Below are 112,256 nucleotides of genomic sequence, written 5' to 3' on the forward strand. Positions count from 1 at the left end.
AGGGAAAGAGAGATGCATTTACTTGTGTTTTAGAAACTGTGGTTTTTTTTTTGTAAATAAAATTAATAAATAGTTTAATTTAGTAATTTAAAACATAGTTGGGTCGGGTGCCAAAGTTGTTTTCTTTTGTTTTCCTTTTGTTTTCCCCTTTTTTTTATGAGAAAAAAAAATCCAAAATATTTCTAAAACTTAGTAGATTTAAAAATTTTGAACTAAAACCATATCAAACCATTAAAAAACCAAAATCCTTACTATTAAAGTTAGATTATGTCGAAAACTACTAATCCTGAACCATTATATATAACTAGTGTTGGTTGTACGTGCAAAGCACATGTTGCCCCAGTAGTAAGAAAATTAATATAGATTTTGTGTGTGAAACCATGAATTTTGACTCACCCAATTTGACTATATTAAAAAATAAGTCTAAAAATACAACAAAATATCATAATATTTTCACAATATCTTCATTTTTAGGATCCGAATTGTCACGTCCCTGTCAGCTTTTGAAAAAAAAAAATGTTAAGGTCAAGTTTTAAGCCCTCCCACGTGCCCCCCCCCCCCCCCACTTAACCCCACTACCCATCACTCTCCACCACTCATTTTCTCTTATTTTCTCTCCCTTTTGGCCGGCTCTCACCTTTCTTTCTCTCTTTCATTTTTCTTTCTTTTCTCTTCACTTAAACACACTCATTCCTCACCTCACCCGCCGGCCTCCTCTCCAAAACACACCATCTTACCATCATTTTTCCGGCAAGATCACTGGAAAAAATTTTAGGAACTCATAAGCATCTTCATCATTTTATTTGATGTAAAAATTTCTAGTCTTTTGGTGAGTTTTATACTTTTACTTGAGGATATTTTTATCTAAGTTTTGATAATGATACCCATGTGATTTATGTGCATTGGAAGTGATATTTATGTGTTTTTATGTATGGGTTTTGTATTGGTGGAATTTTTGATGAGTGGGTATATATATATTTTGTGCTATAATGGCTATTCAAGGTTTATGTATGGTGGAAAAATTTAGGGGTTTTAAGATATAATGTATGATGGTTGGTAAAATTAATTTTGCCATTGTCATTGGGTTTATTTGGAGTTAGTGCAATTCTAAATTTCTTGTCTTGGAGGATATGTTGATTTTTGCTTTCATGGGTCTTTTAATGATGTAGTGTAAATCTTATGAAAACTAGTTATAATGTTGGAGATATTATGAAATGGGTTAATTTTATAAATTGGAGTTGATACCTTGTGAATAAATTTGTTGAGAAACTTTGGGAATGGTATATATTATTATTGATGAGGTTAAATAGTAGGCTTGCCTAATTAAGTGTTTATTTGGCAAATCCTAAATTTTGGTTAGATACAATTTCAAGTTTTAGACTTATTGTGATAGGTTTACTTGATATTGTTTAGATTCTAGCTAATCTCCTTGGAGCTTGGAGAGTTAGGCTTTTGTGGTTGCGAGATAAGTAGCTTCTTAATGGGATACTTTTGGAAAATTACCATATTTCACAAACGATGTTTTTGGGTCAAACTCATTTTGGAAAAGTATATATGGATATATGTTTTCTTAAAATTGTCGTGTTGTGACCCTATTACATATTATTATATATATAAATGCATCATATTTGGTATTGCATTTGGGGAAATGCATGAATTATTGATATAGAAAAATGAGCATCTTTTATTTAATCTTTGATAAGGAAATTATAGATTCTATGGTATAATAGAAAATTTAAAGATGCTTATCTTGTCTTAGTATTTAAGAAATTGATAGAAAATCTTTTTGGCAAGAATAAAGTTGAAAACCTTACAAATTTTGTGGAAGTAGATTATTTAAGATTTTTCTGAAACTACTTGGATATAAACTATGTGTTTCAAAGCAATGTAACTTGTGAGTATTAAGTAGTTTCAACACCATGCCATGTGTGATTTCCCAATGATCACCCGATTTGATTTTCGTAGTCTTTGTGACAACGGAATCAAATCTAGGTCAGTACCCTTTTATTTTGGATAACACGTTCTTCCCTGCTGTCCATGGGAGGAAGAGGTTCCTTGATTGTGTGTGGGTGAGGCTGCTGTCCATGGGGCCAAAAGACCACATGCAAGAGAGGTCCTATTTGACGCGCTCTCTCTGCTGCCCATGGGGAGAGAGAAAAACCTTGAGGGTATGGGTGAGGCTGTTGTCCATGGGGCCAAGAGTCTGCATACCAGAGAGGACAATATCATGCCAGTTGTGGATGGGTGGATCCCCTGACTGGTCTATGTGGTAGTGTGGTATATTATTGTGATAATTTATCTTATGTTAGATATTATGGCTTTGGAATTTATATTGTTAGTGCTCACAAATTATAGTATATTGTTTCAAGGTAGTTACTTAGAGAAATTTGGTATTTCATTATTTAACCATTCTTGTCATATTATTATTATTAAAGATGAAACTTGCATTTCCCCCACCCCATTAATTATGCTACTTACTGGGCCCAATCTCATCCCATTATTTTTATAAACTTTTCAGAGTAGGCAACAATATTTTAAGACAGCTTTTGGTGGCTAATAGTAGTTAGACTAACTACCGATGGAAGCTGAACTTTTGTAATGGAGTTTATTTGATGATGTACATTTTAGAATAGACTTGACTCATTCTTTTGTATATTATAGTGGTTGTGACTATGTTTCCCACTAATGGGACAAGCTGTTGAAACGTAATTATTATTTAGACCTCTATTCTTTTGTGGCCAATAGTCTTTGTAATTAATACTTAGAACTCTGACTTACTTTGAGAGTATATTCAATGAAATTATTAAGATAATTCTTGATGTTGATACTTGATAGGATTTATGTGGATTGAATTGTCGAAAAGAAAAAAATTTACAGGTACTTGAGATGTCTTTCTTGCGCTTTGAACCCTTTGGGGTTTGGGGCGTGACACGAATAGATATTTTTTATTTTATTTGAGAAAAATGCTACATTTATAAAAATTTTAGAACAAAATCTAAATGACAAGTTATTATTGGTTTTAAACTGATAATATTGTTATTGTTATTCTCAAAACATTTATTTTTAGTTGTGGTTGGTCATAGTCTCATATTTTATTATTTTATTTCGACTTATAAGAAATTGATACTTCAATATTTGTAAAAATATTGTGAAATTTTTTGTGCCAATATAATAATATATATGACACCTTACATAAATATTTAAAAGGAAAAAAAAAACACAAACTAATTACTGGGGAAAAAAAACTTTAGGCACGGTAGAAATTAATGTTAAAATGTTGTGGACTTAGCATTTTTTTTATTTGATCTATAAGAAACTGAGAATTCAACAATTGTGAAAATATTGTGATAATAATAAGTGTTATAACATTTTCTCAAAATATTTATTTTCAGTTGTGATTAGTTACAGTCTTATATTTTATTATTTTATTTTGACTTGTAAGAAATTGACACGTCAATAATTGTAAAATTTATTATGTCAGTATAACAATATATATGCCAGCTTACATAAATATTTCAAAGAAAAAAAAACACAAACCAATTACTGAAAAAAAAAAAAAAAAAAAAACATTGTAGCTACAGTGCTAGTTGAATAAACCAAAAGCACTGTAACTCTGGTGTTATCCATCAATAATAGCATACCTATGATTTGTTGAGAAATTAATGTTAAAATGTTGTGGATTTAGCATTTTTTATTATTTGATATATAAGAAACTGAGATCTCAACAATTGTGAAAATATTGTGATAACAATAAGTGTTGTAACATTTTCTCGAAACATTTATTTTCAATTGTGATCACAATCTCATATTTTATTTTTTTATTTCGACTGGTAAAAAATTGACACCTTAATAATTGTGAAAATATTGTGAAATTTGTTGTGTCAGTATAACAATATATATGTAAGTTTATATAAATATTTAAAAGAAAAAAAAAACACAAACCGATTATTGGGAAAAAAAAACTTTAGGGACTATAGAAATTAATGTTAAAATGTTGTGGACTTTGCATTTTTTTTATTTAATTTATAAGAAACTGAGATCTCAACAATTGTAAAAATATTATAATAACAATAAGTGTTGTAACATTTTTTTAAAACATTTATTTTCAGTTGTGGTTGGCTACAGTCTCATATTTTATTATTTTATTTTGACTGGTAAAAAATTGACACATCAATAATTATGAAAATATTGTGAAATTTGTTGTGTCAGTATAATAATATAAATGTCAGCTTACATCAATATTTAAAAGAAAAAAAAAACACAAACCAAATACTAAAAAAAAATGACTAACTAAACCAAAGTACTGTTGTAGTTACAGTGCTATAGTGTATTGTGATAACAATAAGTGTTGTAACATTTATTTTCAGTTTTGGTTGGCTCCAGTATCATATTTTATTATTTTATTTTGAATTGAAAGAAATTAACACGTCAATAATTATGAAAATAATTATGAAATTTGTTGTGTCAGTATAACAATATAAATACTAGCTTGCATCAATGTTTAAAAAGAAAAAATATAAACCGATTACTAGAAGAAAAAAAAAACTTTAGGCACTTTACCTACAGAGTCAGTTGAATAAATAAAAAGGGTTGAATATACAAATAAAAAAAAAATCATTAAACCAAAACACGGTTGCAGTTACAGTATTACATAATGCTTTGCACTGCACAGTACTAAAGTACTATGCACGCATTCGCACTTTAATTGTATAAAAAAGATAGAAATTAATCTAATCAAATCAATTAAACTACTATTACTTTAATTAAAATACTATTAAAATACTAATTATTTCCTTTAACGCAACAAACTGGCAACCCAATGCTAGTAGGCACACTGCACAAAGCCAAACCATCTCTATTTTCAACATTTTATTATATTTTACTTTCTTATCATTTCATTTTTTTTCTTTTCTTTTTTCTCTTGTTTTTTCTCATCCCCACACATCTTAATTTCTGTCTGATTCCTTTATTTCTGTCCTTCATCACATCTTTCTCTGCACTTTTCATCTTTATCCACACGTTGACTCAGATACGCAATCTTGGATTTTCCATCTTTCTTTTTATGGTTTTTTACTCACACACGGAACTTATCTTTTTCCTATAAAATTTATTTTGCTAAAATTAAAAATTAAAAACTAAAAATTAAAAATATTATAGTAAAATAATTTTTAAATGTGTGAATAGTAATATAAGATCTATTTTTAATAAAAAAATTATTGAAAAATAAAATTTGTGAGACCTGTAGACAATGCATCCGTACACTATTTACTGCTAAAAAGTCAAAATATGCTACTAAAAAAAAAAAAGAGAAGGAAAAAACGCAGACGTGGATCTGCAAATGCGGATCCAAACGGATACTCTCTCTCTCTCTCTCTTCCTTTTCTTTTTTATTTGGATTTCACATTTTAGCCAAACGAACCGTTTTGGCTTCACAAAAAGACAGAAAATTATACTAAACCAAAAAAACACAGTAGAAACATTGCATCTTTTTATATAGTTAATAAAAATAGAAATAGATATACGAACCTTATCTACCATACTATCCACCCGAGGAATGTAAAACTTGTTTGTTTCTTTCATTAAAAAAAAAAAAAAATTGTTCTTGTTAGAAGAAACAGAAAAGAAAGGAACTTGGACCTTTTTTCTTTTTTAGAACAAAAGGAACCTAAACTTAAGCAGTAGGATAGATTGAGTTCTTTGTCCATAAGGTGTGCAGGTTCTCTTGAACTGAAAAGGAGTAAAAGCAACTTTTTTTTTTTTTTTTTTTTCTAAGCAACACCTAATACATATGATGGGCCTTCTAATCTTAACCCCCCCCCCCCCCCCCCCACCCACCCCAAAAAAAAAACACTAAAGCAATATGTTTGGGCTCAACATGGTTATATCAAGCACCCACTTTTGTAACTCCTACTGGCATGGGCTCCATTTACAAGTGATGAGTCGAACACAGCCTTCCCCAAGCCCACATTCATATCTAGATTTTCAACCATTGCTGATTGTAATTACCATTACCAGCACGCTACTGGTATAGCTACTGCTACTACAAAACTTGGGTTGGTGAGATTAATATGGAACAGGACCTAAGGTGGCTGCTTAAAGAAGTCAAATGTGCTGAAAATGCAGTTGTCTTTAACTGCACCAAGACTATGTTGATATAGAACTGACTGCATGTCGAGCTTCAGGTAGCCTGTGCTAACAAAATCTACCTAACAACCACTATTTTCTCCTCAATCATTCGTACTAACAACTGTTTAGCTTTTTTAGAGCATGCAATGTATGTGAATTTGACCAGCTTCCAAGTGAAAAGAATGAAGTGATTTCTAGACAAAGCAGTAACAGTGAAGTCCACTTGTCATGTAAATATCAAAATCCTAGTCCAACACACTTTGACTTTGGTCTCTTGTGGGTTAGTTTTTATAGGTAGTACTAACAAATCTTGAAATGACAATTGGTCCAACATCACTATTTTTTTAATGAAATATTCATTCCTGCTTTGAAATCATATATTAATATTACTGTCTAAGTCACTTTTCACAATAATGTGATTTATGTGGTTTATTTAGTTGAACGGTAAAATTTATTATTGTCGAATAAAGGTTGGGGTTTGAATTTTACCTGCACCAAAACAAAATACATAGTATCTTTACTTGATAATAAAAAGTAACAATCATGAAGTATCATCATTTGTTTCAAATCCTATCATATTTCTATATTAAAAAAAATGATCTCTTTTGAAGCAGGGTTAGGTTTGGGTGGCTATCACTTACTGTGTTTCACAGAAAAATTGACAGATAGTGTATTTAATTCTGCACAAAGCGATAAACATGGACTGAAAGATCACAAATTTGTATAATATATAATGAGTATTGATTCATTATGTAGTACATGTGCTCCACATATTATTGACAATAAAAAAAAATCATATACAAGTGTTTGTATATCCTGGTGGGCTAATAGACTCTGCAACCTTTAGGAAGCAAGGTGTCCAAGCTCATCACACGGCTATATCCTCAAAGAGAGAGTAGACTTCGGTATATTTATGGTTACTGGTGACCTCCAATGTACAAGCAATACTCACTCAAGTAACCATGTAAATACATACATTTCACCCTATAGTGAGGAAATTTGGATAAAATAAAATAAAATAAAATAAAATCAAAATCAAAATGAAATGAAAGACCAATAAAAACTTCAGCTTCTATGTGATTACTTTCTTTCTACCTCTGTAGTTCTTGTTTACAAAGAGGACAGCAAGACGTAATTCGGAGCCAGTGATCCACACACTTGAGATGAAAAACATGAGTGCATGGCAACTGCCTCAATTCTTCCTTGTCCTTGTATTTAGCAAGGCAAATACAGCATTCCTGCCAATCACATCACAAGAGGGGAGTGGGGGGAAGAAATCATCAGCCCATTAATGAACTTCAATAGGATAACATCATTTTGACTTAGCATCTACTAATTAAGTTATGCTTGCAAAGACAGGGTTTGAGTTTTTATAAAGATTCATCTCTGCAAGGCCAATTAAACAACCTCTTATTCTATATTAGTATGCTAGATTAAATTTCTCAAAGTTCAAATGTGACTTACTGGATCTTCATTTGAAAGTTCTGAATTGCAGTCAGTATCATTGCCAAGCTCTAAATTGCTGTCAACTTCTTTGTAACTCCAACTAGGAAGCTGGGAGATTTGATCATCAGATGCGCCTTTTTCAGTTGATCCCATGTTCATGTTGTATCCGACGAAGTTGCTAATTAGTGGCACACAACAGCATAGCAGCAAAAACAGTAGGAATGGAAAGGAGTAGCAGATAGCATTCCAAGCTAGCAGGGAGATGCAGAGCACATGAAGTTTTGGGGCTCGAGTGAAGGATCCAAAGCGCGAGTCAAAAACCCAAACATTACCCATCACAAACCATATTGCAAAGAACAGCTCAAGTGAAGTCCGGCATTTGTTCATCAAATGTGAGATCCTGTATCCACCATACATCAATAAAGAGGCTTGTAAAGAACTGAGTACTAAAAAACTTTCTGCACCATGTCCATTAAGTTTATAAGAACCTGTTTGTGTGTAATTGAAAGCAATTGGCTTAAAATGTCTTCCTTTTTATTGTCAAATAATTTGTTTAATGCTGCCATCACAATTAAAAGCATGAGGTTTTGTAAGTTACTTAGGCATAGTTGACTTTCTCATGAATCAATAATCATGAGAACCTTCTTCTTGGTTATATTTGCAGAATTTAGCAATTAGCCAAATATATAAGATGCATAACTACCAAGTTGTTTGCAGAATTCCTAAATAATTCTACCAAGGGAAAATATGATTTTCTTTATTTCTAATGTGCTTTTGTTCCAACTCAAAGTAAAATTTTCACATAGTTTCTAGTCATGATTGTTTCACAACATTTATTTGTTATTTTCATAACTAGGTCCCAAATTCATAATAGTTCCTAAAAGTTCTGCAGTCACTATTGTCTATTAGAACAGCTAATGGAAAGTACTAATGATTGTCAGGACAGAATATAATTCATAGGAGTTGAAGGGTAAAGCAGCATAGATACCTGGATTCTTCACTTCCCCTCTGCTGTTCCATATCAGAAAGGCTGAAACCATCTCCTTGAGACAGATGAAGATGCCTGTAGCGCCCATACAGCAGCAGCAGACTAAGGACACAACCAATATCATAACCAACAATCCATATTCTCATAGGCCAAACAGGCTTCTCCGTCTTAGAAACAGCCAGAGTGAATGATGTGATGCTTATTTGAATAATTATAGCTATAAGCTCCAGCAACATCCAAGTGCTAGAATTGAAAGGGTTATTGCCAAGATCAGATCTTGATCCATTTTGGTAGTGGAACACTCTTCTTAAGAAGGAGAACCACCTTGCTCTAGAGATCCTTACTGCCATCCTAACCAAGAAGGATGAAGGAGGAGGAGCACGAGAAGTCCTATGCCGAGGGCCAACAACCAAACGACCTTCTCCAGGTGGAGGATTTGAAAATGAAACCGCACTGCCTGAATTACACAAGGATTCTGGTGGGAAAAAGTACCGGGTATTCATATTTGGAATGATTTTATAGGACTAGGATCAAGCCCCAAACTTTTACAAATGATAGACTAATAATAACCTTTGTCCACTCTATGATCACAATTCACAAGCAATCTGGATTTTTGGATAAAGAGAAGTTTTATGTGGTTTTAACTGAAAATGGAATAGCAGCAGAAGAGAGACTTAAAATCATAAAGATTGTATTGCGAGTCATGAAAAAAGTGTCTCAGCAGTTGGTATTATTGGTTAAAAGCCTGTAATTCACATGTCACACCATTCATGAGAGTTGAGTGAGGCAAACATGAAAAAATACCAGCTGGGTTGGGCAGCCCTTGAGAATTGGTTTGAAAAGCATGTATCTTTGAGGACTCAAAACTTCAGCGAGAACTTGTTAGCTGCAGCAAGGATCTCTTTTCAGATTTGAAACCAACTCACAAAGCCCACCTCAACCTCAATATTCAAGCACCAATTATGGGTGTGTGCTATTAAAAATATTCCCTTAGTTGAAGAACTCAATTGGGTCTGCACCAGCTCATCACCATGCCGCCGTGAATTTTGACCCCAACTTCAAGCTAGAAACTTTGACAAGCACTATAACATGCAGTAGAGGTCAGAAACTCTATTTGGTATGTATGGATGGACCTTCAATATGAATGAAATCCTTAGGAATTCACATGTAATATAGAAGAATTGGGCAAGACTCAAGAGGATTAGCACAAGATAGGTGTGAAGAATATGTCAGGAAGGTGAAGTTTTGGTGTCTCAGATGGTGACCAAGAATCAACTGCTCAAGCTTTGCTTTCATTCCAAGGGAATCAGAGGGTTTGGAGGGAAGCTAACGGTTGGCCTAACTTTCCTCTCGCTATTGTTTATTAAGTAAGCAAAGCTGAGAGAGCAACTGCTTCTTCAACACTAAATGTGAAGTGTGTCTCTCTCCCTCTCCCTCCAAACTAGAAAATTAAAATAAAAGCAAAGATATATTTTATTAAAACCTGGTTAATTTTATATTACGGTGGAGTTTGGATTGCATTGAAATTATTTCAATTCCTGCATTTGGCCTTTTTTTTTTTTTTTTTTTTTTTTTTGTCCTGTGCACTGTTTACAAGACTTATATGTACAGATTTTAGCAAATTTAATTTTAAAACTGAGTCTTATGGCACTATTCACATATTTAAAAATTATTTCGCTACAGTATTTTCAGTTTTCAGTTTTTAGTAATAAGCCGTAACCAAACAGATCATACATTGAATTTTAATTGGATAAGACTTAAAAGAGATTATTTGATAAATACGTTTATTACATATTAATTTTTTGTTAATGTAATAGAAACTGAATTAATAAATATATTTGAATTATGGCGGGTTACTGTGCCCTTTGAGATTTTATGGAGAGTGGTTGGCTACCTAATCCGAGTTGTGCCATTGTATCATGCATTGTTGGAGGAAGCATGGCCCTCATTTGTGTTACATACTTCACTTGGCCACACCATTCTTGCAGTTGGGAAGCTTGGCGTAGGGTAGAAACATTGTCCTAGGAGAAATCAAGGACATGACTATTAAATACATGGGTGATGGGTCTTATTAATAGTCTTTGTATGCATATAGCATGATTGAAGCATTTGAAACCACTTGAATTTTTTATATAAGGTACACATATCTAGTGGCTAGAAGAATAAAACTTGTCAGCCAAGAGAATTGTTTTTATTATCTTTCGAATGGACTCGTAAAATAGGTTTCAATTAGCTCAATAAGTTAATTCTTTTGTTGTTGAAGGACTTACAAGATAGCAGTTCAAGATATGTGTTTGGATTAGCTTATTTTTCTTTTTTCTTTAAATTAAGTTGAGTAAAAAACTAAAAATACTATAATACCTTGAAAAACAAGTGAAAGCTGTATTAAATCTTACCTAACCAAATAAGCTAAGCTAAACTGTTAGAAGCATGAATTACAATACTCACTAGTCACTATCCTTCAATGGGCTTCTTGTTGTTGGTGGTGGTGTTTTTTAAAATAGAATAAAATTTAGTTACAAAATTGGTTGCAGTCTAACTCAATATCATTTTATTAGAGATAAATTTTGACAAATCTACCATTAGATCATATCTTCTTCTTATATCCTCAATTCTTGCAAAATTTCTAGAAAATTAAAAACCAATAGCTATGTTATTAATAGATTATATAGTAAATAATATCCGTTTAATCCACAAGATTTGACATGTATATTAAAAGCGTAAAAACATGCAATTTAACCGTTAGATTTATAAAATATGTAGTAATATTTATTTTATTAAGTAAGATTATAGTCTTACACAACAACCAATTTTATAACTAAACTTTTTCTTTAAAATATATATACGACACCCAAGATCCCTTTCTTGTATCTTCTAATAAGTTAATACTATGTCAGCATTTCCATAATTCTTTTTTTATAGATAGCATTTCCTTAATTCATATGATAACTTTTGGGTATTCAAATCAGTATTTAGATTCTTCTCAAAGAACCAAAAAAAAAAAAACCGGTATTTAGATTGGATAACTACTGATCCTAAATATAAAAGAAAAAAGATTGGATAACTATGACTTCAATCCTATCTTGATTCTTGTCTGAAAAGGGCAAGAAAGGAAAAATAAATAAGACTTTTCATTTATTTTGTTTTTATGCAAAATTTTTTAGAAGTGAGGAAAAATACAATTGAATTTTGAGCTTGAATTTTTTTAATATCAAATCACATTTATTTTGAAACTAAAATTTTAGAGGTGATTCTCACGTGTGAGCCCCCAAAAATTGAAAGGTGTCTGTCCCACCAAGTGTGCTATTGCTATATGGATGGTGCCAAGACAGTGATTTATTAAAACCCATGTCAACACGTGTTCTCTCACCAACATAATTGGAGATTTAGAAAATCAATTTATTTAGGTCATTATTAACAAAATAAATTCTGAAAAATAAGGTTGTTCTAGAACCATTAATTCATGTATTTATTATAATTGATAGCAACAATTTTTTTTTTATTTAAATGGCTGCATTCAATCAATTTGTAAAACGTAGGTTTCTTACATGAATCATATTCCATCAATTTAGGATGTGATAACTTTTGTGAATTGGCAACGTGTTAGGGAAATAGACTATGATAAGATCACAGAAAATGAAGGTTTAGTGAATAAAACAAAATAATTTAATGAATTTAAGCTTATATATTTCGTAGTTGACTGAAATTTTGACCATCTTTTTAAGTCGGTAACTCGTGGCAACATGTTGATGCTTAAGATGCAAGCATTAATTGGGAGGGAAAGTAGTCTTTTTTTTCAGAAATGGATATGATATGTATGGAAACAAAGGGAACTTTGGCATAATCTACTCTAGTCTAAAGTTGATGTGATGTGGGTTAGACAAGCTCACTTTTTTTTTTCTTTTTACTTTTTAAAACTTAGATATTTAAAAGTCAATATGTTACGCCTTAGATCTTTAAATAAAATCTACAATAAATCTAGGTACACGAAATGTTTCATGACTTCTATTTTTATAATCATTGATGTAGTTTTATTTTTGTAATTGATGGATTATAAAAAGTGAAAGGATATGTTTACCATATTTTTATAATAAATTTTAAGTGACAAGTTGTTATTGTTGGGACAAAAAAATAATCTTCGTGTTAGGTTCAAATTTGAACTAATAATAACTAATTACTTGTAATTTGTTGTGAAAATGTTATAAAAATGTTATAGACGTAGCATCTCTCTTATAAAAATTTATTATTAGTAAATTCAGATAAAAATGATATTACTCCAATTATGATAGGTCAATTAAGTAGGTCAATTAAGTAGGTGTGAAAAATGTTGTTTTGCTAATATCACTCTTAAATCCAAGTACGTGAACTTTGAAGTGCATCAATCAGTTCAAAAAACTGTAACTAGATTTTGCTCAATCTTTTTATTACGCATAAGAAGGGGAAGCTCCATCTTTGGGTACACTCAAACACCATTCACACGCATTCAATTCTTGAAGGCTCAAAACCTTGTTAGGGTGACTAATCCCTAATGCCTATAGAGCTATATACCTATACCAAGTTTCATGGGTGGTGCGTGGGTGAGATAATAAGAAGACACTGGTTTTTTTTGGAGAAGAAAATAAAGTACTAGATTGATTAATTTTTTATTTTTATTTTATGAAAGTAGTAGATTAATTCATTTGAATGCTTTGAAGTTTGAAACCAAAATGGTATTGTTTACAGTTTACTATAGATTTCCATGCAGCCAATAACCATGCAAAAGTGTTTACTAGTACTACCACAATTGAATAAATCCATAGCACACTAGCTTGAAGATCAAAGTTTAATTTTCTCCTGTTTTTTTTATGCATTGCTTTGAAAGAAAACTTTCTCTTAGAAAATTATAAGAGAGCTTTATTTTTTTAGTTAGTCTTTAGTTTTCATTATATAATAGAATATCAAAGTTCCTCCACGTTTATCTTTGTGACAAAAACAGTACGTCTTTTCTTAAGAGGAAAAGTTTAGGATTCAAACTATAAGAAGTAGGAGTTCGGTGGTAAATCTCTCTCCCTCTTACCATCAATATATTTATTCAATCTTCAAATTTTCTAATATTTACAAGTTATCCCATGCAAAGAGAGAGTTTGCTTAGTGCTCAAAAAACTTTTGGTTATGGGTTTAAATTGAGATGAAATATATATATATATATATATATATATATGTATGTATGTATGTATGTATGTATGTATTTCAATCTTAAAGTACGAAAAAATGCTACGTCCACAACATTTTTACAATAAATTTTAAATGGCAAGTGGTTACTAGTTGTTATTGGTGGGAAATAAAAAAGTTATTTAAGTTGAGTTTTTATTTTTTTTAATAATACAAGATAGAAATTCTATTCTCATCTAATCTAAGTGTATATATATATATATATATATATATATATATATATATATATATATATATTTATATGAAGTTTCCTTGGAGACATAAACTCGGGCTCTTACCTCTCACACCTTACAAACACTTATACTTGTGAAGTGATCACCGCATTAAGAGTACATGATGATATTTAAGTTGTGAGTTCAAATTAGAACAAATAACAATTTACCACCTATTATTTGTTGTGAAAATGTTGTAGAAGTAACACTTAATTTTTTTTTAGGTCAAAGTACAACGAAATAACACTTAATATACACTTGATCACATAAGTCATTTCAATTAATTATAGAGTAGTGGATTGAAGGATTTTTCCATCAAAATGATTTGAGGGAAAATTCTTGTACTTAGTAATTTTAAAGCAAGTTTATCGAACCTATCGGGTGGATACTAATAGCATTGGATTCTTCCAAAACTCAAATCAAGGAATCAAATTGAGATTTGGAATTTTGGATGTCGGCAAGCTCAGATTTGTGGATGTGGCACGTTGTTTAGCTGTAGAGTGTAGACACCAACAAGCTCTAGTTAGTTCAGCAAAAAAAAAAAAAAAGTTTGCGTTATTGTATGGACAAACTCAAACTCCTTCAAATTATATTGGAGATAAAGTTGAAGTAACTAATTTTTATTATAAAATATTTACAAATTGTAGTGACAATGATTATAATTGGTGTCACATTAACACTATCATAATAAATTTATTAATTTTTTTTATATGTGATTTGAAGTGAAAATATGAATCTGTAAGGCCAATGTGATACAATGTATAGTATCCCTTTATCAAGCACAAAGCCACAAACACTTTATTTGAGGTGTTGTATCTGTGATATGTATGAAACAGGTCTAGGACACTTCTACATGCGTGTCCTAATCAGATCCTTTTCAAAAAAAAATAATAATAATAATAATTATGGCACATGGCCTTAACACATGAACAAAAGGAATAAATACATTTTCACAAAACATAGATTCACTTTAATAGTCATAAATTCACTTTATTATCCATTATTATGCTCTATTTGTTTTAACATTAATATTTTCCTAAAAATGAATCATTTTCCAAAAAGTATTTTATAGAAAAATATTTTATTTTCCTATGTTTGGTTATGCCCTTAAAATAAGTTGAAAATTATCTCTTAATTTCTCTTATTTAAGTTTGTGTAAGATAAAATTATTTTTCTTATTTAGTTTTTCATATATGTGCTTCTTAGGTATCCATAATATCACTCTTTTTTATCAATCCCGATAAATTAAATCAGTCTGTCGATTTTCTCGTACACCTAAGCAGGCCGGACCTAGACTAACTCAAAACCTGAGGTTGGCCCAAAACTTGGTCAAGCCCAAAAAAATTACTGATAAACATTGAAAAACCATGGGCCTCTCAAGAGTGACCACAGAGCCTCTTTGGTCATCTCTCTGGGCTTGACTTCTTAACCCAGCCCATAGTCCCCATTCATCTTTTTATTATTCTCACAAACCCATCTCTCTCTCTCTCTCTGAGCTTGCTTTTTATAATTAGCTTTTGTAAACCAAAACGACACAGTTTTAGACTCTCATATAAAAATATAGAAAGCCCTAACAATTCAATCTTTCTCGAGCTTTCTTCACCAAATCGTATAGCTTCGAAGCCTTAGCTCTCTCTCTCTTCGCAGTGATTCAGATTCCGATTCTTCGCTTCGACCAGTCCAATTTCAAACCGGTAATTGAAAATTTTTAATTGTTTTTTGGATTTATATATTGTTGAATTTGAGTTGTAGCGATTAATTGTGTGTAAAATTCGATTTTTTTAATTTGGGTTTTGATTTTAGGGTTTTGATTCTCTGAAAAATCTGAGTTTGGTTGTAGAAGTAGAGAAAATTCGTGTGATATATGATATGTTTGGTTGCTTAGAAACCGTAGGAAAAGATAGGAATCACGAACTTGAAATTTAGGGTATTTTTGACACTCCATTGAATTTTAGTTTTGTTCTCATTTATTAGTGTTATTCTTTTTTTGTTTGTGTTTTGGGTTTCTGATCTAATCTTTATAAAATGAAAGATTCTTGCAAAACAAAAATGGGAATTTCACTGATTTTAGTTTTACATTTTGTATAAGATTTTTCATTTAGTTTATATTTCTGGCTAAGAACTTTAGGCCCATGCCCGAACTGACCGGACCCAACTTCCACAACTGTGGTCCAAGCTCACCTCTTTATATGGCCTAAATGATTTTGTTGTTGTAAACTTTGTAATAACTATGTGGTTGTAATTTATGTGCTTCTAAACTTGCCATTTTTTTTTAAAAAAATTTCGGGTTTTGAGCTTGTTATCTTTGTTTTCTGGGTGGTCTGCAGTTTGGTATTCTTTTGTATATGGCCTTCAATGCATTAGCTGTGTTAGTTTACAAAGTGGGTTGTGTGATTATGCATTTTGAAGTATCTTGTTGCGGTGGATAGGTTATTGTTTGAGAATATTGTGAGGAGATGACGACTGCAGCTCGTCCCACATGGGCACCAGCAAAAGGTGGTAACGAGCAAGGTGGTACTCGAATTTTTGGTCCTTCACAAAAGTACTCATCAAGGGACCTTGCTGCTCATACAACTTTGAAGCCCAGGTAGAGTTCTATCATCTTCTTGTATCTTTATTTCTAATTGTATGCTTTTGTGTTGGATGGACGACTATCTTGAGGGTTTTGTATTTTCTAAACTTGAATAGAACTTGAAGAAATTATTCTTTAGGTGTGGATCTTATTTATAATGTTTCTCTGAATTTATTTATTTGTTTGTTGTTGTTGGCTTTTGTTTTTTGGGGATTGGGGTGGGGGGGGGGATGTGGTGGTTGGAACTAGGACTAGGCTTCACAACCAGGAAATCAGCCTCCTTTAAGAGTGAGTGGCAACAATAGGTGGAGAGTTCTGTCTAAACCCCTAATAGAGACTTTTAATTTATGGCTGTCAATGGGCTATAGCTCAAATGTCACTGGTGCGTGCTTTCTTGCCAATAAAAAAGTTGTTGCTTAAGGCATTATTAGTTGTAAGAAGATCTCAATGGGGAATACGTTATTAGCTTAGGAAATTCGGGAGCTATTATTGCATGTAAAGTGGGAAAGAGACAGGAGTTTTTCTAGATTTTTTTTACTCTCTCTCTCTCCGACTCTGTTTTATGAATGGGGAATGGTTCAAGATTTTGTATTTGAGAGTTGTAGATAAATTGATATATATGTGATCAGCCAGCTGCATCTCAAACGTCCATATCTGTGTATATATAGTGCATATGAAGTGAGATTCCAGTATTCCTACGTACGGGGCTGTTTCTTTCAATATATTTTCTATGTTACTTATCAAAAAAAAAAAAGAGATTCCAGTATTCTATTCTATATTTATGGTCTTGGTCCAATCCAATGTAGTCTTTTTGTGCAAGTGTTTCCTTTTCATGCCAATATGAGAAACACTTTCTGATTGTTGTCTGCACCTCCAGAAAGGATGGGCAGGACACCCAAGATGAATTGCAGAAGAGGAATCTCCGTGAAGAGCTTGAAGAGCGCGAGCGGAGGCATTTCTCGTCAAAGGATAAGTCCTATAATGGTAAGAAAAGGAATATATCTATATTACCAAAGTTTGTTGGCTTGCAACATCTTATTGTTGATTTGTTGAATTTACCTCATTTATATATTGTTTCCACAATGTACTTTTTTAGCATTTTGCTGTTTATTTAGTTGACTTGTATGTTGTTGCAGATGAAAGAGGTCGCAGGAAGGAAAGCCATCTCCTATTGGAAGGTGAATCTACCAGCTCACCTGATGTGTATATCAATTTAGTGACTCCTATATGTACTTTTTTTTCCTAATAAGTACTCCCTAGATATAGTTATACAGTCTATTAACTGCATAAATCATTAAATTTTACAGGGACAAGGAGTGAAGCTGAAGATCGTATTGTTCCACGAAGTGTAGATGCTGATGACTCTGATGTAGAAGTAAAAAGTGACGATGAGAGGTTATTAATTTGTTTCCCTTGGTAGAGTTATTTATTTATTTATTTTTATCTGCCAATATACTTGACTCATGCAAATTCTAGGTTCAGTTTTCTTTGAATCAATAATTATGTGTGTGTTTCATAAGAGTGCATTTGGAGTGTTCGTCCAAAATTTTGTTCATATGTCCTGTGTATAATTCATATGAGTGTTTTTGGAATGCTCTTTAAAAATTGTATTCATATGTCTTATGTGTAGTTCATAAAAGTGCTTTTGGAATGTTCTTTTTAAAATTGTGTTCATAAGTGTTACTCGAAGAGGAATTTTCTGATTCATTTTGACTATTTGACTCCATTGCTCATTTATGCCTTTGCATCCAGAATGATGTGTCCTCTGGATTAAACACTATTTGTTAATACTTCTTGTATGTTGTGTTAGTGATGATGATGACGATGATGAGGATGATGAAGCAGCTCTTATACTTGAGCTTGAACAAATAAGGAAAGAAAGAGCAGAGGAGAAGCTACGGAAGGTGAGTGTTACTTTATCCTGGGATTGCTCTACTCTTAATTGATATCTCAATTTGGCACTGCTTATTGGAGCAAATGAATCGGCTATTTATAATATGTTTGTAAGGATATTATATGTTGGCCAGCCAAAACAGTAAAGGGATGTATGTGCTGTTTCTTGGTGTCATTCTTTCAAACTCCTATTAATGCATCACTAAGAGTATGGGAATACTTTTGTATGAAAAGTGATGGGTACACCCTGAAATGGATTTCTCCCAAATTTTGCTAACTTGTCACCTTTTTGTATCATTATCAGTGTTTTTTGGTTACAGTAGTTGTGACAAATATGCATTGTTCATTTGTAGGAACGACTAGAGCGGGAAGAAGAGCTTAAAGCCAAAGAAGCAGAGCTTCTTCGAGGAAACCCACTACTTAATGGTACAACATCAACATCTTTTAATGTGAAACGAAGGTCAGTTGCTGGAAGATCCAACCTTACACAAGTTTTTTTAAACAAATCTAGGAACTTCTTTAATGATTTTTAATTTTTATGTTTGTCCTGTCCTAATGCATTGCTTTTTATGCATTTATTGGCTTAGGTGGGATGACGATGTGGTGTTTAAGAACCAGGCCCGTGGTGAAACCAAGACTCCTAAGCGCTTCATTAATGACACCATCAGGAATGACTTCCACAGGAAGTTCCTGCAAAAATACATGAAGTAGTTTATCGTTCAGATATTTAGATAGAAGCCTCAATGATATTGGTGTCAAAAGAAATCTGTACTTATACAATGATTGTATGTATCAAAATGTAGCAAATTGTTCTGCTGGATATGCATTTGGCTCCGTTGCATAATGAGACTTCAAAATTTGGCATTTAATATTTTGTTGGATCTGAATGTTGAATATTGAATGACTGTATATGTTGGCAAGAGTTGTTTATCTAATCTTTTGGAAGTGTGGAATCGTAACAGCTGGTTCTTTAAACAACAAAAACATAAAAAAGTGAAAATCCAGTAGTGGCAACAACTGCTTTTCTTGTCCTCAGCATATGTTCATTGAATCACATCTTGGTCTCCAATAATGTTGTATGACCTCTCACTGTGCTAAGCTAACAACCAAATCAATACACACAAAATCCCAGTATGTTCCAAACTGAACAATACTTCAAAATTCTTACATGGAGGAATAATTTACAACTCTTGTTTACATGCTACTAAAAAATGGAAGAAGAATACATGATAAACTATTGTTACAGAAACTGAAAAGAGAAAAAGCATTGGTGGGGGCGGTGGACTAACATCATCCTCAGCCAATCTTTGAATAATTACTGTTAAAATTGAATGACCACTGAAGAGAGTGACAAAGAATCATGTGCTTGCACAGGCTGTGTAGTGTGTTCCAATGGCTCCCATTACTGCATGCAAATAAATAGAGGCACTGGCAGAGGCTTTTCTTTTTTGATAAGTTGGCAGAGGCTTAATTATGCATTTTGTTCTTGCTTCTTCTTAGGTTCTTCTAGAACAAATTCTGCATACAAATCTTTAAGAGCGATGACAACTGTAGTTATCAGAGGGCCCATAATTGCTCCCTGTAGAACAATGGATACAAGTCCAAACAACCCAGCAGACATCATTAGTACAACGTTACAAGTTGTGCAGAAAGCTAGTACAAAATAAAACCTTTCTACAACAAACTAAACCAAACACCATCAAATTGAAGTTGAAGTATCATGAGTGTTTCGTTCCAAAAACAATCAATATTGGCAGAAACAACAGAAATACGGTATACCAAGGGATAGGTTAGGTGAAAATTCTGAGTAGAAAACTGGCAGGATTTTTTTAGTAACATTTCAAGACTATAATTCTTTAGTAACAAAGCACTAAATAAATTTCCTCATAAAGAGATTTGAGTCATGCTTTTTTTCACTGACCTGACCACTAGAGGTTTACCTAACACCCACATTCATTCAAGGAGAAATTTTCTGGAAATGTTAAATTTAGTTTATTTTTATAAATTAAATAAATAAGAACAACAATCAAACAAACAGTTGGCTGATAACTCAATTCTTTTAGAACAAATAACAGTCCGAACTATTGAACAACCATCCACTATAGACTGAAGTAAACATCATCAATTTCATTAGAAAAATTAACAAATTTGGCAGAAGACTACACCTATGAAGGATAGTAGAGCTGCAGGTTTATGTTAATGGGACTCAAGTAACCAAGGTCATCATACTCTATTAACAAGCCACTGTCAAGACTCATTTGGGAGATGCTGCTGCAGCCTGCAGCTTCCCAATATCGGAACAAAACTCCAAGTTCATTGCAAAGAAAATAACTTTCCAATCAAAATATGTAAGTTGAAACTCTTTCGATCTCTAAGCTAGCTAATCTTCCATACAGAAATCTATAATCAGGATACTGATAAAGCTTCAATTATGTCCTATGGATGATGCGTGTCAATTGCAATAAGAAGCATCCATATATACTTTTAAGATTTCATAAGATGCTGACTCTCCAGACTGACTGAATAAGAGACTTGCATTGAGAATATTAAAGGACAAACCAGAGGATAAATCATGACAATACTATAAAAAGGAACAAAAGATTGATAATTACCTCAAGTGCAGAAGGGAACAACGTCATTCCACCAAGGATGCTAAGCCCTGTAAGATAGGCACTATGACCAGGTATGTCCTCCTGAATTTCTGAAGCACCATAATCCATAAGCAGAAGATGAATAATTGACAAGCTAGCCGCTAATATGTATCTTCCTTCCAGTAACAGTTGCACAGCTGCTGGAATTGTGGCCAACCAATATGGAAAGATAGGAAATAGAGGGCTGAGTAATGCAAGCACAGTTGACATGTACAAGAAATGTATCTTGTACAGTCTAAACAAAAGCCAAGTGAGACATCCCTGAAAAATTACAATCTCAGCCGTAGCCAAAAGCACACCCGAAATTGCCTTATCAAGAACCTCAACACATCTAACTCTTGCTGAATTTGGCATTGGAAGCATATACATTACTTGTGCAGTCACCCCACCAGACTCCGAAGTGATCAGATAATACAACACCCAAAAGAACACCATTGACTGAGACACAAAATTGAAGACCTCTGCTGCCCCAGACACTATAGAATTCCCAATGGAAAACAAAAAACTTGCACCACTCCCTAACACAGTTCTACTACTAGCAAACACACGTTGTGACACATCCATTCCTTTAACAGCAAACCCTTTAGCCTTCTCAACCAAGTCTTCCCGAGTAATTATCAACTCCCTAAACATATCATCCAATTCTGTATATATCATCCCCCACTCCCTATTACTAACCCGATTCCTCAAGCTCAAAAATCTCTCCGTATAAGGCGAAGGCTTAACTAAAGCCGTCGAGTTTGAATTCCCTGAATCATTACCCGAATTCTTTATCACAAAATGCTTAATCCCAGTGACAAGCTCAGTCATATTATACTGCATTGCCAAACTATCAACCTGATCCAACACAGTCTCATAACATTTAGTAGTGTACTTATCCACCATTCCAGCTACATCATTCTCATCCATCCACTTTTTCATACCTAACCTCTCAGCATAATTGCTCTCCTCCACATGTGATTTCAAAGAAATCACAGCATCTTTGCCTTCTACACCAATCTTATAAGAGAAAAAAATGACCCCAGTTAAAAACCCAACAATCATACCAACAATTAGACCAATTGCCACAATGGTTTTCAACCTCTTCAAAATCCCACGAGTGAAAAAAGCACTAATAGCAGTACGTCTAAAGCTATTACTCCGAAAAGACGACACAGCCGACATTGTCGAATCAACCCTTTTGGAGCTAATAACAAGGCCTAATCCGATCAAACACAGAGACCCAATTGTCCCAAACTTCTCATAAGCTATAACAAAGATACCAAACGACAATAGCCATCGCAAAAGCTTTGAAAACCCACTTCGGAACCTTCTGGGGGGCTCTGATTTTGGCTTTCTGAGAACGACCCTGGAGCAAAGTTGGCGAATTTCGATCAGGGTATGAACGAAAACTTCAAAAACCGCAACTGGGACAGCGAGAAAAGTCTCTGTGAGGCCAAGGTGAAGAGGCTCAGACCAAAACGAAACAAGTGTTTGTTGAATGCCTCTGAGAGGGATAGAACAGAGAATTGCCCATTGGATGGGGCGAAGATACGCGTCGAGGAGTTTTGCGACGAAGTAGAGAATGAAAATGGTGAAAGCGAGGCCTGCGTGAGCCATGGCGATGTATAGGGCAAGACGGACTTGTGGGTCGCCTGAGAGAGAATTTTGATCTGGGTCTGGTTTTGGTGGTGGTGGTGGTGGTGGTGTTGGAGAAGGTTTGCGGTTTGAGGCGGATCGGAACATGTCTTGCCACGCTGGGGTTGGTGATGGTGATGATGACGATGAATTTGAGTTTTTGGATTCTGGGTCTGTATATGGAACTAGGTCCATTTGTTTCAGTTTATTTTGATGCGAGAGACAGTTGTGTTTTATGTTGTTGTTGTTTGAGTCTGTGATGTTGTGAGGGTAACAGAAAGAAAGAAAGAAAGAAAGAAAGAGTTAAACTTGGGGCCTAGGGAAGGGTTCCTCTAATGCTGGACACACTGACAGAGTGGTTGTCAGAGAGAGAAAGAGGTAGAGAGAGAAAAGGGAATAGATTTTGCTCATTTTGGAGTGGGTAATTCTAAAATTCTAATTCTAATTCCAAGTGGGTGCATGTCTCGGAGTGAGAAAAAAAGACTTTTGTTTTGGAAATATGCAGAAGAAGGATGATGAAATAGTGGGCTCTGTCATCTGTGGACCTACGGGTTTGTGCCCTGCTTCCCTTTTGTGGGACCTCAAAAGTCTGGATTATGAATATAGTAATATATACTTAGGTGCTGTACAAATGCAAATACATTAAGTATTCTAATTTTCTTAAGTGATGTCGGTATGTCATTTGCTCCTAATTTTCTCCATCTGCATATTTAAAAAAAAGATATATATATATATATATATATATATATATATATTTTTAAATGTGAAACCTGTATTGTACTTAAATTCAATAAAATATTCTGGTCCGCAAGATCTGCTAGACATGACACTTCTAATATTTTTTATAATATACTTAACACTTATTAATATAGTCTATTGTGATGATAGAAACGTCACTTTTACCTGAATTTATTGCTGACATTATTTACCAATAGCTTGTTTCTATAATCTATAAAAAAAAAAAAAAAGAAGAAGATTGCACCTTAAACTTATTGTTATTGTATAGGTAAATTGTATGTATTAAAAAGTTGATTGTTTTCTTCTATTTGAGTAATATTATTATGAGGCAACATTTTTTAATAATTCTATCATAATTAACCTAAATCACCTTTAAAAGAAATTTTTTTTTTTTTGTTTTAATCATTTCTTTCACTTGAGTTAATTAGACATCACCTTAATTATATACTAATCACAATAGATTATTATCAGATAGATATGGAAAAATATTCTGTCCATTGCTTCTTCTTTTCTTTTTCTTTTTTAATTTCTCTTCATTGGTCAGGTACATTGTGTGTAATAGAAAGTGAATTATCTTCTTAAGTCCTTCATCATTAAGTTATCTGCATGTTAAACCTATGAAAACAAAACCATGTGCGCATGTTTTGACCTCAGAGGACAAAGAGTTAAAAGTTGCTATCCAGTGGCGGAGCTAGGATTTTAGTTTAGAGAGGGCAAATTAAAAGACGATATTAAAAGTGAAATTTATTTAAAAAACATTAATCAACAATAATAACAAAATAAATAAACGATTGTAAGCAAATATGAATATATTTCATATTATTAAAATAAATAAACAAAAACAACCAATTCATAGCTACTAAAAAATTTAAAAACTGATGGAGTAAAAATATGATTAGTGTTACTTAAAAAATATAATAAATAAATGTTTGAAATTATTTTTTGTGATTGATAACATGCCAATTTGTAAGACATAAGTAATAAAATTTATAATATCTCTAGCATCATTCAAAGATAAAATGCTGTGAAAAGTATCATAAATAGTAAAAATTGTGTAAATAATGATATAAAATAAAAATAAAAAAATAGTGAAATAGGTGGTTTGGTCACTTTCAAGTTTCAACAAGTAGAATTTTTTTTTTCTTTTCCTCCATGTGACTACTAATACAAAAAAAAAAAAAAAATTAGGAGTCAGGGGGGGCAGGTGCCCCCCTCGCCCCCCTCTGGCTCCGCCAGTGTTGCTATCTATGTGAAGTTTTTATCTGGGCTAGGCATTTTGTCTAAGGAAGTGTAGGTTTTGAGTCCAAATTTTACTCTGTTGTGATTGCTTCTTTCAAGGCTTTATGTGTTTGGTTAAAGGATTATAAGCTTTGTTTTGATTCTCAAATGAGACCAACTCCTCCATCCATTACTTATCTTCAAAGGAAGTAGTATATGGAACTTTGTCTTTCAGTGAGGAAAAAAAATAAAGGGAACTTTGTCTGTTAGTCCCTTTTCAAAAGTTGCATTATGGTTGTTGATAACCTCATTCATTGTACAACTATGGTTATAAATTTTGATTTTCATGTTACATAAATGAACATTGTTAAAACCACAGCATAAACCAATCAATCTGTTAGAACTCATTAAAAGTATTTGGCACTATTTTTTTGTTTCCCAATATGGAATGATCCATAAATTTCACCCTAATGGTTTTATATTATGATGAATTTTATGTGAGACCTGTTCCTTTGAAAGAAGTATCCCTAGACTAATTTACTTCCAGTAATCGATTGCAAGAACCTCTAGACATCGTTCCAGCACAGTTGAATTGAGCATTGGTATTGGAAGGCTAACCAAAGGTTATTACCAACCAAAGATTTTCCAGATTTTATAACTTATGTTGCATGTCCAACTGAACCTTGGTTTGCTACTAACTTTTTCTTTTTCTTTATTTTAATTTGATAGTTACAATGGGAGAGGATTGGAATCTAGGTGTCTCTTTTAAACCACCCAATGGTGCTAGTTGAGTTATAGGACTCTTCACATCTTGGTGGAAAAAATCTAAGACCACATCATTTTATGCCACACCTTTGATGTAGCAAGTTGTGAGTGGTGAAAAAAAGTGGTGGGTTCATGTGAAAGTGACAGACAGCCAATCATAATCTATCACATAGAATAATTGTAAAGAATTGTGTGGTCCTAAAATTAGTTACTCTGTCTCAGTGTATTACTCAGGGGCGGCTCTACCCTTTGTTCAGGGAAAAAAAATTATATATTCATATTTTGTTAATTTAATATTTTAATTTATTCTTAAAACTATTTTTGCATACCCTAACTTAAATCTTATACACCCTATTTCCAACTCTAAGAGTACGAGTAAGTGTTTGTGAACCGTAAGAGCTACACATTGCCATGTGAAGTTTTTTTCTTGGTTAGGCATTTTGTCTAAGGAGGTGTAGGTTTTGAGTTCAAATTTTACTCTGTTGTGATTGCTTCTTTCATGGCTTTATGTGTTTGGATGAAGGGTTATAAGCTTTGTTTTGATTCTCAAATGAGACCAACTCCTCCATCCATTACTTATCTTTAATGAAAGTAGTATATGGAGCTTTGTCTTTCAGTGAGTAAAAAAAATAAAAGGAAGTTTGTCAGTTAGTCCCTCTTCAAAAAGGTGCATTATGGTCGTTGATAACCTCATTCATTGTATAACTATGGTTATAAATTTTGATTTTCATATTACATAAATGAACATAGTCATTTAAAGTACTTGGCACTATTTTTTTTTTTTTTCCAATATTGAATGATAAAACAATCCATAAATTTTACCCTTATGATTTTATATTATGATGAATTTTATGTTAGACCTGTTCCTTTAAAAGAGGTATCCCTAGACTAATTTATTTCCAGTGATTGATTGCAAGAGCCCCTAGATATCGTTCCAGCAGACTTGCATAGTATTGGAAGGCTAACCAAAGGTTATTACCAACCAAAGATTTTCCAGATTTTATAACTTATGTTGCATGTCCAACTGAACCTTTGTTTGGAATCTTAGATGTCTCTTTTAAAACAACCGGTGGTGCTAGCTGAGCTATAAGACTCTTGACACCTTGGTGGAAGAAATCTATGACCTTATCATTTTATGCCACAACTTTGATTTAGCAAGTTATAAGTGGTGAAAAAAAGTAATGGGTTCATGTGAAAGTGACAGGCAGTCAATCACAATCTATCACATAAAATAATTATAGAGAAATGCTTTTAGTGTGCTTCAATAAAATCCCCCTTTTAAGTTTTAACCCCAAAGGAAAAAAGAAGGTATTTGTAGTTGGCGCATATTCAGATTTAATTATCCCCAATCCATTTGAGCTTGCATAAAAATAGCTCCAGTTAAAGAGCTCACACTTCATGTCTTCTAGATCTTAAAGTGAAGTTAATGTTCAATGTTCACAATTCCAGGAGTCATTGGCAAAGAGCCAAAGATAAACGTATCAAAACATGTTAATATTCAACAAATAAATGAACATATTCATCATGTTGAGAGATGCCGTAGATGGAAGAACAACAGAGAATTTATAAAGAGAATGTTTGATGAAGAGTGAATTTATTGCCCTAACTTGCAAACAAGGGCAAATCTTGAATTAGATTTTCATGGCCTTCATTATTGTTCAGTAAATTTAAATTCATTTTCTCCTATTAGTGCCATGGTAATGTCTTGGGTGAGATAACACCTTGGAGACTCCAAGTGAGAGGTTAATATAACATATACTGTACTTAACCCATAAGTTTAAGATTTTAAGTTTGAACCCAACTATGTTATATTAACCACATATTCTTCTCATTATTTATTCTATATGAGATTTCACTCACACAGGTAATCCAAAAATCTACCCCTCAATATCCTACTAGTTCCCCCTTGCCTATAGGTTTTTTCCTTCATCTATGTTGTGAATCGGCTTACACATCCGTGTCCATGAAACCTTAATGTGCTGCACTCTCTAAGTGCACGCATCTCATCTCTGCTCTGACTACGAAAGGGGCCTTCGACTATTAGAATACTATAAAGTAAACACAGATTATGATTTAATAAAATATCATGAACTATCATGAATTTGCAATATCACTGATTATCGTGGTTTTAAAATTACCATATTTAGAGCCCAAAATTCTATAGTTCAACTAGCACCTTTTGGTGTTACTAATGGAGAGAGAGAGAGAGAGAGAGAGAGAGAGAGAGAGAGAGAGAGAGAGAGAGAGAGAGAGAGAGAGAGAGAGAGAGAGAGAGAGAGAGCAATATTAACGGGTATCAACATATTTTGTTCCTTAACAAAGTTTATGTGGCCTTTAATACAAAATTGACTCCTTTAATGTAGACCAAATGGTCAAATCACTTTCTCTCTGTCTTTCTTCTATCTTCTTACGAATCTTAACTTTCTTTTGCTGAGATTCTTCTGAATCTCAACAATAATTTTAACAACCAATTCATATATATTAACTCAGTACATATACTAATATAGTCATATTTAGAAAACTAAATCTAGGAAATGGCTTTTGATAAGACATGCAGAAAACCTTTTCAATGTGATTAAGAGTAGGGGTGGCAATTTGTGTACGTGTGTCGGATTCGTGTCGTGTCAACTCATGAGTATTCGACTATATATGTCACACTAATCCGACATGTTTATTAAATAGGTCAAGATTCCTCAACTCTAACACAATCCATTTATTAAACGGGTCAATTGTGTCGATTGGTTTATCAGATTTTATCAAAATGAGAAAAAAAATTATGAAAAAACAAATAAATAAATATTTTTAATATAAAATTCAGAACTAACGAGTACGTAACTACATCACAAATAATCATTCAAAACTAAATGGTCAAAGTTTATGTGGGCGTTAATACAAAATTAACTCCTTTAATGTAGACCAAATGGTCAAATCACTCTCTCTTTGTCTTTCTTCTATCTTCTTATGAATCTTAACTTTCTTTTGCTAAGATTCTTCTGAATCTCAACAATAATTTTAACAACCAATTCATATATATATTAACTCAGTACATATACTAATATAATCATATTTAGAAAAATAAATCTAGGAAATGGCTTTTGATAAGACATGCAGACAACCTTTTCAATGTGATTAAGAGTAGGGGTGGCAATTTGTGTTCGTGTGTCGGATTTGTGTCGTGTCAACTCATGAGTATTCGACTATATAGGTCAACACTAACCCAACGTATTTATTAAATAGGTCAAGATTCCTCAACCCTAACACAATCCATTAATTAAACGGGTCAATTGTGTTGATTGGTTTATCAGATTTTATCAAAATAAAAAAAAATTATGAAAAAACAAATAAATAAATATTTTTAATATAAAATTCAGAACTAACGAGTACGTAACTACATCATAAATAATCATTCAAAACTAAATGGTCAAAGTTTATGTGGCCTTAATACAAAATTGACTCCTTTAATGTAGACCAAATGGTCAAATCACTTTCTCTTTGTCTTTCTTCTATCTTCTTACAAATCTTAACTTTCTTTTGCTGAGATTCATATGAATCTCAACAATAATTTTAACAACCAATTCAAATATAGTAACTCAATACATATGCTGATATAGTCATATTTAGAAAACTAAATCTAGGAAATGGCTTTTGATAAGACATGCAGACCACCCTTTCAACGTGATTAAGAGTAGGGGTGGCAATTCGTGTTCGCGTGTCGGGTTCGTATCGTTTCAACTCATGAGTATTCGACTATATAGGTCAATACTAACCCGACATGTTTATTAAACAAGTCAAAATTCCTTAACCCTAACACAACTTATTTATTAAATGGGTCAGTTGTGTCAACTGGTTTATCAGATTTTATCAAAATGAAAACAAAAATTATGAAAAAACAAATAAATAAATAATTTCAATATAAAATTCAGAACTAACGAGTACGTAACTGCATCACAAATAATCATTCAAAACTAAAGCATATCCCAATATTACAAACAATGTTATGAATACCGTTTCAGACGCCATTTCAGTTTGCCCATTGAAACGAAATGTTTCGGTACTGGCTTATTTCAGCATACCGTTACAAGGTGTTTCGAAGTTACCACCAATTTATAATAAATATATATATATATATATTATTAATAAAAAAACCCATATAAATTATTAAGGGTTTTAAAGAAGTTATAAATACATATTTCAACTAATATGTAATCTTTAAGCCCTAATAATAATAATAATAATCAGTTCAATCATTTATGAAATATAGTAAGAGTAATAATATGGGGGGAAAAAAACCAAATGTTAATATTAGTAGGTGGAAGTGGTATAGTGGAAGAGGGTTAAGGCTGAACATTCTATTTTTATTGTTAGTCTTGTCACTTGTGGGGCTCACAAAAACATAACAAAGTAAAAATTCAAAATTTTAAAACACAAGTGACAAGAGAGAAGAGTATCACGTGGGCAGGCAAAACAAACAAAAAATTTAAAACAAAGGACATAGCATTTAAAGTAAGGATTGCAATTTTTGGCCGACCTGTGAGTACCCGGCCCGGCCCGATCCTAATGGGGGTGGGTTTTACCTGGCCCGATAAAGAATAGGGTAAGGTTTGGATTTAAAAAAAAAAACTCGAAGCGGGTCCGGGTTTTGAAAAAAAAAAACCCAGCCAGAACCCAGACCCGACCCGACCCAGTTAGCTAAATATAAAATTACAAAAAACCCTACACACACACACACACACACACACACACACACACACACACACACACATATATATATATATATATATATATGTATGTATGTATGTATACCCTAAAACTCATTTCTCTCTCAACTCTCAACTCAACCACCTCTCTTAAGACTCACCTCACCCTCACCCTCACCCTCACTCATACTCACATCTCATCCGCCCCTCACCACCTCACTGACTCTCACTCTCACTCACATCTCATCCTCACCCTCACTCTCATTCACTCACCGACCCACCCTCACCTCGTGGAGGAGCACAGATCTCGTGGTGGTTGTTGTTTATCACGGAGGAGCATGGGTCTTGTGAGGTTAGGCGAAGATTGCTGAAACCACCACTGATGAAGCTACTATCTGAGTTCTTCATTTTTTTTTTTGGTTCATTTTTTTTGGGTTCATTTCCTCTCAGTAGTTATTTTTTTGGGTATTTGATATTTGAGGATTCATGTAAGAATCGGTCCATAAATGGAGTTTTGTTTCTTCTATTTTTTGTGTTTATTTATTATTTATCGTCTAAAAATCTCATTTCAGCAAGACTAATAACAATGTTGATTGATTTGTATTTGTGTTATTGTTGCTGTTTGTGTTTGTGTTTGTGCTTGTGCTTGTGTTTTTTTTTTTAATTAATAAGATTGGGTCAGATTGGGCCACGGATTAGGCTAGAAGTGGCTGGGCAGGGCCCGCAGAGACTCGAAGGGACGAGTTTGGGGCTAAAGAAAAAGACTCGTTTATTAAACGAGCCGAGTCTGGGTAAAAGGGGAGGGCTCACGGGTCAGGTCTGGGTATCAAAAAACCCGACCCATTGTCATTCCTAATTTAAAGGAAGAGTAAAGGAGGCTGACAAACGATCAAAATACATTACCATTTACCTATACATCACACAAATAAAAAATGAAAAGGAGATTGGTAGGACCGAAACCCACTAGAAGAAAAAAAAGAGAGAAGAAGATGGGTTTGAAAGCCACAAGAAGATGAAGAAAAAAACAAGAAGAAGAAGGAAAAAAAAATGAAAACAAGGAGGAGGTAAGTTTTTTTTTTAAGCCAAAATCTGGTACCGGTCGAAATATGTACTTTGGCCAACATTGGCCGGAACACCCTAAGTAGGCCGAAATTTGATACGAGGTGGAATGAGGGGTATTACGGTACCAATTTTTATGCCGGTACGAAATATTCAAACCGTACCGGCCGGAAGAGAATGGAATCAATAACAATGATCACAAATAATCAATCACAATATGTCAAATAAAATAAACCATAACAACTAATAAGTTTATATGCCTAGAGTTTGTAGAGTATATTGGTAAAATATTATTTAATTAAACGGGTTAAACAAGTCAAACGGGTTCTATGTGTTCAACATTAATCCAACCCATTTATTAAACATGTCAGCCGTGTCAACTTATATATGACACGAACCCGTTAAGCCTTAACTCATAACTTATTAATTTCATATCGTGTTGTGTCATGTCGAGTTCACGGGTCATATTCATTCTTGCCACCCCTAATTAAGGGATCCGGATCCTCTCCATTTCATGGACAGGATCTCTTTAAAATAAAACAACGGTCTAAAAAGTGCCACGTCAATTAAAACCTAAAATGCTCCAACTCAACTATGGTTAACCTCTACTCAGTAAACCCACCTGACCTAAACAATTTTTTTTCTAAATCTCTCTCTTCTCCAACCCATCTCCAAGCTCCACTCTTTCTCAACCCTGCCATTGCCGCTGCAACCATGACCCTCGTTCCAAACCACCTTTGTCACGAGGGCCAAATCTCATAGCCCAGCATCATCAAACTGCTCTGCTGGAACAGCCACTGCCCAGTAAGTTTCTCTCTCTGATTTTTTTATTGATAAGCTCTGTTTGGTTGCTGGAAAATCGAAGGGAAAATAAACTATGATACTGCTATTTTTTGATTTATTTGTTGGTGCTGAATTTTTTTTTTGATAGAATGGTTTCTTGTTGTGTGTGTGTGTGTTTTTTTTTTTTTTTTTTAAGCTTGGTGGGGGTGTTTCAGATTTTTGGGGGATTTATGGATTTTTTTATCTGAATTTGTTCTTAAAGCAATGGGATTTATGGTTTATATTTTTGATACCATGCCCAAGTTTCTTGAGACTAGGATAAGAAACACAAAAAGGAAAACCATAAGCAAAGCTTCTTTTTTTTTTTTTTGAGAATAAACAGCAGAAGCAAAGCTAGTTTAAGATAAAGGATGAGTGAAAAAATAATTATTGCAAAATACTCCATATGCTTTTCATAAGTTAAGAAAAAAGACGTGAAAATGACCATATAAAAGAAAGGCATGAGTGATTTTTTAAGCACCTAGACATGAATGCACTAATCCACCTTACAAGCTTAGAGCGTTGTCAGTTATAAGGTCAATTATATTGGCTTGAGGATGCATAGACTCAAATGTAAGATACTGTGAATGTTCAATTTGACTTTCGATTTGTTGTTAACTATTTTCTTTCTTTTACCCCCTTAAAACATGGTATTGGTTTGTGAGCAATCATCAAAATACAATCTCTTTGTTTTACTTAATTATTATAGTTCAACCAGTTGGAAATAATGGGGAAGTTTATAATATGCAGGATTGGCATTTTTTGGATATTGCTTGTAGGTTTCATCAATCCTTGATATACTTCCTGCGTTATTTTGAATCATCAATTACTTGAGGGGAAAGACTGTCAAAGTGTCAGGTATTCTAGGGGACTGCATTTCATGTGTCGTGAAACTTCAGATTCTAGAGTTTTGATAACAAAAGGACTTATATAATGAAGAGACATCCTACCAGGGCAGGGTGGGGCAAGTTGAATATCATGAGACAAGTCAAAGTGATCAAGCTGTGAGTCTGTGACTGAAAATTGCAAACCATGGCGGGAATGTGTAGTCAAGAAGTAGGAGACACACCAAGTGCAGAATTATCATTATATTATGACCTTTGTAATCAAGTGTATATTTCAATAGAACTCTTGTTATATATGTCTATGTTTCTATTTTTTATACTATTACTCTACAAGATATGGAATTACCCTTGCGGAGAAATGAAAAATTTGCCGAAATATAGAGTTAAAAATGGCCCAGCCATCCTCAAACGATACAACTAAGAAATTACATAGAAAATAGAAATTCATTAAACATATTTTCATAATGTTAATAATATATCACATATATGATCACTGTTCAACTAAAAAAATACTCAAACATGTACACACAAAACCAACATCTTTAAGTATCTTCTAAGCCAATTACAAAAAATACCAAAAATTTGCTACAAACTTTGCAAATAATCGTCAAAGTTGCCCTACAAGCTAGAATACATCAAATCTCAATCTTTAGTTAAACTGAAACTTAGCGAATTTTGCATTACTAACTTCAAGATACATTTTTTTTCAATCAGTCATGGGATACTTCAAAACCTTTTCTTCAAAACAAATAGGCAAAAATTAGTGCATGGAACTTCGCATAAAGCTTGCACTTGATTTCTTGAACACTTGTACCCCTCTTTAGACCTTTTCCAAGGTTAGGCTGCGCCAACTCATTTTCTACAAAAAGAAAAATCAAATGCATTATGTACATCAGAAGGGGAAAAAATCCACAAAGAAAAATTTCTCAAAAATCCATACCATAAAGTCAAAAGCTCTACATTTGTTTAGCAAATACACTGACAAACTTCAAGTGGTCCATATACTTAGTCATGAAACTGAACTAACATAAGAACATAAGCATTATCTTCTATTAAACATACCTTCTATTTGAAAGGGAATTGGGTAAGAAGCTAAGCAAAATTCCAAACACTTTTGTGTAAAAAGAACATGAGTTCAAAAAGGCTTGTTCCTACATGCACATTGCATCAAGCCTGAGCCTTGAGTCCAATAAAAGTTTTTAAAATTATAGTATTTATTGAAACTTACAAAATGAAAAAGGCCATTTAATAATAAAAATTTAGATGACACATGTTTCTGCTTTTATATGCAGCAAGCCAAATGTTCAATGTTTCAAACCCCCTTCACACAAGCATTTTGACCTATCAACTCAAAAGCCCATTTAATAATGTGATGCATACAAACATTACAAGATCAACTGAAATGGATATTTGATTTAATATTATGCTTACCAAAAAACAAAAGCAGTTCAAGATCTAATTCTAAGAATAGGTAATATGTTAATTAAAAAGTCTAGCACTAGCTAGCTATGATACATTGGGCATATGGTGCAATGTAGAAATATGATGCCAAGCAGCAAAAAATGTTATGATACAAATTTAGTTGAGAATTCTGCAAAATACGACTGATACACAAGTACTATTGAGGACAGAAATTTCTACAAGGTAAGTAAAACTTAAAAGAATTGTTACTGCATAGAATTCAAGTGGTTCAGCCAGGAATTAGACAGAAATTCAAAGAAGCACCTTTTGCATCAAATCAACCATATTTTGTCAATGAAAGCAAAGGTTTAACTCAGCTTACAAGCTAAAATGATAAAAGGAAATGAGATTTTGATGATGAAAGATTTGTCATGATAATGAGCAGCAAGAGTTTGAAATTAGGCCAAGTAGAGCCAAAATTATTCATTCCAAGGCAGAGCATTCTGACAAATTTTAATCCCGAAGCTCAAACCAACAACTAATAAAACCACACAAAAAAGAAACCAAATTCAGCACCATTAAAAAAAAAAAAATATATATATATATATAGCAGTATCATAGTTTTTTTTTTTTTTTTCCATTGTTTTTCCAGCAACCAACAAAGCTTTTTAGTAAAAAACTCATAGAGAGGGAAAACTTACTAGGCAATTTCTGCGCCGACGGAGCAGTCCGACGATGCTGGACTAGTGTGAGACTTGGCCCACGCGATAACGGTAGCTAGGCATGAGGGGTCATGGTGGCAGAGGAAATAGCAGGGTTAAGAGAGAGAGTGAAGCTTAGAGATGAGTTGGAGAAGAGAGAGATTTTGAAATTTTTAGAAAAAATGGGTTTGCTGAGTAAACTGTATGGTTAACCACAGTTGCGTTGTTGAGTTAGGTATTTGTATTTTAATTGACGTGGCATTTCTTAGATCGTTGATTTATTTCAAAGAGATCCTGTCCATGAAATGCATACTCTCCATTTCAAAGAGAAATGGAGAGGATCCGTATCCTTAATTAAGAGTGATCCCAAATAGCTTTGAAGTTTCCAAAAAAAAAAAAACTCCTGCCCTTATATCTGCAAATGTCACGTACAGGCTGGAGCTGGACATGGCAGATATATGTTTTCTTTTCTTTTCTTTTTGTCATGAATGAGATAACTCTCATTAAACAACAGAGAAATATAAGGATATACTAATAATATTTGACTGTTTACTAAATCAGAAACTTCCTATGTCCCTTTCTTTTGGTGTTAAATAAAAAGTAGTTGCAGGCTAGTCAATGACACTGAAGTAAAGAAATGACCTCAAAACACCGTAGCCGATTAGAGGAGAAAATTTGATTCACTGGCATGCTCAGCGAAAGAGCCTAAAGTCAACTAAGATATTGGAAGGTCAAGATTATAGCACAAACATTTGAAGACATCTGATTAGTCGCAACGATTATTAATCTTCATAAAACTTGAAAGTGGGACTTTATATAACCAGACCATTATTGTTGTTGCAAAAAAGAATCTCTCCATTTCAAACGGGTCTATTTCATGAATGAGATTAAACAATACTTTAATCTAAAATTGTATCTACTGTTTTGTTATCATTGTCAGAAGATTGGCTTGAATTTTCTCAAGCATTGGTTGGATGCCTTCTTTTCAATGCATTGTAAACACAAGCGTGATTCATGTATCACGCTAAATATAATGGGTGGCTTGAAATATCAAGCTTAGCAATCAAAAGCATGACTTTCTTGCATGCTTGCCGACACATGCACGGCAATATTTGTTTTGATTCTTGTAGCTGTGATAGAGAGCTATTTGGGTGTATTCTTGTGAGAATAACTCTATACAAATTTTGTATTTTGTAATTTTTTTAGTAAAAGGGCGTTATTTATTACATTTAGTGTGCGTTTTTATTAACTGAAAACGACTTTATCTCATGTTTTCATTTTTAAAACACAAGTGTGTAACACACTATGTGCAACATAAATTTCTCCTTCTTGTTACCTATGGACGTAAGATAAAAGCCAATCATGTAAATCTTTAGTGTTCTCTTTTGTGTGTGTTTGTGTTTAGTATCATTCCAAGTTATCTTCGCTCCTACTATTGCTATTATTATTTTTGAGATCTTTCTTTCTATAGCACAGTATATTTTTACAATCAATCTCTTGTGGGAGTACTATTAGTATCCTAGGAGTTTCCCACAACAATTTGGTAATAGAATTTCTGCTATAACAACAATTATTGTTGCAGAAGGGAACAATGTCATTACACCAATGATGCTAAGCCCTGTAAGATAGGCAGTATGACCAGGTATATCCTCCTGAATTTCTGATGCACCATAATCCAAGAGCACAAGATGAATAACGGACATGCTAGCAGCTGATATATATCTGCCTTCCATAAACAGTTCCAAAGCTGCTAAAACTGTGGCAGACCAAGCTGGAAAGAGTGGAAATAGAGGGCTGACTAATGCAAGCAAAGTCGACATGTACAAGAAATGTATCTGGTACAGTCTAAATAAAAGCCAAGTGAGACATCCTTGAAAGAATGCAATCTCAGCAATAGCCAAAAGAACACCCGAAATCGCCTTATCAAGAACCTCAACGCATCTAACCCTTGCTGAATTCGGCATTGGAATCATACACATTACTTGTTCAGTCACCCCACCGGACTCCGAAGTGATCAGATAATACAACACCCAAAAGAACAAAATTGACTGAGACACAAAATTGAAAACCTCTGCGGCTCCAGACAAAATCGAATTCCCAATAGAAAACACAAACTTTACAGCACTCACTAACACAATCCTACTACTAGCAAACATACTTTGTGACACATCCACTGCTTTAACAGCAAACCATTTAGCCTTCTCAACTAAGTCCTCCCTAGCAATTATCAATTCCCTTAACGTATCTTCCAATTCTGTATATATCATCCCCCAATCCCTATTCTTCGGGTTCAAAGATCTCTCAGTATTAGGCGAAGACTCAACCAAAGACGTTGAATTCAAATTCACAGAATTATTAACCGGTGTCTCTATCACAAAATACTTGATCCCAGTGACAAGCTCAGTCATATTATACTGCTTTGCTAAACTGTCAATGTGATCCAACACAGTCTCATAACACTTTGTAGTGTACCTATCCACCATTCCAGCCACATCATTCTCATCCACCCACTTCTTCAGACCTAACTTCTCAGCATAATTGCTCTCCTCCACGAGTGATTTCAAAGAAATCACAGCATCTTTACATTCCACACCAATCTTATAAGAAAAGAAGATGACACCCGCTAAAAACCCAACAGCCATACCAACAATCAGAGCAACCGCCACTATGGTTTTCAACCTCTTCAAAATCCCACCAGTGAAAAACGCACCAATAGCTCTACGTCTAAAGCTATTGCTCCGAAACGACGACATGGCTGACATTGTTGAATCTACAGTCTTTGAGCTGAAAACTAGGCCTAATCCAATCAAACCCAGAGACCCAATTGCCCCAAACCGCTCATAAGCTATGACAAACATACCAAACGAAAAGAGCCACCGCAAAAGCTTGGAAAACCCACTTTGGAACCGTCTTGGGGGCTCTGTTTTTTGCTTTTTGAGAACGAACCCTAAGCAAAGTTGGCGAATTTCAATCACGGTATGAAAGAAAACCTCGAAAACTGCAACTGGGACAGCCAGAAAGGTTTCTAAGAGGCCGGAATGGAGAGGCTCAGACCAAAACGAGACGAGTGTTTGTTGAATGCCTCTGAGAGGGATAGAGCAGAGAATGGCCCATTGGATTGGCCGGAGGTATTCGTCCAGGAGCTCTGAGGCGTAGTAGAGGATGAAGATGGTGAAAACGAGACCTGCGTGGGCCATAGCGATGTAAAGAGCGAGACGGACTTGTGGGTCGCTTGAGAGAGAGTGATCTGCGTCTGGTTCTGGTGGTGGCGCGTCAGGGGAGGGTAGTGATGGTGGTGTGGAGTGTGATGGCGATGGTGTTGGAGGTAGTGGTAGGGAAGGTGATGGTAATGGTGGTGGTGGTAGGGAGGGTGATGGTGATGCTCGAGGTGGTGATGGTAGTTGTAGTAGTGGTGGTAGGGAGGGCTTACGAAATGAGGCGGATCGAAACATTTCTTTCCATGGTGGTGGTGAAGGTGGCGAGGGTGATGATGGTGGTGGTGGTGGTGGTGGTGGTGATGGAGAGGGTTTGCGGAAGGAGGTGGATTCTAACATGTCTTCCCATGGTGGTGGTGGTAGTAGTAGTAGTGGTGGTGGTAGGGATGGTTTGCGGAATGAGGCAGATCGGAACATGTCTTGCCATGATGGTGGTGTTGGTTCTGAAGTTGGTGATGATAGGGAGGGTTTGCGGAAGGAGTTAGATTCGAACATGTCCTGCCATGGTGGTGGTGGTGGTGGTGGTAGTAGTAGTGGTGGTGGTAGGGAGGGTTTGCGGAATGAGCCGCATCGGAACATGTCATCCCATGGTGGGATTGGTGATGATGATGATAAAGTTGAGTTGTTGGAGCTTGGGTCTGTGTATGGAACTGGCTCCATTTTGCTGTATGTGTTTCAGGTTTAGCATTGGGTGTTTGTATTTTATAAGAGCATCTACGTTAGCTTGCGTAAAAATTTCGTCTATTTTACACAAAAAGTTTTCTATTAAAATTTTACACATTTATTTTTACAAATAATCCACATCAGTTCATCTATTTTACTACTTCTATTAATTAAATAATAATTTCCTCACTTTTTTAAATTATTTCTCCCTTAACTATCTGTACGCGCGCCACTCTTTCATTTCTGATTAATTTCTCTCTCTCTCTTCATTTCTTCTCTTCATTTCTCTTTCGCTTTCTCTCTCTCTCTCTCTCTACCCATTTCTGTGTTTGCTCTCTCTCTCTATACCCACTCTCTAAATCAACTCTCCCTCTCCCTGAAAAACTCTCCCTTCGAAACAACTCTCCCATTCCGTTTTTCATAGCTTCGAGCACCCTCTCCCCTGAAAAACTCCATAGCTCCGAGCTCCCTCTCCCCTGAAAAACTCCATAGCTCCGAGCTCCGATCTGCACCGTTCCACAACCTTCAAGCTCCGATCCGTCCGTTCCACAACCTCCAAGCTTTGATCCACTCCGTTCCACAACCACCAAGCTCCGATCCGCACCGTTCCACAACCTTCAAGCTCCGATCCGTCCGTTCCACAACCTCCAAGCTCCGATCCGCTCCGTTCCATAACCTCCACGCTCCGATCCAAGCTCCGAGCTCCGATCCGCTCTGTTCCACAAACCTCTAAGCTCCGATCCGAGCTCCGTGCTCCGATCCAAGCACCGATCTTGTTTGTGTATCTCTTTTTCTTTTCTTTTTTTGAGCAAGTGTATCTCTGTGTTGTGTTGATTTGTCTGTGTGGATGGGTTTGTGTGTGGGTGTGTTTGTGTGTATCTGAGGAAAAAGAAGAAGATTAGCAGTTAACTGTTTTTGAGCACAGAGAAGAGAGAGAAAAAACGAGCGAATGGAAATTAATAAAATAATCTATAAACGAGCTACAGTAACCGTGTAAATATACACGGTTACTGTAGCTCAGGTTGGGTTTGCACAATTTTGCATGCTTTTACACCCATTGATGTGTGCCCAAAATGTGTAAAATTAGTAATTTTTTGTGTTTTAGATGATTTTAACTGAACTGATGTGGTTGCTCTAAAGGCCAGAGGCTGAGATGCACGATTGACCGCCAGTTACTTAAAATAGACAAAGTTCGGTTCCAAATGGACAATGATTAGCTCCACATCTTAACTAGTTATAAGGTACTTTCAGAGTAGGTACTTCCAGGGCATATTTTTCCCCTCTCCCGTAGAGGTAGATCTACGAGAGAGAGAGAGAGAGAGAGAGAGAAGATCTCTATACTCTCATACTATTCAATAATTTTTCAATTACCACGGCTCTTCTTTGGTGTGGTGGTCACTCTATAAGTATAAATGTTTGTAGAGGTATGGGTGGAAAGGGCCAGAGTTCAAGTCTCTAGGAAGGAGTTTTATACACATATACACTTAGATTAGACTAGAATAGAAATTCTATTTTGTATCAAAAAAAAATAATTTTTCAGTTACTTGTAGGTTGAAGGGACTCATTTTACATAACAAGAACATGTGTCATTTTAACATAAGTTGAAACCTTATAGTTTGTTTTGAAGTAAAATATTTTAAACGTAGTAAAATATTATTAAAAATATGGGTTGAAGCCCGCCCGGTTTGTTTTGAATTAAAATGTTTTCAAACGTTGTAAAAAAATTTCAATAAAATATTCAAGGCGTTAATTTGGTGTAATAGGTAAAAATTTTCAAGTAAACCACTAAAATTAGTGGCTTAACTATCAAAGTTGTTCTTAGAGGTCGGGTAACCAGACCACCAAAACTGACAACCATAATGTTGGCTCTGGCAACCATTGTCGAAATGACATTTTTAGCGACCAAACTGTCATCCCCAGTTGCCAAAAAAGCGGCTTTGGCCAATGGATTGCTGCCGCTGAAACGACTTTTCCAAGGACCAAACCATTTACACTGATTCCCAATGGACTAGTGACCTAGCCACCAAATAGGGGGAGGGGGAGCTACCGTGTATTATTGTAAAATGATTTACAAAGTTTCTAAAAATAAATCGTTTTACAACTTTTTATAAAAGATTTTATAGTTAACGGAAAATATTTTATAATTTTGACCACATTTTAAATGCAAACATACACCTAAAAATGGGAAAAATACTTCAAGAAAAAATATCTTATTTCAAAACAAGTGAATCTTAGGACTTCGAATATATTTGGAGTCCGACTTTATTTCCTCAAAATAATTTGGGATTGCCTCCATTTTGCACTTTTTGAATAGGAAAGTTTTGTGTTTGTGTTTATAAAGGGCTGAGATGCAATGACAAATTAACTCAAAAGACAAATGTTGATTCTAAAATTGTTTCGAATTGAGAAATGTTATTTTTATAATATTTTCATAACAAATCTTAGGTAGTAGGTTGTTATTGGCTATAATTTGGATCCACCATATTCAAATTACATTTTTACCAACTAGTAATAACTTACTACCTAGAATTTATTATGAAAATATTGTGGACATAACATGTCTTTTACGAATTAGGTTAATTAAACTTGTTACACACAAACCGTTTTACATAATTTTATATTCAACCAAAAACAACTAAAATCATGACATGAAATCAAACGAGAAAGATCTTTCTATAACACACCCCTCCTTCCTTTTAACCTACCTATTTTGGGAATATATGGTCTTCTCTGCGGCAATTTTTGTGCATGATATGTATGATGGTGTCTGCTGTTTTTTTAACTAGTCGCTAACCTGTACTATGCACGGGAACCTACCTATTTATGAGGTAAACTAAAATAATTTTATAAAATCTTAAATTGATTAAGAAACTACATCGTTGCATGATTTGGTCTCGTATAACTTCAATTTGTATTACAATTTGATGAAGAAGTCATTACTTGAACGTGCAATGACTTACAAAAAAATTGTCAAGTTCCAGATATTGCAAACAAATAACTCAAAAATTCAAATATTAAAACTTCTGAAAGACCAAAAAATATTAAAGAATCAGATGATTTACTGCTTAGAAATTATTGGAAAAAAAAAACAAAATATATATACTAAACAATAGAGAAATATAAGAGAAAGATGGGTTATATTCAAAAGAATAATTTGAATTATTGAAAGCTTTTTTATCTTGTAAAAAATGGCTAAAGAGAGTTTGGAGGTTTAGGTATGAAAATTACTTTTTAAAAATTACATGAAAACCCATAAAGTAATTTTTTTTTTTTAACAAATTAGAGGAGAAGAAAATAACATAAGAAGAGTTCATACCTTGATTTGGTTTTAAAAAAAATATATATTGGGGTTTGCATTACTTTTATAGTATTCATGATTAACTTTGCAAATTTGAAGATAAATTATTAACGTTTGAATTTGAGCTTAAATTGGACTTGTTAGAGAGATAGAGTTTCACTTTTTGAAAAGTTTGAATTAAGCAAAAATAATTTTATTTTTAAAAAATGATAATGATAATTGTGGGGAGTAAAAAGACCCTGATGGGAATATGGGCCGTTGGGCCATGCTAAGGAAGGCCGACCTGCTCTTGGATTTAGAACTTGTCAGTACTATGGGTCGGCCCATACGCCGAGGATCCGAGGATCCAGCCGAGGGTGAATTTCCCTTCGGATGGACACTGGAGAACCAGGGACTTCATGGTAAAGGTTAGGGGATGACACAGTCAAGACTATCGGTTAAAGGGGGTGAACCCTTGAATGTTCTAGAAGCACTGATGTTAGAGAAATGCCAAGGATAAAGGCTGCCACCTACACATTAAAGACCCTGCACCTACCACCCTGGCCGCATTAATGGGGAATTGACACATGAACAGTGGAAGGGAAACTTCTGGTTACTATTCAAAGGCACTGAGGAAATAAATATCTAGGCTAAGGGGGAGTTGGGGCAACACGTGTACAAGGTATCAAAAAGAAGAGTATTTAAGGAGCAACTTAGAACTAAAAAGGGGGACTGACTGTTTTGTAATCTAAAAGGAAAATAAAAAGAGAAGAAAGAGATAATATAAGAACAACTCCCGGCTTTCGTCCGAGGAGGCTGATTTACAATATTCCTTGTTGTTTCCAAGTATTTACAATCTTTAGCTTGTCATTTAAGCCTCAAACACTTCTAACCTGGGTTTCAAACCCACACTCTACAAATTCGTATTGTTTAAGGCTCATTGGGCCTGAGCCCATAACTGTTCTTGGGGCTAGGTGCAATTGTGCACTTACAATAATGATGAGTTTTGAGTTTAAGTTGGACTTGTTAAAGAGATAGAATTTCACTCATTATTAAGTTTGGACTAAACAAAAGTAATTTTATTTAAATAAAATTACAAAAAAATGATAATGATGAGTTTGAGTTTAAGTTGGACTTGCTTAAATAATTTTATTTAAATATTGTGTTGACGTGAAAAAATTGTGAGAGTTTCAAAGGTTTCGGTTATATATATATATATATATATATATATTTGTGTTGTTGTTAACTTGTTATGTATAAAATAGAATTGATTATGCAAGTTGTTGTAATTTCCGTTGGTGTTGTAACATGCCTAGGTTTGTTGTATACTGAGTTCGCGTTGTTTTAATATATTTCCCTCTCCATGCAAAAAGAAAAATAAAAGAATTGCATGGCTATACTAATTTTGTAATAAAAATATGTACAAGGCTATACTAATAATAGTCTGGCCGTCATTAAAAATAAATAATAACAATAACAATAGTCAATAAAAATAAATATTGGATTGGCTAGCCAACCCAATATTATGGACTGTTTACCGAATCAGAAGCTTCCTATGTTCTTTCCTATGTCATTTTCCTTTTTCTTCTTTTGTTGTTAATTTAAAAGTTGCAAACAAAGACAATAATGCTGAAGTAAGAATGAGTTCAAGACACCACGCCCAGTTGGAATAGAAAAAATAAATTAATGAAAGTTATGAAACCAATATTAAATTTGTTTCACAGGCACGCATGATCAGCTTCAAAGCATAAACTCAACCAAGAGATTGAAATGTCAATATCATATTACAAACATTTAATCAATTTGAAGATATCTCTGAAGTCATAGCAATATATTTTTTATTTACTGAATGAAACATGCATTCAAAGATTGCATACATTAATTCTTCTGCGAAGGCAAAAATAAGCACACAATCGGTAACCAATTGCCATGGCTAGCAGAATCCATACTTCTTTCATGCCACCATTAAGGTTCACTGTGTCGAATGAAGGCGAACTCTGAAGGGTCCTGCACCCTCCTTGGCTTTGGCACTCATATAATTGGTCTCCAGAATATTGCACTTTCAGAAGAAGTCTGAAGCCATAGTACATGAATGACAAATACTTCAACCAGCGCATAAATTTCGGTATATGCTGCAATTAAAACAGCATCCTGTGAGTTTTTATGTATATTTGGGTCTCCAATCACCACTGATACACAAAATAGTGAAACGTAGGCCTTAAAAGCCTCTAAGAAAACAAGCCAAACTAGTATTGGTAAAGCTGCAATCAGTTAATATATACGGTCATTCTGTTCCCAATTGTAGCTCTTGATTGAACCCTTGTCTTGACCATTGTTATCAACAAACTTAGGCAACAAGACAAGAAGGTTTTGTTGGCTTCTAATTATTAGCAACTATCATATTTACATGAAATGCAGATCTTCATAAAGCTTGAAAATAAGACTTTATTTATCGGACCATTAATGTTGCAGAAAAAGATCCTCTTCATTTCAAATGGATCCATTTCATAAATTAGATTAAACATTACAAATCTAAAGATGTAAGTATATCTATTACTACGTCATTTTAAATTTTAAATGATATTAGACCATGTAAAACATTACATACAAGAAACAGAATCTTAAATGTGAGATGAATATTCTCCATTTCACTGCTTAATTTGCAAAGTCAGTTTAGAAGAAAGCCAAGTAATTCATCTTAACTAGCATAATTGATCTCTTTTTTTATTCCCAAAAAATAAAAAGTGGGTTAACAGATGTGTATACCTGGACATAGTAACCTCCTGTGAGAAGAAACAACATAAGTATCAAAGAAGCAACCATGCCAGCCCTTTTAATACTCATAACTGCAGCTCCAAATAGTTCTCCTGCCCCCTAGAAGCATAAAAAATTAATATGACTGTCAATGCAAGATAATCCAGTTTTGGAATTGATCTAGCTTACCTGGCTTGTTATAGCTACCAACAGTACAGCAAATAATGTCAGGAAGAAGCAAGGAACAGTCCTGCTGAAGCCAGCCATGAAGTACACAATGAGCATGAAGAAGGTAGGATAGACAACATGCGCCACCATGTCACACAGAGTGCTGCACACATAGTATACACTCAATCTATACATGTCTGCTTTCCTTTCTTTTACCAAATAGATCTTTTCAAATGGAAACACATATACTGCTCCAAAAATTGATGATGATGTCCAAAAAATACAAATGTAGAACATTAAACCAACCTGCAATATAGCAATGAAAAGTCAGTCTGAATATTAGGATTAAAAGAGAGGAGTAGCAAAGGAACAAGAAAGTGGGATTGAAAAGCAGCTAAATCTTGTAATTGTGTAAAATGACGGTGTAGTACTTACTTGATCTCTGAGTTGAGCCTCTGTGTCAATGTTGGATTTCCACCATAGAAGGCCTAACAAGACTGCAACTCCAGTTGCTTGAACAAGTCTTAGCTTATCAAAATAATCGCTGCACCTTTCTCTGAATGTTCTCTTTGATAGTATCATGAATTGCTCCCACCAAGTCATTGTCCAATTCTTCTTTACTTGAATGGCTATTTGAAGATGTTCCGGTGTCTTTGTTGTTCGGTGATTTTCTTCCTTTTCCTTTGGCTCCAGTTGATTTTTGTATTTGACTTGTAGAAACTAATGCAATACACAAATAGACGTTGAGATGGCAAAAAAAAGAGAGAATTTAGAAGACATGTAAAAGTTTCAAATTCTTACTTTGATTACAGCCTTCTCATAGTCAGGAGATTCTTGAAGTGTCAACAAATCTGCTGGGACACTTATGCCATTCACTTGACTAGTTGCTAAATCAAGCAAGAACTCTGCAGGATTCATTGGTATCTCTGGGATGAATCCTAATGACGCGAAATAATCCATTGACTCTCTAGCCTCTCCATAATACACAGGGTTTCCTTCTAATATTAGCAGGAGTTTGTTAAACATGTGAAACATTCTGCTTGATGGCTGGTGGATAGTTGTGATTATTGTCCTTCCTGCCTATAGACCCTCAAATTTAATGTTTAGAATTTAGAACAATTTCCAAGAGTTGAGTATGACAAATAGAAATTGCATTTAGCTATAGTACCTTTGCAAGTACTTGAAGAATTACAAGGAGTCTATTTGCCGAGGTGGAATCAAGGCCTGAAGTTGGTTCCTCAAGCTATAATAAGGAAGGATCGACAAGAATTTCATAACCTATGCTGGTCCTTTTTCTTTCTCCTCCTGATATTCCTTTTATAAATCCTCCACCTATTCTTGTGTGACGACATCTATGATTATACAAAATAACATTCAGAGAAACTGTCATAAAGATATGTTCAAAAAGAACTTTCTTCTTGAATCTTTGAATACATCTATAAAGACTTCCACCAGCCACACTGCCATCCAATACATACCTTTCAAGGCCTAGCTCCTTCACAATCATCTCTACTCGTGCATATTTTTGTTGTCGGCTCATGTTGCTTGGAAGCCTTAAAAAGGCAGAAAAAATCAAAGTTTCTTCGACTGTTAATTGTGGGAAGAGCACATCATCTTGTGTCACAAATCCAATCCTGCAAGGCAAAAATAAATTTAACATAAAGTTCAATATAAAACCATCACCTACACCTTCGACAGTATGGTCAAAAGCAACTGATTAAGTTTCTGTATAGTTGGCTAACCTCCTCTTGACAGCTGCATTATATGGGATGTCATTATAAGTAATTTTTCCTTTAACATTGTCAAGTAATCTTCCTCCTATCACTCTTAACAAGGTTGTTTTCCCACTACCAGAAGGACCCATCAGAGCAAGAATTTCTCCAGGGCCAATACTTCCCGTTATCCCCTTCAATATATGCTTGTGATTGTCTTCCTCCATATTCAGCTGTGTGGCTACCTTGGACACTACTGCCTTCACTGGATTGTTGGAGGGAGCTTGGCTATTTCTCACTTTATACTCCACATCTTCAAACTGCATTACCAAAGGGAGATCAAAATATGTAACAATTATTACTGCAACTACATGATTGTGTAAATATGAACATTTAGAAATTTGTGATATATTTTGACAATGTTAAACTTTGTTTTCAATATTAATAGGCACTTTCACTTTTGGATGTAACTTTTTGCTGAAAGTTTATTTGTTGAAAGCTAGTTAAAGTATAATAGTTTTTTCAAATGAAATTTTAAATAATTTAGTTGAATCATGATAAGAGTTTAGCTTAGATCAAGGACTTGGGACGGTTAGACAGACTACTACCTTGAGATATATTGGAAGAGGGTGATCTTTGTTGGTATAAGAACTCTCATCTTCTATATCAATCTCTGAATACCTATTTCTAAGGTATGCCTGAGCCATGAATTCAATGTTGTGACCAAAACCAGCACTCCCAGCAATCTGCATAGATCCCATTGTTGGAAGTGACAATGACATGTCCTCAACTTCATCCTCCCTCCTAATTTCCATGTTATTGGCCAGCAGCCACAGTTAGCTTGCTAAAAGCTCAAACTATGTAATAGGGTTCAATCAAATTTGTAATGAAATGAATCAACTGTAAGAAATCAAAAGCTTGCCTAATATTGAGGAGGCAGGGTATAGGTTGGTGGGCCACATGCTTTCCATGCATAGTTTTAGGATTATGAAAGGCTTTGTTTTAGTTCCCACATGCTCTTGCAACCATTATGCAACCATTATGACTTGCCTAGAGAACATGCCAAGAACATGACTATTGACTATGAATAAGCTATCTTGTTGTGCTTAAATCTGGTCTATCATGTGTACAAACATTCCTAGTCTTTTTTATGAGGAGAATCATGTTGGAATCCCCCTTTTCTTATTGTAACAATTATAAAAAAGAAATCATTTTGTTCCTAACCCAAGGGAAATTTTATTATTTTAATTGTATTGCAACTTAAATTATTTAAGTATGAAGATTGGGGTTTTAGGTTTTGGGTTATTAGGTATAGAATTTAATAGGGTTCTGGTTTTTGGGATTTAGAGTGGTTTTTAGGATGTTAGGGGCTCTTTAGGGTCATTATTATTATTATTATTATTATTTTATTTTTTTTTTGGGGGAGGGGCACACGGAGATCAAAGCATGATGATAGACACATTGGAATTTTTTCTTTTTTTATAATAATAAATGTCACCTATAAATGGCTTAAAGTTTTTTTTTTTCTTTCTAAAACTAATTCCATAGGTGTACTTCTAGTTTTCCATAAATAGTAATTTCATGACAACTTCTTTAATTCAAGAATAAAATTTAGGCATAATTTTTAAGGTGTTATATTTTATATTTTTTTTTTTTTTTTTCCAATCAAATTCAATCATTGGTTTGCATTGACCAATATAGCACATAGTTGAATTATGCACTTTGGTCCATGCAACCACATGGTTGAATTTAATTAAAAAAAATTAAGTTCTAAGCTATAGGTAAGGTATAACACCTAAAAGTGAGTGTATTTAACATGTAGCAATCCTTTCTTAACGCATAAAGAAAGGATGTTCATGTTCACAAGATCATTTTATTAATGTTCTAGACTTTAAGTAATGTTTGAGATATCAAATTGTTCACAACTTTTTCACAAGTTGCTAAGGTGGTAAGTTGTGGTTAGAGTAACAACATTTTCACATAAATTTACCAACTAATACACTTTTATAGATACACTAATCACAATAAGCTATGTCAACAGTTATGATTTTTTTTTTAAATAATTTTTTTAAGAAAATACCTTAACCCCAAAAATCAAAACCTCTTTGGAGTGATGTCAAACAAGTAAAATTATTTAACTTGGTCTATTATACCCATATATCAAATATAGCACACATGTCTTATGCATATAACCAATATGAGATAGCATCTTGTGTAACAGTCCTTCATTTAAAGGATTGATCTTGTGCTTTCATTTGAAAAGATATTCTACACCAAAAGGTACCTCTTGATGTTTTCAAATACAACATTCAAGGTTCAAATCTCTCTACCCCACCCTAACTATCAAATAATCAAAAGAAAAAAGATATTCTACTTTACACACAATAATAAATCTACTATGTGGCCAAAAAAAAAAAAAACTGAGATGTAAAATTCATTCTCTAAGTTTTACCATAATTCATTTCAGTCATCTAACCTTGTTTTTGTTCATTTCAGTTTCCTAAGTTTCAAGTTTATTCAATAAATGTTTCTTCGACAACTTCTATTAAATTTTAAAATATTTTTTAATCATTAATTGAATTTTTTTAATTTAATAAATTTGAAGAAAAAAATTAAAAATTAGGACAAATAACCGCAACATTTAAGAAAAATTGATGAAAATGTTTTAATTTAATAAACTAGAAAATTAAAACACTAAATTGAACGAAAACAAAATTAGAAAATTAAAATGAATTCTAGAAAATATAGCGAATGAATTTTGTATTTTAGCCACAAAACAAAAAAGGCACAAAGCAGGCCCTTTAAAACTGAAGATGTCAAAATATTTATAATTCATTTGGTCAATACTTCCTAATATTTCCATTATTCTCAATCAAAAACAATATTAAAATGTTTCTAAAAAAATATATATATTTAAAAAAAAAAATTCACACACACGACACCGTTTTCAGAATACAGAATCCTACACATTGACAAAAAGACAGCTATACGGCTATGTCTCTTCGACACTTGGACCAAACAAAACAAGACTAAACTAAAGTACTAAACACTATAAACTCAAAAACCAAAAACAAAACATTACACTTTGTAAACTCAAAAACCATAGTCCCAAAAAAAAGTGAAAAACAATACACACAAATCCTCAAAACTCTTCGAAGAATTCGCACAAAAGAGAAAAAAAAAAAAGAATGGAAGAGTCACAGGAAATACTGTTGAGCTCGTTGGAAAGCCTTGGGATTTCGATCCCACAAGGCGTTTCGTCTGTCAAAGACCTCAACCCAACAACCTTGGTCTCCACCTGCGCGCAGTGTCTCAATTTACTCGACCCCACGGCGTCGTTTCCCACCTCTCTTCCTAGTGACTCCATGGCTGACCAGTTCAAGATCTGTACGGACTTGGCCACCCAGATTAAGAATCTGGGTTTTGTTGGAGACATGAGCTTTCACAAGGTAAGTCTCTGTGATTTCAATGTGTGGCTGTTTTTTGTTTTTTTGGAACTTGGGTTGTGTTTGATTGGTCAGAAAGTTAGGAAAAGAAAAGGCTTTACTGGTTATGATGATTGTATATGGGTTTAAGGTTGATTAAGAATCTTAGTTGTATTGGGGACATGAGATTCCACAAGGTCAGTCAGAGAAATATGAATGTATTTTGGATGAAATATTGTGTTTTGGGAACTTAATTTTGCGTTTGGCTTGGTCAGAAAATTTTGTGAGAATGTTTAGGGAGAGAAATAAAGTTTGATTATATAAAGCTGGTTATCATGGATTGAGTATCTAGGATGTTCCACAAGGTTAGTCTATGGAATATGACTGCTTTTTCATTTTTGGATGTAATGTTGGGTTTTGGAACTTGGATCGTGTTTGTGTGAAAATGTAGGAGAAATTTGAGGAAAAGAAAAAAAAAAAAATTAAGTTTGATTATTTAAAGCTGTTTATTATGGATTAAACTATTAAAGTGGATTAAGCGTCTGTGTTATGACAGAGACATGCGTTTCCATAAGGTCAGTCAAACAAATTTGAATGTTTTTTTTGATGTAATATTGGTTTTTGAAACTTCAATTGGTGTTTAATTGTTCAGAAAATTTATGAAAAAGTTAAGGGGGGAGATTATTTAAAGTTGTTAATTGTGGATTTTATAGGATTAAACTTCTAGATTCTGTTGGAGACGTGAGTTTCCACAAGGTCAGTCTATGAATTATGAGTGTTTCTTTTGGATGTAGTGTTGGGTTTTGGAACTTGGGTCAGTGTTTAGTTGGTCAGAAATTGTAGGAGAAAGTTAAAGAAAAGGAGAGAAGTTTGATTATATAAATCTGATTATTTTGGATTAAGCATCTGGATTATGTTGAACACATGCATTTCCAAAAGGTCAATTAAAGAAATATGTGTTTTTTCTGGATGTAATGTTGGGTTTTGAAACGTGGGTCGGTGTTTGTTTGGTCAGAAAATGTAGGAGAAAGTGAAGGAAATGATAGGTTTGCTTATTGAAAGCTTTTTATTTTGGCTCCTGAGAAGGGGAAAGAAAAGGAAAATTGAAGTCTTAACATGGCATAGTGAACCATGGCATTTGGAGTTTATGAAGTTATTATCTATATTTCATAAAGTTTTGGAGTTTGAGAGTATTTTCCTTGTTTTTTACTTGGATGTAATGTTGGGTTTTGGAACTTGGGTTGGTGTTTGCTTGGTCAGAATATGTAGGAGAAAGTTAAGGAAATGAGATGTTTGACAATTTAAAGCCAGTTATTTTTGGCTTAAAGTGACATAGTGAAGCATTACATGTGGATTTTATGGAGTGTAATTTTCATAAAGTTTTGACTCTTTGGAGTTCAAAGTGTAATTTCTTGTTAATTACCTGGATTTTTTTTTACTAAGAGAAAGGGGTTTTCTGTGAGATCGGAGCTTGGTACCTCATGAAAAACTTAGTTTGTTATGGGCCTAGATGTGTGTTGCAGTTCACAAAATTAATTGGTTGTGGAAGAGTATAGATTTGTCTGTACTTTTGATCTATTATATCCCATCTGCTTACTTTGAATGAATTTATGATTGTAATGGAAAGGGAAGACTTCAATTTGTACCTACCAGAATGTTTCAGTCCATAGTTAGAAATAGTTATTTTGTCATGAATTTTCAGTTACTGGTTGTTATTTCTGTCTTGCAGATGTCATGTTTTCTGAAAGATTATAGATTCTTAAATATGGATATCATTTTTTTTTAGTGATTTAAAGCCCGTGTATGAATGACTAGTCAATTGTGTTGACGCCTTGATGCTAGTAACAACAATCAGCTAAGATTAGCTTATTTAGATCTAACGTGACTTTGCTGGAATCTTTAGAGATTGTGAGTAAGCTATACAATGTTGGCTCCTGCATCTTTTTTTACATAATGGCTGCTTGTTTTCGTTAATGTACATGAAATCCTCCCGTATTATAGAAGCTAAAGATGGTAGACATGGTTCTAAAAGCTTTCACATGAACGGTTCATTGCCATGGACCTTTCTTCTGCAGGCAGATTGTTGTTCTTTTTTTTTTTTTTCTTGGGTTTCTGGTCAGTGAACTTCAGCACCTTCTAATTTCAATTGATAGACAAGGTCTTTAATACTGTAGTGGGGACTGAATCTTTCTTTTGTGTACCTCTGCGCCGCCCCCCCCCCCCTTCCCCTCCCTTTTGTTGCTTATTTTTGCTGCCTCTGTTCCTTTTGATTCTCATTTTGGTTATCTTTTTGCTTATTTTTTTTGAAATTATGCTTAGAAACAGACTATATGTGTTGCTTACGGCAGTTCCTGTATCCATCTGAAGAGGACTTGTATAAGCTGATCAGATTCCTGGTGGAAAGGCTTTCTGAGTTATCTGAAGATAGAATAGCTGCTGATGTGAAGGATATAAATGATATGCCACCATGCCTTGAGAAAGTTGGAGCCAAATTGAAAGATCTAAAACTGAAGACTGAAGTGCCAGAGTTTTCAAATGCCAAGGCTGAAGATGCCTATGCCAGCATGCCCGAAGAGGGTGATCCTATTCCACAAAAAATGGATAAAAAAGCTGTTGACAATATATTCTGCTCAAGGACAGGAGATTTCAGCAAGGACAAACTTGCTAGTGTATTAAGCAGGACGGATTCGACTGAAGAAGTGATGGATGCCGTCAGAGATACATCTGGAAATGAAGAAACTTCAGCTTGGAGAGATGATGAAGATGTTGGGGTGTTTGAACAGAAAGGAACTTTTAGAAAGCAGTCTTCAAAGGTACTTTTGTTTGAGCTAATGTAAATTTGGGCAATTGTCTGGATGAATTTGTTCAAATGGAATTAGAAAACAAACTGTGCAATCAACCTGATCTTGTTTCTAACAACAATGTGAAAGGTGAAGCAATCAAAAGCTTGAATTTAGAATCTGAAATACGTTTTTGCTCTTTGTTGTTTTTAACTAGATAGGAAGATATGAGACTGAAAGAACACAAAATCATGAAAAAGTGCTTATGGAGGAGACATTGGTAAAGAATTCTGGATTACAGCAACTTGAAGAAGAATTGGAATTGTTAAGGGCAGCAGCAGAAGTGGCTCTTGATGACAAACATCCTATTGACTTCTACCTTGAGCAGCTCAATGAGCAAGTAGATGCTAAAAAGCGTCATCTTGTAGAATTGGAGTTGGAGTGGTAGGAAAAAACTACCTTTTCTTCATTAAATCTTCCTTGATTTATTGGCGAAGACATGTTTCAAGTGTGCTCTTTTCAGATGATGGACTTTAAATAATCAAAATATACATTTGAATATGATAGCTAATGCTCTTGCTAGCATAGAGATGCTAAGTATCAATCTCAACTGACAAACAATCTTCCACAGGGAAGCTGTCAGAAAGTCTTTGGAAGAGAAAAAGAAGGGTCTTCAGGAGTCTCTGTATGCAACCAACCCAGAAGCTCAAGAAAAGCTTCAAAAGTTGAGAGAAGTTGAGTTGGAATTGCAGTCTACTTTATCTGAAATTGGAAAGAGGTATAATTCTGGCTAAGAATTCAATAATTGATATAGCTACCAAATGATCTTTACATGCCCTTGCTTCCTCTGCAGTGTAAAGAGATGATTGTTATTATTTCTCTTTCTCTCTTCCTTTTATCTTTGTGCTTCCTTGCCAAAAGATCATTTTTCACTTCTGTAATTTACTTTGCCTTTTTTGCTGCCACTCTTCTCCTTCTGTAGGGAAGAGGAACATTCTAAACTTTCTGCAGAACTTGAGAGACAGCCTAAAATGGCATCTAGGGGTTCCCATATTCAGCGGATAAAGGAGATCACAAAAAACAGTAGGAAACAAGATGCTGACATAGAGCGGATCTTAAAAGAGACTAGGGAGCTTCAGTTGGAGAGTAATTCCATCCAAGAACGCCTTCATCGAACCTATGCTGTTGTTGATGAAATGGTATTCAGGTATAGATTATTCTCAGTTGCAACCACACAACCACAGTGTAGTGTCCTTGCTGTCATTGACATAATATTTTTTGTATTACCTGGCTAATAGATAACTTTTATTGCCAACACAATAAGACTATGTATTGCTTGCTGTGCTGAATATTTTATGTATGTGCAGGGAAGCTAAGAAAGACCCAGTAGGGCGACAGGCATATAGACTGCTCACTAGCATCCACGAGACATTTGAACAGATCTCAGAGAAAACCCTTGCCACTGATAGAGTACGAAGAGAAATGGCTGAACATGAAAAGAAGCTTGCGGCCATGGCAGCACGCAGCTTAAACGTAGACAAACTACAAGCTGATCTCGATGCCATACGGAAGGAAAATGAGTACCTAGAGCGACGCCTCCGTGATAACTAGAGCGACGCCTCCGTGATAACTAAATCTGTGACTGTTATCTCTAGTACCAGTATTTCTTTCAACTATCAGTGTACATACTACATTATTACTTTGATATAAGCTTTACAAAATTTTAGACAATCAGATTGTATTCATTTATCCAGTGGGAAGGGCGACAGAATACATGTATTCTCACTATATATATGGGATTTTTGCGTGTATGTGGGACGGAGAGATTGCATGCACTTGAAGGAATAGTCAGATTTTTGAAAATGTCTAAATACTTTCATTTGTATAAATAAATAAATAAAAAATAAGCTTTTTCACAACATTCGAAAGGCCACACTAAAAAATTGTTTTGAAGCTCGTTCCACTCTTGAACCCCATGTTTTTGTTTATTCTTTTTTTTTTTTTTTATTGTTTGTCTTTTTGGATTTGGAAGGATATGCATGTTGTATAGATTCATAGAATTTTGATAAATTTATATAATAGTCTCTCTCTCCTTGGGACAATTTTTTCCCTAATAAACAACTACTCTCATTAATTATTAAATTAATTATTTTATTAATTGTTAGGAGATAGTTCCTCAAATTAAGGGATAAAAAATAGGCAACATGCATCTAAGTTTCAAAAATTGAAATAATACTCCAACTAAAAATCAATTATCAAAATTTCAAAACTTATATATATATATGTGTGCGCGTGTTTTTAGGAGCCCGAAACACCTTGAAATAATATGCTGAAATAGGTTGGTGCAGAAATATTTTTTTATTTGTTTCTTACAGTGTTTCCTCAAAGTTTTCAACAAGAGACTAATCACTATTCGCATCGAGTGGGCTCACGGAGGGGTAAAGCACCGGCCCAAGCAATTCTTTTCAAAGTGCAAGTAGCAGGACTCGAACTAGGGAGCACACCCAATCGAGCCCAGTACAAGCACCTTGAGACTGAGAGCCCAACCAACTCAACCAACCTCCTGGGTTGGTGCAGAAACATTTTATTTCACTAAACAAACCGAAACGAAATCCAAAATAAAATTAATAATATTATAAAATACTTACGTAACAAACAATTTATAAATTGACATAGGTTAAGTTTACATGACAACTAAATAATAATAAATTTGGATAAATATTAAAAAACTCTACCTCAACGTCAAGATTTACTTTTATTTTATTGCATTTTCTTAATAGCTAAACATGCAAAAACCCATGTAAATAAAACAAACACACACAATATAGCCCAGATCAACTGATCCAACTGAGATGGTTTAGAAATCGTTCTGTCTTGGCAGTACACGGTGGTGCAATGAAAGAAAATTTTATGAACAGCAAAATATATAAAGGTAAAGATTGTGATGTAGCATGGCCATTTAAGTAGAGAACTACTAAACAAACCACAAACGAAACTCAAAAACCAAAAGAAAGAGAGTTTTTATGCTATATATATCTCAAAAAAATTGGAAACGAACAACATGTTCAAAGCGATCAGACCCACTCTACCATGCACAAAGTGAACAACATGTTCAAATTTATATTCTATTCAAACTAAAATTCTTATAAAATTTTTTTGACTTCCTTCCCTAGAAAAATAAATAAATTTAAAACTGAAATCTCCAATCCCCACAGCACCTCACACTTTTTCCCCCTCTAGTTGCACCTTACATTTTATTAATTATATAGAAAAATTATTTTATTAATTGTTATGATATATTTCCTAGAATCAAATGACAAGATTTAATTATAATTTAATTTAACTAAAACTTTATCATCTAAGATTCGTAAACTTAAATCCTACTCCAATTCAAAATCTATCATCAATAGTTTTTCCATTGAATCTCTCTTGTACCCCACGTTTTTGTCTATTTTATTTTTTTTATTGTTTTTGTCTTTTTTGAGTTGGAAGCATATGCACGTTGTATAGATTCGTAGAATTTGATAAATTTATATAATACTCTCTCTCTCTCTCTCTCTCTCTCTCTCTCTCTCTCTCTCTCGAACAATTTTTTCCCTAATAAACAACTACTCTCATTAATTATTAAATTAATAGCAGGGCCGGCTGAATGGTGGGCAAGAGATGCAGTCGTCTAAGGCCCCAAGTAAAGAAAAGGCCCCCAAATTTTAATCAATAGGGTTATTTATAATCAATAAATAAAATAATAATATTTTACCAGACGAAAAACAAATAAAAAATAGAAAAAAATGCAATGCTCACAATATTTTTACAATTAATGCTAAGTAGCAAGTTGTTACAGCCTGTTATTGATCGCAAAAAAATAATTATAGTAATATTTTCAAGTAGAAAGTAAAAAGCAACTTAAAACCTAGGATTTGTTGTAAAAAAATATTATGAATGTTGTACTTCTAAAAAAAATAAGAATAATAATAAGAGTTTAGTTAGCAAGCTTTTATTAGCTCTCATCTAAGTCTACCACTAACACTATTCTTTTACTTACCATATCAACAAGTATGAAAAATTTTGTCAAATTTTTTTGTCTATAAAATTTCTAAAAAAAGAAAAAATTCTACATAGTTCAGGTTAATTAGTAGTAATTTTACATCTAAAAAAAGATTATTAATTTTCGCCTTAGGCCCCCAAATGCATCAAGCCGCCCCTATTAATTGTTAGAATCTCTCTTGCACACCACATTTGTGTTTGTGTTTATTTATATATATATATATATATAAAAACTGCTGTGTGAGTTTGAAAGTGAGACCAAGGAGAAGTTTTGTGAGCAATGCCACTTGAGAAGACTCAATCCAATACTAACATGATTGGTATCTCTCTCTCTCTCTCTCTCTCTCTCTCTCTTAAACACAGAAGATAGAGTTTCATAACTCATGATTCATCACGTTTTATGTCATGATTCATGAATGCTACATGTATGGCTGGGTGTGCATGCTTGAAATCAACCATAATACAGAACATGTTTTGTTACAATTGATGAAAATTATATTTCTTTTGGATTTGTTGTGCGGTTCTACTTCATCATGGGCATCATAGTTTACCCTACTTTCATAATTCATCACCCTTTTCTTTTTTGCAATCATTGATGAAAATTGCATGTATGTTGGGTGTGCATGACATTAACTTTAGTACAGTTAATATTTTTCTTATAATTGGTGAGCATTATTATTTAGCGAAAATATTATTTTTGTCCTTATATTTTTTGGTCTTTACGTTTTGATAGTAGTCGATTTGATATTTGTTATTTTCAACTTACAGCCAATTTAGTCTCTATCGTTAATTCATTAATAAAAAATACCAATGTAATTAATTTTGTTTCGTTTCAGCCAGAATATCTCGTACCGGCATTTGGTCGAAATTATAAAATAAAAACTACAAACTGATCAATCTCAGGTCTCCACCATGTCGCCGGCCCGCCATTTGCCTAAATAAACCCAGCGTCCCAGCCCACTTTTTCTTCTTTATCTTCTTCTTCTTCTCCTTCTCCGTTTCGCATCTACTGGTGAGTGGGACTGGTCTTTTTTCTTTTCTTTTTTTTCTGCTGTCTTGACTCTTGGGTGTCTTCTCGAGTCTAGTCCTATCCTCTTTTATTGATTTTAAATTTCAACCTGTACCGAGCGCAGCCCATCACGTGCTTAACTTTGGTAATGACAAAGAATGTTATAAAAAATCCAAAAGCAAATGTCAGTCAGAGGTATTAGCTGAGCCCATCATGTACGTACAATAGTTTATATTAATATTTATTTATTTTAGAAAAATAATTATTATTAGAAAAATATTATATTTCCAATATTTACAAAATAAATTGTAAGTAACATGTTAATATTAGCTGTTACTATTAAACCAAAAATAATTTCAATTAAGTTTAAATTAAAACTAATAAGAGTTAGACATCTATGATTTGTTGTGAAAATATTATGAACGTAATACTTTTTTTATTATTATGGTTTTAAGATTCATATACTAATTAAAATATTAAAAACTTTTGTGCTTTGACTTTCACATTTATTATATTTTTTACAATTATCTAAAATGTGAATTTTATTTATAAAAAATTATAAATAAACTATTTTTTATTTTATTTTAAAAAACTAATTAAATACATTATTTTATATAATAATAACACTTTTTTAAATTAAAATTTTTATGTTGTATACCTGTGTGTTCATATAATAAACTTGAAACAAGTCCAAAACAGAATTAATAACATAAAAAAATACTTACTTGAAAAATGGTTTATAAATTGATATATTTTAAACTTAGGTGATAACTAAATAATAATAATAATAATTAAAATAATAATAAATTTGGATAAGTATTAAAAAAATTCCACTCAACAATTAAAGGATTAAAAATCTAAATCAGAAAAAATTAAAAACATCAAAATTTACTTTTATTTTATTGCATTTTCTTAATAGCTAAACATGCAACATGTATAAAGGTAAAGATTTTGTTGTTGCATGGCCATTTAAGTAGAGTACTACTAAACAAACCATAAACAAAACTCAAAAACCTAAAAAAAAGAAAAAAAAAGAAAGAGAGAGCTTTTATGCTATATATATGCCTCAAAAAAATTGGAAACGAACAACATGTTCAAAGTGAACAGACCCAATAAACTCAAAAACACCATGTCTATCACTGATCTTCGAGCTGAACTGATTGGTGTTGGGAAGGTGGGTATGCTTGGCGACGATGCGAATGGTGAATTCCTTGACAGTAATTCAAAGAGTGCTTGATGTGGGTATGGGTTTACAAAGGAGTATTAGATTTTAGCTTGAGGCTGAAGATAAAAAGATGTATTGGGATTTTCTGAGACACTTACTCTGTTTTGCTGGGAATTTTTCTGGATTTTCAGAGAGAGTATTTGAGTGTTGTTGTTTGGTTGCCAAGAAAGTGAGAGAAAATGAAATGACAGAAATTTTCTTTGGGTTTGGTTTCCTAGAAAGGCAAGAAAGGACAAGAAAATGAATGGATTTTAATATTGAGAAATTAAATTTATTTTTAAAATTTAAATGCTGAGTTGGAATTTTTTAATATCAACTTTAGTGCAGATAATATTTTTCTTATAATTAGTGAGCATTATTATTATTATTTTGATTTCTTGTGTAACCTTATCTACTACATGTTTTGTTCGTCATTAGTGTACTATATAGAATATATTGAGATGAATTACTTTCTTGGTCGCAATAGCTCATTATTTAATCTGGTATTGTTTCTCAACATTCAATGAGAAACATAGCTCTGAAATAGTTTTAAAGTTGACACAAAATTTTGTTTAAATCCATGATAAATTGATAACAGAGGCACTTATTGATTTTTTTTTTTCTTTTTTCTATCATTCAATTCTATTCATCATAATAATTTCAGATATAAATTTATAAAGAAACAACTTTTTTTTTTTTCCTTTCAAATCTTTTGCATTTTAATTTTAATAATGTGGTAATTCTATATAAGCAGGGGAGGAGGACAATGATAGCCCAATTGAACAAGTTAGGCTTACAGTTCCTCCAACTGATGACCCAACTCTGCCAGCATTGACATTTCGAATGTGGGTTCTTGGATTGATATCATGTGTTTCACTTGCTTTTGTGAACCAATTTTTTGCTTACTTCCAAAACCCGCTGTCGATTTCGTCAGTCTCAGCACAAATCCTTGTCCTCCCACTAGGGAAGCTAATGGCTGCATATCTTCCATCAAAGCCAGTTCGAGTCCCATTCACAAACTGGTTCTTCTCCTTGAATCCAGGGCCATTCAATATAAAGGAACATGTTTTGATCACCATTTTTGCTAGTTCTGGAGCTGGTGGAGTTTATGCAGTTTGTATTGTTGATATTGTCAAGGCTTTCTACCACAGGCAACTCTCTCCAATTGCAGCCTTTTTCTTATCACAAAGTTCTCAGGTATATTTGGGTTCTAATTTTCATTTTAATGGCATTAGACTCTAGCCAACTGATCCTGCTTTTCACATCAAGAATGTATGATACAAGAACTTCTTTGTTCACGTTAAAAATATAGGCCACTCCAGTAAAAAGTTGTACCCAGTGCACAAAACTTCAATATTTCAAGGCTTAGGATAGATAATTAATAGAAAGTTTTACCCAGCCACCCCCCCTTCCAATTTTGTTTTGGGGAATATACTACTCTAGTGTGAATAAAAGTGTCATGCCATCAATGTATTACATAAATTGCTACTTAGAATTTTATTCCTACGACATCACTATTTTGTATATGAACTTTTCAGATGCTTGGTTATGGATGGGCTGGACTATTCAGAAAATACCTTGTCGACTCACCTTATATGTGGTGGCCTGCAAACCTAGTCCAAGTCTCTCTATTCAGGTACACAATCCCCTTTTATATAGAGACTAGTCAAAGGCCCATGCATTACACCATTTTATGATAAACTTATAGAATATATATATTCATATATAGGAACTGTGTTTCTTTTGTTTTTAGTTGAATATTCAACCATAATGGAACATATCTTTTCTTGAGATTTGGGGGAAGGGGTAGCACATATCTTTAGGATAGGGTGCATCTAATGGAACATCAACCATAAAGCACCAGATCCTTGTAATATAAGTATGCAATCTGTAACAATTTTCAAAACTAAGAACAAGTACTATTATTAAATTTAGTGAAGTACTATTATTATATTTAGTGATATAAACAATAATTAAAAACTTAATGATTGATAAAAATCATGTTAATGATTGATAATAGAAAAAACATCAAATTGTTATGAACAATTTATCATCAAACTTATATCAAGACATGCTTAATAATAAACTAAAAAGAAGATTGTTCTCTAAATCAAATTTGAGAGGATGAAAGAAACATTTCACCATTGAACCCATGTCATAACACACAAAAATTAATAATAATAATAATAATAATAATAATAATAATAATAATAATAAAAATCATGTCTAAGCATATTTAATGATTGATTCTCAAACCATAGCCATATAAATTGGATAAAACTTAAGGAAATTTGGTTGAACAAAAGACAAAAAATACAAACAAAAAAAACCTATACAATTTGATGGGAAAAAAAATAGAGTAAACAAATACATACCTGCAAGGTTGTAGGTAGAAGAAAAGAAGAATAGAGAGAAAAAAAAAACCATATGCTAGGTATTCATTATGAATTATTTGATATATATATATATATATACACACACTTCAAATTGAAGAAATTGATATGAACAAAAAATTTAATGTTAGACCATGTTTGGATAGAACTTATAGCTGAAAACTGAAAACTAAAAACACTATAACAAAATAATTTTTAAATGTATAAATAGTGATGCGGGACCCATTTTAAATAAAAAATAGCTGAAAAAGTACGTGAACAGTGCGCGCACAGTACGCGCACTGCGCATATGTCCCCCCACAGCCGCAGCAGAAACGAAAAAAAAAAAAAAATCAAAACATGAAAACGCAGCAAATTTTAATCTGTATCCAAATGCCAACTTAGTCTAATTTATAGAGGTGTGAAGCTGAAGTCAAAATCTTAGAAAAAGTGGCATGTGAACAGGAAATCCAGGAAAAAAAAAAAGTCAATGTGGGTGAGTCAAGAGGAAATCCAAAAAATTTAGTGTTTTATTTAAGCACTAAAAATAGTTGAATAAAATTTTATAATAGACTTTTTTTTTTACCTGTACTAAGCTGTGGTTTTTTTTTATTTTTTTAAAAAAATTACAACTTACTTACCCGTGGTTTGGCTAAAATTTCAGCTACTTATCTGTGATTTGAAATTTGACATTTTACTTACCTAAAGTTTGACCGAAATTTAAGTTATCTACACGTGGTTTGAAATTACATGATGCAAGTGTCCCGCTTGATTCTTTTTTATCTTATTTGATCTCTCATTTTTATATTTTTGTGTTTTTGGAGAAGAGAGACATAAAAGTGGAGAAAATTACATATTTAGCCATGTTTTTAATAGATGTGAGTTATAAAACTCTAACTGAGTAAATCTTAGGTGGGTAAAATATCAAATTTCAAGTCACAGGTAGGCAACTAAATTACAGGTGGGTAAGTCGTAATTTGCCTTTTTTTTTTTTATGTGTAGTAATATATTTTAAAGAGTACTATGCTTTGCTTTTTTTTAGGTGTAGTAATATAATTTAAACAAAAAAAAAAAATTAGAGGAAGAATTTGGATTGTAATGAAATTAATATTTTTTTATCAATTTATAAATTAAATTATAATAAAAAAGGATTAAATGAAAATTTTGGATAGTAATCAAATTAAGTTTTTTATCAACTTAGAAATTATAAGATAAAAAGATAAGAACAAAAAAAATTATATCTATTTTTAAATCTAAAAAAAATTAATTTCTGTAATTTGGTGAAGCTACCTAGCATAACCACATCTTCTAAGCCCAAATTTAATTATATAATATACAAGAAATAATTATCAGGTAAAAATATGAAAGTCTGCATCAAAGAGAGAGAGAGAGAGGTGGGAGGTGCTCAGCATTTGAGATGTTCGTTGCAGGAGGCTAAGAGAAATCATAAGAAAGAATTAGTCAGATTGTTTCAAAGAGTCGGTCAGGTTGTAATCTTCTTTTAAAATAAATCTAAATAATATTTGTGATACGCGAGCTTTCAAAGCTTAGGTAGCACAATATAAAAATATCAACAGAAAGCTATAAAGGTTTCATTATATAGTATTTATAAATGATGATATGAAATGATTGCCTGTGTCAGAAAAATAATCAGTACAATGCTTAATTTATGGGCCGGACCCTTGTAATGATTTAACCAAGTAATATGTGAAAAATGCAGGGCATTGCATGAAAAAGAAAAGCGACCTAAAGGTGGACATACAAGGCCACAATTCTTCTTCATGGTTTTTGTAGCAAGCTTTGCTTATTACATTGTCCCAGGCTATCTTTTCCATTCAATATCAGCTCTCTCCTTTGTTTGTTGGATTTGGAACGACTCAGTCACTGCCCAACAGATTGGTGGGGGGATGAAGGGCCTTGGAGTAGGCTCATTTGGCCTTGACTGGTTGACTGTAGCCGGCTTTTTGGGCACCCCCTTAGCCACACCTTTGTTTGCCATCATCAATATTTTAGCGGGGTTTATCGTGTTTGTCTATGCCATTATCCCGATTGCTTATTGGAGTAATGCATATGATGCCAAGAAGTTTCCCATCTTTTCTTCCAACACTTTTGATCACACTGGACAACCCTACAACATATCCAGAATTCTGAATGAGAAAGCATTTGATATTAATCTTGCAGCTTATGACAGTTACAGCAAACTTTATCTAAGTGTGTTCTTTGCTTTTACTTATGGTTTGAGCTTCGCTACTCTAACAGCTACTATTACTCATGTTGCTCTCTTTAATGGAAAGTAAGCCGCTTCTTAAAATCTTCTATTCTATCCTCTTCCAAAAGTTCCTTTTAGTCAATAGCCTTTTCATGATTTTCTTTATTTGGGTAAAACATTGAGCAGAACAATCTGGACACTCTGGAAACAGACAACAAGTGCAGCAAAAGATGATTATGCCGATGTTCATACAAGGTTGATGAAGAACTATAAACAAGTCCCTCAGTGGTGGTTTTATACCATCTTAGTTTTAATGTTGGCTCTTGCCATGGTTGCTTGTGAAGGTTTCGGCAAACAGCTGCAACTCCCCTGGTGGGGACTATTAATGGCTTGTGGCATTGCGCTGTTTTTTACTTTACCCATTGGAATAATTCAAGCCACAACGAATGTGGTATGAATAAGCCTAACCATCCTTGTATTTCATTGATAAAAAGACAACAAACATTCATTCGAATGAGTTAATTACATTCTACATTATTTTGCATCCATTTTTTACGGACTACAATTCTCAATATGATGTGTTATTGTTAATTGCAGCAACCAGGGCTAAACGTGATCACAGAATTGGTGATTGGGTATATATATCCGGGGAAGCCCCTCGCTAATGTGGCTTTCAAGACCTATGGCTACATTAGCTTGTCACAAGCACTCTACTTTGTTAATGACTTCAAATTAGGCCACTATATGAAAATCCCCCCAAGGTCCATGTTCGTTGTGCAGGTAAGTGAATTTAAAACCAATAAAACTTATATGAAATTTTGTTTACTATTTTGATATAATGACACGTTGTTAATTTACATTCTCAGTTGGTTGGAACAATTGTTGCTTCAAGTACCTACTTTGCCACTGCATGGTGGCTTCTCACAGATATAAAGGACATATGTGATCAGTCATTATTGCCTGAGGGGAGTCCTTGGACATGCCCTCAGGATGATGTTTTCTACCATGCTTCCATTATATGGGGAGTCATAGGTCCACTCAGAATGTTCACAAAATATGGTGTCTACAAAGAGATGAACTGGTTCTTCCTTTTTGGCTTCTTAGCTCCTATTCCTGGCTGGTTTCTCTCACGCAAGTACCCCAACATCAAGTGGCTTAGACTTATACACATGCCTATCGTCATTGGAGCTGCAACTAACATGCCACCAATTAGTGCAGTGAACTATTGGGCTTGGGGAGCTGTCGGAATTTTCTTCAATTTCTATGTTTACAGAAAGTTTAAGGCATGGTGGGCTAGACATACCTATGTCCTATCTGCTGCTTTAGATGCTGGGGTTGCCTTTTCTGGTGTTCTAGTTTTCCTCACTCTTCAATACAAAAACAATATATTTGGTCCAGAGTGGTGGGGTTTGGCCAATGACGACCATTGTCCATTGGCTTCATGCCCCACAGCTCCTGGGGTTAAGATTGAGGGGTGCCCTGCCTTTTGAGATGCTTAATGCATTAAGACTGTAAGAGCAGCTTAAATGATGAAGTGTTCGGGTTGTGCATGGGTCAGGTAGATTTTTTTACCCAATTCAACCCAACCCATATGGGTCGAGTTGAACCCATGTGTTGAACAATTTATTATTATTATTATTATTATTATTATTATTAAATTGAGCAGAAAAAAAATATAAATATAAATATATTAAAAAAAACTCAAATATTAGTATCAATGTAACTCCTTAAAAGCAAACAACACTAATGACTAAACAACAATAATAATTTACTAGGGTTTATGTGAACTAATTGGCTTTTATATAGGATAGGAAAAACTGGTTATTTAAAAAAATTTATTAATTATATAATTATAATATATTTTATATATATATATAATATGGGTGGGTCGGGTCGGGTTGGGTTTGGAATTTTATGACCCCAACCCAACCCAACCCAACCCGTTATCAAAAAAAAATTTGTAACCTAACCCAACCCACCAAGCCCTAAAAATCGATCCAACCCGGCGGGTTGGCTTGGGTCGGGTTGGTTTTGGCGGATTGGCAAGTTGGCTGCACACCCCTAAGTGGTAAAGACTTTGCACTTTTGGTCCATTCGGTCTAACTCAGTCCATTTTGGTCCACTCAGTCCAATTCGTTCTATTTAGTTCAATTCGATCCACTTCGGTTTATTTGGTCCATTCTGATCTATTTCGGTCCTTTCCAGTCCACTTCAATCCATTTTTGTGCACACTTAAGAATGAGAAAAGACGTTTTTTTTTTAAGAGATTAACTATTCTAAATTTGAATTTACTAAAAAAAATATAGATCTTAAACTCGTTCCAAATTCTATTACATTTTAGCAATTTAGTCTCAAATATGCTAGTCATATATTTAATAAATCCAAACTTTTAAACCCTGGGATGCACAGACGTGGAAAAACACTTGCAGCACCTGCGTTCGATGCGGCGACACGCGAGGATGCTGCTGCCTGTGCATTGGTGCCGCATCCAACTTTTTTTTTTTTTCACAACTCGCGCCAACGCGGCGCAGACTTAGGCTGATTCTCGCCGACTTGGCCATATCGGGTGAAACTACCGAAACACCGATTCAGGCCGAAATTCAAAAAAAAAAAGTGCAAAATGCACCGTTTCAACTTAATAACAAACCCTAACTCATTCAGCTCTCTCTCACGCATTCTTCACTTTAAACTTCAGCTCTCTCTCACTTGTCTCTATGCTCTCTGCCTCTCGCCTCTCTATTGTTGCTCTCCGTCTCCTCTGTGATTGTGAGATAGTCAGCCACTCACTCAAACCTCACCGACCCACTCTCAATCTCAAGTTCTAACTCAATTCTCAACTCTCAAGCTTGACCCACTCTTAGGTATCAAACTTAAGCTGATCTGATTTTTTTAGTCTGAAGCTCACCTCACTTGATCTGATTTTTTAAACTGTGATGTTGTGATGTTGTGAACTGTGATGTTGTGATCTGATTTTTTTAACTATGAACTGTGATGTTGTGATGTTGATAGTTATTATTAATTTATATATGAATATGTTAATAGTTAATAGTCAATAGTTATTATTAATTTTTTATATAAGTTGTAATGTTGTGACTTGGGTTTGATTTATTATTAATTTATATAGTTATTATGAATCTGTGAACTGTGATGTTAATAGTTGATAGTTATTATTAATTTTTTATATAAGTTGTAATGTTGTGACTTGGGTTTGATTTATTACTAATTAATTTAGTTAATAGTTATTATTTGTAGGTTAAATTGAATCTATTAAATTTGCAATGGATGAAGTTACTAGCACAAAAACTTCACCTTCATCTAATCAAGAAGTGCCAAATGATGAAGCTCCTCTTTGGCAGTATGTGAATAAAGTAGAAAAACCACCTAGTTCTACTGTTAAATCAGGTGGAAATACACACTTTAAGTGCAACTATCGTGGTGTAGTTTTTTTGGGATTCTATTCTAGCGTTAAGGCTCATTTATTAAAAATTCCTAATAAAGGTATTAAAGCATGCCCTAAGGTGACACCGAGCCATAGGCTGGAAATGCAGCGAATGCATGATCAAGTTGAGAATAATAAGTTAGAAAGAGAACAGAGAAGTCAAATTCCCTTACCCCCACCTCCCCCAGGCCATGGGCCTATTCCCTCATTTCAAAGACAGGAAGAGAGTGATAATACAAATCTATTTGATGGTAAGAGGAGGAAGGTGATTGTGAATTCTCCGATAGAGAGAGCATTCCAGAATAATGCTAGACATGAATTGGATAGTAGAATTGGTAGAATGTTTTACACTGGTGGGCTTCCGTTTAACTTTGCAAGAAACCCATATTATCGTAATTCCTAGTCATATGCTGCTACCCATAGCATTCCAGGTTATGTTCCTCCTGGATACAATGCCTTGAGAACAACACTTTTGCAAAGAGAAAAAGCTCATGCTGAAAGACTTTTGAAACCAATTAAGGACTTTTGGCTTGAAAATGGTGTAAGTATAGTTTCTGATAATTGGCCAGATCCACAAAGGAGGTCTCTTATTAATATTATGGCTATATCAGATGGGGGTCTAGTGTTTATACAAGCAATTGATGAGTTAGGTGAGTTCAAAGACAAGCATTATATTGCTGGGGTGTTGAAGGATGCTATAAAAGAGATTGGACATGAAAAAGTTGTCAAAGTCATTACTGATTTAGTGTGATGAAGTCTGCTAGAGCTCTTATTGAAGGTGAGTATCTTAAAATATTTTGGACATGTGTTGTCCACACTCTCAATCTAGCTTTGAAAAATATTGTGCAACAAAAAACATTGAAAAAAATGAAGTTACATATGAAGAATGTAGTTGGATTACACGTATTGTTGATGATGCATCCTTCATACGTGTTTTTATCACAAACCATTCAATGAGATTGGCAATGTTTAATGAATTTTGTCCATTAAAACTACTCAAAGTTGCTAATACTAGACTTGCTTCGGTTGTTGTAATGCTGAAAAGGTTGAAGTTGATAAAATGATGCCTTCAAGCCATGGCTATTAGTGACCAATGGGCTTCTTATAGGAAGGATGATGTTGGAAAAGCTCAAAATGTGAAAGATATGATTTTAAGTGATCTTTGGTGGGATAATTTTGATTATATCATTGAATTCACAGCACCTATTTATGATATGCTACGAGTAGTTGACACAGATAAGTCTTGTCTTCATCTTGTGTATGAGATGTGAGATTCAATGATAGAGAAGGTGAAGGCAGCAATATATCAGCACGAAGCCTTGGAAAATGATGAGTATAGCTCATTTTGGAGTGTGGTGTATGATATACTCATTAATCGATGAACTAAAAATTGTACACTACTACATTGCTTGGCTCATTCCGTAAATCCTAAGTAAGTACATTTATTTTATATTTTCCTTAGTTCCCCTTTCTAGTAAAACACACGTTTCATCTATATTTGTTTTTTAATTTTTAACTAAGTATTACTCCATTGAATGGCTTTCGAAGAATCCAAAACGCATCTCTCCACATCGAGATCATGAAATTTCTATGGAAAGGAGCAAGTGTTTGGATCGATACTTTGAAGATGCTAATGACTTAAAGGTGGTGAAAGTTGAGTTTGCTACATTTTCAGGAGGGAGCTTTCCTTCACCAGATGCCTTGACAGATAGGTGAGCCTTACAACCGTTGGTTTGGTGGCAATACCATGGCCCTTCATTTCCAACTCTTCAAACCCTTGCCCTTAAACTTCTTGGACAACCTTGTTCATCCTCATGTGCTGAGAGAAATTGGAGCACCTACAAATTCATTTATTCTTTAAAAGAAACAAAATGGCTCTTTGACCCGCTAAGGATTTGGTATATGTGCATTCTAATCTTTGACTCTTGTCAATGCGCAACGAGGGGTACGTAAATACAGCAACAAAGATGTGGGATATTGCAGGAGATTCTTGAAATGAGAGCGACATACATGGAGGAGCTGGAATTTTTGAGAATGTTGCCCTTACACTTGTTGAGCCAGAGTTGGAGGCCATGGTTATTGGGAATGTTAGCACTAGTATTACTACTAGTGAAAGTGAAGTTCGAAATGAAGCTATTAATCTTGAAGATGATGATGGTGGTATTTGATTGTCTTGTTGATTATCTTTTATTTTGTTTTATTTTCAAACTTGTGAGTTGTATTCCAATTTCCAAACATCATGGAATGTTTTAGTTTCAAACTTGTGGGTTGTATTTAATTTATGAACATCATGTTTTAGTTATTATCTACTATTGCTCTTAAATTTGGTATATGTTTATATAATGTGAAAAAGTATGCTTAGCAATATATTAAAAATATAAATAAAATTTTTTTAGAAATTTTTTAATCGCCGCACCCGCACTCAACTTTTTCAAAAATTATCGAGTCCCACACCCGCATCCAAAAACACACCCGTGCTTCATAGTTTAAACCATCTATTAATTTTTTTTTAAAGAGACAACTTAACATTACTTATTGTTAAGTTCTAACACACTATTAGATCACATTCAAACCTTAGAGCCACTCTATTTAGTCCAAACCCGACATATATAAATTGAGTAATATTAATCTATAAATATTTGTTGAACTACTATCAACAACGTATCATTCTGAGATGCAGAAAATATTTGGAGTGTACATAACGTTTAGTATGGATGGGAAGAAATTTCATCCTATTCCAATTGGTTAGGTTAGTAAGGGACCTATTCTAATTTAATGATCTTGGAATTTTGTATACAAGTAATAATCAAGGAAACTTCTACCTAAAATAAGTCAGACTTTTGGCAAGAGAGAAAATTGATGTCTAGACAAATCAAGCTAAGGCCGACCAAAATGGACCATATTCTTAATTTCTTATCTCTATTTGTTCAATGTACAAGACTTATAGTCAATGCTAAGCATATAAAAGTTGATCATCTTATCTAAAGTCCATCCTCTGAAAGCTTGAGAAAAAATTCATTTAAACCAACACAATATATAAATTATAAAGGAATCAAAGAAAATTTTTCAAAAATAATGAAAATTTAATCTATGCTTAAATTCTTATAAGGATGAACACAATAGCAATATCATTTAAAAAAAAAAATTCTATACCTATTTTGTACGTATGATAAAGTCCTATCACAAAGTTTTTTGAGACTCATGTTGATTAGTAATTAGGAGTTATAAAGGAATAATCATCAATATATATATATAAGTAGAGATCTCATGCGGGAGTGCATGAGATCTTGCCAAGTGACGCTCTAATTTTGCATTTAACATTTTTTTGACCTCTTTCATTAAGTTTTTTTTTTTAATTGTTACCTAAAAGTTTATATTAACTTATTTTACTGTTATCTCATTAGTCTCTCATTAATTGCCTAAGCTTATATCACACATTTCTCTCTTTTTCATGTCTTTTAGCATACCCAACATTTTAATATTTAAAAAAAATAATAATAATAATTAAGGACTAATAGTAATAACTAACTAGAGAAGGCCTTGGAGAGAGATAGAGAGACAGTGAGACAAAAAAAGTTGTGGATTTTTAAATAAAATGCATTGTTTTACTACAAAATCAAAACGCATTGTTTCACTATAAAAAACCTAAGACTAACAAAACATTTGAAAGAGAGAGAAGGAGAAATCTGAGGGGATGTCACCTCCGTCATATTGGCCTCCCACCACCATCAAGACGCCGAACCCCCTACAAGTTTTTTTTTTTTTTTAATTAGGGGATTAAATATGATTTAGGTTTGGGTAATTTGGTTGGATAATTTTTATTTTGGGTATATAAGTAGAGAGAATATTTGGTACACAATGTAAAGTCATATTCTACCATGGTTTTAAATCATCTATAAGATAAGTGCATACACACTTTCCCACACCATGTTTTAATGTCGCACTATCAATGAGTGGAAGACAGTGAGAGAGTTGAACATACTTTTATTTGATTTTCACGGTCCTGTTACTCATTTGCATTTATTTTTTATTTCATGATTTAAAAAATAATAATAATCTTACCTTATTTTTTTAGGGTGAAAAATTAATCTTACCTTGAGAAGGCTATAAATATACAGTGAAACAACAATTATAAATTGCACACATATAATCATTATAATTATTTAATTCAAGGAATGAGTAAAAAAAAATTTGGAGGAATATTGTAGAATAAAAATTGTTACAAAATCTCTCTCTCTCAGAGACCTCATGCGAGAGTGCACGAGGTTTTGCCAAGTGACACTCTAATTTTGCATTTAGCCTTTTTTTACCTCTTTCATTAAGTTTTTTTTTATTGTTACCCAAAAGTTCACATTATCTTATTTTACTGTCATCCCATTAATATCTCATTAATTGCCTAAACTTACACCACGCCTTTCACTATTCTTCATGTCTTTTAGCATACCCACTGTTTTAGCCTTTTTTTTTAATTTTTTTTTAAGTAGGGGTTAATAGTAATAACTAACGAGATAAGACTCTAGAAAGAGATAGAGAGACACAAAAATATTGTGGATTGTTAAATAAAAGACATTATTTCACTGTATATGACCAAAATCAAAGACCTGAGACTAACAAAATATTTGAAAGAGAGAGAAAGGAATTTGAGGGGTCACTACCTCCGTTATACTGGCCTCCCACCACCATTAAGACACCGAAACCCCTACAGGTAATCTTTTTTTCTTTTTAAATTAGGGGCTTAAATATGATTTAGGTTAGGTAATTTGGTTAGTTTTTTTTTTTTTTTTTTTTAGAAACACACACACACATATAAGTAGAGAGAATATTTGGTGCGCAATTTAAAATCATATTCTACCATGGTTTAATTTTAAATTATCTATAAGACACATGCATACACACTTGCCCGCACCATGTCTTAATGTCGCACTATCGATGAGTGGAAGATAGTTAGAGAGTTTGATATACTTTTATTTCATAGTATGAAATATGTAAACACAACACAAATTAGTTTATTTCATGGTCCCGTTACTCTTTTGCATTTTTTTTGGTTTCATGATTTAAAAATAATAATAATCTTACCTTAAGAAGGCTACAAATATGCAGTGAAGCTACTAAACCAATTTTTAATATCTCAAAATGTATATGTTTCTTTACTCTAATTTAGTTTACTTTTTCTTTATAATTTATGTATAACATTATTCAAAAAATTTTTACATAAAATATCACAAAATTATCCATGCATCGCACAGGCAACTTACTAGTTATGATAAAGCAAATTGCCTAATAACTATGTTATAATCAACTCTTAAATAATTGTACTTACCCAATAAAATAAAAACTGCAATGCTTCTATATATTTGCTAAGTATTTATGAAAACTAAGATCAATTTGCAAGCTTCATGCATATGGTTGTTTGAATATTTTGCCAATTAGTAGTTTGCCCTATATTCTCAAGGAAAACACAAATTTTTAAAAAGTCAAATGCAATGATTTTCTTGGCATAATAGAATTGAACTTAATAACAAAATATGAGCAATTTTGACTTGCTAGATTGTGAACAATTTTTTTTTTAACCTCCAATACGAACGAGTCAATTGAAAAGATGAGCAATTTCCAAATTGCCTCTTGCCCATCAACTTCCAAACCCACAATTGAAAATATGACCGGTACTAATCTAGAATATTTTGCCTGAGCATGGTGTTTCATTTATATTGAGATAGATTGCTCTCACAGACCATCTCACCCAAGTGTGAATGGTCCTTTGTGCCACCTTGAAAAACCCTAGAGAGAGAGAGAGAGAGAGAAAAGTGGTATGTAGAGAAGAAGATAAGAGGTTGTAAGAGTATGTGTGTATTTCTCTCTCTCAGGCCACTACTAGTACTACATATCTACTACAAAGTGGAAACACACAAAATCCTGGATATGTCTGGATCTGGGCCAAATTTAAATCCTTCTTCGTTTAGGTTATCCAATCAAAGAATCATCCAAATCCATATATAGGCCACAAGTTCAGCATGTAACACAGTAACAACATGGTCATTTTAGGTCTTTTCTAACCAGTAACCAAGTTTGATATGAATCCAATTAGAACAGTCCAATTCCAAGTCCATCTCTAAAAATAGTGAGTCACATGCATTATAGTTTTTGGCAGATATTTGCATTACATGCACCCTGTTTTTGTATTTTGCCAGAGTTGTAAGATGGATGAATTGATGGACAAACCCATAAATGAACTTCCCAGCCTACCAAGTGCGTTGGCATGCCTAAAAAAGCTGGGTTTGTTGGCTTATTTTTAGTGGGTCCTATCTCCAACCAAAAAAATCCTTCTTTTTTATAAAACATTATGCAAATAAGAAAATCAATCAAATTTATTTGTATTGTTTCAAAAAAAAAAAAAGAAGATATTCCCATCAAAAATTTAAAAAAAAAAAAAGAAGATAATAATAAGGTTCATCTAAAGGCATTTGGGATAGGTTTTAAAAAAAAAAGAAAAAAAAAAGAAAAGAGTTTTAAAATTTTTACATAAACTAATAAGCACAAACACCTAAATTCTCTCTATAAAAATATATGACTCACCTATAAAAATGGTTTTATACTAGGAGGTTTTCTAATTTTTCTAGCTTGTCACCTGTAATCAATCAATTTCATAAAGCACTAAATGTTTTACACGTAACCAAACGTAGGGAAAAGAGGATGTGCTCCACCATCAAATTTGACATGACGCCAAAGGGTTCCCTATCTTCTTTGGGCCTCGGTTGTTGGGTTGTTTGAGAAAGTTGGGACTCAACAACCTATTGGTTCTTCTGTTATAACTTCAATTCTTGGGATGCCAACATCTCATCTTTCATTGGATTTGGATTTCTCTGATAACTTTTATTCTTGGGATCCAAGCATCTCAAACTTTCATTCACATCTGTGGACAATCATGGAGTTTGGCATCTACTACATAACCTTTACAAGAATATACTATCACCTATATCATCAAATATTATGATATTAATCCACCTATAATAGTACCCACTAATATATAATCAGGAAAAAAAAAACCATTAATAGACATTGTATTTCAATCAAATTCAATACCTTTATTGGTGACAATCATTAAAACCAAGTTGATGTTGTTTTGATCTTGATCGATAGAGAAGAAGACCCATCAATAAAATATAAAACTATACAACCTTTTATCATATGTATCAATTTAATGAGAAAGATTCTTTAGCCACATGTTAATGGCAAACAGTTGTGTTTCATTTTCCCATGTTCGCCGTTCGGACAATAGTGTAGCGCATAACTTAGCTAAACATGCTAGATATGTTAAAGGTTTCTTGGTGTGGACAGAGGATGTTCCTCCACACTTGACTTCTATATTTCTCGCCGACCATTGCTAATTTTTCTTAATAAAGTTTGATGTCTTCTTTCTCAAAAAAAAAAGTTTAGTGCTAAACTTTAATGATGTGGACATGAAATGTAAAGGGTTCCAATCTTTCTTTTTATATATATAAAACTCCATGAAAATCATGACTACTCACCTAAAGCTAAGTACTAAATTGTAATTGTAGGCACATGTGTGTGTTTGACTCTTTCTTGGTTACACAAATTTTGATTCCTTAACTTCTCCGTAAATCCATGTGTATGTGTTAGTATTGTAATGGGAATGATACTCTTACCAACCTGTCTAATCCATGCAATAATTATAAAAAATTGACACATGGAATAACATCATAATATCATTGGCTCCCCCATTTTTAAACTACTTTTTAGTTTGGATTCACATAACAAATCTCATCCTTTGTTTTTTTACATGTATATCAAAATAACAGCTTTTTGTAGCACTTTGGAGTTAGAACTCTCACAACAGTAAAATTCCTATATACATATCATATATAGTTATTATATACAACCTAAACAAATCTCCCTCTTGTCATCATTCATGTAAACGATTTCATCCTTTCATTGCCAATAAAATTATGTTTTAATCTGCATGCGATAACATTTTGTTATTGTCGTTATTACCATCTCTGTGCAGTTTATAATTGATATGTGATCCAACACATGCTTTTGTTGGGTTGTTATGGGTTTCTTTGATTCTTTGCTGGGGAAACATGCCAGAAAATTCCTCAAAAGAAAAGACAGTGATGCCGGAGAAGCAGGTTTCTATTGAATGAATCCTTGGACTGCATTGTCATTCTCTCTTATATGTTTTTATGCTCTTTTTTTGCGTCGTATACATCTTTGTTCTGCTTTCTAATTAGTTTCAAAATCTGTTTATGCCTGCAAGTTTTTTTTTTTTTTCCTTTCTTGTGGTTGTTAAGTTGATCTTTTAGGTGCTATCTTTTATTTTCATTTAGAATGATTCATTAGCCATCATCCATGGTTCTATTTATGGGATTGTTCACATTGATCTGTTTTTTGTGCTGTATTTGATAATATCACTCCTTGATCATCATTGTGAGTGTGTGTGTGTGTGTGTTATTTAATAAATTCAAACAAATGGGTTGGTTCAATTGAATGTCTACAAATTTTCCTTTTATTTCATATTTCATCAAACAACTTCAATCAAAGTGATACTATTTCTGAATTAATCTGGTTGTGGCTTGAAGCTCTTTAATAATTTGTGTAATTTCCTTCATAACATGTCTGGACTAAGTCTTAGGCAACAAGATTTTTCTCTGAAACCACAGTTTTAAATCAATTATGCAATTTCACTGATGAATTTTCTTTTCTGTGTTGTGTCTTTAATGGTTCAGCTTTACTAACAAAATCCTCCCACCTGGTTTTATCCTGTTTATTATCCAACAAAGAGTTGCCCATACTGTGGATCCTTACTATGTGTTTTAAAAGAATGTTTTACAAAAAACAAGATACATTGTTCATTACTTGATTTATTGATCTTGAATTTTTCATATTTGAAATCATCAGGTCGAGCTTTGGAAGAACTCAAAAGTTCTCTCTTCAATGAGCTACGAACCTCTGAAGGTGCTAAGCGCCAACAGCAACGATTTTGTGGACCTGTTGTGGCATTGACATTTAATTTCATGGTTGCTGTAGGCATTATTATGGCAAACAAATTAGTATGTGCCTTTTCTATCTCTTCTTTTATGTGGTACTTTCACTATTTTGTATGCTTTTGGGGGTTTAGCTAGGTGCATACATGTTTTTGTTTGGAATGAGCTAATAGCCCCAACTGCTTGGTTTTATTTTTTTTGGAAATTCTGCCAATCAAGTTCACACACACACACACACACACACACACACACATATATATATATATATATATTGTTTTATTTTGTTTTTTGGTAAGTCAATTAGTTGTATTGCCTACAGGTGATGGGAAAAGTTGGATTTAACTTCCCAATTCTTCTCACATTAATCCACTACACTACAGCATGGCTTCTACTTGCTATTTTCAGGGCACTCTCAATACTTCCAATCTCCCCTCCATCTAAAACTACTCCCTTTTCTTCTCTCTTCTCATTGGGAGCTGTCATGGCTTTTGCCTCTGGCCTTGCCAATACCAGCCTAAAGCATAACAGGTTCTAATCCAAACTCCTTTTTCTTTATAATTCCAATAAGAGCAAAACTTGGATTTAATTCCTTAGTTGTTATACCTTAGGTTCCCTAATTAAATTCAACCACATGGTTGCATTGAACAATGAGCTACATGGCTGAATTTTTTGTCCTTACAAAGAGAGAGCATATTTTATATTGCATTGCTCAATACAACCATGTGGTTGAATTTATTGGGGAATCTAATGTATAGCAACTAAAGAATTGTGCTTCAAGTTTTATACTTTCAATTAATCCTTGTCTTGTATCCTCACTATTCAGCTCATGTGCAGTGTAGGTTTCTACCAAATGTCTAAAATTGCAGTCACACCTACCATTGTTATTGCAGAGTTCATCCTCTTCAGGAAAACCATTTCCTCCCAAAAGGTGAGCTCAAACTTATCCTCCTTCTTTCTTATACTTTCATACTTCTTGGGTTTAAACTTATGAACTTTTGCTAGGAAAATATATTGTTTTTATCTCTGAATTATTGAAAATGTTACCCTTTCTATTCTTAAACATTAAAAAGTTTTTTTGTTCTTATACTTCAAAAAATCTTTGGCATGTGACCGATAGTTTCATATCACATGTTCAGCATCCTTCTTTTTTAACTGTAACAGTCTAGTTCAAACATGTCAAATTCTCTAATGCCAAAATTAGTGCCACTTAGTTAGACACATAGAATAAAGTTAATAAGAGTAATTTAAAGATGAAATAAGAACTTTTTAACATTGAATAACAAAAAAATAAAAACTTCAAGCAAACTTTAAGGATAGAAACAATATTTTTTTTCCCCTTTCATATGCAAGTTTTCAGAAAGTCCAATGTTTGTGCAGGTTTTGGCTCTGGCTGTTGTCTCTGCAGGTGTGGCAATAGCTACTGTAACAGATTTGGAGTTCAATTTATTTGGTGCTTTAGTTGCAATTGCATGGATAATTCCAAGTGCCATAAATAAAATCTTGTGGTCCAGATTACAGCAGCAAGGCAATTGGACTGCTTTGGCGTAAGTAATTCAATCTGGTCCTTACATAAAACGATTTAGCCATTAGTCCTTAATATATGCAAGCAACAATTTTCATGAATGTAGGTTGATGTGGAAGACTACCCCAGTTACAATTTTCTTCTTACTTGCTCTGATGCCATGGTTGGATCCACCAGGAATTCTATCATTTAAGTGGGATCTCAGCAACTCTACTGCTATTCTTATATCAGCTGCCCTTGGTTTTTTACTACAATGGTCTGGAGCTTTGGCACTTGGGTGAGACCCTATACTCATTCTGCTTTTCCTCTCATCATAAATCAACTTCCTTGGCGTTCACATTTATCTTCTTTTCAAATTAGTAGTCATGAAAAAGAAAGGTGAAATTAAATAAAAAGCTCAAAGTTTATACGAAATTACAGATAAGGTTCTAAGTTTTAATTTTGTCAATTAAAATTCCAAATTTATGAAATCATTTTAATTTGGAGCCTCTACTCATCTCCATCATTCATTTCCGTTATGTTTAACAGTAATGAAATAGGGGGAAAAAGTGTAAGAAATCATTAATTAAACCCTATGTTTCATCTATAGCTTGTTCATAAATCAATTTAACAACCACAGAGAAATCTTCGTTTAGAGAGAAAAAAATTTACTTACAGAGTGAAGAAAGCAATGGCCAGAAAATAGAAACTGGTTATCTAAATGAAATACAAAGTATTGTAAACAGTTTCCCTTTTGTGTTATACTAAAGAGAAGGAGCATTTCTTTCATAGTGAAAGAGCTGGCCCTTGTCATGGTGAGACTTGGGATTTTAATGGAGATGGACATGGTCTTCAAATTGAAACGGTTCCATAAGTTTGGGATTTTAATTGACAATATTAAAACTTGTGACCTAATAAAAAACAAGGTATAAAGATTGCATAAGACAGACATTTGCAATAATAATGGTAAGTTAAGAACTTTTCCTCTTATTTCCTGATTTGTGTTCTATGTATGCAGAGCAACATCGGCGACTTCTCATGTTGTTCTAGGACAATTTAAGACCTGTGTGATACTACTTGGAGGCTATTTTATTTTCAATTCAGATCCAGGTTTTGTAAGCATCTGTGGAGCTATAACAGCTCTTATTGGAATGTCAGTTTATACATCACTTAACTTGCAAGAATCGAGTGAAAGTTCGAGTAAGCAGCTTCCAACTCCTGTAAAACCAAAGGATAAAGAGAGCACAGAGTTGGACATCAAAGATAGCGCAAATGTAGTCTAAAATAACTCAAAATATTATTACATTCTCTCTATGAATGCATGTGAGAGAAAAAGAGACACAGGTTCTAGGTACCATCCCCTTGGGCTGGGTGCCAACTCTTAGTTTTTTAGTTTTTTTACATGGGATGTTGTGTACAGACAAAGAGTAATCACAGTTTTGGATTTAATCAACCAAAGTACAAAGATCATTTGAACTGTCTTATTAGAGGTAATCCATGTTCTTACATGATCATATGGATTTTTTTTTACATTGGGATGCCAACTTAGAGTAGCATAAGCTTTCTTGGATACACTGTTTCTTTTGGTTTAACCAAAAAAATTCCTCCATTTTTATTTCCAAATATTTTGAATTTTTATTTATCTTCTACAATCTAATGCAACCAGCCAACATAGTAACTTTGACGCCATCCTTGTCATGTGGAAAGGTTCGGAAGGGTGTTGTTGAGTTTTACAAAGGGTTATGCTCACTTTGATTAATTCTAAAAGGAAAATGTAGTTGCTTTCCTAGCCAACTTCCCAAATCAGTGCTAGATTCCTAAAGGGTTAAGATTTTTTTTTTTCCTTTTTTGGATTAATTTGATAGTTACAACAATGAGAAGGAAGATTTGAAACATATTGCTCCTTATTACGGAAAATTATTAGGTACTTCCGGAGTACCATAAATGCGTACTCCCCCCCTCACATAAATAGTGGGTTCCACCATGAATTTAATTAGTGGAACCCACTATTCATGTAAGAGGAGGAGTACGCATTTATGGTATTCTGAGAATACACAATAATTTCCTCCCTCATTACAACCAAAAAAATAAAAAAAAGACTATTACTTAACTATACAAAATTTTTGATTTATTTAAAACATTTAATCTGAAACATAAAATAGAAATTTTTTTTAAAGAACAATAGTTAGGTGCTATTCTTTAAGTTATTTTTTTAAAATTATGTCATGTGATTTTTTTCTTATGAATGGAAGTGTATTTTTTAAGTTAAATAGCCACGTGACAAAATCATAGGAAAAGAACCTAAAGAACAGCAATTAAGTTATTGTATATAAGTTTTGTCATATCTAAGAGTCCAAAGAGTAGAACTAAATATATCAATAAATTTAAAACATTTAATCTTAAACATAAAATGAAAAGAAAGATTATTGAAACATAAAATGAATTCATTCTAAATGGAGAGCATCATTTTTCGTCAGGAAAGGGTAGAAGACTAATTTTCGTTTACTTCAAGATGAAATAAAGCTTTCATCTTTATTAGAGAAAAAGACCTTAAAAATAACCCAAAGCATGGAATTGATATTCAAAAACACATCACCCATCGCCATAGTAATTTCTTTTTTCTACAATATTATTACACCCTAAATTTCATACAGTTAGAACTTGATTCTAAAATATATATATATACACACACGCACATATACCTTGGCACCAAGCCACCAACAGCAGAAGAAGAGAAAGGAACAGAGTGGAAGAGGGGAAAGAAAGATCAACCATGTAAGCTGTAATCAACCCATATTTGAATTTGCCCATTAAAACAAAAGATCAGAGCCAAATGCCAATTCTCATATATCAATTACAGTTGTATAATGCTTCATGCTCTACCAAAATGAGAGATACTGGTGAGACAAAAGAAAGGAAAAATTGGAAAATCTCACCTACTCTATTGAGCTCTTAGCTTTCTATAACATTTTTAAGAAACTACCAAAGTCTAATAAAACAGCTAGATTTTGCTACCCAAAATAAAAGACTAGAAAATAGATTAGGAAAAAACTAACTCAAAAAAAAAAAAAAAAAAAAGCCTCCACCTATCTCCCCCACAATGGTCAGCATCACATATCCCCACAAGATAATTCCCAAAATTATCTGGGCCGCATTTTATATTTACACTCAGATCAGGCCAGACTTGATCCACACTGACAATCTATTTCTACAATGCAGCCTCATGCCAGATCAAAAATTACTAATCCAATTAATCGGTGGATGTTGAGCCTGCTGAAAAACACCAGTTGGAGGTGCTACTGTTTCAACAGCTCCAGCCATTGCCTGTGACTGTTGCAGAAGTGTCGAAGGAGCGGCTAATGTCTGCCCCGCATAAAGTCCAGCAAAGGCACCATGACCAGCCTGAGCAAGTGAGAAAGCCATGGGCTGTCCATGAGGGTTGAAGTTGTACAAAGAATTGACTGGCAAGTTGGGTATATCTTGGCCTGGAATCCAAACAGTTGAACCCTCACTCTGCAAAAATACCACAAAAGGTACTTAAAGAATTGTGTCACAGAATCCGAAAGCTTTGGAGGTACATAAGACACATAAACCCTATAATAGAATTGGCTATAACTTGATGACAATGCAAAGGGAAAATTTTGAGTAAGGATGAAACAAAACCAACCAGTTGTCCAGTCGTGTAGACATGATTTTCCTTCATCTGAGATGATGAAAGATCCTCGATACCAGTAGAGCTTCCAGAGGTGACTGCTGAACCAGGATTGTGACCAACAGGGGGAGCTATGAATGAAGCACCAAAAATTCCAACATGAGCCGGGTTTCCTGCATTTGCTCCAGGCTTCAATTGAGGCAGAGGTGATTTAACCCCAGCAGCAGAAGCATTAGGTGCTGGGGTTAAATAGACATTGCCAGAAGATGGCTGCTGGGGAAACCCATTGTGGCTTAAATATTGGTGAATTGGTGGCATATAAAATGGATGGTAGTAGTGACCGTATGGGATGAAGTTAGCAGGATATGGCTGCCTCAAAACAGGAACCGATTGTGGGGGCACAGAGCTCTGAATTGGTGGAGTAGGGCTACGGCTAGACAGAGCCGGAGTATTCCCATTCTACAATATGAAATAGTATCATAAGCACATAATAGCATATAAAAACTGGCAAAAAGAAGAAAATGTCAAACTGGCATACCACTCAAGTTCATGATGATCCTAAAATTGTTCATGCAAACTCTAGCCCATCTAGAATTCCATATTACACCATCACTTCAGCAACATGATTCTAAATAAATGCACACCACATAATTTCATGCTGACCCTAAGATTGTTTGTGCAACTCCAGACATGCAAAAGCATAGTCCATCTCGAATTGCATATTACACTGTCACTCCAACAAAATTATTTTTACTTTTCTCAGAAATATTGCAATGCAATAGAAAATTTTTAATCGTGGCGTTGATACACTTTATGGTGGCACCATCCTATGTCATGAATATAAATTTTGGATTAAATTTGATACGTGCTAATCTTGTCCTCAGCACAAAATTTCAAAAACATATTCCACAAATTGATCAATGATGGTAATCTCCAAATATAGTGGGATTCCAAACATTTTCAGGGCAGTTATACATGAATACAAATGACAAGTCTATAAAACCAAAGCATAAAAAAGTGTGCACAACTACAATAAGAAGAAAGACACAGTTGTCACTAGCAGACTGAGTACAAATTATTAACAGTTTCAACAATATTAACAAAACCAACAAAAATGGTATTTGAAATGCAGTGGAATTGTAACAAAATCAAGATGAATATACTAGGATACCAAACAGTTATCAGGAACAAACAAATTGGCATAAAATAGCTGCATACATGAATGGACATAATAGAGAAGCAGAGTTTAAAACTTACAACAAAGTTCGAGAAGCGAGATGCTTCCTGTGTCTGAGTTTCAGGTCCTTCAAATTGTACAAACTGGTTCCCTAGCATGGTTGACACTAAACCAAGATTGTAGTTTGGTCCGTTTTGAATGTTTGGGTTTCGAGGGACTTCTGGAAGCGACAATATTTCCTGGTTTAACTGGTCATCTTTGGATTCTGCACTAGATGCATTGCCCTCTGAAGGAGGTACTTGTTCAAGAATAGGCTGAGAGACAGAATGTGGATGATCAGGAAAATCTTCTTGTGTATTTGAGGATATGCTTTGGTTGCTGCACACAAATAGAACATAATATGGTCACTTTAAGTTTTTCTCTAGAAAGCAACCAAAATTATTTTTATTAATTATTATTATTATAAAATATTTAAAAATTATTTATAAAAAAACAATAATAAATAAATAGAGCAAACCATAATTAACCCACCCCCCCCCCTTTCCAAAAAATCAAAAAGATAACCTTGTCCACATGGTTCTAATTCAAAATGACAGATACATTTCTACATCAATGTTCTTGTAGAAGACTATCCATAAACAATAGAGCAAAATAAGAGTCTACTATGAAACCACTTATCAAAAAAATAATACTTCGAAACCACTAATTGAAAAAAATCTACTCCAAAACTGAAAATTAACTAATCTAAAACTACAAAATAAACATTCACCAACCTAGAATGCTCTTTAGCAGTTTGATCAGTCTGCTGAGAAGACTCAGCAGCACCTGAAGAGTCATTGTCACCACCAGTTCCCTTGATGGATTTCACACTTGATCCAAATGTAGATTCGAAGCTTCCAAAAGTCAATCCACTTTTCAGAGCTTCAGAGACCTGGAAGTGATTGGGAAAGGTAACAATTTGCCTATCATTAACATTCACCTCAGCTGGTGGCTCAGAGATGACTTCAATGGTAGTAGTTGCAACATCAGATGCAAGCACTGTTTCAGAAAGGCAAGCAAGTACAAAAATTTGAGTATGTGTACTGCAACCAAATCTAAAAAGCTTGACACATTTATAGGACTGAAAGAACAACTCAAATGAAACCTTATGAGGGTGCAAATGTATAGTTAGCAAGTGTAATGATCTAAAAATGTTCAACACATGCAATACACATGATACTATAATGTTTCAAGCAACTGCAGAAATTTTTGTGCTTATAAAAATGCAACAAGTAGCCCAAAAAAATACCTTCATTAGGGATAACAGACTCTTGTGTTGACTGACTCGCACAATCTGACGAAGACCTAATGGCCAGAGAACCTTCAGATACCGAAGAAGAGAGTTGCGAAGTCTCAGACACCTTATTCTTTTCAACTGCTTTGGACTTGCTTGTTTCCCTTTTTTTGTTCATGGAGCTCATAGTCCTGGAGGCTGCTTTTTCATTCTTGGACAACTCTAATTCACTAACATCTTGAGAAATATGTTTGTTTTTTTGAAGATCACTTGGTTCAGTAGCAATTCCCTGGCTCCCTGTTCCCTGTTTAGCTGTACTCGCAGGACCAGGATGTTGGGAGATAGCTGGCATCAGAACCGGATCTGAAGCAGAGGAATCAACTGCAGACACAGTTGCTGGAGTAGCAGAGAGTGACAGCTGATCAGCGCCTGATGGGGACTTTCCTTGTTTAACTCCAGACGCAGAGCCAGTGGGGGCTAAAGCTGCAACAGCAGCATATTGTGGTGGAGCAGTCCCTAATTTGTTTACATCAACAGCTGAACTTCCTTTAGGAACATTGATAACACCACCCACAGATGATTGGGAGGTAGGACCGTGACTCCCACTACCATTTGAAAGGTTTGTGGGACCATTAGGTATGACAGCTGAAGCCCTGTAAATGAAAATATATATACATACGCATTAAGATTTAAAAGTAGTATTAATAAAAAAATCTTTCCAAAGATGCGATAAGTGTAACTGGATAAAATACAAAAACAGTCTGGATAACTAAACCTATAAAAGCACAGACTTGGGTAACAAGAATTACTTTGTCAAGAGAGGAGCCGCATTGTTCTTTGTAATGTGATTGATGCCATTTTCCCTTCTAACAGCAACATTCTTCCTACCACCATTATCTGCAAGAGCAGTTTGTTAAAAAAAAAAATCAACAAAAGTGGGTCAAAACCCAGCAAGCTGGCAGCAATATGGTGGCAGTATCTATACATCAAAAACAAGAAAAATGGGAGGGTTCCAACAGTGTGCAACAACACCAGGTATTTAAAATTCTCTCCCACAGAGATCAACACGAATAAATACATTTCCATGTTGCCAAGAGCCTTGCCGCTCAGTAGCCTTGCCGCTCAGTGGCATAGCCTGCTCTCCTTTACTAGAGAACTAGGGTTCAAATCCCCCCTCCACCATTGTTGTAATTATCATTTTTTAAAAATATAATAAAAATACAACAATTCCATATCATGTCATTTATTATACCAAATTCCAATGTATAATATGGCCAAAAACTTTCATCTGGTAAAAACGATAAAAATGAAGGTATGACTTTCCTCCCAAATTGAATCTAGAATACACAGTAAGTGCACACGCCCACGTGCAGGCCTCTGTGTGTGTGTGTGTGTGTGTGTGTGTGTGTATAGAGAGAGAGAGAGAGAGAGAGAGAGATTAGAACAGTTACCTTGACCACCCCGAGCAAATCGCCCCTGCGTCGACCTAGAACCTTCAGGTTTTCTGCTACTCAAATTCTGCAATAGTACAATGCATCAGCATAAATTCATCTACCAAGCTTGATACAAGAAGAATAAGAAACACTAAATTGGACATAATCACCATACTTGTATACCTAACCAACCACACAAATTAAGGAAAAAACCCAAGATAACCTAGAACTTCAGATTAGCCATAACAAAAAAATAAAATGGGTAACAAGTTAGAGCATTAATTTTTGATAATTCAATAATAATACAACAATGGGAGAGGGGGGGTTCGAACCTTGATCTCCTCATGAAGGAGAGTAGGAATGCCACCAAGCTACAAGGCTCTTGGCAACAAGTTAGATTATTAATGATCAAAAGTAATTAATTTATAGATCAGTCATATGAAATATGCATACGCACACATATACATACATATTGATCCCCATGGAGAAAATTCACCAGCTAGTAATTCAAATATTCACCCTCATCCTCAGCCTAAAAACAAGAAATGATAAAACGACCAAATCAAAGGTCTGAGTACATGTCACATGAAACAACAGGATTATATTTGGAGAGAGGTTGTAATTCTCTTTATAAAAATATTTATGAATCTCTTATCATGTACTGCGTTGAAGCATGTTACTACAATTCCAAACAATAGTTTCAAATCCAAGATCTAAGAACCACCAGTACTCCATGAAAACTAACCTACTTCTTTTGGAGGGTAAGTTAAAAAAGTAACCTACTCAGGAAACAAAAATTGCGAGTTTAATTTATCTATTTACAAAGAGCTTCAGTGAGACCAGATTCTATCTATTTCAAGCAGTGAGCTGCATATTAAATGAGCTTTCTCAGTGAACTAATATACAAGGACAATGATATCTTACCTCCTTTCTCCGGTCACGTCTCTTTTTAACCTCATGAAATGTATCTGCCAACCCAAACAATATACACATATCATGAAAAACCAAAAATAAACATATAATAAATAGTAACACATGTTAGATGTGTAATATTGTGTGATTGTGGATGTGAAATGGGATAGAAAATCAACTTCTACACATTTTTATGCATCAGGAATCAGGACGCAAACAGTGATGGAAAGGATGCAATTCAATGAGAGATCTTAGAGACTAAGATAGAATCAATAAAACAAGACCATGGTAAGTTACACAACCAAGTTAGTGTCCTGACAAGTTGTTTTTCTTCAAAGATGAACACATGCATCAAGGATAATATATTTCACAAAGTTTAGAGCTACCCCCAAAAGATTTTATCTAGAAAATTAAACCTAGAAGGATTAGAGATTTGGGCCTCCACAAACTAAAGCCAGTGAGAACCAAAGATCTTCAGAAACACACAAGTATCCAAATGTTTATATGTTAATATCAATACACTATACTGGCTGTCAGACATGTTTAATCGGTATAGGCAGTTTTTCAATTTTTTTTTTTTTAAACCAAAACAACATGAGATATAATGTTCACTGCTGCTCGATTGCTTAAAAAACGTTACAAAGAATGAAATCATTAATTCAGACCAAATTAATGAAAGTTCTAACCAAAAAACAGCTCTCGCTTGCCTCTAACCAATACTTAACTGAGATTTCCAGAATACAGAAACCAAAACACCATAAACAAAGCAGAAACAATATTAAAAAATTATTTTTTCCCTTCTTCAAAGTTTCTCATCCACAAATGCAGTGCAATGCAAGAAAAGATACAAATCAAATGGTGTACCTTAAAGTCAAACATTCAATATAACACCATATCACAAAAATAAACAAAAGTTTTACGGGATAAAAATATCAATTTTTCCCATCATTTTCTCAGCAATCAAACACAAACCAAATTAGAAATTTAAGAACAAAAAAATCAACTCTTCTCCACTACAATCCATAATGCAGTCCCTTAGCTATGTTCACCAAAAAACAAATCCAATTTTCCCCTTTTTTTTCTCTTCCACCAAACACACAACTTTCACAATAAAACACAAAACCCAGAAAAACCCACCTACCAAAAACCCCATAAATCCCAAAAAAAAACACCCCCACCACAAAAAAACACAAACACAAAACCCTAAATGCACCAAAATAACAAACACCCAGAACCACAAAACCCCTAATGTAGGGATACAGAAACAGAAAACCCCAAAAAGATTGCGAATTTATAAGCATACATACCCAAATAGAGGAGCTTCTGTGCTGTCTCATTGGGATCCATAGAACACTCCTTGAGCACAGCGTAGATGTCATCGTCGCTGTGTTGCTTTCCCGTGATTTCTCGAATGTTCTGGATCGTCTTCTTCATGTTGCTTGGGATCGCGGTCAAGCCCCTTATCCCTCCTTCCCCTTGGCCTCCATTACCATTACCATCACCAGCAAGAAGAGCTTCGCCGCTCATGTTTGTTTTTCCTATGTTTTTCTGCTTTGCTTTCTATGTGTTTGATGTAATGTCAGAGACAAAAGCGAAAAAGAAATAAAGGGGAGAGAGAGAGAGAGATTGAAAATGTATGTGTAACACAAAGAAGATTTATATATAATGACCTAATTGTAATAGTATCATCAGTGATGGTGGTACTTTTTTATATATGCATAGAGTGATGGCTTGGTCGGTGTGTTTTTATATAGGGGGTGAGGGTTTGGTTTTGGGTGGGTTTGGGAGGTGAGTGTGTTGGAGAAGTGGTATTTCTTTCCTTTGTGCTAATATTAAAAAAATATATATAATAATAATAATATAGGATTTTGGTTTTTTGGGTATTTTATGTATCGTGGATACTTAATCTTAACCGTCAAAATATGATATTGTCTTGTTTAATATATTTTTGATCGTGAATGAATGGTTAAGATTGAGTAGGTATAATAATACAGAAGAAAAAAGAGAAGGTGTTTACCGTAAAATGACTCGGTTCATGTATGGTATTGTTTATTTTGTTGGAACAAATAAAAAAAGTTGGATTTGACTAAACGGTTGGTAAAATAAGGTAAGGCTTTAAAGGACTATACCTAATAAAATAAGGTAACTCATTAATGAATTCAGTCTTGTGCCGTAACGGATGTAGAATTTTTATTTTTATAATTTATTTTTATTGTTTGGGTGTATTTTTGTGATTTTGATTTTGTTTTACGGGAGCTTGTTATGGCAGAGGGATTGGATGAGGTCGAATCAGGAAACCCTATCCTCTCTCCATCACTTTTTTAAGGTGAGAGAAATTCATGCGAGGTAAGTTAAAAATATGACAATTTGGAGGGTTTCTTCATCCTTAAGTAGGTGAATTTGATAGTAATGAAATAGAGATGAAATAGAGATGAAAAAGAGAGTGATGGACAATTGTTAGAATGCTAAAAGAGATAGAAAATAAGTGTCATGGGGGATGGTAGTAAATTATGTGTATAAAAAGGATTAAATGATATATATATATATATATATATAAATGTGTGTGTGTGTGTATATATATATATATATATCAATATATGTATGTGTATAATTTAAAATGTATTAAATAAAACACACACATTACAGGGCAGGGTAAGAGACAAGGCATGGAACAAACACATTAAAGGTGAATCATGCAGGGTGAGGAATTTTTCCATGCTTAAAAAGGAGGCTATGTTGTTTCGGGAATTTTTAAAAAAATTAATCTAAATCATTCTCTTTTTAGAGTAAAATTATAATTTTACCCAATTAATTTTTAAAGGAAAATAAACCAATTAAAAATTATATAGCTTTTTTTTTAATCTAATTGAATGGTTTTTATGTATATAAAGTTTTTTTTTATTGAATACACATAAATAAAAATGGTCTATATATTGAGAATGGTGGCATTGTGGGAGTGGGTTAGCAGTGAAAATTACAAGAATTTTTTTTTTTTTTTTTACAATTTGTTAAGATGGTTAGTCACAATAAACCTATCATTGACGTGATTTTTATTAAACAAAATCACAACTGTCTGTATTAGCAGTTGCAAAAAAATTGTATGAAAATTTGTGTCACTAGACTTGTTATGAAAATGAAATATTATATTTATAACATTTTCACAACAAATTCTAAGCAGTAAGTTTTTACTAGTTCCAATTTTTTTTTTTTGAGAGAGAGACCACTGAAATTACTTTTTTGTGCATTAATAATAGCTAATAACAACCGACCACTGAAAATTTGTTGTGAAATATTGTGGACATAACGTTTCTCATTATAAAAATAAATAAATAAATAAAAGAAGCTAAAGTGAAGGAAAATGTGTTTCTTTGAGGTTAACTGAAAATAGTAAGGGTTTTCAATTGTTGGAAAGTTTATTTCATATTGTTGGAAAGTTGATTTCATAATTTTTTTATGCACGTTTTCTCTTCTTTGTGTGATTTCCATTTTATAATCTTCTTTATGAAACTCGAGGAGAGGAATTTTTGCTTTGGACAATATTTTTTTCTGGTATTTTGAAGATTTCCATCTTTAGTTTTTTTTTTTTTTTCTTTGCTTGAGTGATTTTAATTTTGACTATGTTTTATGGACCACCATAAGTTGCATGGAAAGAGAAAAAGGGATTTTCAGGTTTTGAAGTTATTCTATTATTTTAAGATTTTGGTGTCTGCCTTTTTTGGGTTTTTGTATGGAAAATATTTATTTTTCTTATGTTTGAAATTTTGGTGCTTTTTTTTTAAATAAATTTTTATTTGTTTTATGACAGCTCTAAGTTACAACTTTAAAGGAAAGATGGGGGATTTTGATTATAGGTATTTTCATATTTTGCATGGGGGGGTTTTTTATTTTTATTTTGAAAACTTTTAAATTTTTATTCTTTTTTTATTCTTTATTATCAAAGCAAGATACCAATTGATTTTTTTTTTTTCAGAGTGTCATATCCTTGGCCTTTTCCGGGGGTTCTTAGGTCGTGTGATATAATTTTTTTCCACTAATAAGAGTGTGATATAATTACCTATGAATCCATTTTACAGTTAAGTTTATTTCATGTTTTTTTTTTTTTGATAAAAAAGTTTTGTTTCATGTATCAAACAATATATTTGATGTCATCTCATTTAAATTACATACTTAATTCTAAAACTAAAAAACACATACACATGTCTTTAGATTTACTTTAATATTTAATATTGATGATTAAATGAATTAATTCAGATGGAGGTGACCATTTTTTTCCATAACAAATAAGATTAAAGAGTAAATTTTTAAGGAGTACAAGCTATTCATAGCAATAATTATCTCATACATCAAATATATGCATCATTCCTCTATATTTTATGGACCTCATAGTTATGTGAGACCCACATGCTATGAAAGAAAATATGCATATATCTAATACATGAGATATCTTATTGTTAAAATGAACTTATAAAAGTTGTCTCAGTGGGAAAGTTACCAGGTTCTCCTAGAGTTCATTGATGTGGTGATTCATTATCTAACATCAATGTTAGATCTCACTATAAACTTAATTAATAGAACCTACTATAGTTCAAAAAATTAATAGAACCTACAATTAAATGAGATGAGAAAGTACCACATTATTATACTTTTGAAATAATAATTACTCATCCAATAAGACAAGAATGGTAAAACTTACCTACATACTTTAAGTGCAACACAATAGACTAGGCTCTCCAATTAAATTTAAGTACTTTTCTTTTTTTTTGAGACAGAAATCTACTATACCCTAATATAAGTATATAGGTGTGTGAAGCTCTTAAAAACTGGAACTCTAACCATTTACTCTCCTACCCCATAAAAACTTATACTTATAAAATGACAATCACGTCGAAGATGAAAAAATGTATTAAATTCAAATACTCGATTGCAATAACTAATAAAACAAAAATAGTGATTTTTTTAAGGATAATTAAATTCAACTTAATCAAGTGTTTGAATTCAAATTGACCTATCTAATATATAGCACTGTTGTTGTATCTAAGTTTTACTATGGAAAGAAATTCAGATAATCATTTTACTATTTATCAAGTAATCAATCAAAAAGCTCTTCCTTGACCGCATCCACTTGCTCTACAAGGTAACCCAAGGGAAAAAAGAAAAGAAAAAAAAAATCAATCGACTTGCTCTTCAAGTTTTCTCAGCAAGGATCTTCTTAATTAGCATCTCCTTTTTGGACCGGGTTCCAAAAGGTTGATATATAGATTACTTTGGAAACCTGACGTGGCAATAGCAACATAGCTTATTATTGTTATCATTTTTTTTGGGAGAAAACTATTATTATTATTATGAGTTGGTAAAGGAGAACAGGCTATTTATGCGTTTCACAATCAATTAAAAGCTAATTTTTGTTTAAATTATTTACTATTTGCGGGTATTATTGAATATTTTTGTCTTAGTTTTATTTTAAATAATTTAATTATCAACTTTTAAAAAAAAATAGTTTTTAATTTTTTGTTTCATATTATGCAAATAAGTTATTAAAAATAAACAATTTCCAAATGGACACATATATGTTACATAGCTACAAAGCTTTTGACCTAGAGTGTGTTTGTATAAACGGTTGGGAATCGACATTTTGGATTTAAAATGAGCATTTATAAAAAATACTATGATGAATTTTTATTGCAAAACGGCATTTTGAGTTTCAAAAACACGCTTTTAGGGTCCTAGATCACCTAACCAAAATGACTACTAAAAAGAAAAAATAGATATTGAAAAAAATGGCATGAACAAAGTCATTTGGTTCATAATTTGCCATTTTCAGCTAAAATATAGCAACAACAAACAAATTTTTTGACAAAAATGTGTCCAATTGTTGCAACTGGCCAGTTGCAAAAATTGGACACATTCAGCTTTCACTCTTTGCATGATACATTCAACTTTGAACACATTCTACTTTCACTTTTTGCATGATATTAGAAGATTATGAAATATAAAAAATAAAATTGAAAACCATTGTTCTAAGTATTCTCATTTTTATCAACTACCAATATTCGATGAGCATAAACCAATCCTCATCACCACCATATATTCCTTGCTTTTCATGAGTAGGTTTTTTTTTTTTTCAAAAGAAGAACTCAAATGTTCATTTCTTTTAAGAGCTAACTGATTATTCTTCATCTTAAAAGATGGAATGAGCTAAGATATTCCCTCGTTTTGGAATAAGAATCATCAGCTAGCGTAGCTAGTGACAAAAGATCAATGGTTTGCTCCATAGTACTTTGAAGCGTCATTATTGGAGTTCCATTGACTTTCCTTTATAACATACTTAAAGTATAGTGCAATAACTTTCACTGTCCACCACATTTTGGGTCCTCAAAAAAATGTTTCATGTGTCATATGACATCTAGATATGATTCCTATTCCAACTACGTCTACATGTACTTTTTCTAGTTTTTCTCCCTAGTTTCTTATTAAGGGAACCTAACATTATTCCATCCTAAGATCTTTTTGCAAAAATTGTACCTTGAACATGATAGGTATCAAATTGTATCTTACATAATGTCTTGCAAATTGAGGAATAGCCTTTCTAGAGACTAGAAAGTAGAATCTTTTACCCTCTTTGTATTTAGAAAAATGAGAAATGATATTCATGAAGTATAGTTTACAATAATTATACAAATGCTGATAATATATTTTTTTCAAAATTGAAAACGACGGGATTTTGATATTTCTACAAGCAATATCTTATTAAAGACTCAAAGTTATTACTCAGCAAATAATTATTTCTTAATTATTAATTAAATAAAGGATAAGATCAATTCAGACATCATTTTTTTAGTTATTATAGAACAAACATAATTTAAGTGGTCGAATTACCCTCTGTTTTTTCGGGTTAAGCCTTTGCCAATGTAGAGTTACAACAATTGTTCATGTCCCATGTATACAAGGTTGTCAAAATCGGGATCTTACGTAGGATTCTATATTATTTTAGAAAGAAACAAAAAATGTACATTGGTATAATTACATAAATTATAAATTCATTTATATAATTACTATACTTCACTACATCCATTTGTAAGTATCATTTAAAGAGGCCAAAAACCTCAAAATGTGACACTCTATTAGGATATATTTTTTTTTATTTGTGTCCAACTGACACTCTCTCTACATTAGAGTGAAAAAATTTGGTCTATTGAGATTTTATTTTTCATTTGGGTCTAATTGAGTCTTCTGTCAAGTTAAAGAAGATTACAAGAAACTAAGGTCGTTTGGAATCATCAGAATTGTACAATCCTACCAATTCTGAATGTTTGCAAAAACCCTTGAAAGATCTAAATCGTTTTGGGCAGGTGGGATTATAAAATGGTAGGGTCGTAAAATCCAAATCGGGATTTTGACAACCATACATGTATATTTACTTTATGCAAAATATATAATAGTGATCAACTGCCCCTCATGCGGATTGGTAGGGTACATAAAGGAAAGGGGTTCGAGGCATTAGGATTTCTAACCAAATATATATGTGTGTGTGTGTATATATATATATGCAATTTAAAGAAGAAAAATAAAAGGTTCACATTATTCAACCAAAAATATAGAAATTGAACATCATGAAACGATATAGAATATATTGTGATAAAATTTGTAAATAAAAAATTGCAAACTGTTACGGATATTCATTCATTTAATAAACCAATATAAAATATTAGAGTAAATACCAAAGACAGATTATATTTTATTTTATTTTCAGAAATAAATTTCCTTGGACTATTGTTATATATAGTATTGAATTACCAATTACTTTCTATTTAAAAAATTTCATTTCTATCTTTTAAAAAAAAATATTTGCTTCTATGAAATCTACTACCTTTCTCTCTCAAGAAAGAAGTTAAGATCCAAATCAAAGTTGTCAATATTATACCAAAAATCATTTCAGCTTGGTTAGAAAAATGAAATATTTTGGTATCGATGCACCGTTTTGAGATTACCACAATTGTATATATAGAGGTTATTTTGTGAACGAGTGTATGTGTCTTATAGTGAATATAACTTTTTTTTGTTTTGTTAGAATCATGTTACACATAGCGTAGCCAAAGGTCTTATAGTTGAATTAGCACCTCCCCATGTACAAAGTGCTTAGAGGTATAGGAGGGAAAGGGTTCAAACTGCGGGGTTAGCAGTATGCTATAATTATTTCTCAAAAAAAAAAGTTACACATAGTGTAACTCTTTATAATGCTAGATCAGTCAATAACATTCTATTTGATTAATAGTTTGAAAGAAATTCTTAATATGTAGTTATGCACCCAAAAAATTCTTAATATGTCGTGCCTGAGTTTTTAAAGATAGTTGAGAAGAAGGATTATTGATTAGTTAAAGCAACATTAAAGTTAAACTTCAGCTAGTCTAAGAGTGTGGGATACCAAGTAGAAAAAAGTCTAGGGATTGTGGACATCCAAGCATTTAGAGCACTTGCATCAGAATTTGTATGTAATATAAAAAGTGTAACATTTTAGTCAATCAAGCCCAAAAATCACCCACATTAGGTCATGCAAAGTTGTATAAAAATACATGGTTGCTACAATCTACGTGTAAATTTACACTAACACTATTTATTTTGCATTTAGTTTTTTATTCTTTCTTTACCTATCCAAAGGATGAAGAAAAAAAAAAAGTAAATGGTGGTTGTTATGTATGAAGAAACAAAATCATTTTAAAAAATTAATAATTTAATTAAATTTAAAGTAAAATAGATAATCTAATGCAAGGTGTTTTGAAAAGGGAGTTTGTAAAATAGAAAAAAAATAAGTTCTTCTACTAAAATAAACATAAATTATTGCATGAGATTATGCGAATACTCTAAAGATAATCAAAAGATTTATTTAACTTTAGCAACAATAATGAGGGGTGCTATGGATGAGTTCTCAAAAATTATCTTGCTTTGATACCTCAAAATTCGATCATAGACAAGATAGGTTAATATAGCAAATTGTTTAACCCCTGTCTTTTACTTTTTCAGAACCAAGGTATTTAGGATTGATGCATTTGATCCAATCCATTGTGATTTTATGGAAACTGGGGATCAATCCAAGTGTCACACATGGGGATGACAATGTGCATGTTTGGCCTTTAGGGGAGATGGTTGTGGCATTGTGAACAAGAAAATGAAAATGAAAATGAAAAAAAAAAAAGTGGCGTTTTAAGGTTCAAGAGATGGATGATTATCGGTTAAAAAAGGTACAATGATGGTGAGGAGGTTGTGCATTAATTATTCATTTAATGCGCACCTCGAGCAGTTAGTGCACACGCTACTCATCGTCATCTTACCTTATTTAACAAATAATGCTAGTCATCCATCTTTCAAACCCTAAAAAGTAAAACGCTATGTTGTTGTTGTTGTTTGTTGGTTTTTTTTTTTTCATTTTCTTGCTCACATCCGCCTCCCAAAGGCCAAACACACACATCATCATTTTCGTCTATTATGCTACAGTTATGAAATGAAAACAAAGAACCCTAAAACCACACCAGAGTGAGAACAAAGAGGTGAAATATGCATCAAATCCAGGCCAAAATGGGTAAATGCCTCTTTTTAGAAATTTTTTTTAGCAATTTGTCACTCTTTTGAAACTATTTAGCAAAATGCCCCTATTTTGAAATTCGATTTTAACAAAATCAAGTTATGTATAAAACTCAATATCTTCATAATCAAGTTCTATGTTTTTTTTTAAGTATAACTTGACATTAGCCACATCAAGTTCCACTTAAATTTTCAAAAAAAATTTAAGTGAGAAAATATGTATAGAAATCGATATTGCTAATTCCAAATTCCATTTGTAACTCGATTTTGTTAATATCAAATTTAAAAAACAAGGGCATTTTACTAGATAGTTTCACAATAGGGACATTTTGCTAAATTTTTTTCCAAAAATGGACATTTTCTCATTTTGGCCTCAAATCCAATCCAATAATTGAATGAAGAACTTTGAAGGTGGCAATATATCTTTTTTTTATTTGTTATTTATATATCTAAAAATCATATGTCATAATATTACAGTTTAAGAAAATAATTAAATTTAAATATTTGGTTTCTTTCACTAATTTACACATGCATATTCCAAGTTTGTAAATGATATAGAAATTTATAAATAACCAACTGTTTAGGTCCAAAATATCACAAGTATTGTGTTGAGGCCCAAAACATTACAAATATTGAGATCTAAAACCCAAGGGGGGGGGGGGCTCAAAGAAAGGCAAGGTCCAATCCGCCAATCAAGGCCTACTTAAAACAAGCAAGATGAGGCCTAAACCCATGAATGGGCAAGTTTTGGGCCTTAAAAAGAAAGGAAAAGAAAAAAAGGAAGTTCAGCCCAGCTTTGTAAGGAAAATTTCCTAGGGAGCCCAGAAAGGGAATAGATCAGGATACCTTAAGACTCTTAGAAACTTGGGATCCTCAGGAAATGTAGAAAGGGATCAACTGGGATTAGGATAGCTCAAGGGAGCATGCTTATGGACACAAGGAATGAAGATAGGCATGTCCCATCAGCCGCCTATGGTTCAGAAAAGGGCTGATGACTTAGGAATTAGCACTTCATGAAAAGAAGCTTGGTGCTTTGGGAAATGCAGGAAGGTGGACCATGAAGGAAGGTGGTTGGAGATCTTTCAGCCTGCCAGAGAGGAATCTACCCATTTAGAGAAAATGACAAAAGGTGAAACAACCAAAAAAGTGGGTTTGAAAATGAGCATCTAGAAGTTTTGGGAAGAGAAGATTGAAAGTCAGCTTTTAGGACTCCCTAAAAGAGGAAGGTCAGATGGGGACTTTTTGGGGGGAAACCTCAAAAAGGGAAAATAGTGAGAAAAATAAGGAAGGGATCAACCACCAATATTGCTAACACAACATTGGTTTTAGTACCCAGGACAACAAATAAAGGAAATCAGTGGTACACCAAAAACACTAAGAAGAAACTATAAAAGGGGGGAAGCCATCAGCAAAAACCAGTTGGCAAGAGAGAATTAAAGCAAAAAGATGATGTGAAAAACTTCTTTAGAATTCAAAAAAGGAGAAAAGAGGGAAAACATTGTGAGGGATTATGAGACAGGCACTAGAGGATACACTTGGATTAAAAGGAATTTAAACTTCACAAGTCTTAAAAGCCTACAAAGAGCTATCTAAGTTTGTAAATTTTGAACTTATTTGAATCTTGTAACATATCCCAGTGGAGAAAGGACCCAGTGTACTAAAACTCAAAAAATAATGAAATATTATTTATCATTCTGAGGATCCCTAATGTCCTTGTTTGTTTGTTTGTTTGTTTGTTTGTTTTTTAAATTTCTTTACAGTTCCTCAGCCATTTACTTTATAAGATGTATATATTTGCATATATGAATATGTATGTGTTGTAGGATTCACGTTTTGTGCACAACTTGGTTCATAATTAGCCCAATATAGCTGCAGTGAACCAAGCCTAGTCTACCAAACAATAAGTATAAGGCCCAAGATTCTTGTTTCTACTTGGGTTTGGGTACTGTCCGAAAAAAAGAATCCACACCAACTAAATCATATAAGTTTATAGTACTTCAACAAGGAATAAATTTTAGTTTTTTTCTTTAAATCAATGTAACTAAAATTATTGAATAAAAAGTATGAAAGAAAGACAAAGTAGTATTAAAAAAAACTTTTTTATTCTAAACAAAATATAACTAGTCCGTAAGGAGTTTATTTAAATTAATGCCTAGTGTTAAACTTTGACAAATTCTTAGGAACACTCCAACTTAAGCCAAAATCCATCATAATGATTTGAATTTGGATAAAGTTTGACTACGAATTTGACAAATAGGAAAAAATGTGATAGCTTCTTATCAATTACTTATAAAGATAAAGAAATAAAATTTTCTCGCAAATAGTTTCTCTAACAAAAAATTTAAAGTCTTTTGATAGGTTATATCTGTAGAGAGGAAACAACCTTTCCAAACGGCACAGTTCCATTTGTGAAATGTTTGGTGAGTGAGTGTCGATGAATAACACCAAACTGTCAAAGCCATTATGTCATTGTTCCTTGTTTGTTTAGAAATAATCTATATGTGGTTTACACCCTCACAGTATTTCACGTCTATGGAACCAACATAATTGAGAACATTTGGGAATTATTAGCAAGCAAGGCTAGAAAAGAGATTTTTCCTTTTTCTTTCTTTGATCAAGCAAAGATTTTATGTTGTTTACAGCAAATATTGATGAATATGTTAAGAAAGACTAAAAATAATGCGTCATTTACAAATTAATGGGAGGCAAAAGGTCAAAAAGGTTTGTAACTAATCAACTAGTACTTCCTTGTGTTTTTAGCATAAACGTCTAGGGTCTGTACCTCTCTTCCAACTATAGATTTATTAACATGTTGAGAAGCTAGCATTCGAAAAACTAACAAAACCACCATCACCACCACTGCCACCATCACCAACATCATCTAGCCTCTCCCAATTGTGTCAACCTCTACACCTTGTCTTCTCACTCCTCCACCATTCATTTCTCCATCAACCATCGCTTGCCAACGATGCATCTAGGCTTGTTTGGCGTATCTTCCAGGAGAACGTTGGTTATGGTAGTGGAAGTTACCACACTATTTTGTTTCCCTTGAATTAGCTCAATATGCATAGATTTGCAATGACCAGCTCAATGATTTGGAAGTCCAAATCTGATCTAGGATTTTAATAGTTCAAAAGCAACATAGTTTGATTGGCACAATAGTATGACGAAGTTCTAAGTCAACTTAGGTGGCACCTAAGGAGATAGAACTAAGTCGACTTGGTTGAATTAAGGTTCATGTGTAATAGAATCGAGCCAGGATTTTTTTTTTTAAAGGTCCAATTAATAGATGTTTTTATGAAAATTATTAATAAACAATTATGAAAGTTTAAACACCACGTACTTTCATGGGAAAATATAAAAAGCCGTAAAAAATATTACTGTTTTTTTTTTTTTCTTTTTTCATAAAAAGTTCCTAAAAACATTTCTTAAAATTATGGTGTTTTCTATGTGTTATTGGGTTTACTTGAGCATTCGAGGTCACAAGTCACTTCAAGTTTGGAGGAGGCCCAATTATTTCTTGAAATGGTCTCTATTTCTTGGTGATATCGAATTGATAGCAAATTGATTTGGACGCAATAGAGACGTGAGAGTTAGAAAGATGCATGTGAGCTTTTGATAGAATGTGAACAAATATGAGTTCACAATTTTTTTTTTTTTTTTTTTACCTTTTTTTTCCCAATTAGCCAAACATATTTATAATTTTGAAAAAAAAAAATATTTTTTTATTTTCATTCTTAATAACAAGTTTTTGAAAAACAAAATAAAACAAAAAATAGTTAACAAACCATTTTTTTATTATTGAAAATAGTTAATAAACATGAACTTACATTTCGTACATGAGTGGAACTAAAATAACATGACACAAAGAGTTTGAATTATTAACATTGATATTTACAATAAAGACATCTAATATTTAAAATCCACTAAACTCTTGAATTATAGAAAAAAAAAAAAAAGCAACTTGTCAATACAGGGCCTTTGTGATACTGTTGTTTAAATATCATAACATATATTTTCGCAATACTTTTTCATTCATACATATTTTCACAACACTTAAACAATGTTACTAAAATTCTCCAACCAAATTGCCCATATTTATTTATTGTATTCTACTCTAGAACCCTGAATAACTCAAGAAAGAAAAAAAGAAAAAAAAAACTAAAAAAAGGTTGAGTATGCGGCAAACAAAAGAAGTCGGCAAGCTGGTTTTTGCTCTTTAATTTGGGGGTAAAAATGTAAAATAAAAGTCGGTGGGACAGCGTAGCTACTTGTATATGCTCTTCAATTCAGGGGTAAAATAGACATTTCACAATAAAAATCATCTTTTTATATTCTCCACTCACGTTCCCTTCAAAAACCCTAACCATCTCTTCTTTCTCTCTCACAAATCCAAAACCCAATCTCAAATCAAAATCAAAATCAAAATCAAAATCCCTCACAAAATTTTCTCAGGAAAATCCAACGAATCAAACTGCTATGGGTTCGAAATCCAGGGCCGATAATCCACACTCCGGCGATGGTGCCAGCCCCGGGTTTGTATCTTTTTCTCTCTTGATTTTCTGTTTGGTTTCCGAGAAAATTGGTGGGAAAAATAGAAGCTGGATGCCAAATTTTGAATCTTTTTCTGATTTCGTATCTGGGTTTTGATCTGTTTTTTGTGGGGTTGCTCCGACTTTTTGTGATATTCGTTTGTTTTTTTGTGAAACGCAGGAAGATCTTCATTGGAGGATTGCACAAAGAGACAAGCTTTGGTAAGCTTAAGTATTTAATGGATATGTTTTATTTTAGGGAACAATTTCAATTGTAAAAGGTTTCAGTTTTAAAGTTGGTTTTATATTTATTATGCTTGTATTATAAATTTTTTTATACCTTTTTACTTGTGTTGAGGTTTAAGTTGCGTCAATTGGCTGATTTCTTTAGTTTACTTAAATATTTGAATGCGCATATAACTGAATCATAGATTTGCTATGGAAATTTATGCTTTGTGTGTTAGTTGATTAAGAAGTTTTGCTTCTTTTGGTTAGTCTATTTGAGTTGCTTCAATTGAGTTACAGTTGTGTTGCATGGCTTAGATGTGGGTAGCACTTAAGTGAACTGGGAATTTTGTTTGTGAATGTAATCCTATTGCTGATTTGTTCTGTTCTTTTATGCCTTGTGTTGGCTGTGTCTTTGGAACTATTAGGGGCTTTTAGGAGTTACTTTGAGAAATATGGAGAAATAACAGATGCAGTGATAATGAGAGATCGGTATACTAATCAGCCTAGGGGTTTTGGGTTCGTCACTTATGCTGATCCTTCAGTAGTTGACAAGGTCATTGAAGACACCCATATCATCAATGGCAAACAGGTAATAGGGTCACTGTAATTCGTTTCTTCCATTTAAGCTCTGCAGTTAATTCTCTTAGTGAACATATAGAACACATCATTGTTTCTTTGTAAAAGAAAATACTATATTATGGTTTTTAAATTAGCAGAAAATTTGCACTTAAATTTCCCTTAGATTTCTCATTAGCTCAACTGAGGCCAGGTTCGAAGTTATAGGATGCTAAATAATTTGGTGGATTCAAAAGTATTTGTAATTTAAAAATTCTAAGTCTCATCTTATCTCTTGCCTGATTCCTTAGAAACCCTGCACTGCAGGGTATTTGGTATTAGTTATATTTCTGATCTGCTAAACTCTATTTATTAATTGTATTAGGTGGTAACCTGCCAGCCATTTTCATTTGTGGCATGGAAATATGTAGATTTCATGATATCTTGATGCACAACACGGATAACTTAAATTCTTACATCCCTTTTCTCTCTTTAAAAAAAAAATTTCCTCCTGTATTCTATGCATCGTTTTATATAGAGTTAAAGAGATTTGTTATTCCCCTATAAACAGGATCTTCAAATTCACTGACTATAATATAACTCATGTAAGCACCAGTCTGTATGCCATTCATGATGTCTGAATTGCCTGTATTGGATATGATTTGTAAATTTTTATAAGAAAATTTGAGTTTCACTAATCAAGTTAAATTGGAGCAGGTTGAGATAAAGAGGACCATTCCCAAGGGCCAAGGGCAGTCAAAGGATTTTAAAACAAAGAAGATATTTGTTGGTGGGATTCCATCAGCAGTCACTGAAGGTAGGGCTTTTTAAGTTATGTTGTTTTTTTTGTCTTGTTTGGGATTGTTGTCTACTTGTGTCAAAGTTTGATGCATTTGGCGTTTTGTCTTCAGATGAGTTGAAGAATTTCTTTTCCAAGTATGGGAAGGTGGTGGAACACCAGATTATACGTGATCATGAAACTCATCGTTCCCGAGGCTTTGGATTTGTTATTTTTGACAATGATGAAGTTGTAGATGAAATGTTAACAAAGGGAAATATGATTGATATGGCTGGTACCCAGGTGAGCTTGTTTAAGTGTACACAAAGAAATCTGCATGTAAACCAATTCCTCTTTATCATGGAGCATGCATCATTGCATTCTCCATTTATACTTGTGACATACATTTTAAGGTTTACAATTTCCTCTTTTTTGAGGTATTTAATCAAAGACCATTTTTGTAATTTGCTTCTAAATTTATATTTAATCAAAGAAACTGTTGTAGTCATTTGTTACTAATTTTAGATGGAGGTTGTTACAGGTATAGATCTTCTCGGGAAAGGGCTATCATGTTAGTTATGCAGCAGAACCTAGGTTAACTAAGTTGCTTTGTTGTAGGTGGAGATCAAGAAAGCTGAACCAAAGAAAGCCTCAAACCCACCACCTGCTCCAGCATATGGTAGCAACTCTAGGTCTCGTTCTTTCAATGATGGCTTTGGTGGTTTTGGCAATTCTTATGGAGGTTTTGATGGAGGGTTTGGTCCAGGTCCCTATAGGACTCCAGGAAGTCTTGGCAGTAGGCTTGGTGGTGGATATGGTTATGGCGGTGGTAGTGGCGAATATGGTGGTGGTTATGGGGGTTTTGGAGCCAGTAGCTTAGGTGGCTACCGTAGTGAATCTTCACTTGGTTATTCTAGTCGCTTTGCACCCTATGGTGGCGGTTTTGGTGGCAGTTATGGAAGTGGTTTAGGTGGATATGGTCGAGGGAGTGAAGGCTATGGAAGTTATGGAAGTTCAGGCTATGGTGCTGGTTATGACTCCGGGCCTGGCGCTAGTTATGGTGGAGCAGGTGGGCTGTATGGAAGGGGAGGCTATAGTGGCACTAGTCGCTACCATCCCTATGCGAGGTAGAATTGAAAGCCACTAGTATCTTCCCTATGCGAGGTAGAAATGAAGAGGTTTTCATGCAGTTGCTTAATCCTTGCCCTAGAAGTTTCACACAGGCTCCTCTAGTTTTGTTTCTCCTGCATTCATAGGCACTTTCTCACAACTACTAAAGGCTATTACGACTAGTGGGGAAGCTTTGTAAGATTGGAAGAGTTTTTATTAGACTTTCTTCTATTGTATGGTTTAGACAAACTTATAGATTGCTTCAGAGTAGTGCTTGGTGTCTACTATGGCTGTCATATTTTAGTATAATTTCATTTTAGCATGTTATGTAGACTATTAGACTATAGCTTACTTATGTGGTATTTGTTATCAGCTACTTTAGTTTGATCTAGATAGGTGTTCTTTGTGTTTTAATATTTGCTTAGCCTGTTAATTTACTTTAGCATTTGGATCTTTTAGAGTGTTTTAAGTAGTTAGAAATTTCCCTCTTTATGGCTTAGTTTGGCTTTTCCAGGATCTTGTTCTGGCATAGGCAGAGATTAGATGCAGTGAGTAATTGCAATTTGTCATAAACTAAGATTTTATTTGAGTTGCGTTGTGCGATTATTGTTCTTTATTCAATTAAGTGTGCTGTTGGTGGGTAGAGAAGTTAGGTGTTACCCTTGTAGTAGCAAAACAGGCATGTGTTAGAATTCCATTTGTGTAATACAGTTCAAACCAAAACTCTGTGGGGACACCCATTATACATGCAGATTGCTGAGCTAATGTCTTCAATTTTTGGTTGTGCGCTCAAATGTGGTGTCAATTGGATAACTTTTATGTAAGGCAATCTTATGGGTAAACTACTTACTGCACCATTTAAGTGGGGACTCCAAATATGACTTGGAAATCTGTTGTTTTCATCTTTGTTTTTTTTCTTCTATTTATTCGTTATCCTTACACATAAAGCAAAGTTATTTTCTGCTCATGTAAAATACTTTTGTGTTTGCTAGCTGAGAAGGGGATGATTACACTAAACACAACTAATGGTTGATCTTTTAATCTGTAATTTTAGGGGTAAAACTTATGTATTATTCTTACATACTGCACTTTAGGTTTTCTATTAAATCTATTAAATTTAACCATGTGATTGCATTTACCAATGAATCACTTTATTTATTATCGAATTTAATTGTTTTTGAAAAAGATAACATCAGTTTTGTTGTGTTGATGACTAACAATGTAGTTGTTTTCAATTTGGAAGCATCTGAAACCTAAGTTTTACCCTAATTCTAGTATATTAACCTCCATTTTGTATTTATTTTAATGAGAAACAGTGGTCTGATAGCACATGGAATTATTATAATTTACTGATCAGCCCAATACTTATGCCACTAATTTATTCACTTTCATCATTGTGCAAAGAAGCTGTTAAATTTCGTGTGGCATAAAGCCTCAAACCAAATTGATAGACATTGAAAATAAGGTGAACATGGCCAACATAATCATTCTATTTCTGCACTGTTGATTTTTACCGGTTTTCATGTTTATAAATTTGCAGCGTTCTTTCTAAATCCTGAATTTGATGGAGAGGATTAATTTCATAGATCAGATTTAGTAGTTTTCTTTTGCCTAAGGTGTACGAGGTTCACCTTTGGTGTCTAAATTTTAGTTCACGACTCTCGAGTGATTTATTTGAGTTTAAAGTGGTCGCTTTTACTCCCAGATAAACTTGAAAGGATCGAAAAGTAATTGATTTTAGTCCTTATGGAGTGCTTGACAATTTTAGAGGCCAATTTTTGAGAAGCAATAACCAAGGGGCCGTTTGGTAACGTTGTTCTAGTAATGTCGTTTGTATTTTTTTGAAATATGCGTAGGGTAAAAAGTGTGAAAATGCGTGTAACATTGTTTAAAAACTGAAGACATGTTAAACAACTCTACCAAGCAGGCCTAACTCTTCTTAGGTTTGTAATTTACTACATCTAAAGATTCTAAACTAAATATCTGATATGTATATTGGTTTCATTCTACGAGGTAACATTGCTCTCTTCCTTCAATATTAATTTAAGAAAATTAAAATAGTTGCCAGCAAATATTTAGGGGGTGTTTGGTACATGATTTTAAATAACAATTTTTAGTTTTTAAATAACATTATATGTATTTTCACATACTTTTTTACCTATACATATTTCTAAAAAAAACTTTTTAAATTTGAAAATTGTTGTTTAAACACATGTATCAAAATAAAATAAAAAAAAATTTGAAGCAAACCATTAGGTTCAATTGTTACCATGCTTACCCCTATGGTTTGCACAGTCACACGGTACTCTAAAACTTATAAATTAATTAACCTATTGCACAATCAATTGGTAAAATATCTAAAAATTGACTAATGTCTCAATTAGATGATAAAAAACTATTATCATAAGCGGACTCATAGATTAAAACATAGATTAAAACATCTTTCAAAAGAATAAAAAATAAAACTTCTTTAATAAGCCTTTTGAGAAGATGTTACTATATTTTTTTATTAAATAGATTATTTTTTGCTGTCTTTATTGTTCATGTCTTGCCGTTATTGACTTCATTATCCACAATCTCTACCATCAATAACAGTCGCCATTGTCCGCCCAAAACGTTATCATTATCATTTTTGAATTAATTTAGACTGTACAAAGCGGGGAAAATTCAGCAATTTTCAAATTATCACATCAGAATTTAGTGACCAATATTAAATTTACAAGTGTCACTAAAATAATTACATATAACACTAAAGAATAAACCAAATGGTGCTATGTGTAATGTAAGTTGACATTACATTGGTCGATTAAAAATTCGCACATGTTACTTGGATTCACAAGATAAAATAAGTCCCTCCAATCAAATTGGGATACTTATATCTGATAATTATTGGTGTGACTTAAAAAGTCTTCAAATATGAAGAACATTAAAAGAACAAGGAGTTTCCAGCAAGCAAATAACTAGAGATTTGTCGTACTTTTTGATGTAAAGATGGTTCAACTTTGTTTTCTGATAAAAGCGGTTAAGAATTTTTTTTTTTAAAATGCTTATTTTTATATTTTATCTATGGAAAGTGGATAATATTTTGTATTCAAATCAATCATTCAAACACATAATTCTTGTTAACCAAAGGATGTCTCAAAGAGATTGAAGTAGAGGATTATTCTTTCTATAAAAAATATAAAACAAAAAACTCATTTATTCATAAGTACAAATTCATATTTATGTATCAATTTAAATAGTTTGCTTTTCAAACTTGGGATTTTGTGTTTACAATGATCTATAATTATGTAACTTCAAAATGTAACAAGCATATTTTGTTACTTGAAAAAATTACGAAAATACGACTAAGGCAATTACCTTTTATGTCTATAATTATAAAATTGGAAAAACAAAATCTAAATGTAACTTGAGCTAACAAGACGATGGAAAATGGTCATTCTTAGATGGGAATCTAAATAGAATTGTATGCACATAGTTATTAAATCCGAACCGGAGGTTGATTTGGTCTATGAATTGGGTCATTGGTTCACTGGTTCAACCAGTGGGTTAATGGTTGAATCACAAGGTCAAATAAAAAGATTTTAAAAATTATGTGTATATATATATATATATATATATATATATAAGGCAAAACTTAGATACAGTATCTTATGTACGGTACCTTAGGTACCCCTTTTAAAATTAAAACACCTGTCCACTTACTTAACAGTGAAACCAGTGTTAATTCTCTGTCTATTTCTTTTCTTTTCTTTCCCCTGTTACTAACTCTTACTCCCGCGAAAAACCTCAAAACACAAACCCAGCTCCGAACATTCTCTCTCTCCCTCTCTTTTAAGAAATCATAACATAATATGTAAATTAACCAAAAAAAAAGTATATGCCTAAATTAAACTTGCTATTATAATTCAAAATCAATGTTTCACAAGTAACAGCATTAAAAATTCTATAAAATTCACAAGCAAAATAAACCAATGTTATAAGATTGCAACATAGTTTTTGCTAAATAAAATTTTATTACATGCCTTTAAATTCTACATATTAAAAAGAAAAAAAAAAGAAAAAGAAAAAGCAAATCTCATACTACGTAAATAAAGGAAGAGGAAAAAAGATTTAAACTTAAATCAATAAACAAATAAAACACAAAAAAAATTGTAAACAAAAGAAGAGAAAATAAGGTTTAAACAATAAACTATATAACACATACTGATATACTCATACCTGTGTGCTAATTAGCTACGTGAAATTAAAAAGTGATTTGTTCATAGTAGAAAATTGATGCATAATTGCAAGTTTGGGGAACTGAAACTGTGAAAAGTGATGGGTAGAGTAGTGCGAATCAATAGAGAAGTGATAGAACGATGCATTTTTTATTTAAATTAACATATTATCACACATTAAACAATAAAGAAGTTAATGGGATGGACCTATTAATGTAATTTTGCATAATTCACAAACTCAGTTGGGTCACATGGTTTGCATAAAACCTGCTAGGTTTTACCGTTTTTAACCAGGTCTTGTGCACATCCGATTCAATTGATGACCTAGATTAGTCTATGTGCTGGGTCACCAGGTTACTGGTCCGACTGGCTGGGTCAGGCCGAGTTAATAACACTGTCGTCACTGCGTACATGGTCTTTGCCTAGAAATAACAATGATAAAAAAATTAAAACTCAAACAGTATTCTATTCCTTATTTATAAAAATACAAGTATATAGAATTGAAAAAAATTTATGTCTAGAATATTGTATTAGGATGAGGACTTTTTACTAATTCCATTGGGATGAGGGCTTTTTACTAATGCCTGTGCGCTTTATTGGCATCCAGATCGCAACGTGGGTAATATTTAGGGGCTGTTTGTTTGTTTTTTTTTTTTCATCACTTTTCACTCAATTTTTGTCATTTATCACTCATCACTTAAAATACCCCAATTTTCTAAACCCCACCCGTTTGGCAACTGTTTTCACTTCACATCACTCAAATATTCCAACCTTTTTGTGGGTCCCATACCTGAGCTAAGTGTCAGACCCTTCTATTTTTTCTAGTTTTTTCTTCTTTCTTTCTTTCTTTCTTTCTGACTCTTCACAACGGTGCTTCTTCTCTCTTCTCAGAGCATCTCCAATGGCTTCTTTAAAGCCAATTTTAGAGAGAAAACACCCTGAAACCCTCTCCAACAGCTTCTCCAACTCTATTTTTTAGATTAGAATTGCTACAGTGCTTCTCTACAAGTAGAGAACATTGTAGCGTTTATTGTTCACACTTCAAATGTTTTTTTCTATTATAATAATTAGCTATTAAATAAAAAAATGTTGGAAGATGTGTAGTTGTTAAAAAAAGAATAAATTGTATTTGAAGGAATAATATTTAAATGAGATGGAGAAAATGATAGAGAATCTGTTGGAAATTGTATTCGAAAAAGTAGGTTAGTAAAAGCTAAACATCACTGTTCACTGTCCAAACAATACAAAAATTTAGATAAGTTGCTGGAGATGCTCTTAGCCAAACTCCAACAACCTCCTTTACTCCTCTCATCCACCTCTAACCTAAAATAAATTTGCTCCATTTTTTTTACTTTTTCTCTTCCTCATCATCTCTCAAGTGGTACATTTGGAGTTTCATTTCTTCACATCCGAAGAAAAGGTGTCTTATTCGAAGAACCCCAGCCCAGTCGAAACCCATCAAACACTGAGAAGCCTAGTCGAAACTGAGCCACTCTTCTGATCTCTCCATTGCTTAGCTCATGAATTTTCTGCCAAAGACTTTGCCTAGGTGAGAAGAAAATAATAGATCTGCACCCAAATAATCTATAATAAATTTTGAGTTTGGATTATGGATTTTGATGTTGATCTTGATTGAATTCAAGTGGGTTTGATTTCATATGTTTAGATTTCTAAGTTTAATTTTAGTGGGTTTTGTTTGTTTCTATTTGGTGCTAAATCTAGGTTTTTTGGGAGTTGAAAAAATTTGGGTTTTTTGGGCGCCATGGAGTGTAGCGAAGACCAAAAATATTCTGTGATGAAGAACAAAAAAAAAAAAAAAAAAAAAGAAGAAGAAAGAAAGAAAGAACTGCAGAGCTGAGATCATGAAAGAATATAAAGAATAGCATATTTTTGCTTGGAATTAATTGCCCAGCTGAGATCATTAGGTAACTATATAAAGCCATGGAAAGCAAGTAAGTGGACACATTCATATTACAATACACAAATCATATTAGAACGTAACTGAGCACAATACCCAGTACCCACATAAAAATTGCAATGCACTCTTTACTCCACAGAGACAAAAAAAAAAAAAAGAGCTTACAACGGAGATATTTTTTTTCGTGATGATCTCAGAAAAGAAAGAGGAAAAGAGATGGTTTGAAGGATGGGCTCTGTTAATGGCAGATGGGTATGGAGAGAAGAGAGTGGCTTGGGAAGAGAAGAGGAAGATGAAAAAAAGAAAAAGAAAAAAGATGGTCTGAAGGATGAGAGAGTCGTTGGTAGTCAATGAGCTGGCAACGAAAAGACAAGACATAGAAAACGAGGGCCACCATGTGAATATATTTACAAAAATGCCATCATAACTAGGCCTGTCTAACAAAACCGCAAACCCAACCCACCCGACTAAACCGACCGGACCGAAATTGGCAACTGCCCGACCTAGCTACCTGGCAGTCAACAGCGAGTCCTTGGCCAAACCGATTCTGGCAGGTCGGATGGTGGATCTTTCCTTCCAAAACTCGATCCACTCGACCCAACCGTGTTAGTTGATTTATTTTCTCTAGTCTCCACTCCAGTTCAGACAATCACTTGCTCACCCACCGTTAGTTTCTCTGTCCACTCGCTCTCTTAGTCTCACCTCAGAGTCTCACGCTTTCAATCTCTCTCATGCTCAACAGCCAAAACTATCGCTAGCCAACACCATCGCCGGTCTGAATCTTTAGATCTTTGAACCTCAACCATCGCTGAGCTACAAATCTCCTTCATCGTACCATCGCTGATCTGCAAGTTACACTCTTTATTTCTTTGTTTTCGTCTCATACAAGTTCAGATCTGCTATTATTTCTCTCGATTTCTGTCTGGGTTCTCCAGATTTGTGGTTACTGATATTTGGGTTTGTAGATTTGTTCTTGAGATTTGTGAAATTTGTACCAAATTTCGTCTTTGTTTTTTGTCTTTTCTCTCTATTTCTATCTGGGATCTCCGGATTTGTGGTTACTGATATTTGGGTTTGTAGATTTGTTGTTAAGATTTGTGAAATTTGTGCCAAGTTTCATCTTTGTTTTCTGTCTTTCGGTTGAGTTGGGAAAAAACTGTCATCCGCCCAAGCCCGATTCGATCGACTCGTAGTTTTTCGTGATCAGGGCCGGGTCCACCGTCCTTCAACTCAACAGAGTCGGGTCGGTTCTGGGTTGGGCCTAAACCTGAGCCGACCTAACCCGTGGACACCCCTATTCATAACTCTGTTTCTATATCTTGAAAACACCTAAAATGTGTTTTTAGTTTCTATAATTCATCACTCGAAAATCAGAGAATTGACTGATGGAAACAAAACTTGAAAGCAAATCTAAACAGAGTTTCTCTTCGTAAGTCCCACCATTTTTGAGTTATGAGTGATGGAAACAACAAATCCAAACAGCTCCTTAGTCACTAGAGTTTATTTTTCTTGGTTGTGTCCATTATAATATGTAGATGAAGATGAAGAGATGAACATGTTGAAATTCTTGGAAGAGGAAATGAGAAAATGATGTTTTATTTGTAAGCTTGCAAAATAATACTAAAGCAGAACATGATCAAGTTCAACCGGTTGACACATTCTGTTATTTGCAATAGAGACATTACGGTTCAAACCTTATATTGTCCATTGTAACTTACAAATAAGGTGAGTAATAGCTGGGTTAAACCTTATATCATACTGTATGGTCTTATTGTATGGTATATAAGACAGCCAAATTGAATGGTAAAGGGGCTGAATTGATTGATTATTGCCTTTTTAGTTTTTAGAAAAAGCTTTCATGTGAAGCTAACAAGGCTGGCTATATACAAGTATAAGCAAATCAAGATGAGTTGGGATGGACGGCTAGAGGCCGCAAGACTACCATGGTAAAGCTCGCCTGTTAGCTAACAAAAAATAAGTAGCAATTTCAAACCACAAAAAGAAAATCCATATATCTCAAAGAAAGGAACAAAAAGATTACTATTTATTAGTTTCCTCCAATAACTTATATTTAGATGAATTTTTATATTTATTCTCATCAATTTATTTATCTTTCTATCTGTCTATCTAGATATATAAAACATGAGATAAGATGTCATCTAAATATTGTTACTTATCTTTCTCTGTCTATCTAAATATATAAAACATGAAATAAGATGTCATCTAAATATTGTGTCATGTTAGTGTATAATTGTGATTTTGAGGTGAGCTGCAATTATCTTTTTTTTTTTTTTTTTCGTATCATGCCACAATTATTTTGAATGATGATTGCTTTGACATTAATTGGTAAAACACGTGGATTTGGAATTTAGATAAATCATTAAGTTATATCTTACGATTACAAAAGTGATAAAAACAGAGATACAAGAGATTTATAATTTGTATCTAATAATAAAAATAATTAATCGTTGTAGATCTTTTCAATAGGGGTACCAATTTTTGACAGGAGCTAAGCTTAGAACTACTTCTCAAAGGTTTTAATTTAGAATGCAAACGAACTTCCATTATGAGGGGACATATAGTTTCATTTTAAAATAGCTTGCAAAATATTTCATTATAGCTCATGTACAATACTTTTTTTGTAGTATAACATTTAGCTCTCATTTGGGAGATGGAAAAGGAATGAAATGGTAAGAAATGAAAAGAATGATTTTAAAATATTTCTTCATTTCTCTTGTTTGAGAGTTTTAACATAGAGAATGGAAAATTCATTCCATTATTTGGAATGTTAAGTGAGAAGGAATGAAATTGGTAAAAAGGAAAACTTTTTTTTTTTTTTTTTTTTTTTTTTTTTTCTATTCCCTCAAAATCTCAAATTTTCATTCGCTTCAAAACTGAAGGAATTAGAGGTAATGAAATAAGGTTTATTAAAATTTTTACTAAAACTTTCGAAATACATTAACATTTTTATTTTTTTATACAAATTAACATTTTTATTTTAAAATAGACGTTTAATAGTAATATTATGATTAAACGATTCCATTCATTTCTTTCTATGTTACTCTCAAACAAGGTTTCTTACATTCTATTTATTTTCATTCCTTTATTTAAAACTTTCAAACAAGATTACTTGATTCAATTCTATTAATTTCCGTT

The 112,256-nt window shown here is 33.3% G+C and overlaps 10 protein-coding genes and 1 long non-coding RNA gene across 15 annotated transcripts; 6 read left to right on the top strand and 5 right to left on the bottom strand.

Annotated features, from left to right (window-relative positions):
* Positions 1-6,822: 6,822 nt before the first annotated feature.
* Positions 6,823-9,998, bottom strand: LOC142640902 (E3 ubiquitin-protein ligase At4g11680). Of its 2 annotated transcripts, XM_075815218.1 has the most exons (4): positions 9,365-9,997; positions 8,561-9,017; positions 7,591-7,972; positions 6,823-7,364 (listed from the first exon to the last, which is right to left on the bottom strand). In XM_075815218.1, the coding sequence occupies exons 2-4, from the start codon at positions 8,908-8,910 to the stop codon at positions 7,218-7,220; spliced, it is 879 nt and encodes a 292-aa protein (XP_075671333.1). In that variant the 5' UTR covers positions 8,911-9,017; positions 9,365-9,997; the 3' UTR covers positions 6,823-7,217. The 2 variants fall into 2 exon arrangements, with proteins under 2 accessions (XP_075671333.1, XP_075671332.1); XM_075815217.1 differs by having other exon boundaries at positions 8,561-9,998.
* A 5,470-nt stretch (positions 9,999-15,468) lies between these two features.
* On the top strand, positions 15,469-19,317 carry LOC142638927 (uncharacterized). The gene is made up of 8 exons (XM_075813004.1): positions 15,469-15,677; positions 16,413-16,570; positions 17,433-17,539; positions 17,692-17,733; positions 17,863-17,950; positions 18,366-18,459; positions 18,802-18,908; positions 19,036-19,317. The coding sequence occupies exons 2-8, from the start codon at positions 16,440-16,442 to the stop codon at positions 19,157-19,159; spliced, it is 693 nt and encodes a 230-aa protein (XP_075669119.1). The 5' UTR covers positions 15,469-15,677; positions 16,413-16,439; the 3' UTR covers positions 19,160-19,317.
* A 136-nt stretch (positions 19,318-19,453) lies between these two features.
* Positions 19,454-23,114, bottom strand: LOC142638926 (uncharacterized). Its single transcript, XM_075813003.1, has 2 exons — positions 21,061-23,114; positions 19,454-20,027 (listed from the first exon to the last, which is right to left on the bottom strand). Exons 1-2 carry the CDS (start codon positions 22,909-22,911, stop codon positions 19,920-19,922), a joined length of 1,959 nt encoding a protein of 652 aa, XP_075669118.1. The 5' UTR covers positions 22,912-23,114; the 3' UTR covers positions 19,454-19,919.
* An 8,705-nt stretch (positions 23,115-31,819) lies between these two features.
* Positions 31,820-33,175, top strand: LOC142638065 (uncharacterized). Its single transcript, XR_012844969.1, has 2 exons — positions 31,820-31,997; positions 32,766-33,175. It is a non-coding gene; the product is annotated as an uncharacterized LOC142638065 (long non-coding RNA).
* A 3,234-nt stretch (positions 33,176-36,409) lies between these two features.
* Positions 36,410-38,848, bottom strand: LOC142639047 (uncharacterized). The gene has a single exon (XM_075813138.1). It carries the CDS (start codon positions 38,835-38,837, stop codon positions 36,474-36,476), a length of 2,364 nt encoding a protein of 787 aa, XP_075669253.1. The 5' UTR covers positions 38,838-38,848; the 3' UTR covers positions 36,410-36,473.
* Positions 38,849-43,979: 5,131 nt separating this feature from the next.
* Positions 43,980-47,566, bottom strand: LOC142638754 (ABC transporter G family member 26). Its single transcript, XM_075812821.1, is given in 9 exon segments — positions 43,980-44,249; positions 44,884-44,991; positions 45,061-45,345; positions 45,475-45,759; positions 45,841-46,119; positions 46,208-46,391; positions 46,518-46,673; positions 46,782-47,071; positions 47,360-47,566. Coding segments are annotated over 9 exon segments (2,064 nt in total).
* Positions 47,567-49,829: 2,263 nt separating this feature from the next.
* On the top strand, positions 49,830-54,877 carry LOC142638045 (uncharacterized). Of its 3 annotated transcripts, none has more exons than XM_075812034.1 (6): positions 49,830-50,200; positions 52,525-52,989; positions 53,174-53,400; positions 53,588-53,734; positions 53,939-54,163; positions 54,324-54,877. In XM_075812034.1, exons 1-6 carry the CDS (start codon positions 49,940-49,942, stop codon positions 54,565-54,567), a joined length of 1,569 nt encoding a protein of 522 aa, XP_075668149.1. In that variant the 5' UTR covers positions 49,830-49,939; the 3' UTR covers positions 54,568-54,877. The 3 variants fall into 3 exon arrangements, with proteins under 3 accessions (XP_075668149.1, XP_075668150.1, XP_075668151.1); XM_075812035.1 differs by having other exon boundaries at positions 50,061-50,200; positions 52,496-52,989; XM_075812036.1 differs by having other exon boundaries at positions 50,061-50,200; positions 52,502-52,989.
* Positions 54,878-57,244: 2,367 nt separating this feature from the next.
* LOC142638747 (oligopeptide transporter 1-like) lies at positions 57,245-65,435 on the top strand. Of its 2 annotated transcripts, XM_075812814.1 has the most exons (8): positions 57,255-57,320; positions 57,837-58,012; positions 59,968-60,410; positions 60,752-60,849; positions 63,306-63,878; positions 63,981-64,245; positions 64,392-64,574; positions 64,661-65,435. In XM_075812814.1, the coding sequence occupies exons 3-8, from the start codon at positions 60,057-60,059 to the stop codon at positions 65,282-65,284; spliced, it is 2,097 nt and encodes a 698-aa protein (XP_075668929.1). In that variant the 5' UTR covers positions 57,255-57,320; positions 57,837-58,012; positions 59,968-60,056; the 3' UTR covers positions 65,285-65,435. The 2 variants fall into 2 exon arrangements, with proteins under 2 accessions (XP_075668928.1, XP_075668929.1); XM_075812813.1 differs by lacking the exon at positions 57,837-58,012 and having other exon boundaries at positions 57,245-57,320.
* Positions 65,436-75,014: 9,579 nt separating this feature from the next.
* On the top strand, positions 75,015-79,219 carry LOC142640662 (nucleotide-sugar uncharacterized transporter 2). The gene is made up of 7 exons (XM_075814849.1): positions 75,015-75,380; positions 76,150-76,301; positions 76,555-76,763; positions 77,070-77,163; positions 77,613-77,779; positions 77,864-78,034; positions 78,755-79,219. Exons 1-7 carry the CDS (start codon positions 75,302-75,304, stop codon positions 79,017-79,019), a joined length of 1,137 nt encoding a protein of 378 aa, XP_075670964.1. The 5' UTR covers positions 75,015-75,301; the 3' UTR covers positions 79,020-79,219.
* Positions 79,220-80,512: 1,293 nt separating this feature from the next.
* Positions 80,513-87,845, bottom strand: LOC142640660 (GBF-interacting protein 1). The gene is made up of 9 exons (XM_075814848.1): positions 87,491-87,845; positions 86,196-86,239; positions 85,290-85,356; positions 84,648-84,735; positions 83,854-84,491; positions 83,339-83,603; positions 82,646-82,943; positions 81,404-81,847; positions 80,513-81,249 (listed from the first exon to the last, which is right to left on the bottom strand). The coding sequence occupies exons 1-9, from the start codon at positions 87,708-87,710 to the stop codon at positions 80,968-80,970; spliced, it is 2,346 nt and encodes a 781-aa protein (XP_075670963.1). The 5' UTR covers positions 87,711-87,845; the 3' UTR covers positions 80,513-80,967.
* A 12,274-nt stretch (positions 87,846-100,119) lies between these two features.
* LOC142640569 (heterogeneous nuclear ribonucleoprotein 1) lies at positions 100,120-103,353 on the top strand. The gene is made up of 6 exons (XM_075814730.1): positions 100,120-100,294; positions 100,473-100,513; positions 100,945-101,108; positions 101,792-101,891; positions 101,986-102,155; positions 102,471-103,353. The coding sequence occupies exons 1-6, from the start codon at positions 100,239-100,241 to the stop codon at positions 102,981-102,983; spliced, it is 1,044 nt and encodes a 347-aa protein (XP_075670845.1). The 5' UTR covers positions 100,120-100,238; the 3' UTR covers positions 102,984-103,353.
* Positions 103,354-112,256: the final 8,903 nt, after the last annotated feature.

This window comes from Castanea sativa, chromosome 6 (genome assembly GCF_040712315.1).
Source record: "Castanea sativa cultivar Marrone di Chiusa Pesio chromosome 6, ASM4071231v1".
Lineage (NCBI taxonomy): Eukaryota > Viridiplantae > Streptophyta > Magnoliopsida > Fagales > Fagaceae > Castanea > Castanea sativa.

Excerpts from the sequence above, each read along its gene's own strand:
- LOC142640902 (XM_075815217.1), bottom strand. The coding sequence starts at position 9,063 with ATGAATACCCGGTACTTTTTCCCACCAGAATCCTTGTGTAATTCAGGC. Across the intron at positions 7,973-8,560 it reads AGGGGAAGTGAAGAATCCAG|GATCTCACATTTGATGAACA; the intron begins GTATCTATGCTG and ends TGGTGGATACAG. Across the intron at positions 7,365-7,590 it reads AACTTTCAAATGAAGATCCA|GAATGCTGTATTTGCCTTGC; the intron begins GTAAGTCACATT and ends TGTGATTGGCAG.
- LOC142638927 (XM_075813004.1), top strand. The coding sequence starts at position 16,440 with ATGACGACTGCAGCTCGTCCCACATGGGCACCAGCAAAAGGTGGTAAC. Across the intron at positions 18,460-18,801 it reads CAGAGGAGAAGCTACGGAAG|GAACGACTAGAGCGGGAAGA; the intron begins GTGAGTGTTACT and ends GTTCATTTGTAG. Across the intron at positions 18,909-19,035 it reads TCTTTTAATGTGAAACGAAG|GTGGGATGACGATGTGGTGT; the intron begins GTCAGTTGCTGG and ends TTATTGGCTTAG.
- LOC142638926 (XM_075813003.1), bottom strand. The coding sequence starts at position 22,911 with ATGGACCTAGTTCCATATACAGACCCAGAATCCAAAAACTCAAATTCA. Across the intron at positions 20,028-21,060 it reads TGTTCCCTTCTGCACTTGAG|GGAGCAATTATGGGCCCTCT; the intron begins GTAATTATCAAT and ends ATTGTTCTACAG.
- LOC142639047 (XM_075813138.1), bottom strand. The coding sequence starts at position 38,837 with ATGGAGCCAGTTCCATACACAGACCCAAGCTCCAACAACTCAACTTTA.
- LOC142638045 (XM_075812034.1), top strand. The coding sequence starts at position 49,940 with ATGGAAGAGTCACAGGAAATACTGTTGAGCTCGTTGGAAAGCCTTGGG. Across the intron at positions 52,990-53,173 it reads TTAGAAAGCAGTCTTCAAAG|ATAGGAAGATATGAGACTGA; the intron begins GTACTTTTGTTT and ends GTTTTTAACTAG. Across the intron at positions 53,735-53,938 it reads TTATCTGAAATTGGAAAGAG|GGAAGAGGAACATTCTAAAC; the intron begins GTATAATTCTGG and ends CTCCTTCTGTAG.
- LOC142638747 (XM_075812813.1), top strand. The coding sequence starts at position 57,281 with ATGCCACTTGAGAAGACTCAATCCAATACTAACATGATTG. Across the intron at positions 57,321-59,967 it reads ATCCAATACTAACATGATTG|GGGAGGAGGACAATGATAGC; the intron begins GTATCTCTCTCT and ends CTATATAAGCAG. Across the intron at positions 63,879-63,980 it reads GTTGCTCTCTTTAATGGAAA|AACAATCTGGACACTCTGGA; the intron begins GTAAGCCGCTTC and ends AACATTGAGCAG.
- LOC142640662 (XM_075814849.1), top strand. The coding sequence starts at position 75,302 with ATGGGTTTCTTTGATTCTTTGCTGGGGAAACATGCCAGAAAATTCCTC. Across the intron at positions 75,381-76,149 it reads CAGTGATGCCGGAGAAGCAG|GTCGAGCTTTGGAAGAACTC; the intron begins GTTTCTATTGAA and ends TGAAATCATCAG. Across the intron at positions 77,780-77,863 it reads GGCAATTGGACTGCTTTGGC|GTTGATGTGGAAGACTACCC; the intron begins GTAAGTAATTCA and ends TCATGAATGTAG.
- LOC142640660 (XM_075814848.1), bottom strand. The coding sequence starts at position 87,710 with ATGAGCGGCGAAGCTCTTCTTGCTGGTGATGGTAATGGTAATGGAGGC. Across the intron at positions 84,492-84,647 it reads GCGGCTCCTCTCTTGACAAA|GGCTTCAGCTGTCATACCTA; the intron begins GTAATTCTTGTT and ends TTTCATTTACAG. Across the intron at positions 83,604-83,853 it reads GTCTGTTATCCCTAATGAAG|TGCTTGCATCTGATGTTGCA; the intron begins GTATTTTTTTGG and ends TTTCTGAAACAG.
- LOC142640569 (XM_075814730.1), top strand. The coding sequence starts at position 100,239 with ATGGGTTCGAAATCCAGGGCCGATAATCCACACTCCGGCGATGGTGCC. Across the intron at positions 100,514-100,944 it reads GCACAAAGAGACAAGCTTTG|GGGCTTTTAGGAGTTACTTT; the intron begins GTAAGCTTAAGT and ends TGGAACTATTAG. Across the intron at positions 102,156-102,470 it reads TTGATATGGCTGGTACCCAG|GTGGAGATCAAGAAAGCTGA; the intron begins GTGAGCTTGTTT and ends GCTTTGTTGTAG.